We start from the raw sequence: 121,896 nt of genomic DNA on the forward strand, positions 1-121,896 counted from the left end.
TGTTACTCTATTTCTCAAACCTTGTTGGTGAAAGAAACACCTCCTTGTTCCAAGCATATGCGTGCATTACACACAGCCGTATACACCTGTGTACACGTACTCGTGTGCACTTTACGTGGCGCGCGTCTTTTCAGAAACCGGAAACGCATGGTTGCGTAACTGCAGTAGGGCGACCTAAAGGGCTTTCAAAACAGCTTTGCATTTATCAACTTTGAAAGGCTTTTACAAACAGGTTTCTGATAACCTGTTTGGGAAACCTGTTTGGATCGTCACAAATTTGGGGCTTTCGAAAAGGCTTTCCTAAAGGGCTTTCAAAACTGCTTTGCGTTTATCAACTCGTGAAAATTCCTGGAAAGCTGTTTGGATAACCTGTTTCTGCCGAGAAAGGAGAGTTGATAAACGCACACTTTTGTAAAAGGCTTTCCTAAAGGGCTTTCAAAACAGCTTTGCGTTTGTCAACTCGTAAAAATTCCTTGAAAGCTGTTTGGATAACCTGTTTCTGCCGAGAGAAGGAGTTGATAAACGCAGCCATAGATGTCAGCATTGCGATGGCATCGGATACTTAAGAGTTGCCTGCTGTGCAATGGCAGCCAAGCATTAACAGTACATGTTAACACGTCTGTGTATATATCGTGTACATACAAAGAGAGGGCGGTTTAGTATAACGAGGTGGTTTGGGACAGTGGGGCTGCAGCTGCAGGCAATATCATTTATATTTGCCCCAGATTTCGACCAATCAGAATCAAGGATTCGTCAAATAAGATACCATTATATATAGGCAAGTATTCACCATGAACCGACGTACTGATTGGTCATGTAATGCTGATGTTCATTGTGATCTCCTCCTCCTCCTCCCACAGCTCCACTACACTTTCCAGAAGTTGCTTCTCCTCCAAGAGCCACTCCTGGTGGTCGGAGCCTTCTACCTCCTCTTTGTCACCATCATCATCCTCGTCCGCCTGGACTTCTCCATCTCCAAGGTAAGTGACCGATGTTTGATCAGGGAGCTGCAAGTGCTCGTGTGGATGTTTGCAGAAAGACTTTTTAGAGCACATATATTGTATTGTGACAGGAAAGAGATTTGATTTTGACGTAGCAGACTTGTAGATTGGATTGAACAATTGTTAAAGAAAGTTTGAAGTGTGTGACGCTAGATATTATCCATAAACAATGTTGTAAATGTTTCAAATTTTATTACATTATAATGTGTCCTATGATCTTGCTTGTATCGTAGTTGGATGAAACAGGGGCAACAAGCATTTGAATTTTTCCTTATCCACATGAGATGACAGCTGGCAGTTATCTGTCACATAGGGTGCGTTCGAGCGCTGTCCTAAAGCGTACCGTACTGTACTGTACCCGCGCCAGAGGAGCGCTCGAACGCTCCTAAAGTGTACCGTACCGTACTGTACGGAGCCAAAAGTGGACCACTTCCCAGTGTGCTCCAAAAGCGTACCAAAGCGTACCAAAAGTTCGTTGTAAAGCATGCGCGTATCATGCGCATATGTCACAATGCAAAAACATCATTGTCTTTGTTCGGGACAGGTGCAAGTAGTTCAAGCACAAGGTGGATGACATTCTTGCTACAAACATGTATGACCTTTTCTAAAAATAACTCGTGAGGTACGCTTTCTCCACAGAGCGCTCAAACGCTCCAAAACTGGCACAATTCGGTACGGTACGCTTTGGTTTAGTTCGCTTTGGTTCGCTTTAGAGCGCTCGAATGCACCCATAGAATAATAGAGTGGAAAATATTGTAGATTTGATGCAAAGCTCTGCAGAGAATGCTATGGCTGTGATGGGGAAAGTAATTTTTGGTTTCCAGCACTAATCTGTCTTGCCCTTGCATCCCCCCCCCCCCCCCACCCAGGATGAAGTGTCCGAGTCCCGCCTGAAGGTGGCCAGTCTCGTTGAGGAAGTGGCTTCCCAGCAGACCAAGCGCGGCCGCCTCACCAAACGCTATGAGGACGCCATCAGCAAATTCAAGTCCACCAAGGACAACAACAGTGAGCATTTTTCTCTTTTTCAATTTCAATTGAAAAAATAAGAAATAAAAAAAGATTATCTTCATATACTGTCCTGGTGAAGTTTTCAAAACAGGCCATACATATCCTATTCATGTACCGTGATGTTAAGAAAATGTACCTCAGGGTTCCATGTCATGTTACAAATAATCAACTTGCGCAAACAGGTAATTACTGTATAATGGCTATACGGTACTGTTCCAGGTGATATCTCTTATGATATTATTTAAACTTAAAATATCTCTTATGATATTATTTAGACTTAAAATATCTCTTATGATATTATTTAGACTTAAAATAATGAGTTTGAAACATTTCTGTTATCCATCTTTCTGTGTTGTACAACATTTTGTAAAATATGGCCTGTTTTCTTGAGAGCACCTACCATTGATCAATTTGATGATAATGGTGCATCAAGGGTTTATTGTTCATATGAGAGTGACCTAATTATAATACATGTTTGTTTTCATAATTCATGGTGGTAACACTCGTGCGTGTTAGCTTTTTAATGCATATTGTAATGATTTATCTCATAAATCATTTTAATATTTTGTTGAATTATAATGATGTTGAATTGTGTTCTGTGATGTGCAATATTCATATTAAGATTAAAAGAACTGTTCTTTTTTTGCAAGATGTTTTAACTTTATCCCAATATATTGTATTTGATATGTCCACATCCTGTTTATGATGCGTGTCGTGTGATTTTGTGAATTTATTTCTGTCTAAATCTTTTTTTTTTTTGTATTATTAAGTCTTGAAATGAAATAAGTCTCGGCTTAGTGAGCAATGAATTAGAATTGAATTGAGAATTGAAATTCTAAGACCAGTCATTTACATCATGTGTACTGTGAGACCGGATGCCAGATTCAAATCATTCTCTATCCCATTGCTCTCCATTCTCAGCTTTCCGCGCCACCTTGAAGAAGCTGGACGGTGAACACCGCGCTGCCACTGATGCCGTCAAAGAGGTTCTGTCCTCCATCAACAAAGAGAGTGCTGAGGTTGGAGATAAGGTACGTTTGCATAGTGTAGACAGGACTTAGTATATACACCATATGTTTAGCGAGTCAAATTTTTTGTGAATCAGGATTGCCCAACAATTCTACAAGTGCTTAAATTTGCTATTGCGGAGCACAGTAATGAATGGAGAAATGTATGCATGCACGTTGCATTCATGTCGGGATCAAAGAAGTTTTTTTGTGGGTGTTCTTAAATTTGCAAAATAGCACACTATTTGAGAAATTTATGAAAAAAAAAAAACCAAAACAAATTGTGAAATACATGTACGCAGGTGTATGTGGTGTATTCTTTAGATATGCATGTAGCAAGTGTATAGTATGTGAACTGCAATGTGGCAAGCAAAAAGGACTTCTATAGGAATGTGGCAAGCAACAAGGACTTCGATAGGCATGTGGCAAGAATAAAGTGTAAGAACACATTCAGTGTGCAAACATAGGATGATATTTTGTCATTGTGTCTCCATGGGATTATATGTGCTGAAACATACTTCATGTGAGTGCTACTTAGTCAGTGTTCTTTGTCAGCAATAATGGAAAAACAGAAAAACCAGAGATATTGAATGCTGTTTCGGTATGCCTCCCACATGTTGCTCTGCAGGTCGGGGAAATCCAGAAGCTGAGTCGCCAGCACAAGGAGCTGATCCAATCGGCCATCACCAACGCCGAAAAGGTCGTGGCCGGAAAATTCACCAAGGGTCAGTACGTGGACGTGGACAAGGCCACGACGGCTAAACGCAACGAGCTGGAGGCAAAGATTGAGTCCATCCTCGCAAGTCTTTGAAATTTGAAATATCACTGTAGATTGGCACACTATTAGAGAGTTTAGGGTAATACTTTAAAAAATAGAAACAAACTTTTTCTTGATTAGAAACAGACTCCTTCAAGACAGGGAAAAAATCAAGCAGCAGGTAGATGTACAGTTTGATGTCGGGGTTTGTTTGGTATTTAAAAAAAAATTCTGCTTCTTCCTCACCCTCTGCATTTTTAAGTTTTAGTAGTGTAGTTAAGTTTCTTATGTCAGCTGTGAAAAGTGCAAGGCCAGAATTGTAGGTTCGTCTTTATCTTTTGCTCTGCATTATGAGAAAGGCATGATGTATCACAAAGTTGCGCTGTTTATTACACACCTCTATCATGTCACTATGTATGTTTTCTTAATATAACAAATGTTTGCATCTGACAAGTTTCATGCATGGTGCAGGATGACCAGAGAACTTGGTTTCTGCTTGACAGGACTTGTGCTCCTGTTTTCAGAGGAAATTAGAAATATTCAAAGCTCATTTTGAAAATCAAGACCTTGAAGTGCTTGAGACGGAGTCATACGCATACGGTTAAAACCTGTGTGTAATGGTCATGAAGGTAGTCAGTGGAAAAATTATCACATTTGGCCACTGTAGAGTGGACATCAGCATGCAGTTATAATTATGATAATATAATTATTGTAATATCAATGCTTCTGTGTGGGATATTTGAGAGGAGAGGGACTTCTTAAGAAAGGTATTAGCTTGGGCAAATTTGGGTATGCCGGTGATAATGAACGTATCATAAATATATTTAAATCTTTTCAAAAGATGTGAGGACTGAATAAAAAGAAGAAGAAAACATTCCAAAGTGTAACTAATTCACCAAGAGCCAGTTTACGCAAGTGATATGATTTGGCGTGTGCCTTCACTTCCCCTGTGATATCATTTGACAATAAAATTTGAGTATGAAACGTTAAATCTGTTTTCTCAGCTGCCTCTTGTAAATTAAATTATTTTGATGGTGTGTGTTTGCAATGAATGCAAGTATGAATGTAGTGGACAAGCCACGATTTTCACTAATGACATTGCTTAATTGTTTTTCTCATGCATGGTTATACATGTGCAAAGTTTGATTGTGAGATTTCATTGTTCTGTACAAACTTCAAAAACACACAAACAGAAAAGGCAAGCAGATTGCATGATTGCAGACAAGTTTTAAACATGACACACAGTAGTTCAGGAGAAAGGCCAAAATGTTAGGAAACTACTGTTGTCATGACTACCCCTTTGACACAATGTATGTGAAATGCATGCCTTCGTTGAAGGTGAGTCTGCATCGTAAATCCAGTGACGATTAAGGCAGTGAAACAAAACAAGAGATGAATAAAATCGTAAAATTTTTAATTGCCTGAAACTGAGCTGAGACAATATATCTGCACATTGTACAGTCAAACCTGTCTTAGCAGCCACCTCTCTATAGCGGCCTCCTGCTTATAACGGCCACTAAAAAATCCCCCGAACGCAATTGCTGTATTATAGACCCTTTATATAGCGGCCACCTGCCTAACGCGGCCAGCGGCCACTCATTTTGTCTCCCGTGGTGAATATCAACCTGCGTATAGCGGCCACAAAAATTGAGTTGATCCATTAAATCAGCAATGAGTACGATGTCTTTTACGTTCATTGCGTGATTTCTACCGAGTCCTTGCTCAGTCACAATCACACAGACATGATTGACAAAATTAATGCAGCTCTTTGCCACGAAAACCCGTCTTACCACCAACTTGACTAGATTAGATCTAGGCTTCAGTAATGCAGCCCTGAATAGATGCTACAAAGGCAAAGGCAACTCCTAATAACAACTTAGACTGTTACCGAAATGCAGACTAATTAGTGTTTAAGTCCCTTTGAATAAGGACAACATGGTACTTGTCTGGGTATTGTTTCTATAGTTTACGTAAATTTTACACATTATCAATCCTCCATCGAACTCAGCTCTCGTGAACCCTGTTCATGCCAACCGGTATATAGGGATGAACCAGAGCACTTCTCAGGCCCGAAATATTATTTCTAACATCAAAAGAATAGAAGGAGGCAATGATCAAAAGAAAAAAAAAATGAAGTGAATTGTACAACGAAAATTCCCATAATAGCAGAGCTGCTGCACATGCAAACTTATATGTTGGTTGTTTTTGATTTTTTTTTTAAAGAATAACATGCGGTATTTTCGGCTATTAGAAAATGCAAGTATTGAAATTCAAAATGGCCGCCAACCTGTCTATAACGGCCACCTGTCTATATCGGCCACTTTTGTTGTTTCCCTTAAGTGGCCGCTATAGACAGGTTTGACTGTACATGTATACAGTGTGTCCCCCCCCCCCCCCCCCCCCCCCAAGAAAAAAAAAATACCATCGGATTTCCGCATTGAAAACTTTCAAAATGATTAACTTAATGAATGCTATTTCAGGGTCTACATATAAAACATCTTACCTATATTTTGTACAAAACCCCATTCAATTTGGTTATGTGGTCACAGAAAAATGTGGAAATATGTAAAGCATGTCGTGGGTCTGTTTCTTCCAAGTTTAGCTCTTGAATGCTCTTGGAACTACATTAATGTGTGACCACAATGAACAGAACTTGGAGGGAAGTGATTCTTGACATGCTCTAAAAAGATCCTCATATTTCTTTGACCGCTGAAGCAATTCAGATGGGGTTTTCTGTACGATGTTGGTAATAAGTTTCATACCCTGAAATTGTATTTGGATTGATTCACTGTTTTTAAAGTTATCGTAGCGGAGGGTCCTGTTTTTGTTGTTGTTGTTGTTGTTGTTGGGTGTTTTTTTTTTTTGGGGGGGGGGGGGGCACAGTATAGTTGCACAAATTTTTCACATGTGTAATTTCTATACATTGCTTAAAGGAAACTTGCAACTTGTTGTGTTGTGTGGAAAACTAACAGGGAGAACTGGCCAGTCATGAACGTCCCTAGCAAGTTAAGCCTCCCCTATGAGCCTGTCATGTGTTTCAAACAATCACAATTTTTTTAAAAATCTGATTACTCATTTTCCTGCTTTGTTGTCCTCCATTTGTTATGTTCACATGCATATACAGCTGTATATATATATATATATATATATATATATATATATATATATATATATATATATTATATAATACAATGTATACATACATAAATATTTCTGTCTGTGGGTGATATACTTGATTGTATTTTTTACACATGATGAGGTACAAGTAGGTACAAGTACAACATAAATTGGAGCAAAACAATGCAATTGATATTCAAAACATTCTGTATTTCATCGTAGAAATCATGGCCATATATACAAGCAAACACAAATCTTATGCACGTACAACAGGGAGCAAGAAGACAACTCTCAAAATAAATAACAAGTTCTATCCCACCAAATCGAATGCGGTCGTAAAAATGCTAAGGCCTGTGCAGTCCGTAAGTCTAAACACAAAATGCCCAAACCCCTTTGAATATAAATGAACATACAATTCTGACGATGTAGAAATGATTTTGAACGCATATCCCTTAGCAAGAAGGACACACTGCAATATACACTGCAATGAATTTCTAAGGCAGGTCTGTGATTGCTTATAGAAAAGGGTATTTGATTCGATCGACATACTTTTTCTCTGATGAAGTTTTAGTGCTGGGTTTCAGATTTTATATCGCTGTCAGTTCGCCGATTGCGCGCAAAAAGCCCGCGGGAGAAGCGTTTCCCTGATGCTCCAAGGATGCATATAGCACCGGCGATTTTCTTCGGTCTCCCAGTCCGGGGTCGAATAGCCATCGCCTTCAAGTGCATAGATGAAATATTTCCCCTGATGACATCTCCACCAGTCGGAGGATATCGCATTATCCTCGGCCGCTGGAAGTCCATCGGTAGCTTGGAATTTGAGGAGAGGATTCACAGACCACATCGTCTCTATCGCCTTTTTGTTTTGTCTTGTTTTTGTGTTTTCTTTTTTTTTTTCTCAATGACACACAGAAAATTCATTTACGCTCTACATACACAAACACGCCACTAGTCCCAGGACTCTAGCGACGTTTCTCCTATTTATTACATTCCTGACGGACAGCCCTAGATGGATTCAATTCCAGCACTTTAACACATTCATGATTGTCACTTGTGGAACAATCAATGCATGTATAATAAGGCAACTGGTGCTCAGATTTCCCACACGCATGATAGAAAAGAATAAAGCATATATCACAACGTACCCTCGAATGACAAGAAGAGTTATTATTAACATACAGCAATGCAAGTGGGTCAAGTTTCTCGTAAGCGAGACTCCAAGCAAATAGACTAGAAATTAAGGTCGACTGCTCTTGTTTGTTAGGTGGTGGTGTTTTTCTTTCGGGGGGGGGGGTACATGAAAAAAAGTGTAAAAACATTCATGATTTCACCTCCCTGGTTTGATGATATCAAAATTTAAAAGAAGTTTACTTCTTTCGGAGAAGATTAAAAAAAAAAAACCCTCCAAGTGATTACAAAGATCCTGCCGAAGTCTGCAGCGTGAATTGATGTCGCACTTTCGGTGCATTCATACTACAGAGGCCCCAAAGAACGCTAAATCATAATCGAAGGCACGTGCTAAATCACTTCACACCCATTGGCATCAAAACAATATGTTCACGGAATAGCTTGAGCGATACTCACTCGGATTTAATTTCTGCATTAAAGTTTGTAGACAGCTATTCTTTCTCTTTACTGTTGTCGGACGTATGCGTGTCAATCCCGCATTTCTTTTAACTTTTCTTATATTGCTCATTCATCGTTAGGCAAGAAATTGCGTTCATAATTCTGACATTTTTTCCCTTCTATTTTTTACCCCAAGTCGTAATGCATTCTTCTCTTCAAGCGTATACTTGACCGCATATGACATCATCGCCACAGTATACACCGACTGTTCACTAATTTGTGTTGAACAGAATTTATCAACCAGCCTACGTTCGAGTTTTTATGAAAGACCAAAAATAGAACAAAACACGTCATAATAACTCTCAAACAAAACAAACCGACTTAATAGACAACGTAGGCAAGTAAGGGAGCGAATGGTGTACAAATTCTGTCCATTATTTACACAAACAAGCTAGACAAAATAGATTTACAATAAACTGAAACAAACAGACAATCTGATTCTGTTGTACTACATAACAGATGATTGCCCGGGATTTTGTTCTTCCTCTCAACCAGTGTGCAAGCAAATTATATAAGAAAATATCAACATCTATAACACTTCTATTTATTCTGTCTACGCGACGTAATATTGACAACTTATATCAACAATATATCCATATATAACTCTTTCATCTAATCAACTATTGCAGAACTATCAATAATGAATAGCAGATATCACTCCAGACACATTATCTTCCACACAGTATTCGGTTAAATTTGGAATAAAAAAAAATCCGAGATGTTAGCATATTCGGAGAAACTGAAATTCGATTACTAGAAGAACTGCATTGTGAAGACACTGGAAACATTAGAAAGACATTTAATCACAATATTCAGTTTTTCAGTTTACAAAAATGACCTTACTAACTGTAAATGCTGGGAATAACATCAGCATGTCAATGACATGGAATTGTTAACGATAATAATGTGTTGTGAATAGCACAGCATGATCAGCATAATACACGAACGGAAATCCTTCTCTTCATGCACCGGACAAGACAAACCAATAATGGGGCAAACGCTACATTCCAGATACCAATTTCCCCTACACACTCTTGGAATTGTTACTCTCGAAAGTAACTAATCTGAACATAACATATCTACTCATTCTTATAAAATCAAAGATTTGCCGGCTCTTCATGATCAGTTGTATTATACGCATTCGTATCCATCGCCGATATACACGTTGATGATTACAGTTTGATCATGAAGAGCAAATACAGCCGTCTTCACACAGACTCTCAGTCAATATTGACTGATCTAGAAACCAGATTCGCTAATACGCACATAACACTCGACCCGATGCGTGTAATGGAATCGGTCCACACGCCTCTAACACCACCACGTCCTCTCATCTGGACTAGCTTGTGCAACATCCTTAAAAGTAATGCATTTCATTAGAGTTTTGATCGTGTTGTTCAGCAAAAAGATGAGAAGGGATCTAACCTTTGTTTTTCTTTTGATTTTCGATGCACACGACATTGTAACTAATTGTGCATGCTCATGTGTTTTCATAGACTTTGAAAACATTCGGCTAATATTTAGGCCTACACAGGACTGCTGCGCGCTCCCGCTCAAACAACTGTCAAAGAAAAACTCCATCCTATCTATAAGAAAAATAATAATAATAATAAACTCTCAAACATTATTCCCATCATCAGAAAAGGAAATCTAGACAGGAAGTAAAGTCTTTGGTAAAGTTGCCACATACAAACTTCAAATTTCAGGCATTTTATTCAGCTAAGTTAACTACCGGAAGACATTCATCATCCATATCGGGAATACCACCACTGAATACAGCTGATATGGCTACCGGTTCGACATTCATTCCTCATTTTAGGAACGAATAAAACCCGATAGGCAGCATCATCGTTAATCTGTGGTGTGTGTGTGCGTGTGTGTTATTAGAGGCTCTTCGAAAATCTGTACAAACCACACGCAAACAGCATTTCGTTCATTTCGTTTGAATTTAGTCATTCTACGATTTGCATTTCTACTTAGACAGTCTAGGGCTAGGTAACGCCATACTGAAGAAAAAAATACTAACAGAAGAAGCAGAAACCACCAACTTCGCGCCTTCTCCAAAGTTGCATCATCTGCTTCTCTAAACAGATGTCACAGCGTGCATTGCACTGATTCGTCCATTCCATCTTACATTGTTATTCAGACCATGATTACACTGGTTGAGCTGGTGCAGAGAGAAATAGCACTTGCACAACAAAACACATACCGCACGTTGAGATACAATCGTCACCTACAGCGTATTCCATCATCCTGCTCCTAAATAGAAAGACCAACTTTCCCCTCATAATATACCTTAAAATATTGACTGACAATATTCATGAGAAAATTTGAAAAGTTCTCGAGTATTATATTGACCAAGTTGTGACAAAGGCCACGTGCGATGTTCCATCGTGACGGGCAAAATATGCCTTCTGCCCATGTCGCTTTCCACCTGTCCATGAAACCATGACAACGACAGACAGATAGAGAGAGAGGGAGAGAGAGATAGAGAGAGAGGGAGAGAGAGAGAGAGAGAGAGGGGGGGGGGGAGAGAGCTCTGCAACACTAGTAACCTTGACGTGAACAGAATTCCCCATTGTTGTATAGTCAATGGGCCATCACGCTACCTTGGCAAGTCACACCAGAATGCCTTCTTATAGCCACGAGGGCACTCTTTTTTCAAGACCATGCGTATTCTCAGACCATGCGCATTCCCACCAAAATTGAATTACACGTGACAAATCTGAAGTTTGAAAAATTACATCTGGGTTTGGCAGTGAAAATTGATTGCAAATTTCTGGTCTTATTTTTCCCTAGAAAATCTAGACAACAGTCTGCAAGTCGCTTGACCAACCACAAGCACCAATACGCCGATAAATTTAAGTTACGGGCTGCGACACTTTATGAGTCCATACCCTGAAACTATACTTTGTATCACATTTGCCTACAGGCTAGTTTCCACCACCCCCATCCGCTGTCGCTCACTAATACTAGGTATGGACCATCGCTTGGGTGGGTCATCTTTTCTCTCCACGTTTAGCTCCTTCACGTCCTTGCCGTCGATCTGCTCAACGCTGCCATTGGTTATTGTCTTCTGCTCCAGGAGGTACTCCTTTTCCACCGTGGGCGCCATCTTGACGGCGGCTTTAGGAGCAGGCAGGGGCTCGTAGATGGTGTTCTGGTTGAGACTGCCCGTGGAGGCTTGCATGTTTGGCTGAGAGGCAGACAGGCCAGCGTTCCACGTCATGCGGCCAGTCTCCGGCGTTGTGGGAAGCTCGGAGGGCGGTATTTGCTGCTCAGATGGCTGCAATTCAGAAGGCGTTTCAGACGAGTGCTCCTGCTGTTCAGCACGCGATGGTGGTTGGTGGTGATTTGGCTGCTGCTGAGGTTGACGGGGTCTTGTTGGTGTAGTCGGCGTCGATTTCGACGTACGCACTGCGTGCTTTGGGACGACGCGTTCAGGACTACTGGGTGTTGACTTCGCGCGTGCAACCACTTCGTTCGTACTTGTAGTTTCCTGCGACGACGAATTCACGGGTAAATTGTTTCCCGCGCTTGAGACATGATGCAAACTGTTGTCAGACGAAGATCTGTGTGCCGCACCATTTCGCGGCACGGGTAGACTAGTCGGCCAGTTTGTGTTGCGCTGACTGGGCCCACCTGCTGACGTCGGCACCTGTGGGCGTGAGCGGTAGGAGGCTTAGAGGCTGCTTCAGGCACGGGTGATCTCCGATTGGCGATCGAGTCGGGAACTGGTGTATACACGAACCCCTTTTCGACAGTCGGGGACGCACTTTGCCCTCCGGGGCTATGCAAAGTACTACCGTTCAATGGAGGATTCAGCGAGTTGGCCTGTGAGCTGGCCAATACATTGCTGCTTGGCGTTGACGTCTTCGTTTCTTTTTCAGAAGAGTTCGAGTCGGGCGATGATATATTGGGACTACTTGCTGATTGCTGGATGTTGGGTTGAAATCCGTTAGCTACACCTGAGTTCGGCATGAGGTATCCATTGGCCAGTTGCTGGTGTTCCACTGAGGTCTGGTGATTAGAAACCTGCCCGTTGAGATCTCCCGTTGACTTGGAACTCGCTGGAGGGGGAGGGGATAGCTCATTCGGCCAGCTCAGGCGGTGTGTTGCGGCCGCGGACCGCTGTGGCTGCTGCGCCGATAGATGATTCACTCTTTGCTGCGATGTGTTCACGGGGGGTCGTGTCATCCTAGCGAGAGCAAACCCTCTTGACGAGCCGCCGTTGCCCAACTTAGACATCACCATTGAGGGCGCTGTGTTGGGAACAGATGCCATTCTGTTGTTTGGCTTAGTGGCTGCAACCTGTTGCTGCTCTTCAGCCTCCTTCCCGCTATCCGAACTCTGCGCAGGTACGTCTACATTCCTGGATGATGTCTCCGAAGCCTCCCTGGAGATCATGGCCGGGGTGATGTTGATTCCCGTGAAGGAGAACCGTTTAAAGGCAGTGTCGTTGGAGTTAAGGGCGGCCAACCGCTGCTGATCCGTTACCATTGCCATTCCGGCGGAACTCGCCATGGGTGGTGTTATCGGCGACTGCGGGCTCGCTGCCGTCGTCCCGCCCGGCGCGTAGGTGAACTGCCTCGTGACGACAAGATCGGTAGCCACCGGTGAATAGGCCCTGGGTGGAGGACGAGGGGGAGGTCCTCGCATACCGCGGGGTCTAGGCACTGGAGGCTGAGCTGGCAGGGTCGGTGACGAGGAGTTGGAAGCCGGTCGAGCTGACGGGGTGTGAGTGGGAAGCTGTCGTCCAAGAGTTGCTGTAGACTCACCCTATGAAATGGAAAGAGCAAGAGCAGTCATCAGACACGAAATATTCTTGACACTGTATTCCACATATTAAGCCATGTTATCAGAGACAGCCTCGTAGGATGTTCGATTAATTTCGTTCTCAAAATCTCAGAGCTTTTGTCAAAGTGTTGCGTGCAAAGTACCTCCATTTTACATTCTTTATCAGTGGAAACGAATGGACTACAAAATTACCTGAATGCTACTTGTAATTCCTCACTTCAAAGCTTCACTGTTACAAAGAATTAAAATTTCGTGAAATCAACCAAATGTAACCTGCAACGGACGGCATTTTCGTCAAGCAAACATTTTTTTTTTTCTTCTAATAAGTGCAGTCAAACAGTGCATTATAAGTGATGGCTTTGTGATGGGCGTACCAATAATACTCGCCCAGCATCCCGTACAGAATGATCATTGCAAACACGATTCATGTTTAATTGGAATCATGACTCGTTCTCTTGAACAGTCCATTGTATACTATTAGCTGCAGTATTACTAAGTGCTACGGTTACAGGATAACGGCGTTAAGCATTTCACACTCGTAGACTGTCAGTGGCAGCCATGATGGTTTTCAGGAACATGCCGATGGCGTGGGATTATAATGTGATGATGCGTGTACAGAACAAGGATGCATGGTACCAAGGGCGTACAATAAAGTGATAACCGCTGCTTACTGGATGGGGCTCACACATGAGATATGCGATTATATATTATATAAATGTTGATGGAATGAAAGTATGGATGCTTTTGGGTACAAAAGGCTAGACGTTTCAGGGAATTATGAGAGTGCGCATGAGTGAAAGATGAACACATCAATACCAAGAATAACGCGAAGTTACATAAGCTGGTTAAGTAATGATCTGAAAAAGAAGAATCTGCTTTGATCCTCTAACTCCCATTAGCCTGAGTTCAAAATCGAGTATGCCTCATTATTTCAATTCTTTTCTCTTCCTCGTGTACATCTACGAGCGGACATTTTTTTTTTTTGTGATTTGGTTTTTTATTGCCAGCCATGAAACATTAAAAACAAAAAAAAAAGTAAATCTTCACGCGAGCTGAATAGTAAACACACGCTTGAAGTTCGCCCATAAAGTTGTATTCCAATTTGCAGGGTATGAACACCTTTGCGCAAAGTGGAAGTTATGCGTAATGATTATGTCGCATTAGTATACCAATAAAAAAAGACTGATTTACTAGTCTACAGACTTACGCGTTAAATATCCATTTTGTTGACAAGTTAGCTACAATCGTCTCACTGCGGAGAGAACGTTAAAAGCTTATTTCCTCACAAAATGTTCATCGACAATTATCGGTGAGAATGACCAGAAAAAAAAGGTTTAGAGCGGAATGTTTCGGGGGCAAAAACCACCACAAGAAGTAAATGAAAGCGTGTGTGTGAGAGAGAGAGAGAGAGAGAGGGATGGGGATGGGGAGGGGGAGACGGGATCGACACCTTTCATTTCATTAATTTTCAGACATTGCTTGTTATCGTGGATCAACAAAACAGGTCATTATGAACAATACTGAGAGTTGACGATAGGCTAGTTCACAACCCGAGCCAAGTATATATTTGCCCGTGACTTCTCAGATGTACCATGAATGTTGTTTGATTATGGCTATTGATTATGGCTTTGTCTGCGGGCTTTAGTAAGTCTGTTGTTTAGTTGTTTTGATAACGGAATGACGCTGTTAGATTGTCGGTGTATTAGTCGAGTCCGTTGTTTTGTTAGCGTACAATGAGAACTGATTTTTAAAAAAAGGAACATGTCGGAGTATTTGTTTTCCGGAACAAATCCCAGGATTATGTGAATACCACACAGGATACATAACGGGGTGATAAAAGGCGTAAAATATTGCTGACGTCTGCAGCCATGAAAAAGACTGTCATCTTTTTTTAATTCCATACACTAATAAGCGGGTTGCTGTGAAAGACTTGTTGCTGCAACCATCTCATCAACTGCTCCGCGTCTTCTGGGGGTGGAGATATTGGCAGAGGCGGAGCCAATGGTTCCTCTTGTCGTGGCGGAGGGGACGGGAGAGGCGGCGGAGGAGCAAGCGGCGGGTCGGGTGAAAGCACGAAGTCTCTATTCATCTATACATCGTATACAGGGGGCGGAGGGAATCGTTGGATATCACATTTCATTCGTCTCCGATTCTAATACGTTGTTATTGGACAAGAAGGCACCGACAAAAGCGACGAATCTCCGCTTATGTACGTTCGCGTTATAAAGACGTAGATTTGTGCCTGTGTAAACCCTTACCAATTACGCCCTGAAGTCTACGTGTGATTTTGCCACGGAAAAATCCAGAAACCCAACAATGTATGTGGATTGAGTGACATGCAGCAATATCAGTAGAATACATCAGACAAAATTTTAGGGAAATCGAGCTATCCGTTAAAAAATTATGAAGTTTTATACTTTTGATGCAGCCATCGCTGGATGAGAAGATTATTACAGTTTGTGACGTCACAAATGAAGAACGATATAAATGATAGGCCTACATAAAGAAAATCCGCACTATTTCATTTTTTTTCACTGAAAAATGATTATTCTCTCGACTTGTTATTGACATAATAAGGATAGTATTATTCCCCCTACTTTCTGAAAGAGTTACAGGAAACCCAAACCCAAATATAGATTCGGATTGAGTAAAAGTAGAAGTATTAGTAGAATATATCATTTGAAGTTTGAGGAAAATCAGACAGTCAATTCAAAAGTTATGAATTTTTAAAGCTTCAGTACAGTCGCTGCTGGATAAGGAGACTACTACAGTTCATGACGTCATTGTGGATCACAATATAAAGAAAATATTATGGAGAATTCTACAAAATTTGATTTTTTCATGGAAAGTACACATTCCATTGACATGCTACTGACACAAGTTAAAGGTAATATCATTCCCTCTACTTTCTGAAAGAGGTAAGCAAAGTGCTTTTTCATAATGCTAGAAAATTGAAAATAATAACTGTATGTTGAATTTTCTTTATATTTGCTATACAATGTATATTGCTGTCCATAGTTATGTCATGAACTGTATTAGTCACCTTGTCCAGAATTGACGGAACCGAAACATTAAAAATTCATAGCTTTTGAACGGAATGTCCAATTTTCCTCAAACTTTCACTGATGAGTTCAACTAATATTGCTGCCTTCGCTCAATCCACATTGATGTGGTTTTTTTGACGTTCAGGGCTCTTTCATTTGCTAGAAAAGTGAAAATATGTTGACTTTTCCTTGCACTTTTTTATTATTTGTTCTTCACGTGACGTCATAAACTGTAGTAGTCTTCTCATCCAGCGATGACTGCACCAAAATGTTAACAGTTCATAACTTCTGATTATAGTCCTCCAGAAGTTCTACTAGTTTACCAAATTTCGACCTAATCAGGACAGTCTATAATTATAAGTTGAATTTCACCCCAGAACTCTATACACAAACGTCTCGGGTGATGAGAAATGTGAGTATAATTATTATGCTCTTTCTTCATTCCTGCTTGGAATACCATGCACGGCCTCAACGAAAAGAGCCTTCTTAATCATGAACGTGACAAACAGACGTGATGAATCGAATGTGATGACATTATGATGTGCCCTACACTAAAAATTCAGAACCTTGCCTCACTGGGGACACGAGGCACAATGGAATGACTGGAATACTCTACATGGGTCCGATATGATAAAAATAGCCTTTTTGATCGACAGTCATGTTTGCGAATTATGTGCTTTTCATGCATGTGCATGCATCTCTATATGGGGTTGAAGCAAACAAGAAAAAACAAATAAAACAAATCAAAACAAACAGAAAATTAACAAAGAAAATCACCTCTAAAAGTTCATAAATCTTTCTTTCACGAGTGAGCAATGTAATAGAAACGAAAAATTTGAGTGCCTTGCCATTTTTTTTTTTAAATATTCATTTTTGAAATTTCTGTCAATAATAGACACACAAAGTCTATCAACGTCTTAGTTATTTGTTGAGGTTCTGATTGTGACATGTAGTTACCTTGAGCAATTTTTGGAAGTCTTGAACGAGTTCTCGAGAGTCCTTGTTCTCCTTAATGGCGCTGCTCAGCCGACCATGCAGGGATTCTAGTTCTCGGACCAGCTGCTCATTCTGCCTCAGACATCTCTTCAGACCCTCTCTGAAAGATTACGAGGAATAGAAATAACCATGGATGATTATTAAGGTTTGTTGCAAATAAAATGGAAATAATGACTAGGGAGGTGACAATCAGTAACCTGAGGTAATAGGTGCAAACGTTCTAAACTTTCTGATCTTTCTTTCAAACTTTCTAATCCCGTTGATACACACCTCAAAGACAACCAAAACAGTGCCCCTATAACTTGTATTGTTTATAGGTACGTGCTATATGTATTTATACGATGGCCCCAATGTGCATGTAATTAATAGTGCAGTGATCACAGTACATCGAGACAGTAAAAAAAATGTACATTACACGAACAAAATGTCTGTCTAAATCCAGGACTGTATAATGTACTATAGATTACAAAATAATTATACAGAATAAACATTCATTCTCATGGAGACTGGCAAACAGCTTTGATTTTCCTGCGCTTGCTCAGTCTCGGGAGGGAATACGGTTCTGCGCACCACTTCTATACAGTTGCCTTATGGCCCAATGTGCGAAGTTACCCAATCTCATCATTAAATCACTGTGTATGTTGGCTGAAAACAGGTATGTGTCTACAATGCGGCCTTGTGGCTGTCAATAGTGAATTGGTGTATACGATTTATTGTCATAATTCCAGCGTAATGGATTTTTCAGGGCCAGCTAATGCTGATTTTATTTTATTTTATTTTTTTTTTCATTTTTTGTCTATCCGTGGAATATTCAATTTTCCTCGCCTGTATGCGTAATTCATTCACGGCTGGCTGGTAGGACGCACAAGCGTTGTTTATGCTATAACCAGTGTCTCGGCGGCTCTGTTTCATAATTTATGATTACGAATATACCATGTTTCATAATGTATCATATTATGAAACATACATATCATTAATGTATGTTTCATAATGTATCATGATTCTCTAAAGAAAATTGTTTCCGGCAGTTTGTCCGTTGTTTGTTTTATTTTCCATCTGAGAAGATGGCCGGATAGCTTATAGTCAGCTGCACTAGCTGGTCTTCCATGGGGTCTAGTTGGATGTAAGGCGGGACCGCTTCACCGGGTTAAACGCCCTGCTCTTTGCGATGAATGAATGAAGTAGGATCTCATGTGCATGAGTTGTGACTCTCTCACATACGGGACCTCCATTCTAATGTCCTATCCGAGGAACAAAGTGTTTTGCCTCTTATACTATGGGTATATGAGTAGAGGGGGCGGTACACTGATTACACACAACATTTCTCAGTTTAGATTCAGGAATCGAACCCGAGTCCTTTGGGTCTGCATGGAGGCAGACGCGCTACCGACTGAACCAACTCAGCTCACTACCCTTGAGATTGCTCTTAGGTTGTACTTCCTGTGCATGTTACATAATTAGGTAGAGCGACATACACACATCTTCCTATCATAACTTGCAAGAGTATTCAATGCTGATGTGTGAATATGAAGACGATCATGCACAAGTTGATGACACCGCAGATACTGCAGTCACTGTATTGATGAGCACCAGCTCAACAGCTCACATGGCGAAAACGGGTGCCAGCAGTGTCCGTGACACTTCAAGACAAAAAGATTCTTTCAATATTGCCACTAATTATAGCAGCCATTCTGTTTGTGTACGGCCTTACATTTTCTTTCTGTGGCGACGTCTGGATAAGCACGCAAATTTCTTCAAATGTTTTCTACCCCTCACCTCACCACTTATCCCTTTCTGTTTTTTGTTGCGTATTCACATACGGCGATGTTGCGCGGATCAATGCAGTCGGATGGATTTACACGTTACCATGACAACTGCACTCCATGCAGACCCATCGCCCCCAACGCTCGAGCAGCGTGCGGGGACTGAAGTTTGCGGTGTCGGCCTACATTCTGATCAACACGATTATAAGGGGACTTCTTGTGTGCTTCTTGACTATAATATGGGCGGCTTGTCAGTGAATACATCTGCTGGGAAATTATATCCGATATCGAACGGAAAAAAAATGTTCTTGTTTTCTTATAAAAAACCCCACAAATTTCTTGAATCACACGGAGAGGAAGCTGATAAAGATCAGTCCGTGGTATATAACTGGGTGACGGCATTTGAGAGTACGCGAGTGCTGTACTTCGTCGCACAAATAATTCTGTATTGCTTATTAAAGAACTTTTATGTCAACATACTAGGCCTGTATAGTCACATGAGCAAAAAGGCGCAAGACATCTAGTAATATCAGGGAGGTGAAACGATTCCACCTCACTGGTGATATCTTATACAGGTGAACAATATTATACTACATGATTGATACGGTGATGTCCTTTTCTCTTAGTTACACATTAATATCCTCTTTAAACTACTGATGATAACAACAATGGCAATGGGAATTTTATGCTCGATCGCCAGGTTTCGCCACTTTAATCTGACTTAATCTTAATTCTCTTGGATCAACAAGCTTTAACACTCTTGTAGCGTCAATTGCAATATAATATCTGCTACCAAGACTTAATCATGGTAATATCTTCCAGATGAGCTGTCGCCCCTTTGTATAATGAGCGACCCCCAACACCCGAAAATCGCCAGGTTACTTGCAAAAAACCTATCAAATCGCACTTTTGGCACACGGAAGTGATTGGCACCGAAACACAGCTGTTGCAATATGGGCCGAGGTCTGTGACAGATTATATTACTTGGCTATGGTGCCATTGTCTGATGCTAATTTTGCTTTACAGAATGAAATAACAATACCATGAGCACCGTTACCCTCCCCTCCCCCCCCCCCCCCTCAAAAAAAGTCTAACTCTGTATGATAATGAACGCTTATTTCACTAGAAACTAGCCTTTGATCTAAATTTAGGTTGAACATGTGGACGGTGGACCAACAAAATTTGAACAAAAGTACTATCAAAAAACCTTCTGTGGCCTTGTGTAGGCCTACTGAAAAATTCCATCACGCTTTTTAATTGAGTTTCTCTCGTCATTTTCCCCTTTTATGAGAAATTACCCATTTATGAAAAATTTGGATATTTCAGTGACAATCATGCACAAATTCGTCCGTGATGAAGCGTATGGCCTAAAGCACTACTGAATACAATTCAGTGGATAAAACGGTCAGTTTTTACACTTGAGAGACAAACTACACGAAAATACGATTTTCCGATACGTAACATGGACATTCTGATGCCCAAGTCCAAGTTATACCGGAAAGTTCACCATAGACTAAACTGAGGCGCCACGCATGCGTTGGGCGTGTCCTATACCTGGTATGGTACAGCTGGAACCGCTCGAAGTCCAGCGTGGGGTAATCGGTCATCACACCAGCGATGTCCTGGACGTTGAGGAACTCGATTCGGACCAGGAGGGAGGGTTCGTCTTTGGTGCAGTAGTCTCCGTCCAAGGCTTTAGCCTACAGGGGTGACACAATAATGTTGGAGAATATTTTGTCAGATAGAAACAAGATCTGAAATACTGACCATCATGAATATATTGCTGTCCAACACTATAACATATACTCACAATGACTGACGATTGATTGATTCATTCGAGAAGTATATTTTCGAACACAAAATAAAGAAATTTTAAGAGAACAAATAACACTGTAATCAATCCTTCCCGAATTCACGAAGGTCATGTAGTGTATGGTAAACATAGACCTTTACAAAATACTCCGCCGCTAGGGTTACATCGACAATCCCTCCTGGAACAAAATTGGGCCTACAATGAATGCATTAGTTACCCAAGATCACTGACTCAAAGATAGGAATAGGAAAAGGTACCATCATTTGACACGGGGTGCCATCAACGCTTGGCAGTCAATTTGATATCAAAATGCTGGCCTGAATCAGCAGTAAAAATCAACAACAACAACAACACACAAACAATACATTCATATGCACATAGTATTGTCGGTCATTTATATCTGGGAACGGAATGCATTTACTTTATATCAACGAAGCATTATAAGTACATAGGTAATGTTGGAGTCTTAAAATTCTATATCATACAAAATGGAAATAAAATTAATCAACCAGAACGTATAGCAAGGCCAACATAACAAAGCATAGCAGACAGAAACAGAGAGAGAAAGAAGTAGATGAATCATAAGACGAAAAAGAAGAAGAAGAAGAAGAAGAGGAAGTGAAAGAAGAAGAAGAAGAGGAAGAAGAAGAAGAAGAAGAGAAAGAAGAAGAAGAAGAAGAAGAGGAAGAAGAAGAAGAAGAGAAAGAAGAAGAAGAAGAAGAAGAAGAAGAAGAAGAAGAGGAAGAAGATGAAAATATCGAGTAAGCAAAAATCATAGAGGTATTTCACGGATGAGAATGCAAACACTGATAAACAGGAAGTGTATATTAAGAAAATGCTTCTCCTCCTTCGACAAAGGGATAAATTGATTTGTTTTCATCCGGACACTCGCACCAAAGAAACACAGAATGCAACTAAATTGATGGGTGCATTCCACCGCCAGTCTGGTAATCGATAGGAGAGGAGGATTCGATCAGCTTTTCACAGGGTCCAAAAATGGTAATCGATGTGGCATTTTTTTTTTCCCGAGCAGGATCTTGCCATGGAGTTACGAGATGAGCTCCGTGATCTTACCTTGTAAACATGGTAAAATACGTTATTGTCGCAAGTGTTCAGGTAATACTTTGAAGGCACACGTGTCTAACAGTGCCAGGTCGGTGTCACATATTTACTTCAACACATAAAATCATGTTGAATGTTTGCACCTTCACCAGAGAACTTTGATACGAATATTCGCCAAGTACTCGAGATAAAAAATATTCCACATGTTGACAACACACCTCAGTAAGATACGTGCCCGTGTGAGGTACAGTTTTCACGTTTTAGATGAATGTAGTTTAGACTTCAAAAATGCTAAATACACTTTCAGCCCGAATATATTTTCAACATGATTTTGATGTGGACGTGGTGTGTAGGGGATATTTCATCGCATCAAGTTCTTTTTCGCCATGGCGCCTGAAGAGAGACTTACAGGCTCGTCAAGTAGCTCATTCATCTGTCACAGAACGACCATGATAAAACGAAAAAGCTGATCTGATGCACTCATATACTTTAACCCGGTGTCTCTCCATCATGGTTCAATCTGTCATTATATATTATACTCTAGTCTCTAGAGTGGCGTGCATCTCAGCTCCGCATCTCAGCAGGTGCATATCAATGTGTCAGGTTCGGCGACAATAACCCTCCGTCTGCCCTCTGCAGACCGGTCAGATTCCGGAAAAAAATTGGGCTAATTATGCTGGAAAAAAAGGTCGTCCAACAGTAAGAAGCTTTTCAGTGACGTCACACTTCATTTGATATAAAGATGGGTTCGGTAAAAGTGGACTGGATCTCGACTGCGTTCTGGTGGTTAGTAGGCTGGGTTTGAAGAGCTTAACTTAAGCCCTGTTCCCACCACATAGCTCAAAAGTCGTGGCACCAGAGATTGTAGTAATCCTAAGCTGAGCCTAATCTGAGTGGCTTTCTAAGCGAAGGGCACAGTGGATGAAGACTGCAACACGCGTACTCAAGAGACAGAGGGTGTTCACTGAAGCCCCCTATACCTCTTCGCGTCTTAACTACATGTATATCAAATCCGTCTTCAGATATTGTGCATTCATCATTCACTATAGGCCTACATGGTCAACTCCTATTGTGGCCGCCCCGCTGTTATTGTACATATAAACATAAAACGACAGATAACCAGAGGCCCATAAAACGATGTCTTTTGTGCTACAAACGCATCGATGTGTGTTTTGATTCACGGATATAGTTTTACTTCTCCACAGCCATCCAAGCGATATTGTAATAGAGTGTAATTAGTACTCACGGAAGATAAGGGAAAAGCTAAAATAAATTGAAACTTTACATCAACAAATCTTGAGTTTATCTGGGCTTATCAAAACTGATTTTTTTTTTTTGAAGTTCTATTTCTTAACTGATACAATATGATTATCTCTGTTCATAATTTTAGCGAAATTTTGAAGAGGTTTGAAAACAAATAAAAATCTTTGCAAGATGGTGACGCCAGAGCATTATTTCCCTATTAGACATAATAATAAAGAATAAGAGAGATAGGTGCTGGTAAAGAAAAAAACAAAACAAGAATGAGAAGAAAAAATGGAATCGTGCTGGTGTATAAGCACGACTATAGTTACACCACTATAGACCATGGAGCTACAGAGGGAACTATATACGGTGTTTCGGTCACTCTCCTTGCTTTTTTCCAAGTACCCTTCCACATACAATTCATCTCTCTAAAATGGGGCAAATCATCGACAACCTTCCCCCCCCCCCCTTCCTCTCTCTCTGAACGCGATTGATAGAAGATGGAACTCCTAAGTTCTTTTGCTGTGTCAGTGTCATGCCTCTAATGACTTTTGTTCACCAATTGCATGGTCACGTGTTCTAACGGCAGGCTACTCGACAATTATGTAAAACTATGCTCTAAACACGTCCCTTGAGTCATGACCAATCAAATCAATGGCAGAGCGGCGATTTCACACGATGCCGTGCTGAATATTTCAGAAAGTCTTGACATCGAGTCCCCGAAACAGTTATGAATGTTTTTGGGTGTTTTTGTTTTTTAATTTGAAGCACTAGTATCATTGTTTATGTGCAGTTATACTTTCAAACAAGGAACAAATAAGACTACAAAAGAGAAGAAAACTTCATCATTCAAAAGGCAACACATTTTTCTATAAGGGCAGACAATGTCGACATACTTTCATTTGCGTATCATAGTTGGCAGCATGAGAATTTCAAAGCATTAATTTTGTGTCAAGTAAAGAGACCGTAGGCTGATAAATACAGTGGATATCAATTCAATTATAGGCCCTCCCATTCACATGAAAACGTGCCAACTTACTCCAAAAAATGTATTTAGAGACCATACTTATAAAACAGAATAATGTCGTATAATTACCGATGAGTCGTATAGTCACGATGAGTTTAATACGTGATGTCTGGTGATCTCGAAATGAGGACTTTTGTAAAAGTAGAACGAGATAGAGTAGCTAAAGAGGAAACTCAAAACATGTCGTTTGAACGTTATCCCCATTCCGTTTTGGCTACATGAAATTACCGATGCACCCCCCCTAAAAAGTGCTTTGAGAAAGGCTTTTAACATTGGCAAAGAGTGCGTCTTTGTGTCAAGAAAACTGCGCATGCGCGACGGACCTGGACGTAATTGGCATGAATCATCGATCAATATTGTTATATCTGACCACCACACATCTGGATGCCCATTTCCCGGGCCATTTCCATTCCATAACTTCATACACAGAAACCGCCACTACGAACGATTCACAACGTTGTGTACAGGATTTATAAGAAAGAGTGTGGTAGTGGTTTGATCTCGGTAGCAACGTCATGTTGCTCTGTAATTTGATGCTGAATCTATCCAGTGTGATCTTTGGAAATAAGATGAAAATAAATTTGCTCTCGGTTTCATATTGCCTTCCCAATACATATTCATTGAGAATTCAGAGAAAATCGACGTCTGTATTCCAGGAGTACAATGTACCAACAAAAATTATGGAGAGGGAGAGGCGCTTTAAAAACTCTGCTATAATCTGATAAAATATAACGCTCAGGGCAACCTGCATGATTTCCATCCCTCGAAAATGTCGTTTTCGACAATATGGAGACGCTGTGTTTACTTCTTTCTCACCACCAACTCGTTTTCTATGTTCGTGTAGGAATGTCAGACTTCTCCAACAAGTCTCATTTCTTGGCTGACAGAAGGAATCACAATGGTTGTGGTGGATCATCAATACAAAGTTTGTGGATCTTGTTCAAAATGTGAAAGAATGCGATCGTATCATGCTTGATAAAACACGTACCAGATTTTAATAGGTGAAAGATGTACAGACATGAGTATGTTTGTGGAGCGCTTCCTATAGAGAATACCACAGTGACAGTGATATATCAAGAATAAATATAAGTAGATTTACAAACACATTGAATGATTATCACAATCATATGGAGACAGTTGGCCTTTTCTTTTCTTTCTTTTTTCATTAATGGCGTATTTATTCCAGAGGCGTGCTGTTTTAGTTTGTTGTTCACACTTACATCTCACTCACTCCTTTGTGTAACCTCCCCTTACCCCTCATCTACGCCCTAGATCCACGCCCTAAGACAACTTTATTATTGATATAGCTTTTCTCTCCCTTCGGGAAAAAAAATCTTTGATGGATTAAAATTGTATGTCTTCAACGATGGTGGCTACTTGTCATAACCTCGGAAGTCGCACAATGATTATTGACGTCAAGATGGTTGGCTCTCCGTAGAAATACTCATTTGGTGGCGAGAATACTCATGGCACGTATCTGTAAGTAAAGATCACTGCAATAATTTGTAATTCAGTCATATAAAAAAATGATCACATTGTAGATGTGGGTCCTACTGTTCTGAATTTCAGAGTTATCGAGTTTTGACAGGAACAAAAAAATAATAATAATCCATGCTCTGAGAACGAACAACTGCATGTACATGCATACATTTAATGCACTAAGCGTGAAAGATTGTGATGCGATTTCATATGCTCCAATTCTCACTAAGTTATTCATGAATATTGATTACAATGGTCACCTTTTCCACCTGCACCATATCATATGACAATTAATAAACATGTGTCAGCTATACAGATGAAGTCGCATGTAGCGATAAACTTATCTTTCTTCATCGCTCTAAGAGAGAGAAAATAATAATGACGTCAACACCGCAAGCAGCCAGAGTGCCAGATACAATTTTCAAAGTGATAACATATTCATGCACGTCTCCGTGGAAAATGATCGCCATAATTCCTGACAAGCACGTCAATCGTCAAATATTCATAACGACCGAATTGATGGAGACGTAATCTGTTGTTGGTTGGAGTGGAAGATTAGCATCGTTATCATTATCATTGTTGTTTCGTATTATGATCATCCGTCTTGAGCTTCTCGGCCTAGCCGACTATTTCTTTGGTCACTGACCCCCTTCTAGGAAACTGACGCAATACATCTTGTACACACCGGAATTGCCTCGTCACGAAGGGAGATGAAGTTGAGATGCCTGCGTATCTCTTATCAAAAATACATGGGGTGAGAATTAGAGACAGATGTATGCCGAATCCTATTGCCGATGATAAACAGAGAGATAATCACGATATATTTCACCTTTTCTCCAGACTGACGATTAGGGGAGGGGGAGGGACTGTCTATACACCTCAGGGTGAAATAGACATACACAATTATATGCACGTATATATGATCTACGGGCGAGATCTGTCGTGAAACACGAATACGAGAGTTTAGCAGTCCTATTGTCGTGTTGCTGGTAATTCTCATCTCATCTAATGGGGGCCATTTTGTTCTTCGTACCATTCCAGCTCTAGTCTAGAACACACAGGATACTACGAAGTCAGACCTGCATCAGACTGCTTTGATGGAGTATATGCGAGAAGACCAACAAAGAGAATGATAATAGTGGGAAGTATACAATTAGTTTTCGGTAAACTGGTGTTGAGCGTTCTAAAAGCACATGAAATCAGGTCACGCCTATCCCATTATTGGCTGATAAGGGATATAAAATCTTGTATTTGAGTTTGTATTGATGAATGAACAGTGTAATTAATGACATTGTGACAATAACACCCGTAACTCACCACACTGTGATATTGTTTCTTTGTGAATATTACTAAAGTCATTTCCATTTTCTACATTCTAGACAGTCAGATTTGCCATCTATTCCTATATTCATGAGTGCATGAAAGAGGTGTAGTAAACAAAGATGATCACAAGGCATGACAAGGATTCGCACCTATATTTATAAATTCATAATTTCAAGACGAAAAGCCATCTATCAAGCATGTCATAATAATGCATGGCTGAGACTCGTTCTGTGAAACAATAGCATGATCCAGATATTATGCATATAGTAGACGGTCTGTAGTCTCATGCCATTCGAAAAATACATGTAAATACTTGTAGCTGGTAATTGCGTTCATTAAAAACCACCATCGATCGAAATGATTTTGGGACTGTAACAGGGATGAACTGATGGATGTGGAACAAAACATCCTAACAAAGTGAAGGGGCCCACTGACAATCAATCGATTTCCGTGATTTTATACCCAACTAGCTGGCCAACCATCGACTGGAGCACTGGAGCGGGATGCGGGATATCTGCACTCATGAAGGGGAAAGTTAAATGTGTACAAAAAAGGGCGCCCGATGAGACGACATTCAAATGCTCTAATTTTGTGGATTAAAAAGGAAACCCGTTTTATAGCTTCCAGACCATCCATAAAATATAATCTTCAAATTTATGAAGTTCTTCCGTCGAGATGTTTTCATTGCAACTGATTGACAAATTGCCCTACATCGACGTAAATAAGCGCTGAATTGATCAGTGTTTTAGTAGTAGCCATGATAAAAAATCATGGGCGTACATACTCGAGCAGGATTCGAACCCACGACCTCCTGATCACCGGACAGGCGTCATCTCCACTAGACCACCGAGCTTTCACCCGACAGCAAGTGTTGGTTCTAATCCTTATAGCATGCAGCGGGTACTGCTTTGTTATTCAAATTTATGAAGTTCTTCCGTCGAGATGTTTTCATTGCAACTGATTGACAAATTGCCCTACATCGACGTAAATAAGCGCTGAATTGATCAGTGTTTTAGTAGTAGCCATGATAAAAAATCATGGGCGTACATACTCGAGCAGGATTCGAACCCACGACCTCCTGATCACCGGACAGGCGTCATCTCCACTAGACCACCGAGCTTTCACCCGACAGCAAGTGTTGGTTCTAATCCTTATAGCATGCAGCGGGTACTGCTTTGTTATTCAAATTTATGAAGTTCTTCCGTCGAGATGTTTTCATTGCAACTGATTGACAAATTGCCCTACATCGACGTAAATAAGCGCTGAATTGATCAGTGTTTTAGTAGTAGCCATGATAAAAAATCATGGGCGTACATACTCGAGCAGGATTCGAACCCACGACCTCCTGATCACCGGACAGGCGTCATCTCCACTAGACCACCGAGCTTTCACCCGACAGCAAGTGTTGGTTCTAATCCTTATAGCATGCAGCGGGTACTGCTTTGTTATTCAAATTTATGAAGTTCTTCCGTCGAGATGTTTTCATTGCAACTGATTGACAAATTGCCCTACATCGACGTAAATAAGCGCTGAATTGATCAGTGTTTTAGTAGTAGCCATGATAAAAAATCATGGGCGTACATACATGTACGCCCATGATTTTTTATCATGGCTACTACTAAAACACTGATCAATTCAGCGCTTATTTACGTCGATGTAGGGCAATTTGTCAATCAGTTGCAATGAAAACATCTCGACGGAAGAACTTCATAAATTTGAATAACAAAGCAGTACCCGCTGCATGCTATAAGGATTAGAACCAACACTTGCTGTCGGGTGAAAGCTCGGTGGTCTAGTGGAGATGACGCCTGTCCGGTGATCAGGAGGTCGTGGGTTCGAATCCTGCTCGAGTATGTACGCCCATGATTTTTTATCATGGCTACTACTAAAACACTGATCAATTCAGCGCTTATTTACGTCGATGTAGGGCAATTTGTCAATCAGTTGCAATGAAAACATCTCGACGGAAGAACTTCATAAATTTGAATAACAAAGCAGTACCCGCTGCATGCTATAAGGATTAGAACCAACACTTGCTGTCGGGTGAAAGCTCGGTGGTCTAGTGGAGATGACGCCTGTCCGGTGATCAGGAGGTCGTGGGTTCGAATCCTGCTCGAGTATGTACGCCCATGATTTTTTATCATGGCTACTACTAAAACACTGATCAATTCAGCGCTTATTTACGTCGATGTAGGGCAATTTGTCAATCAGTTGCAATGAAAACATCTCGACGGAAGAACTTCATAAATTTGAATAACAAAGCAGTACCCGCTGCATGCTATAAGGATTAGAACCAACACTTGCTGTCGGGTGAAAGCTCGGTGGTCTAGTGGAGATGACGCCTGTCCGGTGATCAGGAGGTCGTGGGTTCGAATCCTGCTCGAGTATGTACGCCCATGATTTTTTTATCATGGCTACTACTAAAACACTGATCAATTCAGCGCTTATTTACGTCGATGTAGGGCAATTTGTCAATCAGTTGCAATGAAAACATCTCGACGGAAGAACTTCATAAATTTGAATAACAAAGCAGTACCCGCTGCATGCTATAAGGATTAGAACCAACACTTGCTGTCGGGTGAAAGCTCGGTGGTCTAGTGGAGATGACGCCTGTCCGGTGATCAGGAGGTCGTGGGTTCGAATCCTGCTCGAGTATGTACGCCCATGATTTTTTATCATGGCTACTACTAAAACACTGATCAATTCAGCGCTTATTTACGTCGATGTAGGGCAATTTGTCAATCAGTTGCAACAAAAAAATATAATCTTATTATGAAAATGAAGTTATCCTTTTCAGCCCTGTTTCCAACCCAAACACTTCCGGGACGAATGCTGATGTGAAACCCACGTCATAGAGAAGTCTGCAATAATGGCAAGCTACAATATAATCCTGGTTTTCCGAGTTTGACGATGTCGATGATACCATCATGGTTGATTTACTGCTGTTCAAAAAAATGTATTTGGTCCTGGCTTGATCATTTCACGGAGTTATGCGCCCTTGATTATTTCGATACCCGTGATTATCCATGACCAAAAAGTCGCATGCCATTGACCGCTGGGAGACTCCACACACGTATATAATACAGCATGCCGCTACTTAAAAGTCCATACCATCCTCTCTTTTTTTTTGGGGGGGGGGGTGGGCAAGAAAGGGAGTGACTTTTTATGGAGAAATCATTATTAGCTCCATCTAGTGACCGCATTCGGTTGTCGCACGCGGATCGGATGGTTAGAGAAAAAGAGAGCGAGTGCTGATTGCCACTAGATGACAATACTGATCCCGTCCGGAATACGAGAGGCGACGATGGCCGACTTCTCATAGAAGACAACCCCTCAAAATGCAGAGGGAGTGATTCATCCCCCCAGATAATAGATGTTCGATGTCATCGAATACGCCTTCTCCAGGAATAGTCACATTAACAGAAAAAAAAACAGACTTAAAAGAGACTTGTCAAACACGATTTTTATTCGTCTTCGACATCTGTCTCCCAACCCTCTCTGGACCCCCAAATCAAAACACCATTGGCATGTTGGCTGTGCGCGGTACACCCGCCGGAGGCCACGAATTACGTACCTTAGACATCTGCAAGTAAACCTTTTCCGTTCAAAATATTAGAATACACCTGGGATTACTGTATGTTACAGCTGTGAGCATAGTTGTAGCAGAATCGAACTCCGTCTTATTTCTCCTTTTCTCTTCCTTTGCGATCAATAGAAATGTTGGTTATTCCGGTCCAGATGACTGCATTTTCTACTTTTAACGATCTCGAAAAAAGCTTATAAAGATCATCACATCGCTTGATGATAGGCGTCATGCGGATGATAGAGACTGTAAGTGGATGGTAACGCGGATGGAACATAAGATCAGATGAAACCCTGCTCAAATGTAGGTCATGCCCATGATATTATGATTCCAAAGTATCAGCAAGGATCTATACATCAAAACTTTTCGCAGGAAGGTGCCGAGGTGGTGATAGGAATGTGTTCGTTAGATGAATTACCGAGGTCGGTGGATATTAGACGCAGGTGCGCCTCTTCCATGGCAGATGCGTCCTTTTAATGGGCCGACACCTCCTAACAAGCCTAGACATACACTTCATCTTTACTCGACGACACCATGGTGGAAATGAACGGCTGGGGAACACTATTATAACATTTACATTGTTGTTTTAATCTTTGTAATAGCGACGGATAACACGTCATGATTATCATACTGAAGGCTTGAAGTCAACGTTAATCATTCTCAAAAGAAACAAAACATAATACCCAATAGTTCCTACTGAGCACTAAACGGGCACAGCGGGGGTGTCTTCTATATTTTGCGGGGACTATAATGTCTTGGGAAAAATAATGAGGTATCCTGCTTCAGTTATTCGTCTTGAACTTTTGATTAGGGATATTGAATTTGTTCGGTGATGTGAACGTCTGTGAAATATCACACCCTGACAAACCTCTGTGGGGAAACTCAAGCTCAATTGGGTAAAATGTGATCGTTCCTTGTCCAGAGAAGATGCTGGTATATAGCTGCGAAGTCATCTATTACAGAGAGTGACGTGACATGGCGGTCGTTTTAGTTGTTAGCAATACGTGAGAGTTGTTGGGATTTTTTAAGCGCAGAAAACTGTTGTGACAGCACTCGGTTCATCAAAAGCGTCAATGTTTGTTTTGCACGACTTCCCGTCAACAACATAAACCCATCAGAACAAATCGACATCGTCAATAATTAATGGCGCATTCAAGAGTGAGAGAGCGCTTATACAGAAGTTCATTGTCGTGTGATTTTGGCATTTATGCACGATTTACTAATTGATTTGACGTCGAGATATCGGTCTGCACGCTTATTTCTTATCAGTAAATCATTGGCCACGCGTGACACTGATTATGCGATTTGTTATAAAGAAAATTGTCTTAATCATGACCATATGACTTCATTGTGATTTGATATCTTTGTACCATTTCTGCGGCCAATCACATCATTCGGCACATAAGTACGTTATTTCTTTAAAAAATGAGTTTGACTGATTCAAAAAAATCCTTCGTTATAGCTTTCATTGATATGTAAATTGACTTGATGGCTTTTTCCCATTAATTTCGCCTGTAGATACTTCCCATCCAGCGTGCGGAAATGACTTACTAGTATTCCTTCACAGATGCAAATTATTCCTTACTAGAAGGTCACAGCCCGCTATGACGCTGCAAAGTTGGCCGGGAGTAAACCCGCAAAAACAGAGTTGTCCCTGGTTACAACAAAATTGTCATGCATACAGGCTGCGCTGCCATTCCCAGTGTTTCTCCCCTTTTTCTTCTCTCATCATTGCACATTTGCTGTTCTGCTCCATTCCCCTTTCTCTCTCCCCATTCATCCATCTATCTATCTATTTATCTCCAAGTATATTATCACACAAAAATTGTGAACATTATCATAGCATCATCACGGACAGTTTCTTTTCCGATTATGAATCTATAGCCTTCAGCGATTTCGTTATACTTTTTCCGTATGGAATAACTTTCGACGCGAAATATTTCATTTTTTCCCCCAATACTTGCAAGATTTCATTCATACATCGAGTTCCGATGTTGCTGTTTTCTGTTTAACTTCGTTTTGTTTTGTTGTTTTCGCCATAGCCTGACAGGGTCTACGCGGGGAAGGGAAAGAAAAATTAGAGAGATGGAACGAGTGTGTGTATGCGCGCGCGCTCATAGGGAGATGGAGGGAAAGGGACAAGCAAAGTGAAAGGGTACAAGGAGTAAGGCCAAGGCTGTTACCTCCTTGATGAGGCAGACATTTATTAATTCAGTACACACGCAGCATCAGTCTGGGAAAGTGCTGCGAAGGAGGGAACGGAATGGTTTCGGGAACAGAGAGAGTGGACTTCAATGACCAATGATGGAGGACACACCAAATAGAACCAAGTTGATTGAGAGCTTATAGCCAAGAGGGGGTAGAGTGGAGGAGGAAAAGAGGACGAGTTGTGTGAAGAATGTTAATGAGAATAAAGTGAGGATGGGGAATGGTGGTGCAGATGGAAGGACACTCGCAAGAAAGAATTGAGGAGAGGGAGGGAGTGAGTGTGTTCGTGTGTGTGAGTGTGTGTGTGTGTGTGTGTGTACATGTGTATTAATTATAACGAGTTTCTATAAAACGCCCAATTACTATGTGACTTTATAATACTGTACCTTTTCTTATATGATTTGAATGAAATCAAATATAAATCATGGAAAAGAGGTGTGTTTTGTGTGCACGTGTGCGCGTAAAGGGTGTGTATGTGCGCGTGTGCGTGTGTACAAAATACAACACAGCATCAATTATAAAATGATACAGCCATTATCTTCTTTATACTGAAGAAATTGAAATTAAATAGCCATGAAGAGAATAATTATAGAAAATAACTGATGCTTACATGGAAGAATGCAACCGAAGAATGAAGGAGATACATTATAGTAATACCCGTAAAATGAAGTGAAATAGAAATGAGATTGAAAGGTGTACGTAAATAGAAATAAAAGTTAAGACTGAGATAAAAAGGAGAGTGGATTTTATGGATTTTGAGTGCCAGCTGCTTAGGGATTTAACTCAGGGCCCTGGGTCTAAGCCCGGAGTCTCTTGCCACCTTAATCCCATGTAGTATTAGCACACAGGGGTCTTCGACCGGTTGAGACACCGCTGCTAGAATATCAATACCGAGCATGCGCACTGATACAAGGTGAATGAAGTAAAAGAGAGAGAGAGAGAGAGAGAGAGAGAGGGGGGGGGGGGTGCACAATGTCGCATCTCAGAGTTCATCAGTATCGAGGTACATTTGAATACATCTCATTTGCTGTTCTCACAGACGTACACTCATCCAGGTACGCGATTTAACAAGTAATCCGTTCTTTCTCTCCCCTTCCAGGTCTCCCTTCGCCTTCGTGAGAGATGCCGTTCGGAGAATACGCTGCGCATTTCTTCTCAATGGTCGTATTGAGATGATCTTATCTGCAATAGAACATCTTACTTCTGAGGATTTTAGAGATACTGAAGAAGGAGAATGAGAAGAAGACTCTTTTCCCTTCATCCTAACAAGCTCCCATCAGTCATCCAGTACGAGTTGCGGTGAAATCGTCGGGTGCAGACGAACCTCCATGTTTTTCCTCAACGTCTTGTTGTGTGTAACGGCATCCAGGGGGGCATTTCATGTAGCAGTTTGGTCGGATATTTTTCTGACAAAAATAGTTGTTACAAGCTACTGAAATCCTTGCATCTGATTGGCTGAGAGCAAATTTGTCCGACAACTTTGTCGGACAAAATGCTTCATGAAATGCACCCTGGTGGCAACCCAACATCATTCGATGCAGAGAGGTGTCTTACAACTCACTGATTTGAGTGAGCTATAGCTGGTGTCAGCGCGGCTCCTTGACCATTGCTATAGAAGCCACTTACATCTTATTTTGGCAACATGGAATACTTTTACTCAAACTTTCTTTGTACAGAAGTTACAAAAATGGAAAGCTCATAGAGGTCAAGTACATATGGCTCTTGACTCTCAAAACGAACGGTTCTGAATTTGAATCGTGTCCTGCGATTACAGCCTTAGACAATACCTTCGTCACCCAAACGCAAAAGTAAGCAAGCAAACAATCAAACCTAATAATGCTGGGAGGGACCTCTGGGTGAGCAGTGCCAGGACTGAAGAGACAACCCTGGGTAAATAAGGATGCACAGTTGTTTTGACATGACATTATTACGACACATTCTAAAAAATGATGTATGATTTGAACGTGACCATCATGCATGTGTAGAGACAGCGCATGACGCTGACGAGATTACACAGTTCCTCTTTTCCGTCTGGGGACGTGCCGGCTTTGTGTTCAAAATAGCTCAGTCGCATGAAATGAAAGGTACGATTCCTATGTGACTTATTATCACACTACTGTCATCTTGGTCGAGATTCAATAATGACATCCAACTTAACTCTCCCAAATGGGTCAAACTCACGAATACAACCACCGCTATTTTTTGATGGAGGACCCCACGGGGACAGCCAGAGTTGCATCGAAATGGGCAACAACAATAATCGGATAATTGGATCACTTTGTGAGGGGAACAGGAAATTGTATGTTATTTCGAGGTTGCTGATGCATCCCTGGCCAAGTCCACATGGTTCTTTCACCCTTGAGCAAATCATGGCTTTCCATCATGGCGCACCTACTCCGATCCCACCCTGCTGGGCGAGGACGAGAGATGCTGGCGAGGAGGAGGTTGACGGGGTGTCATACCAATAACCCTCTCAGGAAAACTATGACGAAATATCATTGGCATTGTGTACTAAAAGTTCTTCAAAGGTAATTAAAAGGTTAAACGGACTGGCTCTTGTGGACTCAGGCGATGCCATAGAAGAAAACTCAGTCACTTTGTATTTTGGAAATGTCACATGTCAGCATCACAATTGATCGCTCATGACACACACAGACATAATAGTCACAATGTACGCATTGCGGTGCTTATTGTAGCAAATGTTGCATTGGAGCCTTGTTCTTGGCAGAAATTCAAACCAATTACCTTAAAAAGCGACAAACATTTTGTAAAGATTCGAACGAGCTGAAGCCGAGTTCATTCCAAATCGAAAATGAATAAGAACCCATCTAGAATTTCCCGGTAGGCCCCTACTATTATAGCCAACTTTGATTACACCTCACCAGTACTCACCGCCATCGTATATTCTGCACAATTTAATGATGTGACTATACTGTTGGGAAATAATAATTGTGTGTGCAACATTGATTGATAATCTATGTGCTTTGATCCATGGAAGCCACTTCTGACTAATTCTGGTGAATTGTCAGCGTGACACCAATCCTTAGACATTAAACAGGAGATATAAAGCAGAATCATGGGTAAACAGATAGTGGTAGACCCCTCCGAGCGTATATAGGCCAAAAGTCCATCTTGCATGATACCAAGCCATTACTATCAATATATGAACAATCTGTCATGCCGAGGATTCTACAAAGATCGGAGGGCCTTATATCTTTCTCTTGCCCGGTAATTACTCTGATGATCACTGGCGTGGCATGACAAGGTAAATATCACGGTTCATCGTATTTTCCCATGGGCTTCGAGTCGTGTGGCGTCCCCGTCGCATGGACTGGAGCTACTCCGTGGTACGTCAAATCATCAAACTTTGTGTCTCCAAGTGAAATTACATCGCACACAGGAGTCAGTGACGCGTGCGTTATTGGCTCGACTTTAAAAAATGTTTTAAAATCATATCGTTATCTACCTAATACACAGTAATACGGTAAACTGTTTTTTTCCAATGTATTTATATTTATCTATTCGGTCTTATTTCAAGAGGGTAGCCCCATCAGCAGGCAGGTAGGTCTACTGTTCTTCCTGAGAGCCCTGAACCCTGAATTCACATTGTGGCAATGATAAATGGCCACATCATCATTTTTTTTAGTCCCTCTGCACACACCTTAAAGGGATGGTTTAGTTTTGGTTGAGACCTAATTTCAGGTTTCTAACATTTTTTGGTGGTCTAGAGATAATGAGAAACCTCTCATGAAATATGAAAGAGCATGTAATTCTATGAGGAATTCAACATTTATTTGATGAAAATTGGTTTTGAAATGGCTGATATACCCCAAAAAAGAGCGATTCTGATAAAGTGTGGGACCCACACTCTATTACGATCGTTTTGTTTTACTTTGTTTTTGGATGTTTCAGTCATTCCAAACCCGATTTTCTTCAAATAAACTTTGAATTCCTCTTAAAATGGTATGTTCTATACTATATCATAAGTGTTTTCTTGGTATCTCGCAAAAAAGTTAAAAGGCCAATTGTCATCTCAACCAATACTGTACCATCCCTTTAACTTCAATTTTTTTATGGTGGAAATACAGGAAAGACGATTTTGCAACATTTCAGATAGTTTCCCCTTTAAACACTCGGACAGGTTCGGGAATGAACTCAATGATATCGCCTGAGTGTGGAAGATCAGCGGGGTAATCGGAGCGCCCTAAACCAAGACTAGAGTCAAGCAAGACGATCATCGACCTGTCACATCGTATTCGTGCTGAGGTGCATCATTCTACAGCGCCTCCTCTTGTTGGATGCAGATCTCGGACACAAGAACGGAAAAAGGATCCATTCAAACACTAAAGAGTGAAAGAGAGTGAGAGGAATGAATGTTGTAATGTTTTCAGTCATACTGCTGCAGGCAGTTTGCTTTCTCCCACTGTAGTTTTGCGGGGGGGGGAAATACAAATGAACCAAGAAAAAAAAACTATTTTTCGTGTCATTAGGGTGATTTCTCTTCTTCGTTTGAGCTTTTTCGAGGCTGAATCATCGCCATGGTAATTGGTAATAAGTTTCACGTGACATGCAATGATGCTGGGCCGCCCACGCTACCTCCCCCCCCCCCCCCCCTTCCCCACCCACTTCCCCCTTCCCCCTCTCCTCCGGCCGTCTCAAGATGGAATCTTATTAGATCTCGCGAAACCTTCACTGCACAGTGATCGCATCTTCTTCTTCCATCCAACCGAGCTCTATTGCCCGCATAAAGGCTTGCTGTTATTGGAATAGCCCATCGTATCCACTCTTCGCAGGCGTTTTGATTAAGTTTCTCTCTTCCTTCAGACATGATATACAGAGTTATATTGAAATTCCCTCACACAACGTCCCACGGGGAATGCCAGAGCCGATATACCTCCACTGAAAAGACATAGACTGATCATACTCCGTGTCGGCTACGGCATCGTTCGGAGGTGGGCGGAGAGTAGTGCAGTGAAGATCTAGATAAAATGATGGTAGAGTGGGCGGCATTGGGAGACAGATGCATTGGCGGCAAAAATTCGTATTACCGTACAGTACTTGTCGCTTGCAGACGACAACAGGACCTCCAGTGTCTGTTGAATCTCGGCACTCTACGGCGTACATTCCTTGCATTTGTGAATAGTATTGATGATACGAAGACTTCAGCAAGTCGTGCAAAATATCATAATTTTGAGTGAAGAGTACTGAACAGTTATCAGAAATATATCGAGGAATCTCGTTTCTGGGAATGTCATTTTAAAAGAATGGATTTATTGAATGTCTGTGTGTGATTCATACAGTCAAATCCTCGTGGAAATTAGGCGCGATTGAATAAGTCAACATCAAACGGCGCGGCAAAGCCGAGGGACAATGCTGTCTCTCTGCATGAGTTCCCCCGGAACGCCGGCGACGTATCTCAACAATCATAACTACCCAGCTAAACGGCTCATTAGGCTCGTCGGAGCGATGCGACAGAAATTTACATCTATGTCGGTGGGACGTTTGTCAAAGCATCATTCACATTCAACACTACTTTCTCGATTTCTAATACAGTGATGAAATACTTCATCAAAATCAAAAAATCCTTGCCGGTTCCTGGTTCGAAAAGCATGTGACAATGTCCGAGTTGATTATTATTGCGGCTACATCTCCACATGCAATTTGTCTTCTTCGATTTCTCTTTCTAAATCAAAACGACGTACATCTGAAGAAAATATATAGAACGCACAGAAACTGTTATTTCTCATTGACATAACAATCATAAGACACTCGTTCTATAGGACCAAAATATCTCTGTAAACATTATATGCCTAACTATTATCTTAAAGACCAGATTGTAATCATTATGAAGAAATATGTCTTTTGTTCGCCAGTGAGAGAAAATAACAGGGAACTTTTTTTTTTTTCAAAAGTAAGCATACATTGTGAAATACAGCATATGGAGTAGTTAAATTCAAACTCATATATAGTCTCCTGCTGATTATCCAAACGCAATTTTGTGGATAATTGGCACTTTGCTGCTGAATAATGTTAACTCCATTTGAGGCAAAAATCGTCGACCCACAGAAAAAAAGAGAAAAAAAAGTGCTAAGCACGAGCCGGTGAATTCACCTTGGTAGCTGGTGAACCCCCGCTGCTCCCAGGCGAACAGGTCATTTTGGGTTCTCACACCATTTTGCCTATACGCAAGAAGAGTGCGCCTGAGAACTATACAAACGCAACAAAAGATGGTACATTGTCGCATTCACAATATAAAAACATGGGTTTATATTTTTGTTGGTTTGTTGCAATAGTGTTTGCATAGGTGTACATGACCTGTGTTTAATGCGCGCTCTCTTTCTTTCCGTCATTGAGTTGATTCAAATGTAAACGGGCCCGTCTATTGGGACACAGAGGAATTGATGACGTATACCCATCACATGGTAATTACAGTATAGTGTTATTGCGATAATTGCTGTTTTCTAAATGCGACAGTCATATTCCCGCCCCGAATTCCGCACAAGTAAAGGAAAACTGCTGAATGAATTTGATGACTCAGAGCAAACAATGCATAATTAACTAAAAAGGTCAGATATTGGCACCGATTCATAAGGGTGATGCTTGATTGATTTGCGTTGCTGTGATCAACAGTGGAAAGATCATGTGCTTATCTTGAAGACGAGATATAACGTCGAACTTAGAAAAGGTGATTTTGAAATACTGTCGGGAAGTGCTCAAATTGCGCTTAAATTGTTGCGATAACAGTAATTTAACTTAGCTCCCAATCTTCACCACGGATGTGGCATTGATTAGGTCGAAATTTGATTTGGATTAGACTTTTCTACCACCTTGAACAACTATGCAGGACTGCAACGAACAGGATGTTATAAAATTAAAACGTATAGCTGAAAAAGTATCGACAATCTATGTAGAGTGAACATCATTCACCCTTCAGTATGACACTGCGAAAGGCACTCTCCAGACATTGAGTCGAGTGCGGCTGCTTTAGTTTTTGAGTTCCAGTCCTGTTTTCAACAGATCCCTCCCTTTCCAGCAACTTTTGTTTCGGTATATCTATAGTCATTAAAGTCATAGGATATACTTCCATTCACAATATTTCATTCATTACAATGTTGAACTTAATTTGTATAACCATGTACATGTAAATGGCATAAATCATAGCAAATGCATATTTGTCGGAAGGGAAATAAATAAAATGAAATTAAAAATATCGTGACATGTACACTTTCGCCCTTTTTAAATCTCGTATTGTGGCGTGATAGTAGAAGATGATCGAACTTGTTGAACTCTGTATGACTTGCGTTGAGTATCGGTGCGTATACATCCTTTCGGAATACACCAGGAAAAAGGCCTTTGATTCTTCAAGTATGGGCAGTGGAACACATAACAGGTTTTGCACAGACAACGTTTAAAACAATTTAACGCATCGACAAGCTGCAGCTGCGCGAGACCCCAGAAAACCATCTAAACAACAAAGCTTGACTTATTGATTAAATGGCATTGGTTATATACTTACGCCGATATATAGGTTAATGGGACTGTTGTAGGTGACCCTATCCCCCCCCCCCCCACACACACACATTACCAAAACGTGTGGTTGATTTATCATGTGAGGTGAAGATGAACATGATCGACTATGTGGAATGGTCGCCATATCGTTTGACATCGACTGTCAATAGGATGTCGATAAGATGCGTTATACTCATGACCTTAGGATAGTATACATGCTGAGGGTGTGAAATTACTTAGTTGACGAAATAAAGGCAATCCATGTTTCTTGTCTGCCATCAAAATGAAGGGTTCTGAAATGCACCAACACAAGGGCTTACGTAGGACCGAGGACCCACAGGAGTTAACCTTATCCTCCCCTCTCATGGATGAGTTATAATGATAACACTTCCTACAAACATTACTTACTACAATTTATCCAAATTCTGTTTAAGTGGGTCGAGGCTGACCACGTATATTTTTTTTAGTCTATCATAATTAGTCGGAATGTGGTTAAAGAGTACAATTATACTAGATGAGGGCCAAGATGATGACTTGCTATCTGTTCACACATGATAGACAAAGTATTTCACTTATTCGCTTTGAAACAGAAAAACCAACACCCCATATCTGTCGACCATGACCTGTGATCATTATTAACAAAACTGATAAACTGTTGCTATCTACGTCTGAAGTGAAAATATTGATAATAACGACAATCATTAACAGAAACAATGATAAAGACGATAATCAACAAAAAAACAACAACAACAACAAGGAGTAACAGAATAGCATAACAACAATAACGCACTGCTGTACACAGAGAAGGGGATTTTTTTCTCTCTTTCACTCAGACATAATAGCAAACTTTAGATCTTGGACTCAAACTCTATACGACGACGCTAAAAGGCCAAAAATAGCGTTCTGCACCCGCATGCACAAGACAACTGTTTCCATTGTGCAACCCGTCTTAGCCTTCGCGTCGCAGATCTCCTTGCTACTGATGACGAAGAAGACTTTAGTGATATGATATCAGAAGAAATTTGGTAATATTCTGCAAACCTTGTGAATGATACTCTACCATTAATTATGATAAACTACGATGGCAATTACATCCATTGCACTACAACGGTGTAATAACGGCATCGACAAAGCCTTTTGTCAAGCCGATTCATGACTGAATTATTGTAGCAGAAGTGCCATCGACAAAAAGTGAGTAACATGTTTTACGCGAAGGTTACTTTGCACTTGTGCCCATGTATTAAACGCATTACATCGGAGTAACAAATGCACATGCATGAGATAAGCATGTAAAACTGAAAGTCGTGGTGTAAATAATAGCGCCAGGTGGTCACGCAAGCTGGAGTGTAGTCTGCTAATTGACCGACTGACACGGGGGAAATGTCGTACCGTGATCTCGTGATCGACAGGATCGATATCACATGGTATATCGTATCGATCTAAGCGCGGGAAGTAATCAGGAGCCACCAGTTAGTAGAAGTAGAAGGGTGTTAGTCCGCGGGGCTTACTCTGGCACGGAACATTGGGGAGTGACAGAATAGCATGCACGGACATCGATACTGGTGTAAAGGGGTTGCTATAGGAATGTGGAGGGCGGATTTATTTCAATTTCGTCTCTCTTGACGTCATTATACATCGAAGCTGTAAAAGACGAGGGTTAGAGCACCTTTAAAAACTACAATTCCATCTCGGACGTATATCGTGGCGCCGTGAATTAATCTCGCGCCGTTCCTCCTCTGAGAACGCTCTGATCAGAGCCAAGTTCTCCGATCACTTAACTTTCGGCGCGATATATTTCATCATTTCCCGCTGGCACCCGATAAGCCCTCACATCGACAAAATTAATCAAAGTATGTAGTGAGATCCATTTCATGTATCCGGGCACGATTCCGGGCACACATTTCTTTAAAAAAACAAAATAAATATGGATGTAAGTTGGAACGAAAAGAGGAGATCAGTTGCGCAGATTTAGGCAAACTGCCCCATGTTCCTTTCTTTTATCATCCACACATTTATTTATTTTCTTTTGAATTTGTCCCTTTCTTCTGTGAAATAAATTTTTTACCTATATATGTCTGCATAAGGGACAGAACGTCCACAGTCAAATCTATCATAGCTTAGCAAGAGAGCTGTAGATTGGCCTCTGAAGAACACTGTTAGGTAACCATTAAAAAATGTGCGTTTTGATTAAAGAATAACTGTAAAATTCATAATTGTGCAGGAGTCTGTGTCCCGCTGTTCACTAAACCATGCACCCACACAAAGAGGTACACGTTTTACGATTATCTTCTTTATTTCTACTTCGTAAAGAATTTAAATGCAACTGAATCTAAACCGTCTTGGGTTTGAAGAAAATTGTAGTCGTTTAATCACATCGTTTCCCATTCAAGGTAACTATTAATTTCAGAGTCTATATTTAAACGGCAGTCGGAAAGAGAAGTTTCTCGTATTCATATGTTCCCCTGGGCACAAGCCAAATTTTTGAGCGAATTACGATAACCAATCTTATTCCCCCCCCCCCCCCCAATTCGTTTGCCAATATGGGATGTGATTTTGCATAATTGTGTTTGCCTTATAGAAATACACCTACACAACCAGTCTCTTTGAGCAACATACCATATTATTTTATGTCAACACTGTGTTGTATTAGCGCAAGGAGGGAAATAACCTTTCTATGTGAGTATATATGGTATCTTCCTGGTCTCATTAAAGCAAACACACAGCAAGATATAACACGGCTCATTAGGCCTTAAAACTGATAAATAGAGGGGCGCATGTCCTTATCTACGCTAGAAAGAAGACGAAGACGTAATGTATAATTGTTAGCATTGCAATGGCATTGCAGAAAACACGCACTCACGGTTGTGAATGGGTAATGTGATTGTATATACAGTAGTTAAATCAGTGATTAATAACGATGCAAGTGTCAAAGTGGTGTTGATCTTCATATTTTTCAATTATCATTCATAGGAATGGGTAGGCACCTTGTACACGCATGATTCTGGATAGCGTGATCCAGCTGTTTTTAATCAGGGATATCGCCATCAGAAAATCACTTGTATACAATGAATTAGCACAGAGCAAACTGTAGTCCGACCACTTCTATAAGCCGACCATCACGAGTAAGCTGTGTTACAACAACAAATCCCTCTGCCAACGTCCATGGCAAATGCCTCAGTCCCACATATTGAAAGACAGTTAAGAGTCAAAAGGAGGCAATTACCAGTGTTCCATTCAACGTGAATGGATAATCGACCTCGTCCATGGCCGCACTCTTGTTCCCATTCGTCGAGATATAATGGGGAACAGAAATCATTGTTCAAACTTCCTGTTACGGTCTCCGCAATATCAATAGTTCTTGTCAATTTCGGCGTACAATGGACCTGCAAAGTAAATATGGCCCAATTCAAAATCATAATATGATGGTCTTTGGCTCCCTTTCTCAGTACAAGTTGAATGATTTATTTGGCACGACGTCAATCTGATGAACCCCAGCCAGAGCAAGCTGTCCCATTTGACTCGAAATGTACACCAGGTGGAAACAAGTAGATCACTGTAGGGGCTAGTGTCCTGAATGCATACAAATTTTAATTGTGTGTGTGATTTTGTGTTTTGCTTTTTTTTTTTTTTTTTTTTTTTTTGGGGGGGGGGGGGGTCATTCCGTAAACGAGAGTGTGCGCTAAACCTTCATGCAACAAGTATTCCAAAACAAGACACAACACAATAGAGCAAGCAAAAAACAGACAGGTGTAGGACCCCTCTCGATGGTTTATGAAGAAACCAACCGAGGCAAAAAAATGTGTCAAATGTCTTGATTTGAGGGAATTGATTATAATTTTGTTAAGTTTTTTTTTTTCAGCAGGGAGGAATGTATGTTTCTTCGTTGGTTGTCATTTAATCTTTATTATGCTTACAACTGTAAGCATAAATGCATAGAAAAAAAGGAAACAAAAAACAAGGAAGTACGAAACTCTTTCCAACCAGGGAGGTGTTCCAACATCCCTGCTTCATCCTCACAGAAGACATGCCATGCACAGTTTCTACACTGACGACTACTCGCACTCAATCACAATGCGAGTTTGCATTTCCACTTCTCGCCTGCAGCATGACTTTTGAAGACCAATTTCCCCTTTATCAAGTTTGTTGAGACAACAGAACGGGCGAGATTCGATTTCTCCAGCAGCCTGCAGATCAGAACTTTCATTCTTTTAAAGCAGCAGTTCAAAGTAGTCATGAGAAAGTGTAACATTATAACGGTCATAAAATAAATCCTCTAAACCGTCCCCTGAGTAAAGTTCATTCTCCTTTCTTTCTGTCTCCCTCCCTCTTCCCACTTTCTATCTCCTTTCTATCCCTCCGTGTCTCTCCTGTTTTTTCTTCTCTCTGTCTGTCTATAATTTGGTGTCTTTCCGTCTGTCTGTCTTGTCCGTGCCTGCCTGTTTGTTCGTATATTCTGTCTCTCATTGTGTGTGTGCATGTTTGCTTGTTTGTCTGCTGCTTGTCTTTCTCAATGGCTTTTCAAAATATGGACGAGTCTTTTAATCAGAAGAGCGGTTAAAAACAGTCAAGCAGAAAGTGGTATATTTACATGTAAACGCTGCATGAATGGCTTTTGTTAACTTGGTTGAAAAGAATAGACATCACCTGACACCTGTATATTTTGATATGCCCCTAGTTCATACATGAATAATAAAAACACAATGATGAAAACCTACCCAGTCTTTCAATTAGCTTCGTTAAAAGTTACAAGTCAATTTCAAGAGAAGTTCTGCAATGCAATGACCTTTATCTGCACGTGATCTGGTAACTGTGAACCGGCTTATTATGACGGGCGACCACCGAAACCTACTTAAGTGACATCAAAAGCGCTAACAAGATTACAATTGACATAAACGAGCCCGGCAGGAGGAGCGTGGGGAGCTTGAGGGTGGGATGGGGAGTTTGAGGGTGGGGTGGGGAGAGATACACGTGTGTTGCGTTGTCTGAATGACCTGTGACGCTGATTGCTCCGATGTCACGCCAAGCTAACTTGATTGATATTACAGCTTCATTACCACGTCTGCTTTTCAACCTTGCACATGAGCAGTTATACCATGAGGAGAGAATTACACTTTGAATATGCATGTCCAATAAGGGGGGAGGGTCGCATGGGTGTGAATATGTGCGTGCGTAGTTGTGTCGAAATGAAAATACATTAATAACAGCATGTAGAAAAGAAAACTAAAATAACATGAATGTAAAAAAAGAGCAAGAGTCTGTAATCACTATGTTCCTTGTGGGCTAGGGAAGGCGACAACTTTCTCCATCCGCCACAGTGAGTCATCAGGTTCTCTTTGAAATATCTAATACTAAATTAACGTTGCTCAAATGCATAGTCAAATCGCCGTTATACATTTTTGCTCACGCACTATCGTGCTTGAAATCGCTCTTATTCGTGTGTAATTTTTTTTACAAAACTTTAAATGTCAAAGCTGCAACATATGACATAGATGAAACCATATTGCAAATAATGATAATAATGATAATAATTAAACGAAAAAGTGGCAGGTAAAATGATTCATTGATTAATCCGGATACGCAAATAAACCGGTCGCTGACATGTCATCTATACTATTGCGATAGTAAGACAGGTATTTTGGCAGGTGAATGATATGACATAATATATACAATAGACAGACGACATAACCCATGCAAATAAGGTTTGTTGCTCGGTTATTGAATTTGCAGCTAATGGCTCTGAAGTATCTGCAGTAATGGTGTATCGACATCAAATCAAGCATGAATGAAATCCCCCGCGTATATACCAATCGATTCACAATACGAACTGTTGTGCCGGCGAAACGCGAGGGAGGAAACCACTATCAAGCCACAAAATGGAAATGGAGCAGTCCTTTGATGTATAAATTTTGCAAAGGCGATTATCTCTGCCCCATGAGTGCGATAAACCCACAGTTTTGTCGAGGGAATGGTTATTTAAGATGTTTTACAAGGAATGAAAAAGAAAGTCCACTCTACAAAGTACGTTTCTGTGTTCCTTCGTATAATCATATTCCATGAGCCAAGCTCTCAAGGGGTTAGATGAATTATTTATAGTAGATGGTGGGCAGCGTGCGGGCTGAGATTGCGCAAATATAAAAGTAGGTAGGCCTGCTGTGTCTTCGAATTACAATTTTCTAGAAGAATTTTATCATTCCTATATATAGTAATCTACAAAAACTTTATGAGATATGAAACAAAATATTATTTTGCAAGTCCCAGGAAATTTCACCAGCTTTATGCCTTCTAAATTATATATTTGGCATCAGAATCGTATCAGAGATATTTAAAGCTCAAATCATCCATATTAGCTGGCAGCCGAAACAATGGAAATATGGGCCTATTGAATTTTCTTTAATTTCTCCTGGTAGTCTAAGGCGTCTTTGAGCCATTTATGATAATAAACAAAAAATTCAGAGTATACGAATTAAATGCACAGCCAGAGCCCAGATGACCAATAATAAATGATCGCATTGTTCAAGCGAGTTACAATTGGAAGCCGCAGTGGTGCCTACTTTCTTTCTTTAACTGTAAACATGCTGAGTTAGGGAAAGTACTTCGGATTTTTCACGATGTGGCACAGATGTGAATCTGATAGATATGTGCAACATTCAGAACAAAAATGGATCCCCGATTCGTAACTGATATACCTACAAATATTTTCCGGATGTATTATTATTCTTTCTCGGTATATATGCTCAGAAATTACACCGCTTCTGTCCCGTCCTCAGAGTCGAAGATTTCGAGAGTGCTAAATATGTTAAATTATGACCACGAGGCAAAGATTGTGAATATGTTTACACAGTGAGTCAGGTAGGTCTTTTCTGTTGGAAATACGGGCTGGAGTAGCCTCCCAGTCATGGAGGGTAAAAAGCCCCTTCCCTTCTCCATAAGTCAATATTTCTCCCACTTCTCCGACGCACGGAATGCCAAAAGACCATGATTTTGGAATTTCCAGCAACAAGAGTAACATGTATTAATGACTATAGAAGCGTTGAATGAAAAAAAAAAACCCCACACACACACACCATATATCCTCTGTTAAAAACAAAACAAAACACGATTGAAATATTTTTATGTGAAAATTCAACATTAATTTCACAAATATTTCTCTTTATATAACGAGTGCAGTATCATTCAAAAGATTTTATTTTTCTTTTTATTTGATGACGACCTTACAAAAAAAAACAACAAACAAAACAAAACAAAAACCGGAAATGACATTTATCTATTTTTGCATTCAGACTCTCATATATACATCACATGATTTCCACTGAGATACCTAATCAGAAATGAAAATCCCGTGCCCTTCATTATAATTTGCTGTCCAGCACGCACTAGCCCTGTCCCGTCACAAATTGGTTACATCGGGGGATGTAAAGGTCAAGTTGACAGGAGCAGGAGCCGTGACGTCACAATAGCCTTGCACCTCGGTTCGTCGGCAAAGGGTGCAAACATTTTCGTCCCATGTCACGTGAGTGCATACTTGGGGTACAGTAGAGAATAAAACGACGGTCTTCATCAAAACATACTTTGTATCTTGAGCCTCTTAATGACGAGCTGTGAAGCCTGGAACCACCTGAGCGGAAATTGTCACAAAACCGAAGGTTATCCGCTTTCCCTAATCACGTGATACGAGGTGATCATTAATGCACGCCCCACAATTGATACATGGACACCTCGAATAGGGCTTCTGACAATCAAGGCCGTGAGATGGATGGCAATCCATTAAAATCCCCGATTATCCTTCGTTAACGAAGCAGCCTTTCTTCGCCCAGGACAGGACGCATGTCGAACTCATTTTTCTTCTTGTTATTCACATTTTGCGTGTACAGATTCGTCGTTTGACAGAGAGAGAGGGAGGGAGAGAGAGAAAACTAAACAAACCCAGAGACACAGAGTATACGTTTACACACATGTATTCATAAATGTAATGTATATCATACATTATGTGTATTATCTGTGTGTGAGTGTGTGTGTGTGTGTGTGTATGTGTGTGTGTGGAGGGGAGGGGGAGAAACACTCATAGAGAGGTTTCTCTTTGAGGCCCTGTTTACTTTTGGGAACAATGATTTAAAAAATTTTCAAGGTATGACATTTAATGCATATATGTGTAGGTCTGTTGTACCACAAAACATCCCATCATATAAAATTTTCGCGATAAAGCCTAAAATATAAGGAGATATCTGTATTTTTCTCAATAAACCGTAACTGTAGACGGTTTAGTCTTGAAATTTTTTTATTATAACTATTGTTCACATTTCGTATATTTAGCAATACTTAACATCAATTTTACCGATTCAAATTTTTACAGTGGTTGTTTCTATCCCTAACTCACATTTTTGAACTATTTTAAAGCACTAATGCTGGGTTTTTGTTTCATCTGCAAATTACGCCTTTAATGTTTATGTTTAAAAAACCTTTAAAAAAGTATTTTCTTGTCAAATACTGAACATTATTGTTTTTGTCTGCACATTTTGATATGATTTTTACATTACTTTGCATTTGTTGTTGTTACTGATGTTTGAAGTTCTATGACATTCAGTTTGCCCTATAAGCACTCATACCTGAGAGAACTTATTTCATACAAGGCCTCAAGCTTTTTATCTAGTTCTCTTTTTCATTTTCATGTACTGTTTGGTATGGCAAATTGGTACATTCTGATTTCATTTGCTTGACTTATGTGCTTGATTTCATTTTGATTGAACATTTTCATTTGTAACCACTGATCTTTTATTGGAATGAATGAACGAAACGTAAATAATAGTTCTGCAATAAACTGTTGACATTTTGATATTGTGATATCGCCAAAATTTTGTTGTATTGCGAGTGTATTGCATGAGATTATGATCACTACTCTAGTAACAAAAACCTCTACCCTACAATACGTATACCCAACAAGCCCCTCTCCCTCCCCGCCACTTCTCGAGTATGGATTTATTCCGTAAAACACTCCTATCACTCTTAACGCCAGTAGTAAAACAACAACAGCAACGACGACGACGACGACAACAACAACAACAACAACGAAAAATCCTCTTTACCACGACCTTCCCCATATCATTTGAGGCGAGCATTTCCCTTGCTGCAGTGTCGTCCCAAGGTCACAAGCACTACGCATCCATCCGCTCATCCGATCCCTATGGCTCTACCCCATCATCCATCCATCGCATCTAGAACATCCGATTGGTATTATCTATCACGCATCGGGGGCGACATTGCATCAAAAGATCGTGAGAATGGTAAACTCGGTTTTGTTCTTCACTTATATTATTTATGCGATGTTCCGTGCTTCTTTGAAACCTCGCACTTGCCACTACACTTCTTTGGGTGATCATGATATAGGAAATGATACTACGGACTAGTAGTAGGCCTATGTATTACTTTTTTTGGGTCTTGTATAAAAAAAAAAAAAGGGGGGGGGGAGTGGAGGATGGGCGATGCCTGGTTATACTTTCCATATCTACGTGAGGTTAAACAATACGGTTCACTTAATACTTGTGTCAATTATCCTTTTCTTTCTTCTCGCCTAGGGAAACACTTTTCTGTGACTTTAACTAGAGGGAAACAGAAAGATTAAACTAAATTTCAATCAAATACACATCAAATTGTGTAAACCATCAAAATGAGTAAGATATTCATCAATATATTGACTGCTGATCATTTCGAGGATAAACCCCCAGTAAGCTACGCCCAGTTTTCCTCTTTACAAGTGAAGCTGTATGCAACGTATACCACACGAAAACATGCACTGTTTTCCACATTGACACACACACACACACACACACACACACACACACACACACACACACACACACACACACATACACAAACCAACAGCACACACAAACGGCTTCTCATGGACACATCACTTTCAATAAAACATACTTCCTAACTAAACGCGTTGCAATTAGGCTGATTATACAGACACGGTTTCATGGTGGTATATACGGAGAAGGTCACCTTATAATGATACATCGTATACGCATATCCAGACATCCATTACTGAACAGACCATAACAACTAATGAACATATTTCAATATCCTGCCCTTCGGAAGAGCTAAATTGATATTCTCCAATATTTATGTATACCTAAAATATCTTTTTTTCCTCCCCCCCCCCCCCTCCCTCCCTTATGGAAATTGAACTGTGTAGACACCCTCCATCAATCAATTATCATAGGTTCTTATCATGTAACTGGTATACTGGCAAAGCATAATCATTGTAAAGATAATAAAAATGGTATCATTTTCAGATCTCCTTATCAAATGTTACTTTTCCCCGCTTTATCCATTATCCATATCCAAAGAGAAGCAGAAATGATTAATGAAACAAAATGAAAAAAAAAAATTCTAAAATATTCAGATATGAAAGACACACACACAAAAACACATATCCAATCGCAAACTTCCATAAATGCATTCTTACACCAATACATACACACACACAGTACACACATACACACACACATACAAACATACATTCATTTCTACATACAAACATTCTTATAGAGATAGGATTGTTACATCACGTATACAAGAAGTATTTTCTGTGTCCTTCTGTTGGCCTGAGGGTGTCTATGTAAAAGAATGCAATAGTGCTGCAGCGTATTTGAAATCATACAGTGGATTCGTTGCAATTGAATAAAAGGATGAAAAGAAGTGACATAAACAACATCATGTTATTATATGAAGAACATGCGGCACCAGATGCTCTCCGAAGAGGTTTTGTTTGGGAGGTTTATCCTTGGATCCGCCACCGCGGCCTTTTTTTTAAATCCAGCAATGGCTGAGCACCTGCGACTAAACACGCTGCGTAGTTCAATGCCAGGCATTCGTCCCTCCCCATCCTAGCCCCCTCCCCTCTCTCCCTCCTCCGCCTCCTCTCAAACAGATTGAGACAAAGAAACAATGCAACACGGGTCAAGTTGGGGACGCCGCTCGGCTCCATCATGGCACAGCTATATAAGTGTAAACTGTTGCATTCAGCATTATCGCGGGCATACACTTTATTCGGACAAGCTTTTCCCCTTTCTTCAAGAGAAGCATTTTCATCACACGAGCCCATCTCTCTATCACGAGTTCTCTCTGTCTAAACTTTATAGAAACATCATGCCTCGGTTTCTTTTATAAATTCATACCAGCAGACCCATTTTAAAGAAATATTACTTGGTTTGTCAAATTCGCCACATGCAGCGTAACATGTGTGAGTCGTAGAAATCGTGTCTCTGTTCTAGGAAAATGGTACGGATCACTCCTTTGAGAGATGCTGTATGATATTAAGTTAACAGCCAACTCCTTGTGAGTTCAGTGACTTCACATTAGCTTACACTATACAGTTGGAACAAGATACCCAGGAGGGAAAAAACAAGCTGTATTAACTATTGATTCACATTTCAACTTTTTCTATTCTTTAATCTTGTCGGTAACTTGAGCATGTTTTCCTTTGTATCACCATGATTTTATGTTTTGCCTTCATGCTGGCTGTAGGCCACTCTGTGCAGAAATCTGTGATGAAAATTGATAAAAATTAAGCTCTGGATGAACACATCGCTAAATAGATGAAAAAATGAATTAATTGATTATTCATCGATAGATCGATCAATCAATGAAAAAAATCAACGAAATAACTACAAATGGGTAGGCAGCACATTCGAAATACACATCATATGCACATCTTTTTTTTTTCACGGGTCACGATTGATTCACAAAACAATTCAAGTGAAAAGTTGCATAAGCCTTCTTCGTAGCCATTAATTATAAGAGAGGAGTTCATCTATGACATTTTCTAAATCACGACCGTAAAAATATCATGCTTCTCGATCTTTGTCCATCTATCTACATGTATATACTTGTATATCTAACCAGGGAGGTGGAAGTCTCTTTCCACCTCCCTGATCTATCTATCTATCTATTATACATTTGCCCATCTATCTATCTATCCATCTATCTATCTATCTATCCATCTATCTATCAATCTATCTATCTATCTATCTATCTATCTATCTATCTATCTATCTATCTATCTACATCTATCTATCTATCCATCCATCGATCTATTGTAGCAATAAACCATCCATTTATCTATCTCTGAAAACGTGTGTGTTAACTGTATTGTAATAAATGCTCGTTGTGCATGCTGTTGATTCTTCACATTCTTTTTCGTCTTATCAGCTTTGAAGATTGCATCCACCAATGTGCCCCACACGCACGATTAAGAAAGGAAAACGACAACGAACTCCATCAGAGGTGCCGATTTCACCTTAAACTGCAGAGCATAGACGAAAATGTCTTCTTATTACATCTGAGCGTTTGCAGCCAAAGAAAAAGTGATGAAGAGAAATGGAGGAGGGGGTGGGGGGGGGGGGGGGGAGGAGGAGAGTGAGTCACCCCCATCCAAGCTGATGTCAATTTTACGGTGACATTAGAAAGGGGCACAGAAAACGTTTTCTTGCTCGACGGATCGATGACTTTCATCCATCTGGGCGCGAGTGTCGGGTAAAGTCACGAAGTGGCAAGTCGTAAAAAGGAAGAGGAAATCGTCTGCGTCATCGACGGGCACGCGCCATTCTTTTTTTCTTTCTTTTCCTTTGTCTTCTTCTTTTTGTCTTTGATTAAGTCTGGGTCACGTGACCGAACAGCAATAGTGGAAGGTTCATCGTCTCCAAAATGCTGTCTTGTGGAGAATGTATACGCGCCTCTTGGAGGAAAAAGTAACTACAGTCCGCTTTCAAGGATACTTAGAGCGATGCCTTATAGTCGATGGTGCCGACACCCTGATGATGAGGTGGTGAAGAGAGTGGCAAGGGGTGAACAAGAAAGAATAACCCCACCCCCACAAAAAAAAGAAAAAGAAAAATCAATATCAAACAGTTCAATTGCATCATCTTATCGTACAATTGCAAATTGAAAACTCTTGGACGAAATCTTCGGGGAGGCAACTATTCTTATACGATCCACATGTAGGGCACCAGACGCACGTGAATGAACTCGCAAGCCCGTTTTCACCGCCCTAAACAATATCAGAAATAAGATCTAAATATAACGATGAAGGCACTCAAACGGTCGGTAATGATTACAGGGGCTCGAAAGGACTTTACCTATAGGAATAAAACTCTACCATTATTAGTCACAAATCGCAATTATGTTTCATGACTACCTTGTCTGTACAACATACCATGGCAACTGATTGACAAATTTCCCTACATCGAAGTAAAAAAATACCATGCTATCAACCACGTTTTCCTCATATACGCCATCTCGTTAAACATCCTTACAGACATTGATTAGCTAAATTGCCACTCTTCAAGCTGGGTAGTTTTACCGCAAACAGTAATTTCACTCGCTCTCAATTTTGAAGTATTTTGCGTATATGTAAGCCTATATATGTACATGATACATATGTGCATACTCGTATGCTTTGATACATAGTATGTCAATATCAGGGAGGTGGAACCTTCCACCTCCCTGCCTATATCATGCCGAAGAGACATTTCTATAATGTATTATTCTGATAATACCACTGGCAACCCGATCGTTATACAAGATCGACAGCATTTTGAAACGGTGGCACTGACAGGGTTAAGGAACCACTAATTCCACAAAGAATCAAAGAATCCGTTTGCTGTAATCCAGGAGCTGGTGGTTAAAGTTCTCATCACGTCTCTATTGGCACAGCTGCAAAGCAGTTTGCAGTTATCCATGCCCTCATCCCTCTCCTCGTATTCCCTTCACCTGCTCAAACTCCTCGCACGGGTTTGCCCAGAACGGTGGTTTGCGCGGGAAGGGTGGTGATTGAAACAAGAGCGATGAAGCCAGTAAGGATTTCTCCAAGTCGACATGAAAAGTCAGGGGAAGCGTAAGACAACAAAATACACGTACGGAAGGCTAAGTATTTCCGGAGGATACATGTGGGTACGATGTTACTCCACTTCGATAAGCAGTGGAGGCCCGGTGGTAGATGAAATTTACATTTATATTACTTTCTTATCTCATGATCCCCCGTTAATTACAAATGGTGTATGGTCTCGTATATGATAAGAAATGTGGATATCAATTCTGCGTTGCATCAAGACGGTTTAGCTGTGGAGTCATACGCAATTTGCCTATAGCTATGGACTGAATATCAAGATCGACAATAATCACATGTAATTCTATCGCATATTATGATATCATTTCAACATGGCGTGCTTTATCACATTTCAATATATCCTGTCACAATATATTACATCATATTATAGCATCAAATTATGTAAGATTGTGTTATCATCACCAAATGCCGTGCAATATTGGCGCTGTCTTCATTCCAGTGTCCCCCGTCTTATAAGCTTGGCTTTTAGCTTCTTTTTTTTTTTGTCTCTTGTCGTTATGATTACTTACTTTTTTGTTTGTTACCATGTCAAAGTGTGCATTGTTTCTTTTTTTTTATAATATCATTCGTGAATTATACTTTATATTGTATTCGAAGAAACTGTCCTTATTGGATGAATGAAAGATAAATCGACAACTTGTACAGCTTTGAATCATGTTTTCTTTTTCTTTTTTTTTTTGATGATGGAAATAAATAAACAATTGAATAGAATTGCATTGAATTAAATCAAATTAAACTAAATTAGATTAAATTAAATTGAACTGAATTGAATTGAATTGAATTGAATTAAATTAAATTAATTTAAATTAGATTGAATTGGCTTGAATTGGCTTGAATTGAATTGAATGGAATTGAATAGGTCTGCAATGCACGGATCAAACAAAAGCAAGGAGGTATCAAAAATAGGCTTACCTAAAAATCCTTGATACAGGCTTGCATTATAGCACCTCACCAAAGATAAAAATGCACCCAGCCCTACTGTCTTTACACATTGTTGTTTGCTTACCCCTCACTCTATTTTCCCATACTTCTCGTGTGATGAGCGCAACTGTGATATTCCAGTCCACGTCATATATAGAGTTTCATGTCTGACAGTTATTAGCAAACCATCCCAGCGCAAACATTTGAAAGTGATATTTCTCCCGATATTTTCAGATTGCCAAAGTTTTCGATTATACCAAACTAGGACTCCTGGGGGCATTCGGATTCGTTTAAAGATTTTTTGCTTAACCGAATCCATAACATTTGTTGATACTAATAGCATTAAATATGCATGAGTTTGCACATCATAACGACCCCTATATTGCTTTATTGTCAAGTGCAGATTTTAGAGTATAACGTCATTTCAAAAGACGTCAACCACACAAGATGCGATGAAGTTACACACACACACACACACACACACACACACACACACACACACACACACACAAACAGCCCTTCGTACCCGAAAAAGCACACACAAATTTTCTGTCAACCATCTCTTACAACAGCTTTCAAGAGATTTCGTTTTGCATGATTTGTCCCTATGTCGCACCCTGTGTCATGTTTTGATCACAATGACAATTAAATTTCACATCAGAAAAAACAACAACACAAATGTTCAAAGTTCATGTCGATGGATTCATGAGACTATTGCCATGCAATACCAGGAAACACCATCAGAAATGATACCAGGAAACACCATCAGAAATTTGAGACCAGATATGGAGATGACATTCAAGAAGAGAATGGACACTCATGAATTTGCGAGCGTGCGGAAACTTGACGTTATGCTTTCCGTCTTAGGCAATTCGGTATTGCACAACTCTTTAGGGGGAATTACTTCTTTCCAATTCTACATAATACCACAATTCACCCAGGTGTCATCAAACAAAACATCAAGATTTCTCTCATTCTAATATTCATTCTAATATAACTTTGACTATTATTACTGAGTACTATATTGCTCCACACAGGCTGTCCACCAGAATGCTCTCTCGTTCGATACTTATCATTGGGGCCTTGTACTTTCTACGCCTTGACGCCATTAACCTCAACAGAACTGACCTCGCGTCATCCTCGGCAGGACAATTCTTGTATCATACGCGGTGGTAGGTGAGGAGGATTCACTCACCGGGGAACGTGTTGCCTGAAATTACCATTGCCCTCCACACTGCAATATGGCCGCAGACTGCCAAATGGACACTGTGGTCGTGCTAAAATGGGAGCTGTAATCAATTCAAGCCTAGATCAGATTCAATTTTCTTTACATTATTGCCATCCAACTGTCCTGCCCCCCCCCCCTCCAACAACCAATACCAATCACTATGGAAATACAATTGCCATTGATGCGTTCCATGCGAGGTGGCAAATAAGCACTGTCTTGCGTAGTGAAAGGTTCAAGCGCTGAAAGGTCCAAGCGCAGAAAATGTTAGCGCGGAGCCGTCGATACAATGTTGTTGTCACGGAAGTAACTTCTGCCTCCCTGGCGCGGTGTTAACTCTTTCATTACTGTCTTCCTCCAGTACCATCAATACAGCGTACGAGCCTGTTGTCGATGGCAATGACAGGCATAAACATGTATATGAAGACTTGCTACATGCTGCAGGACGAAAGGCATCACTCCGCTTATAGGCAATGCTGCGGGCGAACCCTCGGAGCGTCTTGTAATTAGGGCGTGTCGAAAGATAGAAGCCGCGGCTTTTTCAAGACCTCCCAATTTTAACAAAATATTGGTCTGACAGACAGCATTTAGGAACCAGAATGGCTTGAGTCAAATTTCAGCTTGAGAGAACTCGTACACGTTCGGCAACCAGGGAACAAAAGGATTGTGTTGAATCTTGTTTCGTTTTCTTCTAATGTCTGCCAGTCGCCTTGCGATAAATCAAAGAAGACGTCATGATGATGATAGTAATAATAATAATAATAATAATAGTAATAATAATAATAATAATAATAATAATAATAATAATAATAATAATAATAATAATAATGTAATAATAACGATGATGATGACGACACTACTACTACTACTACTACTGCTACTACTGCTACTACTACTACTACTAATGATAATAATGATAATAATAACAATGATAACGTTTCGTTACCAGGGTAGCCCTGGAGTAAGCACTGTCCTCAAACCAGGTACCCATTTGGTAGGCCTTCTCCCGGTCAGATTTCTAGAAGTTTCCTTTTCATAATGGGATACGCACCGCTCAGGATTGGAACTGAGGACGTTTTGTTTAAGAGCCCAGAGCCTTGACCACTGAGCAACGATGATCCCACCATAAATATTCATGTAGATGATCAAAATCTGATGGGTGAGTGATGATAGTGGACGGCTGAATTCAGATGTGACCCATTTTATATCTTCTGGCAGTCATCTCCGGCAGTCGTAGCGGGAGACTAATTATAGAGATGATAGTTTCACGAGAATAGCTTGTTCGATTTCCCGCAATTGACAGGCATACAGAACGCCAATGTAAAAAAAAAATATATTTTTTTTTCTAAAATAAAGTGCGCGATTTCTTGAGCGAACCCGCAATCCCGTCATGTCATTGACTCCCTTAGTTCCACTGTATAAGAAATGAGGTAGTATTAGTAGCTTATAGGTCATAGGCCTACCGAGCAAAGAGAGGGGTGGGGGTTAGCTGAGAGCATGGGGCCCCTTGTACGTAGCTCAATGTCGAGAGTCTTCGACTCCGTGTTGGTTCAAGCATGGAGCTCCATGGTTCAAGCAAATCTCGGTAGAAAGCTAAAAATCTGTTCCCAGCAGGACGGATAATTACCATTTACTCAATTCTTCACTCGACATACCGTTACACAGGACATTTCATTGTTGCTTATTTGGATTGCAATTACTTTTAGATCACAGTATATTTCTCTGTATCGTCACTCACTGTAATAGGATACTAGTATTCTCTACTCCGTCGTCATGGATCTATAAAGCTTTGATTCTGTCATTATTTTATTAGAAAACAAGCTTGCATTATCTTTATTTGCTCAATATTATGGCACTGCGTTTACTTTTGTACTTAGTTTCTATAATGTTCCAATTTGTATTTTGATGATCTTAATACTGGTTTGCCCAGTGATATACTTTGTACCGTGTTTGGTTGTTGCCGTGACATAATTATGACAAAATGCTAAAAATTCAAATTACGGAACTACAGAGAATGCCTAAAGCAAACAGCCGTTGCTCGGTTATTCCCAATGCAAACATGTATAACTCCTTGTTGGGACGCAGTTACACACACAAGTGTTGATCATTGACCCTTGTTGGCTCGCAACTCTCGATTCACGCAGTAAAGACGGAGTGATAAAACCCTGCCATCGGCTTCCATAGGCCTATATCATTTTTCTTTCTTTCATTTTCGCGCTACGCATAGCCATGCCACACCAAACACAGGGCAGATGTGTGAATGAAAGTGTGAATATTCAATAATGCTGCTAAAATGGTCCTCCCATCGTCTGTACCATCTCTAGAACCGGTTCTTCTCTCCTTCCCTCCCTCTCCCTCTGTCTGTCTGTCTGTCTGTCTCTGACTGTCTGTCTCTCTGTCTCTCTCTGTCTCTCTATTTCCCCTCCTACCCCCCCCCCTCCCCACACACACACACATGACAGTGAAAACTCCACAGAATTGCCATGGCGGCCAACCCTCGGGCACGCATTCGCAGTTGCAAAATTAAACTATTTCAGCATAATATTTATAAACCGTAATTTCGCTCACATTCACCTACTAGGCCTATATTCCTATCTTGTCATGATATAATATCACGGAAGCCTCTGACACACAATGATGAAAATCCGGGCGCCGGTTGGCGCGTCCCCAACATTCATACAATAAATAGCCCGCGCAATTAACGATGCCCATTTATCAAGACTTGCTGGTGTCAACATTTGTATAGAAAATGACGTTCTCTCCTTGACTAGGCGACAAAGTACACTGTCGCCATATTTACTAGCTCCATATGACTACCAAGTCGATTGTACCTACAGGCACCAATTTGATGTCGTTGATGTCGTAGAGTCCGAAGGTCGTCTACTGTACACAGTAAAGGCACATGCCGAGATATACAAGGCTGTATATATTTTTTCAGATTTGTCGATACAAATTTGCGTTTTCATTACATGACAGACACCGCTAGCGCTACGTCCCTTTGGGTGTTACAATCAATATCAAATCCACGAAATAGTGGCCTAGTGGGTCGAGACAAAGTGTTTCTTGTGGCATTTGTTTGATGTAATATAAAGAAAAAGATCCGATCTAATCATAGAGTTATCACATGCGCGAGAAGCCGTACCCGCAAACCATGCAAACGCATTGTGTATAGGCCTACATGTACTTTTCAGGTGAACTCACTAAATAGGGCCTGCTTGGTATCTTTGTTACTACATGGACTTTGCACCGAACTGTCAGCATCACCCAACCACTAAACGTCTTGGGTGACCTTAATCAAACCTATCCACATGCCGTGTCATGATTTTGACAGCAAAGTGTCACTCGTAAGTATCAAAATTGGGGTACTGGCCCGCTACAAATTTACGGACAATTTTGAAGAAAACAAAAATGGATAAACAGAGCTTGATGCAACAGAAAAACACAGGTATCATGACCGTACTCTATTCGTACATTACTGTAGAATCGCATAAAAGTTTGACTTCAGTGACAGGATGTTGACCCCTAGGAAGGCTGAAGAAGGATTGGTGTAGAGGCCAAGGTTTGTCAGGGGGGTGAAAGCAGAACAGGCGACTCGTCGGTATAGAACCAGGGTAGTGGATAAGGTGAAGACCACCCCCCCCCCCCCCCCACACCGCGCCCCCGGGAGAATATCCACTCCCATTCTGGCGCCACCATGGATTCAAACTCCCTCTGATAGCTACTTCAGTGGCATCATGTGCTATGTTAAACCATTGAGTGCAGCTTTATGGTTAAAACTTTGCCCGAGATTTAAAAACCGACTTCCTGTCTAATGCTTCATCCACAGAATTTAACGATTTGCACAATGACGAACAAAGTATTCTGGCAAAATCACCTGACTAAGAAAATGATTGCCACCATGCCACTGGCAAACAACACAGCGTAAGTCATCAGCCTTCGGTATACTCTAACAAATCTGCAATTTCTTCGAATAATTTCAGCTCAATTCCGAACTCATACGGAGTAAGAACAAAATCGGGTATCAGCTGGCGAAAACACATCGTAAACATTCGAACACCCTTTCATGATAGCCACTTTCTACTTGTTTCATTACAGAGTAGAGCCGTTTCTTTAAGTGCAACAAAATTGCAACGGTGTTCAAATTTAGACTCGTCAGTTTGAGTTATTTGATCTTGTAGTGCGGGGAACAAATCAGGTTTGAAAGAGAACAAAGGGTTTATTGCCACTTGGTCTACTATCAGATGGTCTACTTCCCAATTCGTCTAACACCACTACAGCTAAACTCACCTGGTCTACTATCAGTTTCGTCTAATGTTCATTTAGTCTACTTCTCACTTGGTCTAAATGCCCAGTTTGGCTACTTATCGTTTCGTCTAATGACCAGATGGTCTAATTGCAGTTCTGTCTCCTTGGACTTTTTCCCATTTTGTCTAATTAACTGTGGGTGTTAGACGAAGTGGGCATAGCCCATCTGGAAGTAGACCAATTGGCAATGAGGCTAAGTGGCAATTGGACTAAATGGTCATTAGACGAACTGGTTGTAGACAAAACAGGATTAGACCATGTGAGTTGAGACTAAAGGCTATTAGGCGAAGTGGGAGTAGACCAAGTGATAGATCACCGTACAAAGTACAATGCTGTATATCTATCGATTCTTGATATCCTGAAATATGCACAGCCTGCTAAGAGCAAACATGTGGTAAATGATATTCAGTGGCTTCTATAATGATAAGGTTTGTTTGTCAAGTCCATAATGAATCAACACAATTAGTCTTTGGAATGTTTCTCTCTTCAGTGAGCGAACGAGCCTTACAGCATGTTCTTTTCTGGTATATTCTTCACGATAGGAAACACCAAACTCTGGTGAATAATTAAGTAACATTATACGATATTCATTACTTGATGATAAGAAGCATTATGCTACATGTATATCATATCACATCACTAATTCATATCATATTATAATTGTCCCGTAGCATATTGTTAACATATTCTCTCAAATAGAAACCATCCGAATCTGTTTAGAATAATTGAACATCAGTCTCTACATAATAAGTCATCAGTATGATTGGATTTATCTAATCATTCCCTAATATTACATAAAAAGATGGCCATAATTCCATTAAAAAACAGTGTTAAATGCAACAAATCTGTGTGTGTGTGTGTGTGTGTGTGTGTGTGTCATTCATATTCCTTTAGCTGGTTACACACGTCAATGAAGTCAGATGTAATGAAAATCAGAGAATTTAAAAGGATTAAAAGGACAGGATAAAAGTGGAAAAAAGGATCAATAAGAGCAAACTAGAATTTATTGACATTACTCTCAATTCCTACTCGTAGCAAATCATAGTTATGACTACAAGTGCTTCGAAAGAAAACGGGAAAGGCGAATAAAATAGGAATGATAGCTTGGAATAAATCATTAGTTATTCCAAGCCGACATTTCTGTTTAGGCACAATTGACAGGGTATCACTATGTCACGTGGCTTCACAAGACAAATCTAGATTAAACGATTCATACAGCGTGACTTCCCGCAGAGCTCCTTTGGGTATACCGCCGGTTTTGTACTCACATGAATACATTGGCATTTTCCCGAGTACACGTTAGTTCTACGTATCAAGTATCACAGAGTTTCGTGCGAGGTTGAAACTATAACACACTTCTCTTCTCGAAGATTTCACGGTGATGACAAACTATCCCGCAGCCTCCTAGATAAGAGATGGGCACATGTATGAATCTCATCAAATTGAACTGATGCTGATCAATGAATGTGATAAAGGTACAAAGTAGAATACAAAACGTATAATGCAGTATAGGAATACATGTATGTATCAAAATCTCATCATAATTAATCACTCTTTCATAGACCGAGCCCTCTATCCAAGCATTCATTCAAAAACAACATGAATACGTCATTCATTTTTCAATGGCATAGGCCTATAGAGCATTTCTCTAGACTTCTATTACATTAGTGAAAAGAATAAGTTAGTGATGCCCACACTGTGATGTCCTTACCTTGCTGAGAGGTATCTGGGTAGACATGTTATAATTGGTGCTCATCAGGCCCCTGGAGTAGTACGCCGTAAGGGGGCATCCGTTGACGGACAGAGTCTTCTTCCGGTCAGTTCTGGACAGCACAAACGCTCTCCACTGGACAAACTTGGTACACTCCTCCCTCTTGGGCAGTCGGGTCTGGTTGGTGACCAGTCCTGGTGCCGAGAACAACCTGTTCTTGTCGCTGGCGTTGAGGCGTAGTGACAGGAAATGCGAGCCGTTGGTCGCAGACAGGCGCCAGATGTTGCCCCGGTGATCAGGAAAGGTGGCATCCTCAAAGACGAAATTGTCGGTGTGATAATAGCCTCTTGTGGTCAGTCTGATCTCCGGCTGGGCGAACGGTGTGATGGAGACGATCTCGACCCCGAGAGGAACTGCCCCACGAAACAGGAGGTTATCGCTGCCGTTCAGGGGCTCGAAAGCCTTGAAACGACCGTAGCCTTGCTCGTTCTTGAAGGAGAATTCAAATGTCTTTGAACTCGCAGGACACGTGCGACTGTGGCCGAGAAAGAATCGATAGCGTATCCGACATCCGATAAGCGATGACTCAGCATCGTTGCCTAGGAAACGGTGGAGATACACGGAGACGTGTCCGTCGGCTTCTTCGCGATCACCGAGAGGATACAGAGAGAGGTAGAATTCCATTCCAGCAAGCGGAAAGTTGGCAGTGAAGAAAGATGGATAAGGCTGCTCGCGATTTTTCAAGAGCTGCGCGAAATCCACGGACTGCTCGAAGAGTGTCGAGCAAGATTTCATGGCAAGTTCGATGATGACGACTTTCTCCGGTTCTAGCAAGAATCCCTGGCCCGGCGTGAAAAGCTCCCTGAGAGGTGCAAACTCCCTTTTACCCCACCCCGGCGACTGGGGAGCACTGAACTCTACTTGGCTCCCTTCGGTGACGAGGCTCTTGGTAGGGTCAAGGACGTTTCGGGTGATGATGCGAAAGTCGGCCCGACATCGCACACCCTCCGCGGGGCTTCCCCAATACACGTATACGCCCAGGAACTCATGTCGCTTCCCCTCTGCGTACTTGCAGCTCAGGTACCAATCCTGGCCCTGATAATTGATGACGGTGGATCGGACGGAGCGGGATTTGAATTCGTCCAGGTTCATTAACCCCAACTTGAAAGTGAAGAGCTGAGTATTCTCGCTGTCGTTTAGCGGGAGAGTGCGGTACAAATGCAGGGTATTTGTAGCCATGTCTGCTAGCACGAGCTATCTCTGCTATCCAATAACAAACACCATCATCAGTTATCGCTATAAAAAGGCGAAAATAAAGGCTCTATGTTTGATAAAATATCCTCATCAATAAGTTCACGTCTGAGAAGCAGCATGCACATGTGTGCTATGTCAACTCACTGGCAAAAAGAGCAAACAAAAGCTAAAATGGTTATACATCATACAACACACAGAGCTGATGCCTATAATCTTGATGTCAAGTGCCTACAGTGCTCTTGAAATTATAAATCTGGAAGAAAAACATATGTTTGCGGTATCATTTATGATGCAAAAGATATCAAGTACACTTTCCCCAGAGAAGATAGGTGTTCCTTTACATTGCGCTTCGGTGATGTAGCCACAGTGTTCCAACTTCCCGCGGTGGAGTGTAATTCCGCCCCAACAGCGACGAATCAACCGATGCGATAAATCCAAGGAAGCGTATGTTTTGAAGTCTGATAGGGAAGCCAATCCTACAAATGGGGGAAATACTTAAACGAACATGATAATAGTATACCAGATTATCGACAGTCTGCTTTGACACAGATCAATGCTTGTTGAATGCCGACTACTATACATTCCATCGTTGCAGCAGCGCTAGCTCGCCGAAGCGAGCGTAATCCGTTTCACATCCACGACCGGGATGAAGCCGGGCAAGTTCCCGTGACACGGGACCTCCGCAGAGTGCGTGCAGTCTCCAGCAAGAAAGCTGTCACACGAAAATGACCATTCGAGCAACAGACGATGTTCCGCGGTCAGTAATCGACGACGAGTATCGCTATCTCAGTCACGGAAGTCATCGTCTGCTAAAAGCTTTGCATCACCATTCCCCCTCCGTGAGCGCGCGTCCGTAACTCGGTACTTGACTCGATCTCCTCTCCCAGTGCTCTCGTGTACACGCATTCCGCATCGACCCCTTTACTGTCGTGAGTAGCTGCTCCGCGCCGAGGTACGAGGTACGTGTGGACGCACGCTTCCAGCATTAGCGGCATTGTGTGTACGCTCTTACACGATACCGCCTGTTTGCAGGCTGTCACACTGTACGCTTTTAGTTCGTTCTATTATTATCGATCCACAAACAATGGGCCGACATCTCTTGTATTGGTGACACACTCCACTACGTGGATTGAATGAAAATACGAGCAAGCGTCGCACCCGCGGGAAATTTTGTCCTGGACCTCACTAAGCGCTAACCTGTTTTCTTGGGGGTCACATACACCTGACCCCTTATGAAGTTGAGGCATATTTCCCTAATATTACAGTGAAGTTGAAAACGGACGCTCCGTCGTATACCAACCACCTGCCACTGGCGAGGATCCAATTTTATAAATCCCCTACCTGAACTTCAACTAGCGGGTGAAAGTTTCGTAGGCGGGTCTCTAAGACAACGATCATCTTTGACCTGTAATTGCATTCTCGAGGTAGACACTTGGTACGGTAGAGGTGTGGTGAGTTTCTACTACGTGAAAAAAAAAAGATAATATAGCGAGAGATTTACCCTCCGCACCATAACACACTGTAGAATATGCCATAGTTTTCGTTGACATTTGATTATCGACGTAGTAGTCCCCCCCCCCCTTTCTTTTTTTCTTTGGTGAAGGTGGTGGGACGGAGGGGGGGGGGAGGGGTTACGGAACACAAAACTTATCACGGTATCTTTTTATGGTAAGTCAATCCCGATAAAATCCTGGTTATGTTAAACATAATATCATGATTGTCAAGAAACTAAGGTCGGTATTCTCGATTTCAACCTGATAAGGTCTCCAATATACGTGTTTTTACACACTGCTCAACAGTGAAATTCCGCTCCGTGTTCGAATTGACTTTGGTATATGGAATTATTCAATACCTACAGAATGATATACAGAGGTCTCAGTAACATTGGAAGCAAGAGAGTTATGTGGAATTTTAAAGTTGCACTTATTTACACAAAAATTGATTAAATACTTATTGCATATGCAAATCAGCTCGGGTGATGCGATGTCATCACCAATAGAAATGAATACAAAAATCTTGGTTTTAGAATAAGTGGCACCTACGACACTTTTTAACTTAAATGTCGTCAGTGCTGTGTTCTTGTACCAACAAAATCATATACAATCATAAACATAACATGATTCTACGAAATACAAAATATTTCAACTATCTGTCTATAGGTGAGTTGCTATTATAAAGGTAGTGAAATTAAAACTAAATCATAATGGAATTATGGGCCCACTTAACATGTGTCAAACAATAGATAAACAGGTAGGCTATTGGAAATGGAGGGGACTGCTAAAATATAGTAGTGGGGAGAGAGTCCGAGAAGAGGGTGACCCCCCCCCCCCCCCGGAGATTTGTATGTTTGCTTGTTTTTGTGTTTGTGGCTTTTTTTTTCCCTATTTTGAAACCCCGTAAGTGATGTTTTCCTGGTATCTAACACAATGGAGACCATGGAAAGCATTGCATAATACCGCCCCCCCCCCCCCTATGCACATCACATTTTCACTTGACAGCCCAAGGGGGCAGGGGGTTAGATCCCCTGCCTCCCTCCACGCCTCCCCCCCCCCCCCCCCCCGTAGATCCACCACTGACATATTCTGCGGGGAAAAATGTTTGAGGTCACTTCCGATATTCTGTTTGTTTGATTTTATTCAAAGCCAACATGAAAGTGCAGTGAAGTGTAATTTGATATTTGCCGCTTTAAGAAACTTCTTCGCTAATGATTGCTTAACATATTTACTTTTAATAGTTATTGATAATGTCATGCTAATGGTGTGAAAACAAACGGTAACCAGCGTACCAGAGTGATGTCAAGGGAAGAGATAGATAGCAGAAAAAACAAAAACAAAAACAAACAAACACACAGACATATATGTGGCTTCATAGCTCAGGGTTTAGGCTTCCACGCGTGTTTTGCCAGTGAAGGGAAGTTCAAAGAAATAGTACAATATTATGAAAGCACAACAGTTCAAATTTCAACAAAGTCTGATGAAAATTATCGAATCTTTAAAATTTCATAACGTCCTTACTTTCTCATCCAATTTTGATCATTTCACCACGTGCTTGTAAAAATCTTACTCTTTCTTTTCAGTGACATTACACCTACTTTTAAGTTTACATTGATATAGGGTTTTTTTATAGTAAAAACAAACAAACAAAACTGTGAAAGCAGCCGATGACGAAAGGCAGTTCATTGTGCTGTGCAATAGACCAAACCGCAACGTAATGTAACTCGTGTTTCAAAAAAATAGTACTGACGTACTTCTTTGTTGCACCCAGCGATTATGTATGTCCCAAGAACACGATGTGTCCGTAGATGGCGCTCTAACATATCCTAACCTGTTCATATTGATTTCTTTGTTACCAGTCTTGTCTCTTTTTTCTAATTGCCATCATCATTATTCATTACATGGACCTCCTTAGGATTCACTGGTCCTATTTTGCAATGGAAAAGATGGTAAAACTTTCTTTCAAACCACTAATAAGGCCAGTCTGATTTTACCACGGCCTAGCCCAAAAGAGAAATGCTAAATTTTACCCTTTTGAATTTGGATAAATTAATGATGATATTGATGATTTTGATGATTCCATTTACAAAAGTTCTAATAACAATAATGTTAAAAATGGTGGCATTATTGTTTGATTTTGTTTTTTTTTTCTCGCCAATGAAAATAAAATTAGAGTAAGAAAACCGTGAGGGTTAGAAAAATCTAAATGGCAGACGGAAAGAAAAGAAAGGGTGCCTCACACGGCATTTGCAAGAGAATAACCGCAACGATGGCTTGACGTTTGTCTCTCTGCCTGTCTGTCTGGTATCAAGGTTTAACACGGCACGTGGTGACGTCAGAAATTCTAGCTCTCCTAATGGCTGAAGGGTGATAATGACTATTCATATTTCCTCCAATCGCGATTTGCATGGAGAGCCGTCGCTCATTGATTGTGTTCTGAGTGAATCAGTGCGCATGACACAGTACCTAGTCAGAGTGATATAATATAGAAAAAGACAGACTCAGTTTCTACAATTTAGAAATATATAGCCTTAAAATAGCGTGTTTAGAGCAAAAGATGATCCAGAAAGTTATTCCATGGGATAGAACTTTATAATTGCTCAAAGGGTAGTGCAGGTCGTTTCGTGTCCTAAGGTAAGCTTTTCGAGATATAAGGCAGAAATGACGTTGCGGTTATTGTAATGGGTAACCATCCCTTGATGATCGATCCCAGAACAAGATTATCGTATCTGATGTAAGCAATGGTTATCGCTTCTCGGCCTTTTGGCTAAGATCATGTGTAGTATCTGTTCTTTTCAGCTTAATATCTGAAACGCGACTCATCGAGTCGCTTGTATATTAATCTGATTTTTGTACCGAGGCCATGGAATAGGGGCTTGCTCCATCCTGGCCACGGGTTGGCCCGGTATTGCAGTACCTCCGGGATCGGCCCACCCCCAAGGGGGTAATAATAATCCAAAGAAAGAATTTGACTTTGTATCTTCCTCTCTTCAATCTCTCACTGCAACAATTTCGTAGAATTCCTTGAAAATGTTCATTTGTTATACTGCAACTCTAAAACGCTTTCGCTTAAAGCTCAATGTTCTCCCCCAAAATTCTGTCTTTTTTAGTTTGCCTTCTTTCTTTAGAGATCAAAGATACTGTCATCACCATTATTCATTCCGCGTATATACCTCCTTACGATTCCCTGGTCCTATTTTGCAATGGAAAAGATGGTGAAACTTTCTTTCAAACCACTAATAAGGCTAAGTTCTGATGTTACCACGGCCTAGCTAAAAAGAGAAATCCTAAACTTTACCCTTTTGAATTTGGATAAATTAATGATGATATTGATGATTTTGATGATTCCATTTACAAAAGTTCTAATAACAATAATGTTAAAAATGGTGGCATTATTGTTTGATTTTGTTTTTTTTTTCTCGCCAATGAAAATAAAATTAGAGTAAGAAAACAAAGGGTTAGAAAAATTCAAATGGCAGACGGAAAGAAAAGAAAGGGCGCCTCACACGGCATTTGCAAGAGAATAACCGCAACGATGGCTTGACGTTTGTCTCTCTGCCTGTCTGTCTGGTATCAAGGTTTAACACGGCACGTGGTGACGTCAGAAATTCTAGCTCTCCTAGTGGTTGAAGGGTGATAATGACTATTCATATTTCCGGCAATCGCGATTTGCATGGAGAGCCGTCGCTCATTGATTGTGTTCTGAGTGAATCAGTGCGCATGACACAGTACCTAGTCAGAGTGATATAATATAGAAAAAGACAGACTCAGTTTCTACAATTTAGAAATATATAGCCTTAAAATAGCGTGTTTAGAGCAAAAGATGATCCAGAAAGTTATTCCATGGGATAGAACTTTATATTTGCTCAAAGGGTAGTGCAGGTCGTTTCGTGTCCTAAGGTAAGCTTTTCGAGATATAAGGCAGAAATGACGTTGCGGTTACTGTAATGGGTAACCATCCCTTGATGATCGATCCCAGAACAAGATTATCGTATCTGATGTAAGCAATGGTTATCGCTTCTCGGCCTTTTGGCTAAGATCATGTGTAGTATCTGTTATTTTGATACACTTTAGTGTTTCATACCCCTGTATAAAATGTAAATAATAGACAGTTTAATCGTTTTAGTATTTAGTTATATATCTTATTGTATTCGTAATCATAGACTGCTATATAGACTCGTATATGCTGATATAATCATTTAAATATGTAAATATTATTTGTATAAACTCATGGTTTATGTGTTAAAAGATCACGTATATTTTCAGAATAGAACAATGTGCTTCATATTCACATCGGTCAGACATTGCCACCAGGCAAGCGATCATTATACCCACGTGCTTTAGTAGCCACATTCCTGAGATCTTTTAATGAGGGGGAAATGGGCCCCTTGAGGGGTTGCCATGCCAACCAATCCCGGCATGGACAGTCTGGTTACCTCTAGAAATAACGCGGTTTCCGATTCGGACAGAAGGCTGATTGTTTTAAAGGATGCGATTATATCGTTGGAATATACACCGTTGGTGCACTTCCCACTTTACGCAAATTTCTTTGACGGGTAGATTTAAAGGGCGGAATCAAGCAATTAAATGAGTTATCATATTCAATTATGTCCTTAAAGTGGTGTTAACTGAAGGTTCTTTTTCGAGTTTGTTTAGTTTTCATTTCAGAATCAGTATTCTTGTTGTGCTTTATATATCATTTATATGTATTCATGTTTATACAAATGTAAATATTATATATTGTGAAAGTTTTATTGAATAAAATTGAAAGAAAAGTATCTGTTCTTTTCAGCTTAATATCTGAAACGCGACTCATCGAGTCGCTTGTATATTAATCTGATTTTTGTACCGAGGCCATGGAATAGGGGCTTGCTCCATCCTGGCCACGGGTTGGCCCGGTATTGCAGTACCTCCGGGATCGGCCCACCCTCAAGGGGGTAATAATAATCCAAAGAAAGAATCTGACTTTGTATCTTCCTCTCTCCAATCTCTCACTGCAACAATTTCGTAGAACTCCTTGAAAATGTTCATTTGTTATACTGCAACTCTAAAACGCTTCCACTTAAAGCTCAATGTTCTCCCCCAACCCTCTGCCTTTTTTAGTTTGTCTTCTTTCTTTAGAGATCAAAAATACTGTCATCACCATTATTCATTCCACGTATATACCTCCTTACGATTCCCTGGTCCTATTTTGCAATGGAAAAGATGGTGAAACTTTCTTTCAAACCACTAATAAGGCTAATCTGATGTTACCACGGCCTAGCTAAAAAGAGAAATGCTAAACTTTACCCTTTTGAATTTGGATAAATTAATGATGATATTGATGATTTTGATGATTCCATTTACAAAAGTTCTAATAACAATAATATTAAAAATGGTGGCATTATTGTTTGATTTTGTTTTTGTTTTTCTCGCCAATGAAAATAAGATTAGAGTAAGAAAACAAAGGGTTAGAAAAATTTAAATGGCAGACGGAAAGAAAAGAAAGGGCGCCTCACACGGCATTTGCAAGAGAATAACCGCAACGATGGCTTGACGTTTGTCTCTCTGCCTGTCTGTCTGGTATCAAGGTTTAACACGGCACGTGGTGACGTCAGAAATTCTAGCTCTCCTAATGGTTGAAGGGTGATAATGACTATTCATATTTCCGCCAATCGCGAATTGCATGGAGAGCCGTCGCTCATTGATTGTGTTCTGAGTGAATCAGTGCGCATGACACAGTACCTAGTCAGAGTGATATAATATAGAAAAAGACAGACTCAGTTTCTACAATTTAGAAATATATAGCCTTCAAATAGCGTGTTTAGAGCAAAAGATGATCCAGAAAGTTATTCCATGGGATAGAACTTTATATTTGCTCAAAGGGTAGTGCAGGTCGTTTCGTGTCCTAAGGTAAGCTTTTCGAGATATAAGGCAGAAATGACGTTGCGGTTACTGTAATGGGTAACCATCCCTTGATGATCGATCCCAGAACAAGATTATCGTATCTGATATTAGCAATGGTTATCGCTTCTCGGCCTTTTGGCTAAGATCATGTGTAGTATCTGTTCTTTTCAGCTTAATATCTGAAACGCGACTCATCGAGTCGCTTGTATATTAATCTGATTTTTGTACCGAGGCCATGGAATAGGGGCTTGCTCCATCCTGGCCACGGGTTGGCCCGGTATTGCAGTACCTCCGGGATCGGCCCACCCCCAAGGGGGTAATAATAATCCAAAGAAAGAATCTGACTTTGTATCTTCCTCTCTTCAATCTTTCACTGCAACAATTTCGTAGAATTCCTTGAAAATGTTCATTTGTTATACTGCAACTCTAAAGGGCTTTTTACACTTGTGTTTCTTAACCCCGGACTTTCTCTGACCCAGGACTATCGTTAGTCCCGTACCAATTTTTTCAGCTTTTTACACTGGCCAATTAGTCCCGTACTATCTCTTGTCCGGGGCTAAGGAGAAAACTGACCTTTTTACACTCGTATTTCTTAGCCCCGGACTTTCCAAACCACATGAATATTCATAATTACGCTGTGTACTGTACACGTACACGCACGCACCGGCAGCACTTGATTGCCTCGTTTCTGATTGGTCAGTGAGGGTCGGACTTCGTCTCCGTCGCTTAGCCCAGGATTATTTTTTCGTTCTGTTTACACTCACTTGCTTGGCACCGCAATTGCGGTGCTAGCACCGCAATTGCGGTGCTAACCCCTGCTATTTTGCAGGGCCAGATAGTACCGTACTATCGGTGGGGCTAGCCCACTTTGGCAAAAACGAGTGTAAACAGAAAGTGGGCTAAGGATAGTCCCGTACCAACGGTGGGGCTAAGCCCCCCCCCCCCCCCCTTAGCCCCACCGATAGTCCGGGGCTAAGCAAAAATTTACAAGTGTAAAAAGCCCTTAAAACGCTTTCGCTTAAAGCTCAATGTTCTCCCCCAAACCTCTGTCTTTTTTAGTTTGTCTTCTTTCTTTAGAGATCAAAAATACTGTCATCACCATTATTCATTCCACGTATATACCTCCTTACGATTCCCTGGTCCTATTTTGCAATGGAAAAGATGGTGAAACTTTCTTTCAAACCAATGATAAGGCTAATCTGATGTTACCACGGCCTAGCTAAAAAGAGAAATGCTAAACTTTACCCTTTTGAATTTGGATAAATTAATGATGATATTGATGATTTTGATGATTCCATTTACAAAAGTTCTAATAACAATAATGTTAAAAATGGTGGCATTATTGTTTGATTTTGTTTTTTTCTCGCCAATGAAAATAAAATTAGAGTAAGAAAACAAAGGGTTAGAAAAATCTAAATGGCAGACGGAAAGAAAAGAAAGGGCGCCTCACACGGCATTTGCAAGAGAATAACCGCAACGATGGCTTGACGTTTGTCTCTCTGCCTGTCTGTCTGGTATCAAGGTTTAACACGGCACGTGGTGACGTCAGAAATTCTAGCTCTCCTAATGGTTGAAGGGTGATAATGACTATTCATATTTCCGCCAATCGCGATTTGCATGGAGAGCCGTCGCTCATTGATTGTGTTCTGAGTGAATCAGTGCGCATGACACAGTACCTAGTCAGAGTGATATAATATAGAAAAAGACAGACTCAGTTTCTACAATTTAGAAATATATAGCCTTAAAATAGCGTGTTTAGAGCAAAAGATGATCCAGAAAGTTATTCCATGGGATAGAACTTTATATTTGCTCAAAGGGTAGTGCAGGTCGTTTCGTGTCCTAAGGTAAGCTTTTCGAGATATAAGGCAGAAATGACGTTGCGGTTACTGTAATGGGTAACCATCCCTTGATGATCGATCCCAGAACAAGATTATCGTATCTGATGTCAGCAATGGTTATCGCTTCTCGGCCTTAAAGAAGGAATTAAATTCCTTTATAAAATTTCATTCTTTGATAGATGTCTGGATGAAACTGAATCCCTGTGACAGTGGACATACGTGGGTACATACTGGGAAAAAACAAAGTTCTCGGCTTGATAGGATATATGTCCATAATAAGTTTGACATATGTAAAGTTACAAAAATTAATTGTCCATTTTCTGACCATAGTGTAGTAAATACGGTCATTCAATTATCCGATCGTATTATTAAGAAATCACATTGGAAATTTAACGTCTCCATGTGCGAAGATGAAGTATTTGTTGAAGATTTATCTTTTCATTATCGTTTGTGGCAAACATTACAACCAGGCTTTGATTCTATAATTGATTGGTGGGAAAATATTAAAGTTCGTATAAAGGAATTATGTGTCATTCATGGGGTACGGCGTGCGCGAGATAAGCGTCGTCAACTTGAGATGTTACAAAAAACATGTATCTCTGGAGATAAAGAGGAAATTCTTGATTTATTAAAGGAAGAGAGTAGGGGAGCCTATATTAGATCCCGGGAGAAATTTATAGAAGATGGCGAACGCCCTGGGGGATATTTCTGTAAAGTAGAACGTATGAACGCAGAAAGTAAATGTATTAAAGAAATACGAAATTCGCAGGGTGATGTAGTTTCTGGTGATGATATCACTCCAGTTTTTTGTGATTTTTTCAGTGATCTATACGCACCTAATGCGGAAATAGATCACGCAGCTCAAGACGTCCTTATTAATTCTCTTCCGGTTGGAATTGATGCAGAAGAATCTAATGAGATAGATAAACCTATTGAGTTGAAAGAAATTAAGAATGTCCTGTCAATGATGTCAAAAAATAAGTCTCCTGGCATTGACGGACTACCCGTCGAATTTTATTTGAAGTTCTTTGATGTGATTGGTAATGATTTGTTAATGGTTTATAATGAGGTATTTTGTAAGGAGTTGTTTTCGCACACACAACGTACAGCGATCATAACTTTGTTGCCTAAGAAAGGTGATATTCTGGATCCTGCCAATCGGCGACCAATCAGTTTGTTAACGGTTGATTATAAAATTATTTCAAAGATATTGCAGTTACGCTTGTCTACTGTTCTACCTAATATTGTAAATGATTGCCAGGCCTGTTCAGTGCCTGGGCGATCAATACATCAAAATTTGTGTTTATTAAGAGATATAGTCGATTGCTCCAAATTGAGGGGAAATGCCTGCGCTTTAATCTCCATCGATCAGCACAAGGCCTTCGATAAGGTCAACTGGGAATTTATGTTTAAAGTTTTACAAAAGTTAAATTTTGGTCCTCGTTTTATTACATGGGTGAGAATAATGTATACGAATATTAAAAGTCGAATCATGGTTAATGGTGACTTAAGCGACGAGATTTCTGTAGGCAGAGGGGTCCGCCAAGGCTGCCCCTTGTCGCCTATATTATATGTATTGTTTATAGAGCCGTTGGCTCGGTATATAATGTCACACAAAGACATTAGAGGTTTCCATATCCCAGGCGGAGGTGGAAAGTCAGTTAAACTTCTGCAGTACGCTGACGATGCAACTTGTGTTGCTACATCTCAGAGTGATATTGTTCATTTCTTTAAATGTTTTGCGTTATTTGAGAAGGCATCAGGAGCCACTTTAAACCTGAAGAAAACTCAGGGCCTAAAGTTAGGCGATTTCGTTGGACGAAAATTGAGAGGTGATATTAATTGGGTGGAGGACAAAATTGAAATTAATGGTGTATGTTTTGGTACAGACTATTGTGTCCGTTCGTTTTGGCAAACGTTACGGGATAAAGCAATTAGAAAATTGAAGACATGGGAAAACAGAGGCCTAACTATGTTGGGCAAGGTTTTAGTCGTCAATACGTGTATTTATCCATTGTTTTATTATCCAGCCAGGGTGTATCTCCCTGACGATGGATTTTATAAAGAAGTTCTTAAAGCTGTGTTCAGGTTTATATGGCAAAAGAAAACTGAGTTAGTGTCTCGAGACACGCTTACTCTTAGTTCGGTAAAAGGAGGTCTCAGTCTCGATGATTTAGTTCATAAAATGGAAGCTCTGCATATTCGTAACTTGTTCCCACAGTTGTCGGGACAAGACACTACGTCTTTTAACTGTATGTTTCTGAAATATTTCTTGGCTAGCAAGTTGAGGCACATGTACTCGTATCTGTGGTCCAATCTGGTCCCTCATTCTGATAGTATGTCTGTTAATTACAGCAAGGCGTGGTCAATTATTCAAAGGTTGTATGCACGCAATGCTCAATTTGTGACTTGTAAAAGTATCAATGATGTGACTTGTCTGTTAGTATCGAGCAATCATGTGCCACGTGTTGTGGGTAGCAACCCCATGTGGGACTGGCCATCCATATGGAAGACCACTCACGATTCGTTGTTATGTAATGCATTGAAGTCATTCAATTGGCGGTCCATCCACGGTGCCCTGTACACACGTGAGAAGCTCTCACAATGGAGCATCAGTGATGGGAAATGTCCTTACTGTTCCAAGCTTGAAAATATAGCACATGTCTTTTGGGAATGTACATCCATACATAAGATTCTTTGTTGGGTGGATGAGGTCACAAAGCGTTTTCTAGGTTTGAATGTTAGTTTTAGTAGAAATTCATTCTTGTATGGAACTCAAGTTCCACATACTAGTCAAGTTATTTGGTCACGTTTGTGGGTTATGTATACTGTTACTCGAAAGGCTATTTGGAATCGAAGGTGTTCATACATTTTTGATAAGGATCTCATCTCAGAAGAGACGGTAATTCTGAAAGTTAAAGAAGAAATTCGCTCTCGTATATTGGTTGATTTCAAGAGGTGGTCGATAGAGAAATTCCGTAAAGCTTGGGTGCAAGGATCACCATTCTGTTACATTTCTGGAAATGAAGTGAGGATAAATTTGTGAAAGTTCAGTTTCCTTTTTATTATGGTGCTATTTTGATACACTTTAGTGTTTCATACCCCTGTATAAAATGTAAATAATAGACAGTTTAATCGTTTTAGTATTTAGTTATATATCTTATTGTATTCGTAATCATAGACTGCTATATAGACTCATATATGCTGATATAATCATTTAAATATGTAAATATTATTTGTATAAACTCATGGTTTATGTGTTAAAAGATCACGTATATTTTCAGAATAGAACAATGTGCTTCATATTCACATCGGTCAGACATTGCCACCAGGCAAGCGATCATTTAGTGTAGTACATACCCACGTGCTTTAGTAGCCACATTCCTGAGATCTTTTAATGAGGGGGAAATGGGCCCCTTGAGGGGTTGCCATGCCAACCAATCCCGGCATGGACAGTCTGGTTACCTCTAGAAATAACGCGGTTTCCGATTCGGACAGAAGGCTGATTGTTTTAAAGGATGCGATTATATCGTTGGAATATACACCGTTGGTGCACTTCCCACTTTACGCAAATTTCTTTGACGGGTAGATTTAAAGGGCGGAATCAAGCAATTAAATGAGTTATCATATTCAATTATGTCCTTAAAGTGGTGTTAACTGAAGGTTCTTTTTCGAGTTTGTTTAGTTTTCATTTCAGAATCAGTATTCTTGTTGTGCTTTATATATCATTTATATGTATTCATGTTTATACAAATGTAAATATTATATATTGTGAAAGTTTTATTGAATAAAATTGAAAGAAAAGTATCTGTTCTTTTCAGCTTAATATCTGAAACGCGACTCATCGAGTCGCTTGTATATTAATCTGATTTTTGTACCGAGGCCATGGAATAGGGGCTTGCTCCATCCTGGCCACGGGTTGGCCCGGTATTGCAGTACCTCCGGGATCGGCCCACCCTCAAGGGGGTAATAATAATCCAAAGAAAGAATCTGACCTTGTATCTTCCTCTCTTCAATCTCTCACTGCAACAATTTCGTAGAACTCCTTGAAAATGTTCATTTGTTATACTGCAACTCTAAAACGCTTTCGCTTAAAGCTCAATGTTCTCCCCCAAACCTCTGTCTTTTTTAGTTTGTCTTCTTTCTTTAGAGATCAAAAATACTGTCATCACCATTATTCATTCCACGTATATACCTCCTTACGATTCCCTGGTCCTATTTTGCAATGGAAAAGATGGTGAAACTTTCTTTCAAACCACTAATAAGGCTAATCTGATGTTACCACGGCCTAGCTAAAAAGAGAAATGCTAAACTTTACCCTTTTGAATTTGGATAAATTAATGATGATATTGATGATTTTGATGATTCCATTTACAAAAGTTCTAATAACAATAATATTAAAAATGGTGGCATTATTGTTTGATTTTGTTTTTGTTTTTCTCGCCAATGAAAATAAGATTAGAGTAAGAAAACAAAGGGTTAGAAAAATTCAAATGGCAGACGGAAAGAAAAGAAAGGGCGCCTCACACGGCATTTGCCAGAGAATAACCGCAACGATGGCTTGACGTTTGTCTCTCTGCCTGTCTGTCTGGTATCAAGGTTTAACACGGCACGTGGTGACGTCAGAAATTCTAGCTCTCCTAATGGTTGAAGGGTGATAATGACTATTCATATTTCCGCGATTCGTGATTTGCATGGAGAGCCGTCGCTCATTGATTGTGTTCTGAGTGAATCAGTGCGCATGACACAGTACCTAGTCAGAGTGATATAATATAGAAAAAGACAGACTCAGTTTCTACAATTTAGAAATATATAGCCTTAAAATAGCGTGTTTAGAGCAAAAGATGATCCAGAAAGTTATTCCATGGGATAGAACTTTATATTTGCTCAAAGGGTAGTGCAGGTCGTTTCGTGTCCTAAGGTAAGCTTTTCGAGATATAAGGCAGAAATGACGTTGCGGTTACTGTAATGGGTAACCATCCCTTGATGATCGATCCCAGAACAAGATTATCGTATCTGATGTAAGCAATGGTTATCGCTTCTCGGCCTTTTGGCTAAGATCATGTGTAGTATCTGTTCTTTTCAGCTTAATATCTGAAACGCGACTCATCGAGTCGCTTGTATATTAATCTGATTTTTGTACCGAGGCCATGGAATAGGGGCTTGCTCCATCCTGGCCACGGGTTGGCCCGGTATTGCAGTACCTCCGGGATCGGCCCACCCCCAAGGGGGTAATAATAATCCAAAGAAAGAATCTGACTTTGTATCTTCCTCTCTTCAATCTTTCACTGCAACAATTTCGTAGAATTCCTTGAAAATGTTCATTTGTTATACTGCAACTCTATAACGCTTTCGCTTAAAGCTCAATGTTCTCCCCCAAACCTCTGTCTTTTTTAGTTTGTCTTCTTTCTTTAGAGATCAAAAATACTGTCATCACCATTATTCATTCCACGTATATACCTCCTTACGATTCCCTGGTCCTATTTTGCAATGGAAAAGATGGTGAAACTTTCTTTCAAACCAATGATAAGGCTAATCTGATGTTACCACGGCCTAGCTAAAAAGAGAAATGCTAAACTTTACCCTTTTGAATTTGGATAAATTAATGATGATATTGATGATTTTGATGATTCCATTTACAAAAGTTCTAATAACAATAATGTTAAAAATGGTGGCATTATTGTTTGATTTTGTTTTTTTCTCGCCAATGAAAATAAAATTAGAGTAAGAAAACAAAGGGTTAGAAAAATCTAAATGGCAGACGGAAAGAAAAGAAAGGGCGCCTCACACGGCATTTGCAAGAGAATAACCGCAACGATGGCTTGACGTTTGTCGCTCTGCCTGTCTGTCTGGTATCAAGGTTTAACACGGCACGTGGTGACGTCAGAAATTCTAGCTCTCCTAATGGTTGAAGGGTGATAATGACTATTCATATTTCCGCCAATCGCGATTTGCATGGAGAGCCGTCGCTCATTGATTGTGTTCTGAGTGAATCAGTGCGCATGACACAGTACCTAGTCAGAGTGATATAATATAGAAAAAGACAGACTCAGTTTCTACAATTTAGAAATATATAGCCTTAAAATAGCGTGTTTAGAGCAAAAGATGATCCAGAAAGTTATTCCATGGGATAGAACTTTATATTTGCTCAAAGGGTAGTGCAGGTCGTTTCGTGTCCTAAGGTAAGCTTTTCGAGATATAAGGCAGAAATGACGTTGCGGTTACTGTAATGGGTAGCCATCCCTTGATGATCGATCCCAGAACAAGATTATCGTATCTGATGTAAGCAATGGTTATCGCTTCTCGGCCTTTTGGCTAAGATCATGTGTAGTATCTGTTCTTTTCAGCTTAATATCTGAAACGCGACTCATCGAGTCGCTTGTATATTAATCTGATTTTTGTACCGAGGCCATGGAATAGGGGCTTGCTCCATCCTGGCCACTGGTTGGCCCGGTATTGCAGTACCTCCGGGATCGGCCCACCCTCAAGGGGGTAATAATAATCCAAAGAAAGAATCTGACTTTGTATCTTCCTCTCTTCAATCTCTCACTGCAACAATTTCGTAGAACTCCTTGAAAATGTTCATTTGTTATACTGCAACTCTAAAACGCTTTCGCTTAAAGCTCAATGTTCTCCCCCAAACCTCTGTCTTTTTTAGTTTGTCTTCTTTCTTTAGAGATCAAAAATACTGTCATCACCATTATTCATTCCACGTATATACCTCCTTACGATTCCCTGGTCCTATTTTGCAATGGAAAAGATGGTGAAACTTTCTTTCAAACCAATGATAAGGCTAATCTGATGTTACCACGGCCTAGCTAAAAAGAGAAATGCTAAACTTTACCCTTTTGAATTTGGATAAATTAATGATGATATTGATGATTTTGATGATTCCATTTACAAAAGTTCTAATAACAATAATGTTAAAAATGGTGGCATTATTGTTTGATTTTGTTTTTTTCTCGCCAATGAAAATAAAATTAGAGTAAGAAAACAAAGGGTTAGAAAAATCTAAATGGCAGAAGGAAAGAAAAGAAAGGGCGCCTCACACGGCATTTGCAAGAGAATAACCGCAACGATGGCTTGACGTTTGTCTCTCTGCCTGTCTGTCTGGTATCAAGGTTTAACACGGCACGTGGTGACGTCAGAAATTCTAGCTCTCCTAATGGTTGAAGGGTGATAATGACTATTCATATTTCCGCCAATCGCGATTTGCATGGAGAGCCGTCGCTCATTGATTGTGTTCTGAGTGAATCAGTGCGCATGACACAGTACCTAGTCAGAGTGATATAATATAGAAAAAGACAGACTCAGTTTCTACAATTTAGAAATATATAGCCTTAAAATAGCGTGTTTAGAGCAAAAGATGATCCAGAAAGTTATTCCATGGGATAGAACTTTATATTTGCTCAAAGGGTAGTGCAGGTCGTTTCGTGTCCTAAGGTAAGCTTTTCGAGATATAAGGCAGAAATGACGTTGCGGTTACTGTAATGGGTAGCCATCCCTTGATGATCGATCCCAGAACAAGATTATCGTATCTGATGTAAACAATGGTTATCGCTTCTCGGCCTTTTGGCTAAGATCATGTGTAGTATCTGTTCTTTTCAGCTTAATATCTGAAACGCGACTCATCGAGTCGCTTGTATATTAATCTGATTTTTGTACCGAGGCCATGGAATAGGGGCTTGCTCCATCCTGGCCACTGGTTGGCCCGGTATTGCAGTACCTCCGGGATCGGCCCACCCCCAAGGGGGTAATAATAATCCAAAGAAAGAATCTGACTTTGTATCTTCCTCTCTTCAATCTCTCACTGCAACAATTTCGTAGAACTCCTTGAAAATGTTCATTTGTTATACTGCAACTCTAAAACGCTTTCGCTTAAAGCTCAATGTTCTCCCCCAAACCTCTGTCTTTTTTAGTTTGTCTTCTTTCTTTAGAGATCAAAAATACTGTCATCACCATTATTCATTCCACGTATATACCTCCTTACGATTCCCTGGTCCTATTTTGCAATGGAAAAGATGGTGAAACTTTCTTTCAAACCACTAATAAGGCTAATCTGATGTTACCACGGCCTAGCTAAAAAGAGAAATGCTAAACTTTACCCTTTTGAATTTGGATAAATTAATGATGATATTGATGATTTTGATGATTCCATTTACAAAAGTTCTAATAACAATAATGTTAAAAATGGTGGCATTATTGTTTGATTTTGTTTTTTTCTCGCCAATGAAAATAAAATTAGAGTAAGAAAACAAAGGGTTAGAAAAATCTAAATGGCAGACGGAAAGAAAAGAAAGGGCGCCTCACACGGCATTTGCAAGAGAATAACCGCAACGATGGCTTGACGTTTGTCTCTCTGCCTGTCTGTCTGGTATCAAGGTTTAACACGGCACGTGGTGACGTCAGAAATTCTAGCTCTCCTAATGGTTGAAGGGTGATAATGACTATTCATATTTCCGCCAATCGCGATTTGCATGGAGAGCCGTCGCTCATTGATTGTGTTCTGAGTGAATCAGTGCGCATGACACAGTACCTAGTCAGAGTGATATAATATAGAAAAAGACAGACTCAGTTTCTACAATTTAGAAATATATAGCCTTAAAATAGCGTGTTTAGAGCAAAAGATGATCCAGAAAGTTATTCCATGGGATAGAACTTTATATTTGCTCAAAGGGTAGTGCAGGTCGTTTCGTGTCCTAAGGTAAGCTTTTCGAGATATAAGGCAGAAATGACGTTGCGGTTACTGTAATGGGTAGCCATCCCTTGATGATCGATCCCAGAACAAGATTATCGTATCTGATATTAGCAATGGTTATCGCTTCTCGGCCTTTTGGCTAAGATCATGTGTAGTATCTGTTCTTTTCAGCTTAATATCTGAAACGCGACTCATCGAGTCGCTTGTATATTAATCTGATTTTTGTACCGAGGCCATGGAATAGGGGCTTGCTCCATCCTGGCCACGGGTTGGCCCGGTATTGCAGTACCTCCGGGATCGGCCCACCCTCAAGGGGGTAATAATAATCCAAAGAAAGAATCTGACTTTGTATCTTCCTCTCTTCAATCTCTCACTGCAACAATTTCGTAGAACTCCTTGAAAATGTTCATTTGTTATACTGCAACTCTAAAACGCTTTCGCTTAAAGCTCAATGTTCTCCCCCAAACCTCTGTCTTTCTTAGTTTGTCTTCTTTCTTTAGAGATCAAAAATACTGTCATCACCATTATTCATTCCACGTATATACCTCCTTACGATTCCCTGGTCCTATTTTGCAATGGAAAAGATGGTGAAACTTTCTTTCAAACCACTAATAAGGCTAATCTGATGTTACCACGGCCTAGCTAAAAAGAGAAATGCTAAACTTTACCCTTTTGAATTTGGATAAATTAATGATGATATTGATGATTTTGATGATTCCATTTACAAAAGTTCTAATAACAATAATGTTAAAAATGGCGGCATTATTGTTTGATTTTGTTTTTTTTTTCTCGCCAATGAAAATAAAATTAGAGTAAGAAAACAAAGGGTTAGAAAAATCTAAATGGCAGACGGAAAGAAAAGAAAGGGCGCCTCACACGGCATTTGCAAGAGAATAACCGCAACGATGGCTTGACGTTTGTCTCTCTGCCTGTCTGTCTGGTATCAAGGTTTAACACGGCACGTGGTGACGTCAGAAATTCTAGCTCTCCTAATGGTTGAAGGGTGATAATGACTATTCATATTTCCGCCAATCGCGATTTGCATGGAGAGCCGTCGCTCATTGATTGTGTTCTGAGTGAATCAGTGCGCATGACACAGTACCTAGTCAGAGTGATATAATATAGAAAAAGACAGACTCAGTTTCTACAATTTAGAAATATATAGCCTTAAAATAGCGTGTTTAGAGCAAAAGATGATCCAGAAAGTTATTCCATGGGATAGAACTTTATATTTGCTCAAAGGGTAGTGCAGGTCGTTTCGTGTCCTAAGGTAAGCTTTTCGAGATAAAAGGCAGAAATGACGTTGCGGTTACTGTAATGGGTAGCCATCCCTTGATGATCGATCCCAGAACAAGATTATCGTATCTGATGTAAGCAATGGTTATCGCTTCTCGGCCTTTTGGCTAAGATCATGTGTAGTATCTGTTCTTTTCAGCTTAATATCTGAAACGCGACTCATCGAGTCGCTTGTATATTAATCTGATTTTTGTACCGAGGCCATGGAATAGGGGCTTGCTCCATCCTGGCCACGGGTTGGCCCGGTATTGCAGTACCTCCGGGATCGGCCCACCCCCAAGGGGGTAATAATAATCCAAAGAAAGAATCTGACTTTGTATCTTCCTCTCTTCAATCTCTCACTGCAACAATTTCGTAGAACTCCTTGAAAATGTTCATTTGTTATACTGCAACTCTAAAACGCTTTCGCTTAAAGCTCAATGTTCTCCCCCAAACCTCTGTCTTTTTTAGTTTGTCTTCTTTCTTTAGAGATCAAAAATACTGTCATCACCATTATTCATTCCACGTATATACCTCCTTACGATTCCCTGGTCCTATTTTGCAATGGAAAAGATGGTGAAACTTTCTTTCAAACCACTAATAAGGCTAATCTGATGTTACCACGGCCTAGCTAAAAAGAGAAATGCTAAACTTTACCCTTTTGAATTTGGATAAATTAATGATGATATTGATGATTTTGATGATTCCATTTACAAAAGTTCTAATAACAATAATATTAAAAATGGTGGCATTATTGTTTGATTTTGTTTTTGTTTTTCTCGCCAATGAAAATAAAATTAGAGTAAGAAAACAAAGGGTTAGAAAAATTCAAATGGCAGACGGAAAGAAAAGAAAGGGCGCCTCACACGGCATTTGCAAGAGAATAACCGCAACGATGGCTTGACGTTTGTCTCTCTGCCTGTCTGTCTGGTATCAAGGTTTAACACGGCACGTGGTGACGTCAGAAATTCTAGCTCTCCTAATGGTTGAAGGGTGATAATGACTATTCATATTTCCGCCAATCGCGATTTGCATGGAGAGCCGTCGCTCATTGATTGTGTTCTGAGTGAATCAGTGCGCATGACACAGTACCTAGTCAGAGTGATATAATATAGAAAAAGACAGACTCAGTTTCTACAATTTAGAAATATATAGCCTTAAAATAGCGTGTTTAGAGCAAAAGATGATCCAGAAAGTTATTCCATGGGATAGAACTTTATATTTGCTCAAAGGGTAGTGCAGGTCGTTTCGTGTCCTAAGGTAAGCTTTTCGAGATATAAGGCAGAAATGACGTTGCGGTTACTGTAATGGGTAACCATCCCTTGATGATCGATCCCAGAACAAGATTATCGTATCTGATGTAAGCAATGGTTATCGCTTCTCGGCCTTTTGGCTAAGATCATGTGTAGTATCTGTTCTTTTCAGCTTAATATCTGAAACGCGACTCATCGAGTCGCTTGTATATTAATCTGATTTTTGTACCGAGGCCATGGAATAGGGGCTTGCTCCATCCTGGCCACGGGTTGGCCCGGTATTGCAGTACCTCCGGGATCGGCCCACCCCCAAGGGGGTAATAATAATCCAAAGAAAGAATCTGACTTTGTATCTTCCTCTCTTCAATCTCTCACTGCAACAATTTCGTAGAACTCCTTGAAAATGTTCATTTGTTATACTGCAACTCTAAAACGCTTTCGCTTAAAGCTCAATGTTCTCCCCCAAACCTCTGTCTTTTTTAGTTTGTCTTCTTTCTTTAGAGATCAAAAATACTGTCATCACCATTATTCATTCCACGTATATACCTCCTTACGATTCCCTGGTCCTATTTTGCAATGGAAAAGATGGTGAAACTTTCTTTCAAACCACTAATAAGGCTAATCTGATGTTACCACGGCCTAGCTAAAAAGAGAAATGCTAAACTTTACCCTTTTGAATTTGGATAAATTAATGATGATATTGATGATTTCGATGATTCCATTTACAAAAGTTCTAATAACAATAATGTTAAAAATGGTGGCATTATTGTTTGATTTTGTTTTTTTCTCGCCAATGAAAATAAATTTAGAGTAAGAAAACAAAGGGTTAGAAAAATCTAAATGGCAGACGGAAAGAAAAGAAAGGGCGCCTCACACGGCATTTGCAAGAGAATAACCGCAACGATGGCTTGACGTTTGTCTCTCTGCCTGTCTGTCTGGTATCAAGGTTTAACACGGCACGTGGTGACGTCAGAAATTCTAGCTCTCCTAATGGTTGAAGGGTGATAATGACTATTCATATTTCCGCCAATCGCGATTTGCATGGAGAGCCGTCGCTCATTGATTGTGTTCTGAGTGAATCAGTGCGCATGACACAGTACCTAGTCAGAGTGATATAATATAGAAAAAGACAGACTCAGTTTCTACAATTTAGAAATATATAGCCTTAAAATAGCGTGTTTAGAGCAAAAGATGATCCAGAAAGTTATTCCATGGGATAGAACTTTATATTTGCTCAAAGGGTAGTGCAGGTCGCTTCGTGTCCTAAGGTAAGCTTTTCGAGATATAAGGCAGAAATGACGTTGCGGTTACTGTAATGGGTAACCATCCCTTGATGATCGATCCCAGAACAAGATTATCGTATCTGATGTAAGCAATGGTTATCGCTTCTCGGCCTTTTGGCTAAGATCATGTGTAGTATCTGTTCTTTTCAGCTTAATATCTGAAACGCGACTCATCGAGTCGCTTGTATATTAATCTGATTTTTGTACCGAGGCCATGGAATAGGGGCTTGCTCCATCCTGGCCACGGGTTGGCCCGGTATTGCAGTACCTCCGGGATCGGCCCACCCTCAAGGGGGTAATAATAATCCAAAGAAAGAATCTGACTTTGTATCTTCCTCTCTTCAATCTCTCACTGCAACAATTTCGTAGAACTCCTTGAAAATGTTCATTTGTTATACTGCAACTCTAAAACGCTTTCGCTTAAAGCTCAATGTTCTCCCCCAAACCTCTGTCTTTTTTAGTTTGTCTTCTTTCTTTAGAGATCAAAAATACTGTCATCACCATTATTCATTCCACGTATATACCTCCTTACGATTCCCTGGTCCTATTTTGCAATGGAAAAGATGGTGAAACTTTCTTTCAAACCACTAATAAGGCTAATCTGATGTTACCACGGCCTAGCTAAAAAGAGAAATGCTAAACTTTACCCTTTTGAATTTGGATAAATTAATGATGATATTGATGATTTTGATGATTCCATTTACAAAAGTTCTAATAACAATAATATTAAAAATGGTGGCATTATTGTTTGATTTTGTTTTTGTTTTTCTCGCCAATGAAAATAAGATTAGAGTAAGAAAACAAAGGGTTAGAAAAATCTAAATGGCAGACGGAAAGAAAAGAAAGGGCGCCTCACACGGCATTTGCAAGAGAATAACCGCAACGATGGCTTGACGTTTGTCTCTCTGCCTGTCTGTCTGGTATCAAGGTTTAACACGGCACGTGGTGACGTCAGAAATTCTAGCTCTCCTAATGGTTGAAGGGTGATAATGACTATTCATATTTCCGCCAATCGCGATTTGCATGGAGAGCCGTCGCTCATTGATTGTGTTCTGAGTGAATCAGTGCGCATGACACAGTACCTAGTCAGAGTGATATAATATAGAAAAAGACAGACTCAGTTTCTACAATTTAGAAATATATAGCCTTAAAATAGCGTGTTTAGAGCAAAAGATGATCCAGAAAGTTATTCCATGGGATAGAACTTTATATTTGCTCAAAGGGTAGTGCAGGTCGTTTCGTGTCCTAAGGTAAGCTTTTCGAGATATAAGGCAGAAATGACGTTGCGGTTACTGTAATGGGTAACCATCCCTTGATGATCGATCCCAGAACAAGATTATCGTATCTGATGTAAGCAATGGTTATCGCTTCTCGGCCTTTTGGCTAAGATCATGTGTAGTATCTGTTCTTTTCAGCTTAATATCTGAAACGCGACTCATCGAGTCGCTTGTATATTAATCTGATTTTTGTACCGAGGCCATGGAATAGGGGCTTGCTCCATCCTGGCCACGGGTTGGCCCGGTATTGCAGTACCTCCGGGATCGGCCCACCCTCAAGGGGGTAATAATAATCCAAAGAAAGAATCTGACTTTGTATCTTCCTCTCTTCAATCTCTCACTGCAACAATTTCGTAGAATTCCTTGAAAATGTTCATTTGTTATACTGCAACTCTAAAACGCTTTCGCTTAAAGCTCAATGTTCTCCCCCAAACCTCTGTCTTTTTTAGTTTGTCTTCTTTCTTTAGAGATCAAAAATACTGTCATCACCATTATTCATTCCACGTATATACCTCCTTACGATTCCCTGGTCCTATTTTGCAATGGAAAAGATGGTGAAACTTTCTTTCAAACCACTAATAAGGCTAATCTGATGTTACCACGGCCTAGCTAAAAAGAGAAATGCTAAACTTTACCCTTTTGAATTTGGATAAATTAATGATGATATTGATGATTTTGATGATTCCATTTACAAAAGTTCTAATAACAATATTGTTAAAAATGGTGGCATTATTGTTTGATTTTGTTTTTTTTTCTCGCCAATGAAAATAAAATTAGAGTAAGAAAACAAAGGGTTAGAAAAATCTAAATGGCAGACGGAAAGAAAAGAAAGGGCGCCTCACACGGCATTTGCAAGAGAATAACCGCAACGATGGCTTGACGTTTGTCTCTCTGCCTGTCTGTCTGGTATCAAGGTTTAACACGGCACGTGGTGACGTCAGAAATTCTAGCTCTCCTAATGGTTGAAGGGTGATAATGACTATTCATATTTCCGCCAATCGCGATTTGCATGGAGAGCCGTCGCTCATTGATTGTGTTCTGAGTGAATCAGTGCGCATGACACAGTACCTAGTCAGAGTGATATAATATAGAAAAAGACAGACTCAGTTTCTACAATTTAGAAATATATAGCCTTAAAATAGCGTGTTTAGAGCAAAAGATGATCCAGAAAGTTATTCCATGGGATAGAACTTTATATTTGCTCAAAGGGTAGTGCAGGTCGTTTCGTGTCCTAAGGTAAGCTTTTCGAGATAAAAGGCAGAAATGACGTTGCGGTTACTGTAATGGGTAGCCATCCCTTGATGATCGATCCCAGAACAAGATTATCGTATCTGATGTAAGCAATGGTTATCGCTTCTCGGCCTTTTGGCTAAGATCATGTGTAGTATCTGTTCTTTTCAGCTTAATATCTGAAACGCGACTCATCGAGTCGCTTGTATATTAATCTGATTTTTGTACCGAGGCCATGGAATAGGGGCTTGCTCCATCCTGGCCACGGGTTGGCCCGGTATTGCAGTACCTCCGGGATCGGCCCACCCTCAAGGGGGTAATAATAATCCAAAGAAAGAATCTGACTTTGTATCTTCCTCTCTTCAATCTCTCACTGCAACAATTTCGTAGAACTCCTTGAAAATGTTCATTTGTTATACTGCAACTCTAAAACGCTTTCGCTTAAAGCTCAATGTTCTCCCCCAAACCTCTGTCTTTTTTAGTTTGTCTTCTTTCTTTAGAGATCAAAAATACTGTAATCACCATTATTCATTCCACGTATATACCTCCTTACGATTCCCTGGTCCTATTTTGCAATGGAAAAGATGGTGAAACTTTCTTTCAAACCACTAATAAGGCTAATCTGATGTTACCACGGCCTAGCTAAAAAGAGAAATGCTAAACTTTACCCTTTTGAATTTGGATAAATTAATGATGATATTGATGATTTCGATGATTCCATTTACAAAAGTTCTAATAACAATATTGTTAAAAATGGTGGCATTATTGTTTGATTTTGTTTTTTTTCTCGCCAATGAAAATAAAATTAGAGTAAGAAAACAAAGGGTTAGAAAAATCTAAATGACAGACGGAAAGAAAAGAAAGGGCGCCTCACACGGCATTTGCAAGAGAATAACCGCAACGATGGCTTGACGTTTGTCTCTCTGCCTGTCTGTCTGGTATCAAGGTTTAACACGGCACGTGGTGACGTCAGAAATTCTAGCTCTCCTAATGGTTGAAGGGTGATAATGACTATTCATATTTCCGCCAATCGCGATTTGCATGGAGAGTCGTCGCTCATTGATTGTGTTCTGAGTGAATCAGTGCGCATGACACAGTACCTAGTCAGAGTGATATAATATAGAAAAAGACAGACTCAGTTTCTACAATTTAGAAATATATAGCCTTAAAATAGCGTGTTTAGAGCAAAAGATGATCCAGAAAGTTATTCCATGGGATAGAACTTTATATTTGCTCAAAGGGTAGTGCAGGTCGTTTCGTGTCCTAAGGTAAGCTTTTCGAGATATAAGGCAGAAATGACGTTGCGGTTACTGTAATGGGTAGCCATCCCTTGATGATCGATCCCAGTACAAGATTATCGTATCTGATATTAGCAATGGTTATCGCTTCTCGGCCTTTTGGCTAAGATCATGTGTAGTATCTGTTCTTTTCAGCTTAATATCTGAAACGCGACTCATCGAGTCGCTTGTATATTAATCTGATCTTTGTACCGAGGCCATGGAATAGGGGCTTCCTCCATCCTGGCCACGGATTGGCCCGGTATTGCAGTACCTCCGGGATCGGCCCACCCTCAAGGGGGTAATAATAATCCAAAGAAAGAATCTGACTTTGTATCTTCCTCTCTTCAATCTCTCACTGCAACAATTTCGTAGAATTCCTTGAAAATGTTCATTTGTTATACTGCAACTCTAAAACGCTTTCGCTTAAAGCTCAATGTTCTCCCCCAAACCTCTGTCTTTTTTAGTTTGTCTTCTTTCTTTAGAGATCAAAAATACTGTCATCACCATTATTCATTCCACGTATATACCTCCTTACGATTCCCTGGTCCTATTTTGCAATGGAAAAGATGGTGAAACTTTCTTTCAAACCACTAATAAGGCTAATCTGATGTTACCACGGCCTAGCTAAAAAGAGAAATGCTAAATTTTGCCCTTTTGAATTTGGATAAATTAATGATGATATTGATGATTTTGATGATTCCATTTACAAAAGTTCTAATAACAATAATGTTAAAAATGGTGGCATTATTGTTTGATTTTGTTTTTTTTCTCGCCAATGAAAATAAGATTAGAGTAAGAAAACAAAGGGTTAGAAAAATTCAAATGGCAGACGGAAAGAAAAGAAAGGGCGCCTCACACGGCATTTGCAAGAGAATAACCGCAACGATGGCTTGACGTTTGTCTCTCTGCCTGTCTGTCTGGTATCAAGGTTTAACACGGCACGTGGTGACGTCAGAAATTCTAGCTCTCCTAATGGTTGAAGGGTGATAATGACTATTCATATTTCCGCGATTCGTGATTTGCATGGAGAGCCGTCGCTCATTGATTGTGTTCTGAGTGAATCAGTGCGCATGACACAGTACCTAGTCAGAGTGATATAATATAGAAAAAGACAGACTCAGTTTCTACAATTTAGAAATATATAGCCTTAAAATAGCGTGTTTAGAGCAAAAGATGATCCAGAAAGTTATTCCATGGGATAGAACTTTATATTTGCTCAAAGGGTAGTGCAGGTCGTTTCGTGTCCTAAGGTAAGCTTTTCGAGAAATAAGGCAGAAATGACGTTGCGGTTACTGTAATGGGTAACCATCCTTGATGATCGATCCCAGAACAAAATTATCGTATCTGATGTAAGCAATGGTTATCGCTTCTCGGCCTTTTGGCTAAGATCATGTGTAGTATCTGTTCTTTTCAGCTTAATATCTGAAACGCGACTCATCGAGTCGCTTGTATATTAATCTGAATTTTTGTACCGAGGCCATGGAATAGGGGCTTGCTCCATCCTGGCCACGGGTTGGCCCGGTATTGCAGTACCTCCGGGATCGGCCCTCCTAAGGGGGTAATAATAATCCAAAGAAAGAATCTGACTTTGTATCTTCCTCTCTTCAATCTTTCACTGCATACAATTTCGTAGAATTCCTGAAAATGTTCATTTGTTATACTGCAACTCTAAAACGCTTTCGCTTAAAGCTCAATGTTCTCCCCCAAATCCTCTGTCTTTTTTAGTTTGTCTTCTTTCTTTAGAGATCAAAAATACTGTCATCACCATTATTCATTCCACGTATATACCTCCTTACGATTCCTGGTCCTATTTTGCAATGGAAAAGATGGTGAAACTTTCTTTCAAACCACTAATAAGGCTAATCTGATGTTACCACGGCCTAGCTAAAAAGAGAAATGCTAAACTTTACCCTTTTGAATTTGGATAAATTAATGATGATATTGATGATTTTGATGATTCCATTTACAAAAGTTCTAATAACAATATTGTTAAAAATGGTGGCATTATTGTTTGATTTTGTTTTTTTTTCTCGCCAATGAAAATAAAATTAGAGTAAGAAAACAAAGGGTTAGAAAAATCTAAATGGCAGACGGAAAGAAAAGAAAGGGCGCCTCACACGGCATTTGCAAGAGAATAACCGCAACGATGGCTTGACGTTTGTCTCTCTGCCTGTCTGTCTGGTATCAAGGTTTAACACGGCACGTGGTGACGTCAGAAATTCTAGCTCTCCTAATGGTTGAAGGGTGATAATGACTATTCATATTTCCGCCAATCGCGATTTGCATGGAGAGCCGTCGCTCATTGATTGTGTTCTGAGTGAATCAGTGCGCATGACACAGTACCTAGTCAGAGTGATATAATATAGAAAAAGACAGACTCAGTTTCTACAATTTAGAAATATATAGCCTTAAAATAGCGTGTTTAGAGCAAAAGATGATCCAGAAAGTTATTCCATGGGATAGAACTTTATATTTGCTCAAAGGGTAGTGCAGGTCGTTTCGTGTCCTAAGGTAAGCTTTTCGAGATAAAAGGCAGAAATGACGTTGCGGTTACTGTAATGGGTAGCCATCCCTTGATGATCGATCCCAGAACAAGATTATCGTATCTGATGTAAGCAATGGTTATCGCTTCTCGGCCTTTTGGCTAAGATCATGTGTAGTATCTGTTCTTTTCAGCTTAATATCTGAAACGCGACTCATCGAGTCGCTTGTATATTAATCTGATTTTTGTACCGAGGCCATGGAATAGGGGCTTGCTCCATCCTGGCCACGGGTTGGCCCGGTATTGCAGTACCTCCGGGATCGGCCCACCCTCAAGGGGGTAATAATAATCCAAAGAAAGAATCTGACTTTGTATCTTCCTCTCTTCAATCTCTCACTGCAACAATTTCGTAGAACTCCTTGAAAATGTTCATTTGTTATACTGCAACTCTAAAACGCTTTCGCTTAAAGCTCAATGTTCTCCCCCAAACCTCTGTCTTTTTTAGTTTGTCTTCTTTCTTTAGAGATCAAAAATACTGTAATCACCATTATTCATTCCACGTATATACCTCCTTACGATTCCCTGGTCCTATTTTGCAATGGAAAAGATGGTGAAACTTTCTTTCAAACCACTAATAAGGCTAATCTGATGTTACCACGGCCTAGCTAAAAAGAGAAATGCTAAACTTTACCCTTTTGAATTTGGATAAATTAATGATGATATTGATGATTTCGATGATTCCATTTACAAAAGTTCTAATAACAATATTGTTAAAAATGGTGGCATTATTGTTTGATTTTGTTTTTTTTCTCGCCAATGAAAATAAAATTAGAGTAAGAAAACAAAGGGTTAGAAAAATCTAAATGACAGACGGAAAGAAAAGAAAGGGCGCCTCACACGGCATTTGCAAGAGAATAACCGCAACGATGGCTTGACGTTTGTCTCTCTGCCTGTCTGTCTGGTATCAAGGTTTAACACGGCACGTGGTGACGTCAGAAATTCTAGCTCTCCTAATGGTTGAAGGGTGATAATGACTATTCATATTTCCGCCAATCGCGATTTGCATGGAGAGTCGTCGCTCATTGATTGTGTTCTGAGTGAATCAGTGCGCATGACACAGTACCTAGTCAGAGTGATATAATATAGAAAAAGACAGACTCAGTTTCTACAATTTAGAAATATATAGCCTTAAAATAGCGTGTTTAGAGCAAAAGATGATCCAGAAAGTTATTCCATGGGATAGAACTTTATATTTGCTCAAAGGGTAGTGCAGGTCGTTTCGTGTCCTAAGGTAAGCTTTTCGAGATATAAGGCAGAAATGACGTTGCGGTTACTGTAATGGGTAGCCATCCCTTGATGATCGATCCCAGTACAAGATTATCGTATCTGATATTAGCAATGGTTATCGCTTCTCGGCCTTTTGGCTAAGATCATGTGTAGTATCTGTTCTTTTCAGCTTAATATCTGAAACGCGACTCATCGAGTCGCTTGTATATTAATCTGATCTTTGTACCGAGGCCATGGAATAGGGGCTTCCTCCATCCTGGCCACGGATTGGCCCGGTATTGCAGTACCTCCGGGATCGGCCCACCCCCAAGGGGGTAATAATAATCCAAAGAAAGAATCTGACTTTGTATCTTCCTCTCTTCAATCTCTCACTGCAACAATTTCGTAGAATTCCTTGAAAATGTTCATTTGTTATACTGCAACTCTAAAACGCTTTCGCTTAAAGCTCAATGTTCTCCCCCAAACCTCTGTCTTTTTTAGTTTGTCTTCTTTCTTTAGAGATCAAAAATACTGTCATCACCATTATTCATTCCACGTATATACCTCCTTACGATTCCCTGGTCCTATTTTGCAATGGAAAAGATGGTGAAACTTTCTTTCAAACCACTAATAAGGCTAATCTGATGTTACCACGGCCTAGCTAAAAAGAGAAATGCTAAATTTTGCCCTTTTGAATTTGGATAAATTAATGATGATATTGATGATTTTGATGATTCCATTTACAAAAGTTCTAATAACAATAATGTTAAAAATGGTGGCATTATTGTTTGATTTTGTTTTTTTTCTCGCCAATGAAAATAAAATTAGAGTAAGAAAACAAAGGGTTCGAAAAATTTAAATGGCAGACGGAAAGAAAAGAAAGGGCGCCTCACACGGCATTGGCAAGAGAATAACCGCAACGATGGCTTGACGTTTGTCTCTCTGCCTGTCTGTCTGGTATCAAGGTTTAACACGGCACGTGGTGACGTCAGAAATTCTAGCTCTCCTAATGGTTGAAGGGTGATAATGACTATTCATATTTCCGCCAATCGCGATTTGCATGGAGAGCCGTCGCTCATTGATTGTGTTCTGAGTGAATCAGTGCGCATGACACAGTACCTAGTCAGAGTGATATAATATAGAAAAAGACAGACTCAGTTTCTACAATTTAGAAATATATAGCCTTAAAATAGCGTGTTTAGAGCAAAAGATGATCCAGAAAGTTATTCCATGGGATAGAACTTTATATTTGCTCAAAGGGTAGTGCAGGTCGTTTCGTGTCCTAAGGTAAGCTTTTCGAGATATAAGGCAGAAATGACGTTGCGGTTACTGTAATGGGTAACCATCCCTTGATGATCGATCCCAGAACAAGATTATCGTATCTGATATAAACAATGGTTATCGCTTCTCGGCCTTTTGGCTAAGATCATGTGTAGTTTTCATTTCAGAATCAGTATTCTTGTTGTGCTTTATATATCAATTATATGTATTCATGTTTATACAAATGTAAATATTATATATTGTGAAAGTTTTATTGAATAAAATTGAAAGAAAAGTATCTGTTCTTTTCAGCTTAATATCTGAAACGCGACTCATCGAGTCGCTTGTATATTAATCTGATTTTTGTCCCGAGGCCATGGAATAGGGGCTTGCTCCATCCTGGCCGCGGGTTGGCCCGGTATTGCAGTACCTCCGGGATCGGCCCACCCCCAAGGGGGTAATAATATTCCAAATGAAGAATCTGACTTTGTATCTTCCTCTCTTCAATCTCTCACTGCAACAATTTCGTAGAATTCCTTGAAAATGTTCATTTGTTATACTGCAACTCTAAAACGCTTTCGCTTAAAGCTCAATGTTCTCCCCAAAACCTCTGTCTTTTTTAGTTTGTCTTCTTTCTTTAGAGATCAAAAATACTGTCATCACCATTATTCATTCCACGTATATACCTCCTTACGATTCCCTGGTCCTATTTTGCAATGGAAAAGATGGTGAAACTTTCTTTCAAACCACTAATCAGGCTAATCTGATGTTACCACGGCCTAGCTAAAAAGAGAAATGCTAAATTTTACCCTTTTGAATTTTGAAAAATTAATGATGATATTGATGATTTTGATGATTCCATTTACAAAAGTTCTAATAACAATAATGTTAAAAATGGTGGCATTATTCTTTGATTTTGTTTTTTTTTCTCTCGCCAATGAAAATAAAATTAGAGTAAGAAAACAAAGGGTTAGAAAAATTTAAATGGCAGACGGAAAGAAAAGAAAGGGCGCCTCACACGGCATTTGAAAGAGAATAACCGCAACGATGGCTTGACGTTTGTCTCTCTGCCTGTCTGTTTGGTATCAAGGTTTAACACGGCACGTGGTGACATCAGAAATTCTAGCTCTCCTAATGGTTGAAGGGTGATAATGACTATTCATATTTCCGCCAATCGCGATTTGCATGGAGAGCCGTCCTTCATTGATTGTGTTCTGAGTGAATCAGTGCGCATGACACAGTACCTAGTCAGAGTGATATAATATAGAAAAAGACAGACTCAGTTTCTACAATTTAGAAATATATAGCCTTAAGATAGCGTGTTTAGAGCAAAAGATGATCCAGAAAGTTATTCCATGGAATAGAACTTTATATTTGCTCAAAGGGTAGTGCAGGGCGTTTCGTGTCCTAAGGTAAGCTTTTCGAGATATAAGGCAGAAATGACGTTGCGGTTACTGTAATGGGTAACCATCCCTTGATGATCGATCCCAGAACAAGATTATCGTATCTGATATAAGCAATGGTTATCGCTTCTCTGCCTTTTGGCTAATATTGTGAAAGTTTTATTGAATAAAATTGAAAGAAAAGTATCTGTTCTTTTCCGCTTAATATCTGAAACGCGACTCATCGAGTCGCTTGTATATTAATCTGATTTTTGTACCGAGGCCATGGAATAGGGGCTTGCTCCACCCTGGCCGCGGGTTGGCCCGGTATTGCAGCACCTCCGGGATCGGCCCACCCCCAAGGGGGTAATAATAATCCAAAGAAAGAATCTGACTTTGTATCTTCCTCTCTTCAATCTCTCACTGCAACAATTTCGTAGAATTCCTTGAAAATGTTCATTTGTTATACTGCAACTCTACAACGCTTTCGCTTAAAGCTCAATGTTCTCCCCCAAACCTCTGTCTTTTTTAGTTTGTCTTCTTTCTTTAGAGATCAAAAATACTGTCATCACCATTATTCATTCCACGTATATACCTCCTTACGATTCCCTGGTCCTATTTTGCAATGGAAAAGATGGTGAAACTTTCTTTCAAACCACTAATAAGGCTAATCTGATGTTACCACGGTCTAGCTAAAAAGAGAAATCCTAAATTTTACCCTTTTGAATTTGGATAAATTAATGATATTGATGATTTTGATGATTCCATTTACAAAAGTTCTAATAACAATAATGTTGAAAATGGTGGCATTATTGTTTGATTTTGGTTTTTTTTCTCGCCAATGAAAATAAAATTAGAGTAAGAAAACAAAGGGTTAGAAAAATTTAAATGGCAGACGGAAAGAAAAGAAAGGGCGCCTCACAGGGCATTTGCAAGAGAATAACCGCAACGATGGCTTGACGTTTGTCTCTCTGCCTGTCTGTCTGGTATGAAGGTTTAACACGGCACGTGGTGACGTCAGAAATTCTAGCTCTCCTAATGGTTGAAGGGTGATAATGACTATTCATATTTCCGCCAATCGCGATTTGCATGGAGAGCCGTCGCTCATTGATTGTGTTCTGAGTGAATCAGTGCGCATGACACATTTCCTAGTCAGAGTGATATATAGAAAAAGACGGACTCAGTTTCTACAATTGAGAAATATATAGCCTTAAAATAGGCTATATAGGGTACTGTGCAGGCCGTTTCGTGTCTTAAGGTAAGCTTTTTTAGATATATAGGGCAGAAATTACGTTGCGGTTACTGTAATGGGTAACCATCCCTTGATGATCGATCCCAGAACATGATTATGGTATCTGATATGATTAATGAGTATCGCTTCTCGGCCGCACTTCAGGCACGTCCGTGGCTGGCCTTCATACCGTATCCAGCATTCCCTGCCACCCAAGCTGAGGGTCGAAGGGATATCAGTCTTTAAATCGATACGGTACTGCCGAGTTCTGTTGAACAGTCCCGGGTGCTCTCGGTGCTGAAGGTGCCTGCTCGCCAGCACCTTCCCGTAGCTGCTGAGTATGAATCGCACCTGGTTGTCATCGACCTCAAACGGGACGTGAAGCACCGTCACGATCTTGTTGACCAGAGTACGCCATTGTCACCGCCCGCTGATCTTGTTGGAGCACTCGTACGAACTTCTCTTTGTACTCCTCCTCCTTGAATGTCACGTCGAACTTGGCCCCCGGGGAGGCTCTGTACTGCTACAAGATGGTCAGCTACAGACACATCAGCCTTCGTCAGAACTTCAAAAATATCAGCATCCTTCTCCATAACAACTACCAAGGCACTCCGTGATCGCTGTACTTCGGGCATTTTCGCGAATGATCTTAGCCAAAGGCCGAGAAGTGCGGGTCAACGGGGCCCGGGAGTGCCGGGTGGTGAGGTGTTTCAGATGCCGGAAAGAGGGGCACGTTGCGTCGGCGTGCCGGGAGATCATCACCTGCACGGTATGCCTGGAGGCCGGACATTCGTTCCGCTCGTGTCCCGTATCTTTCGCCGGAAAGCTGAGCAGGACCAAGGAGTGGGTGAGTGGAGGGGTGTGGCTGTTCCAGCGCAAGCCACGCCGGCCGACCAGCCCGTAGACGGAGACGCCCCGAGTACTTCGAAAGCAGGGGATGCGCCGGCCGCGCCCGGAGTGACACCCGCGGACCCGCCGCAGAAGGAACCTCAGCGGGAGCCGCCTGCCCAGACGAAGAAAGGGAAGCGCCGCGTGAGGGATACCTCCATTAGCGACACTGATAGTCAGCCGGAGGATTCAGGTTCTGATATGTTCGACAATGATACTCCGTGCCCGTGTTCGGACTGGGCGCAGTCAAGGTACGCTTCGGACACCGACTCTGAGCGACTGGTGGTGGACGAGACTCCGGGCGACTCGAACATGCAGGTATCGCAGGATGAGCCGTTCAATGTTGTGAAGCGGAAGGGAAGAGCTGCCGCCTTCCCCGCCCCGGCGGCCGCCTAGGATTCGGACTGACTGTAGTTAAGTAGTGCTTCCCTTCCTTTTTCTTTTTTCTCTTATTCGTATTTTAATTTAATGAATATTTCTATTTATTCTCTTAATGTGCATGGCATTAGGGATTCAGTTGAATGTCAAAAGGTTTTATCGTTTTGAAAATTTTTGCTTTTGATATTGTTTTACTTCAAGAAACTTTTTGACCTCTTCCGATTTAAAGGACAAGTTCACCTTCATATACATGTGGATTGAGTGAAGGCAACAATGTTAGTAGAACACATCAGTGAAAGTTTGGGGAAAATCCGACAATCCGTTCAAAAGTTATGAATTTTTAAAATATCTGTGCAATCACTGCTGGAGGAGAAGACTACTACAGTGTATGATGTCACATGCGTACAACGATATAAGGAAAATAAAAAGAGAATTTCACAAAACGTGGCTTTTTGAATAAAGTGAACATTTCCTCGACTTGTTACTGACTTATGTTAGGGGTAATATTATTCCCCCTGACTTCTGAAAGAGAGAAGTCGAGTGTTCTTTTATTATGTGAGAAAAGTGAGAATATCTTGAATTTTCTTTATACTTTCTTTATATAGTTGTACTCATGTGACATCACAAGCTATAGTAGTCTTCTCATCCAGCCCTGACTGAGCAGAAACTTCAAAAATTCATAACTTTTGAACGGATTGTCCGATTTTCCTCAAACTCTCATTGATGTGTTCTAGTAATATTGCTGCACTCACTTAACCCACATGTCTATGAAGGTGAACTTGTCCTTTAAAGGTCTTTAAATCAGTTTGGAAAGGTCCTGTTTTTCTCTCTTCTTCGTTGTCTTCTCATTCGTGCGGCGTTATTATTGCTTTTTCAGCTAAGTTGCCATGCACTTTTCCCCAAATTCGTTTTGATAATGAAGGGCGTTATGTTTCCGTGTTGTGTTCCTTCGCAAATTTTTCTTTCCGTATTTGCAATGTTTATGTTCCGTGTGAACCTGCAAAACGTGTTGATTTTTTGAACAGTTTATTTTATCATGCAAGGGGACATGAACCTGTTATTTTGGGAGGGGATTTTAATTTTGTTATAAATCAGAAAGATAGGGTTGGGGAATCGTTAAATACATTTTGTTTTGTTGGTAAAAAAGAATAATGTTCTATTTTGAGGGCATTTTCTTAAATTGATTCTTGGTGTAAACTTAATTCTGATGCAGGTCACACGTGGTTTCATTTTTATGTAAAAATTTAAGTTCTAGAATTGATAGAATTTACGTTACAAATAATTTTAAAGTTATAAAATCTGTTAAGATTCCTTTCCATTTTTCGGATCATGTTATTGTAAATACGTCTATTTCAATGCCAAATGTTCAGTTTAAGCCTAAGTCTTATTGGAAGTTTAATGTTTTGTTATGTAAGAATGAGACCCCCGATGAGAATACCGACACCAAAATCATCCAATTTTGCAGAAGTGACCTCGGAGTCGATATCTGCGAGGAGGACATTGACCGTACTCATCGACTGGGCAAGCCGAGCACGCACAACCAAGCCAGTGGCGTCTCCACCAGAGGCTCGTCAACGAAAAACGCTTCACGGACACCTACCCGGAACCTGATTGTGAAATTTGCCAACTACCGCAAACGCGAAACTGTTTATAGTGCGAGGTTCAAGCTCAAGAATGCAAACAACATAGTGTACATCAATGAGAGTCTCACTAAAAAGCGAAAAGATCTGTTCTGGAAGATCAGGAGCAAATACAAGAAAATAATCAGCAGAATATGGACCCAGGATGGACGCATTTGTGTCAAGCTACGTAATGACATGGGACGTGTGATTGTATCAAGGGAAGACGACCTCACCAAACTAGACAGGTACTTAAACTGAACTTAAACTGAACTCAAGAATTTCTGCTTCAACAGCAAATTCTACAATACTCCACAGCCCATAAACAAAGAAAGTAATATATTGATTGGAATATCTGCGCAATTTTGTATACGAATATATGCCAGTTAAGCTCATAATGTTGTGATTATTCAATACACTTATTTTGTCCAAGTTCCCTCTGTTCGCATTTGTATACGACCTTATAGTGGTTAGTAAACTGTTGTATGTATTACATTTATTTTACTGTATATATCTATCTACCCTACAGATCATTTCAAGTAGATGTTAGTGTTTGTTTTTGAATGTAGAATCGTTTTTGTTTTTATTTATGGTTGAATCATCTTTTTGTAACGTTTGTCAAAAACCTGTTAAATGCAATCATAAGGCCTTACTCTGTACAAATTGCACTCAATGGATACACATTAAATGTGGATGTGTCTCTTCTAAGCAGTATAATGATACATCTTATCAGTTCTTTAAGTGGGAATGTCCCAGGTGTCTTTTTCAACAAATGCCATTCTGGAACGCTGATATGAATACTAAATATCAGCAGCCCCACCTGGCTGATTTGTCACAAATGTCATGTGATGATGACTCCTCAAGAATTTCATCTGAATTTCCAAAAAGTAAGGGATTAAAAATTTCGCATATTAATATAAGAAGTTTGAGAAATAAGGTTGATGATTTGAAATTATTTTTGGAGAATAACCCATATGAAATACTTTCAATCTCAGAAACGTGGCTCTGTGAAAGTATATCCAACTCTTTATTACACATAGATGGATATTGTTTTGAAAGGAGGGATAGAGACGAAAAAGGTGGAGGAGTTGGTTGTTTTATAAAAGCTAATATTTCATATGTAAGAAGAAGTGATCTCGAAGACAGTGAGCTGGAAATGATGTGGCTTGAAATAAGACTACAAAATCACAATTCAAAGTTACTTGGTATTGTATATCGCCAGCCAAACAGTGGAAATACATTTTTTAATCGTTTTGAAATAAATTTAGAAAAAGTTAGTGATTTATCAAAGGACATTTTGATACTTGGTGATTTTAACTGCAATATGTTGACAAAGAATAATCTATCGCGGCAAATCTTTGATTTTTGTGATAACATGCAATTTACTCAATTGATCAAAAACCCTACAAGGATAACGCCAAACAGTAAAACTCTCATTGATTTGATTCTTGTTACAAATAATCTAAAATCATTGGAAAATGGCACACAGTCAATGGGAATTAGTGACCACTCATTGGTTTACCTTGTCTTAAAAGAAAAACCGCCAGTATCAAGATGTCCACTGATAACATTTCGTTCGTATAGGCATTTTGATGAAGATGCATTTAAGCAAGACCTCGATATCATACAGTGGGATGATCAGTTTGTGAGAAATGAAAACGTAGAACAGATGTGGCATGTCTTCAAATGTAGAGTAAAAGAGGTCTGTGATCGTCATGCTCCCTACATCACTATAAAAAGAAAGTCTAAAGGGTCACCATGGATAACGAATGAGTATTTGAGTATAGCACGTGATCGTGATTATTTTAAGCGCAAATATGATAAGTATAAAAGTTTGTATTATTGGGAAAAGTATAGAAATATGAGAAATGCAGCAAATGTTCTGAACAAGAAACTGAAACGAAATTATTATAAAAATTTATGTATTAAGAATTGTGATATGAAATCATCATGGAGAGTATTGAAACAATTGTTGCCTAAAAAAGATTGTAGTTCTGAAATCAAGATTGTTTTGAATAATGAAATTATAGAAGAGAAAGAAAAAGTCGCTGAACTTTTTAATAAAGTTTTTAATAATGTACAAAGTGAAATTTTAGGTAATACGGACACCCGAAATCTTAATGCAAATGCATTAAAGACGCTACATCAGACTGAAAATGTATTTAAGTTTGTTGAACTCAAGGAAGAATTTGTATTAAAGGAACTATCTCATCTTGATACGTCTAAAGCAGTTGGAGTTGATGACATACCTCCAAGGTTGCTTAGAATAGCTGCTCCTTACATATCTGGTGCTTTAACAAAGCTGTTTAATTGTTCATTAGAACATGGCTGTTTTCCGAGCGAGTTTAAGATAGCAAAAATAACTCCTATTCACAAAGGAGGAAATCGAATGCAACTAGGTAATTATAGACCCATCTCCGTGCTGCCAATATTGTCCAAAATTCTTGAGAAAGCTGTGCATACGCAATTATATACATACCTGAACGAACAATCAATGTTAAGCGAATTTCAATCAGGATTTAGACCTGGTCATTCAACTGTCACATGTTTAACCCATATAGTAGAGAAAATTCTTGACAATATGGACAAAGGCAGAGTCACAGGTGCCGTTTTCCTAGATTTGAAAAGGGCCTTTGATCTTATACCTCATCATTTGATTTTTCAAAAAATGTTATGTTACGGCATTAATGGAGTTGAATTGGCGTGGTTTAAGTCATACTTCTTAAATAGGCAACATTGTACTAGCATACAAGGTACCATGAGTAACTATCTCACAGTGAGATCTGGTGTACCACAAGGTTCCATTTTGGGACCGCTGATATTTTGTTTGTATGTCAATGATATTTGTAATCTAAATCTCCATCCGGAGACAAACATCTCTCTGTATGCAGATGACACGGCATTGTTTAATCAGGCAAAGGATCAACAATCATGTGAAAACAATCTGCAAAAAGATTTCAATAATGTAGTTCAATGGTTACTATGCATTGGTATGTGCTTAAATGCAACCAAAACAAAAACGATACTTTTTGGCTCTAGGAGAAAAACTCAAAATGATGACATTTCCATCAAATACAGTAGCAATCTGTTAGAATCAGTAGATAAAATCAAGTACCTTGGTGTTACGATTGACAAGCATCTACTATGGTCTTCGCACATACATGATATCGTTAAAAAGGTATCAAATACGATTGTTTGTATTCGACGAGTTCAGCATTATTTATCCAAGAGACTTTTAAGAAAGTTATATTACTCGTTGATACTGCCGCATATAGATTATTGTAACAGCGTATGGGGAAATACCTCTAAAGCAAACATCGCAAAATTGCAAAAGTTACAAAATAGGTATGCACGATTAATATTACATGCAGATTATTCCACCCCACAAAGCAACCTTATCAGTATTTTGAATTGGCAAACAGTGCAACAAAGGATTAAGTACCAACAGTGTTTGATGGTTTTTAAAATATTGAATAATATAGCCCCAATGTATTTGAATTCATGTATTAGTAAACGACCAGTATATTATTTTACGCGATATGCTATTAATAGTCCCTTATTTATTCCAAGATGTAAGACAGATTTTAAGGTTCGCACCTTAGAAGTTACCGGAGCAAAACTGTTCAACAAACTACCGTTATTCGTTCAAAACTGTAAATCTTTGCAGTGTTTTAAACAGCAACTTCGGATTTTATTATTTTTGCTTTAAGGTCCAGGGTAAGGTGACATGGAAATCACACATAGCATATAGGTTATTTCTGTGACCCTGCACGGGAAGGAGTGCGGGTACCTCTTTTGTTTGTTTGTTTGTTTGTTTGTTTGTTTGTTTGTTTGTTTGTTTTGTCTATAGCGGTGCCTTGATCATTTTGTTCTACCCGTATTTGCATGTTGAAGGTGATTTCCCCATACCACTTTGTTCTATGAAGGTTTTAAGTACAGATCGTAGACGTGTGACATTTTTGTTTTGTTTTTTAATCTTACTATTTTATACACGCACATGAATGACTGTTATCGTACTGTATGTATACAAAATTATTGTGTATAACACGCGAGCACGTGTATGTGTGTACTCACAGTGTAGGCGCACGGGTAATCACGGAGGTCTCACCTTTGTGTGTGCATCCCCCATACAGGTACATTATGTGTCATGCATGAGTTCGCTATGCATTTGGAAGTGGAGTGTAAGAAAGTATGGGACGATGTATGAGCGAGTGTGTGTTGTGTGTGTGTTCGTGTGTGCGCACATGTGCGTGTGCGTGTGTGTATGTGTGCATGTGTGTGTGTGTGTGTACATGTGTGTGTGCGCGCGGATGTGTGTGTGTATGTGTGTGTGTCTGTTTGTATGTAAATGTGTGTGTATGTGTGTGTGTGTGTGTGTGTGTGTGTGTAACGGTATACATGTGTGCGTGCGTGCGTGCGTGTGCGGGAGTAATGGCAGGGTTAGATTTTCGGGTTGGTACACCAACGTGTCTGCGCCAAGTGGCCTGCATTGTGTGTACGTACGTAGGCGTGAGGGTTTGTAATTATTAGTTTTTGTTGGGGGGGGGGGGAGGGGATGGGTTATTTTACTTTTATTTTATGTAAAGAAATATATCTATTGAGATGATTTTATTTCATTTTGATTGTGTGGATTATGATAAGTATTCATGTGTGTAGATTTTAATGTTTTACTGTTTAATAATGTATGAAGATTAACTTTGTGTTAAGATGAATGTTTATGTATTTTTATCATGGGCAGGGCTCTCTGGAAGAGCAGGACCTGCTGGTCTTGATGAGACTACCCTGTGGAAATAAAACTGAAAATAAATAAATAAATAAATAAATAAATGATTTGTTTGTCAAAGAATTTGTTTATTACTATCGTTTATGGCAAACTTTAAAACCTGGTTTTGATTTGTTTGTATTATGGTGGGAAAATGTTAAACAGAGAATTAAAAGGTTATGTGTTAAACACGGGGTTAGGGTGGCCAAGGAAAAAAGGGATAATTTGTTAAAGTTACAGAATTTATGTGTTTCCCTTGATAAAGATATCAATTTCTATTGATTTTAAATTATTAAATTCACTGTTTGGAGGAAAGGGAGGGGGGCTTATATTCGTTCCAGGGAAAAGATTATAGAGGTTGGGGAAAAACAGGGATTTTTTTAATAAAAATGAAAAGTTAAGTGCTAATTTTAAACACATTGATGAAATTACAAACAATAGTGGTTCTGTCGTTTTCGGCAATCAAGTATTCTCTGTTTTTCATCAATTTTTCACTGATTTGTATAAATGTGATAATTCTGTTGATTTACAGACTCAAGATATGTTTATTGATTGCATTACAACTCGTATAAGTTCTGAAAATTTTGTTTTGTTAAACAAACCTATTAGGTTAGATGAAATTAAGAACGCTGGTTTTGTTATGTCTAAAAATAAATCGCCTGGAATTGACGGGTTATCTATTGAGTTTTTTCAGCAGTTTTTGGATATTATTGGTGAAGATATGTTAATGTTATATAATGACATATTTTCAAATAAGTTATTGTCTGAGTCTCAACGCACAGCTGTTATTTATCTATTACCGAAGGGGGGGGGGGTGATCATTTACATCTCGCAAATCGTCGTCCTATTAGTTTGTTAAATGTCGATTACAAGATAATTTCAAAAGTATTACAGTTACGCTTTTCTAATGTCTTATCTGATATTATTAATGAGTTCCAAACGTGTTCAGTACCAGGTCGTTTAATTCATTTAAATTTGTGTTTGTTACGTGATATTGTTGATTATGCCAATTTAAATGATATTTGTTGTGCTATTATTTCTATGGATCAGTGCAAAGCGTTCGATAAAGTTGATTGGGAATTTTTATTTAAGGTTTTAAAGAAGTTTAATTGTGGGTGATCATATTATTGATTGGGTTAGGATACTTTATACCGATGTATTAAAAGTAAAATTTTGATTGATGGGCAATTGGGGGAAGATGTTTTTATTAAAAGGGGGGTTAGACAAGGTTGTCCGTTATCACCGATTTTGTATGTTTTGTTTATTGAACCACTTGCTAGATATATTTTGTCACATGGGGGGATTAGGGGTCTTCATGTTCCGGGAGGGGGTGGGAAGTCAATTAAGTTGTTACAATATGCAGATGATGCGACCTGTGTTGCTTCATCACAGATGGATGTTATTAATTTCCTTCGGTCTTTTGAGTTGTTTGAAAAAGCTACTGGGGCGTCTCTTAATTTGAATAAAACTCACGGGTTGAAAATTGGGGATTGGGGTTTGTCGGGAGGAAGTTACGAGGGAGGATAAATTGGGTGGAGGATAAAATTAAGATTAATGGTATTTGGTTTGGGAGGGACTTTTGTATTCAGTTGTTTTGGAAAGAACTAGGGGATAGAGCAAAAAAGAAATTATCAGTTTGGAAAAATAGGGGTCTGACTTTACTTGGGAAGGTTGGGATTATTAACTCGTGTATATTCTCATTGTTTTATTATGCTGCCCGAGTTTATGTTCCAAAAGACGATTTCTTTAAGGAGATTCTAAAGGTTGTTTTTGAATTCATTTGGATAAGAAAACTGAGTTGGTTGCCAGGCATGTGTTTACTTTGGACTTCGTGGCAGGTGGATTGGAGTTACATAATTTGGAATTTAGAATGAAGGCATTATTTGTTCGTAATTTGTTTTGGTTTCTTTCTGGTGCAGATGTATCTTCGTGCAATTTTCTGTTCTTTCGGTATTTCTTAGCTTGCAGACTTCGAATTATGTTTCCTTTTCTTTGGTCGAATTCTGTTCCCCACGGCAACGAGTTGTCTGCCTCGTATCAAAGTGCGTGGGGACTCATTGTTAAATCATTCATGTGCAACAAGAATTTCGTTTACACTATAAGGTCTTGTAAATGTATCCGTGATATAATTTCTTTTCTTGTTCCACCTGCGGACATCCCCCGGGTCGTCGTTTCAGCTCCAACCCGGAGCTGGCCGACGATCTGGCGGGTGTCACACCATTCTTTGTTATGTAATATGTTGAAATCATTTAGGTGGCGGGTTGTTCATGGGGCCTTATGTACACGGGCAAAACTCTCACGTTGGGGAATTGGGGATGGGAAATGTTCCTTTTGCTGCAGGGAAGAAAGTATTGTACATATTCTTTGGGAGTGTAGTTCTGTGTATAAGATTTTATGTTGGGTGCACTCGGTATCTCTTCGTTTGCTAGGTTCGGGGATTTCTTTTGATAGTGATTTATTTCTTTTTCGTACTCCGTCTTCTAAGTTAAAGGCTTCAGTTTGGGCTCGTATATGGTTTCTCTATGTGGTTGTACAAAAATTAATTTGGAATCGTAGATGTACGTATGTTTTTGAAAAAGACTTTATTTCTGATGATCTGTTACTTGAAAAAAATACCCGCAAGGAAGAAATTCGCTTACGTATTTTAGTTGATCTGAAACGTTGGCCTCGGGAAAAGTTTAAGACTATTTGGGTCGAGGGGAAATCCTTTTGTTGTTTGGTGAATAATGAAGTTGAATTTAACTTCGATGAAATTTGTGTTAAACACTTTAACCCAGCTGGCCGAGCGGGCGCGAGATCGTAGGTTTATCGGATGTTCCTAAGGTGATTGTGTGAGCGTGCATGGGGAATGTCTGTGTGTGTATCTGCGGGAGGCTGCTGTGTACCTTCGGTCTCGCGGACTCTCGGTTAGCTGGCCCAACAGCTCGAGAAATTAAATACGGCAATTTCCGTAAACAATGTACGACTCGGAGTAGAGGCCAATGGTAGGTTATGCAAAAAAACAACAACTAACAAACAAAAGATTCAAATGACTTATTGTATGTCTTCGTATTGTATATGATTATCATTCTTGCCGTTGTAAATGTGTACATACGAAAAAGACCGAATAAACTTGAAAGAAAAGTATTTGTTCTTTTCAGCTTAATATCTGAAACGCGACTCATCGAGTCGCTTGAATATTAATCTGATTTTTGTACCGAGGCCATGGAATAGGGGCTTGCTCCATCCTGGCCACGGGTTGGCCCGGTATTGCAGTACCTCCGGGATCGGCCCACCCCCAATGGGGGTAATAATAATCCTTAGAAAGAATCTGACTTTGTATCTTCCTCTCTTCAATCTCTCACTGCAACAATTTCGTAGAACTCCTTGAAAATGTTCAATTGTTATACTGCAACTCTAAAACGCTTTCGCTTAAAGCTCAATGTTCTCCCCCAAACCTCTGTCTTTTTTAGTTTGTCTTCTTTCTTTAGAGATCAAAAATACTGTCATCACCATTATTCATTCCACGTATATACCTCCTTACGATTCCCTGGTCCTATTTTGCAATGGAAAAGATGGTGAAACTTCCTTTCAAACCACTAATAAGGCTAATCTGATGTTACCACGGTCTAGCTAAAAAGAAAAATGCGAAATTTTACCCTTTTGAATTTGGATAAATTAATGATGATATTGATGATTTTGATGATTCCATTTACAAAAGTTCTAATAACAATAATGTTAAAAATGGTGGCATTATTGTTTGATTTTTTTTTCTCGCCAATGAAAATAAAATTAGAGTAAGAAAACAAAGGGTTAGAAAAATTTAAATGGCAGACGGAAAGAAAAGAAAGGGCGCCTCACACGGCATTTGCAAGAGAATAACCGCAACGATGGCTTGACGTTTATCTCTCTGCCTGTCTGTCTGGTATCAAGGTTTAACACGGCACGTGGTGACGTCAGAAATTCTAGCTCTCCTAATGGTTGAAGGGTGATAATGACTATTCATATTTCCGCCAATCGCGATTTGCATGGAGAGCCGTCCTTCATTGATTGTGTTCTGAGTGAATCAGTGCGCATGACACAGTACCTAGTCAGAGTGATATAATATAGAAAAAGACAGACTCAGTTTCTACAATTTAGAAATATATAGCCTTAAAATAGCGTGTTTAGAGCAAAAGATGATCCAGAAAGTTATTCCATGGATAGAACTTTATATTTGCTCAAAGGGTAGTGCAGGCCGTTTCGTGTCTTAAGGTAAGCTTCTCGAGATATAAGGCAGAAATGACGTTGCGGTTACTGTAATGGGTAACCATCCCTTGATGATCGATCCCAGAACAAGATTATCGTATCTGATCTAAGCAATGGTTATCGCTTCTCGGCCTTTTGGCTAAGATCATGTGTAGTATCTGTTCTTTTCAGCTTAATATCTGAAACGCGACTCATCGAGTCGCTTGTATATTAATCTGATTTTTGTACCGAGGCCATGGAATAGGGGCTTGCTCCATCCTGGCCACGGGTTGGCCCGGCATTGCAGTACCTCCGGGATCGGCCCACCCCCAAGGGGGTAATAATAATCCAAAGAAAGAATCTGACTTTGTATCTTCCTCTCTTCAATCTCTCACTGCAACAATTTCGTAGAATTCCTTGAAAATGTTCATTTGTTATACTGCAACTCTAAAACGCTTTCGCTTAAAGCTCAATGTTCTCCCCCAAACCTCTGTCTTTTTTAGTTTGTCTTCTTTCTTTAGAGATCAAAAATACTGTCATCACCATTATTCATTCCACGTATATACCTCCTTACGATTCCCTGGTCCTATTTTGCAATGGAAAAGATGGTGAAACTTTCTTTCAAACCACTAATAAGGCTAATCTGATGTTACCACGGCCTAGCTAAAAAGAGAAATGCTAAATTTTGCCCTTTTGAATTTGGATAAATTAATGATGATATTGATGATTTTGATGATTCCATTTACAAAAGTTCTAATAACAATAATGTTAAAAATGGTGGCATTATTGTTTGATTTTGTTTTTTTTTTCTCGCCAATGAAAATAAAATTAGAGTAAGAAAACAAAGGGTTCGAAAAATTTAAATGGCAGACGGAAAGAAAAGAAAGGGCGCCTCACACGGCATTGGCAAGAGAATAACCGCAACGATGGCTTGACGTTTGTCTCTCTGCCTGTCTGTCTGGTATGAAGGTTTAACACGGCACGTGGTGACGTCAGAAATTCTAGCTCTCCTAATGGTTGAAGGGTGATAATTGTAGAGTTGTGTGGTTAGTGTTAGAGGCTAACAGATCTACTGACTACCAGCTGGGACGACCCAAATAAAGAGAATATCACGGCGGATCTGGCGTTTCACTTGTAGCTGTTTAATCTCTCATTTCTGGTGTGTTCACAGTACATTCCAACAACAGGGGGCGCTAGACCACATTAGTGGTCTACAACACTACATCACCCTTTTCCTTTTGTTTTTGTTTTTGTTTTAACTTCAAACATCCATCATTTTTTTTTGTATTAAAACTTATACAAAACCATTCTTTCAGAAACGTATGAAATCTGTGCTGTGTCTGTACAATGCACATTATCAGAAATATGGTTTCTTGTTCATCATTTTTTTTCAAAAGGTTTCTTTCGAAATAACTCCAGAATTCCAGAAGTTTTGGCTTGAAACACTTGAAACAATTAAAACACGATAACTCTTAAAACACCGAAGTGCTTAAAACACTTGACAACATAAGGGTGAACTTCACGTTCCAAAAGCTTCACAGTCTGGTAATTGTCTAATATAAGCGCCATATCTTGAGAGTGTAAAAATATGTATAACAATCTGGTGAATAAAACAAGATTGTTGGGTTCACAAAAAAAGAGTTCAGAGTTCAGAGTTCAGAGTTCAATGTTCAATGTTCAGAGTTCAGAGTTCAGAGTTCAGAGTTCAGAGTTCAGAGTTCAATATTGTGGTGTACCGAGCAGGATACTTGCAACCGGATCAGCATAGCGTAAAATGACCGCGGATTGTGGAGTCCAAAGTTCATATCATGCAATCATAAGTCCAGCATGAACTTTCATGTAGTGTCCATTCAATCTTCCTGAATGTTCAAACTCTTTAGTTCACCAAATCTTTCCTTTTTGTTTCTTTTTGTTTCTTTTTTTTTTGTTGAAAAAACTAAACAAGTAAAACCAAAAGGTCTAAAATCTACAAAAATAATACAGCAACCGCTCAACGTTCATGGTCGTAGGATCGAACCGGCAGTCGACGTCATCTACCGGATCGTCGCGCTCACATCTCGTAGTCCTGGAATCGAACTGGCATTCGACGTCGCCTACCAGATCGTCGCACTGGGGTCCTCCGGAACGGTCGTTGGGGTTGGTTGACATCGCCTGCGTTGTCATCTGCAGGTAGAGCATCGATGTCGACGTCTCGTCGGTCTGCGATGTCGTCGACATCAGAGTCAGGAGGGTCGTCATCATGGCGTACCTCAGCATTCACCTTCTTGAAGAACGAAATGTTCCTCTTTGTGACGTAGTTACCTCTCCTGGCTACGACAGAGTTGCCTTTTCTGCTGACAACGATCAGTGGTCTGTGGTCAAATGGAGAGCTAGCCTTTGACGACTTTGGCTGCCTGACCAGTACAACATCACCTGCTTTCACCTCACTATGTTTGCTGTTCATAGCTTTGTCAGCATACTGTTTCATCCTTTCCTTTTGGATGTTGTCTCTGTTTCTCATGTTGCTCTCTGCGTCCACTTCATGCAGGGGAAGCGTGATTTGTGGCAGCTCACACTTCATCTCTCGTCTGTTCAGGGCTTGGCACGGTGATGAATTCGTTGTCGAATGGGTGTGGCTCGATAAGCTCTGAGAAACTTGAAGAGTTGCTGCTTCCAGCTTCGTCTCTCAGTATGAGCTGTTCTGATGACTTTCACAAGGGCTCTGTTAAACCGTTCAACAGCTCCATTAGCTCTAGGCCAGTATGGCGTCACCTTCCTATGGTTGAACCCGAGGTGATCGGCAAATGCACTGAACTCATGGCCACTGAATGGAGGTCCATTGTCACTTTTGACGGTAACCGGCACACCTTGTCGAGCAAATATAGCGTCGAGGGCAGGAAGAGTTGCTTTGGCTGATGTCGAAGAAACTATTTCCACTTCCGGGTATCTGCTGTACTCGTCGATTACAACTAGCAGGTATTCACCTGATGGTAGTGGACCGAGAAAATCAGCCGAGACTTCTTGCCATGGTCCATCTGGGAGGTCCGTCATTCTGAGGGGTTCTGGTCTCTCAGCTCCATCTGATATGGCAGCTTGGCAAGGTATGCATGACCTCACCTTTTCTTCCACCATCTGATCCAGCCTTGGAACCAAACCTTTTCTCTGAGGAGCTCTTTGTTTTCACTATTCCTTGGTGTGAGGCATGGGCCAGGTCTACTGCCTTGTTGACCAATTTTGTTGGGAGTACTAGTCTGTTTCCCCTGAGGATCACACCTTCATGCACCGAAAATTGTTCTTTGCTTGACTGGTATGGCTTCAGTTCTGGCCTGTTCCAATGTTCATGTCTCTGTGTCTCGATGGCTGTCATCAGAAGTTGGAGATTCTCGTCTTCCAGTGTGGCTTGCGTCACTTCAGCCAATGTCATAGCTTTGGGTACTGCATGGCTGCAGACATAGTTCAGTACTGGCTATCTCTGTCTGGCGAGCATGCTCTGTGCTTTGTCTGGATGTCTGCTCAAGTAGTCGACTGGGTTTTCCTCATCTCTGCCAGGTCTGTACACCAATTTGCAGTTATATGGCATCAGTCTCAGTCTCCACCGTTCGATTCTGGCAGACATCGGGGTTTGCTTCTCAAAGATCCTGAGCAGAGGTTATGGTCTGTGATGACCTGGAATTGAGCACCGTACAAGTAGAGGTGGAATCGTTCCACTGCCCACACATACAGCAAGCATCTCTCTCTCCGTCTGGGAGTATCTGGTCTCTGTGTCTGTCAGAGATCTACTTGCATACGAAATTGGTTGGTTGTTTTGACAGAGCATTGCACCAAGGCCTTTGGGGCTCGCATCCACCAGCAGTAGTGTGGGTTTTGGTTGGATCAAAGTATGACATTGTCTGTGCGTTTGTCAGTACCTCTTTCAGTTTCTCAAATGCTCTGATTTCCGGCTCTCCCAAGTCCACTGTACATCCTGATGAGTCAATGCTCGAAGAGGTGCTGTAAGTGCAGCATAGTCCGGGATGAATCTGGATATGTAGGATGCCAGGCCTAGTAGTGACTTCATCTCTTTGGCATTCTGAGGGGCGTCAGCATTGATTATGGCCTCGATTTTCCTTGGGTCTGGGCTCAATCCTTGCCTGCTGAAGACATGGCCATAAAATGTCACAGAGGGTTGTGAGAATTGACACTTTTCTCTCTTGAGTCTGACATTGTGAGAGTTGAGTCGATCTAGCACTGCTTTCAGTCGGGAATCATGTTCAGCCTGATTTTTCCCGTAGATGATTATGTCGTCTGACACATTTTTTCACACCATCTAGTCCACTCAGGAGTTCAGCCACGGCAGCCTGGAAAATTTCACTAGCCGAATTGACCCCAAACAGCAATCTCTTGTATCTCCTGAGGCCAACATGAGTGCTGAATGTTGTGATGTATCTGCTGCTTTCATGTAACTCAAACTGGTGGTAGCCTGCTGTGAGATCGAGAGTGCTGAAGACTGTTGCACCATTCATATCCTCTATGAGTTCATCCAGTGTTGGCATTGGGTGTCTCTCTCGTCTATGGCACGATTGGCTTCTCTCATGTCAATACAAATGCGTACCTGACCGTCAGATTTCGGTACTACAACAATGGGGCTGATCCAGGGTGTAGGTCCATCAATTTTCTCAATTATGTCCTCTTTCTCTAGTCTCTCCAGTTCCTTCTCCACGTCCTTTCTCGTGTGGAACGGGATACGACGATGCTTCTGTTGCTTTGGTCTCACCTCGTGATTGATGTGTAGCTTGATTTGCTTTCCCTTCACCTTTCCTGTGCCCTGGAAAAGAGTGGCATACTTCGTGAAGATTTCGTCAGTCAGAGTGGTACTTGTAGATACCTGGTTGATTGTGATCAATTTGAGCACGGATGCAGTCTCAAAGCTCAGCAAGTTGCCTGTGTTGGACTTCACGACAAAAAATTCTGCATCACAGCGTGTGTGTTGTTTTGTCTGGAGAGGCACATTTACAACACCAATGACTGGAATGGGCTCATCTGATCCATACGGAAAAATGTGCGAATGGGCCTTATGCAGTATGAACTTGTGCGTAGTTTTCAGGTCATGGAATGTAGGCGCGTCCATGATATTTACTGTTGCCCCAGAATCGATGATCACCTCCATTCCTTTGTGACCAACCATCAGCTGTGTAGTGGGTAAGTGCTTGTGTCCGTTCTGAGCACTGTAGATTTTGTCTCGAATGGTGAATGAATACTCATCGTCTGGTTGGGTGACACTGGTTCCAGTCACATCATCACTATCCTTTACATTGTTGATTTTCCCTCTCCGTGATGAGGAACGGCATACTTTGGCGAAATGACCCATCTTGTTGCACGCCTTGCACTGCTTTCCTGCTGCTGGGCAGGACGTTTGATGAGGGTATGGGCCTCCACAGTAATAACATGTCCCAGAAGGCTTTGGCGTCGTTTGAGGACGTGTGGCATTTTGGTTATGGACATGTTGCTTCTGGCCGTCCTGTTTGTAGCTTCTGAATTGGGATGACTTATTCGCCCTTGGGGGTCTGCGGCCCCTATTCCGCTGAAGACTGCGACCTCTTGTAGCATTGACAGCGTTGTGAGTGGTGTCGGATGATTCAAAAGCTCTGGCCTGTGCCTCACTGGCTTCCAAAGCCCGCCCAATATCCAACAATTTAGTCAGTGTTAGGTCGTCCCCCTTACTGAGGGCTTGCCGACGAAGCTTAGGAGATTGACAGTGGCGATGACTTGAGCCATTATCTCCCTATCAGTATCCGGAAACTTGCAGTTTTTCGCCAGCATGCGAAGGCGAGTGACATACCGGGGTACTGATCAAGGGACTCGGTTTGTTCTTGCTTTCCCTGCCTGAAGATGTACACTTCATACATCGAATTGGACTTCGGCTGAAAGTACTTGTTTAAGGCATCGACCGCTTTGTCATAGTCATCATCGTCACCAACGTTTTGGAGAGTATCAAAGATTTCGTCCACCTTCGGTCCAGCATAGTGGAGCAAAAGGGCTCGTTTTCGTTTGGCTGAAGAGATGTCTAGTGCCACCATTAAACGTTCAAAGCGACTAAGCCACTTGGTCCATTGAGGGCCAGGATTATTGTCAGTCTCAACAAATGGTGGAAAAGCTGGTAAGGCACTCATTTTACTTGTGTACTCGTATTCAAACAAACGAAGGCTACGATTACTGGTACTCACTCAGCTCACTGTAATGTGACGACGTCATGCACACGTTGACACCATGGAAGACAATGCATGGGACTACAGGGATGAATTACTGCATCGCTATCACGTAGTGGAAGCATTCGTTGGGGCCCGCCGATCTACAGCAAACATGGGCTCGTAAGCACATTACAAACTTCTCGTCGCCATTGTAGAGTCGTGTGGTTAGTGTTAGAGGCTAACAGATCTACTGACTACCAGCTGGGACGACCCAAATAAAGAGAATATCACGGCGGATCTGGCGTTTCACTTGTAGCTGTTTAATCTCTCATTTCTGGTGTGTTCACAGTACATTCCAACAACAGGGGGCGCTAGACCACATTAGTGGTCTACAACACTACAATAATGACTATTCATATTTCCGCCAATCGCGATTTGCATGGAGAGCCGTCCTTCATTGATTGTGTTCTGAGTGAATCAGTGCGCATGACACAGTACCTAGTCAGAGTGATATAATATAGAAAAAGACAGACTCAGTTTCTACAATTTAGAAATATATAGCCTTAAAATAGCGTGTTTAGAGCAAAAGATGATCCAGAAAGTTATTCCATGGGATAGAACTTTATATTTGCTCAAAGGGTAGTGCAGGCCGTTTCGTGTCTTAAGGTAAGCTTCTCGAGATATAAGGCAGAAATGACGTTGCGGTTACTGTAATGGGTAACCATCCCTTGATGATCGATCCCAGAACAAGATTATCGTATCTGATCTAAGCAATGGTTATCGCTTCTCGGCCTTTTGGCTAAGATCATGTGTAGTATCTGTTCTTTTCAGCTTAATATCTGAAACGCGACTCATCGAGTCGCTTGTATATTAATCTGATTTTTGTACCGAGGCCATGGAATAGGGGCTTGCTCCATCCTGGCCACGGGTTGGCCCGGTATTGCAGTACCTCCGGGATCGGCCCACCCCCAAGGGGGTAATAATAATCCAAAGAAAGAATCTGACTTTGTATCTTCCTCTCTTCAATCTCTCACTGCAACAATTTCGTAGAATTCCTTGAAAATGTTCATTTGTTATACTGCAACTCTAAAACGCTTTCGCTTAAAGCTCAATGTTCTCCCCCAAACCTCTGTCTTTTTTAGTTTGTCTTCTTTCTTTAGAGATCAAAAATACTGTCATCACCATTATTCATTCCACGTATATACCTCCTTACGATTCCCTGGTCCTATTTTGCAATGGAAAAGATGGTGAAACTTTCTTTCAAACCACTAATAAGGCTAATCTGATGTTACCACGGCCTAGCTAAAAAGAGAAATGCTAAATTTTGCCCTTTTGAATTTGGATAAATTAATGATGATATTGATGATTTTGATGATTCCATTTACAAAAGTTCTAATAACAATAATGTTAAAAATGGTGGCATTATTGTTTGATTTTGTTTTTTTTTCTCGCCAATGAAAATAAAATTAGAGTGAGAAAACAAAGGGTTCGAAAAATTTAAATGGCAGACGGAAAGAAAAGAAAGGGCGCCTCACACGGCATTGGCAAGAGAATAACCGCAACGATGGCTTGACGTTTGTCTCTCTGCCTGTCTGTCTGGTATGAAGGTTTAACACGGCACGTGGTGACGTCAGAAATTCTAGCTCTCCTAATGGTTGAAGGGTGATAATGACTATTCATATTTCCGCCAATCGCGATTTGCATGGAGAGCCGTCGCTCATTGATTGTGTTCTGAGTGAATCAGTGCGCATGACACAGTACCTAGTCAGAGTGATATAATATAGAAAAAGACAGACTCAGTTTCTACAATTTAGAAATATATAGCCTTGAAATAGCGTGTTTAGAGCAAAAGATGATCCAGAAAGTTATTCCATGGGATAGAACTTTATATTTGCTCAAAGGGTAGTGCAGGTCGTTTCGTGTCCTAAGGTAAGCTTTTCGAGATATAAGGCAGAAATGACGTTGCGGTTACTGTAATGGGTAACCATCCCTTGATGATCGATCCCAGAACAAGATTATCGTATCTGATATAAACAATGGTTATCGCTTCTCGGCCTTTTGGCTAAGATCATGTGTAGTTTTCATTTCAGAATCAGTATTCTTGTTGTGCTTTATATATCAATTATATGTATTCATGTTTATACAAATGTAAATATTATATATTGTGAAAGTTTTATTGAATAAAATTGAAAGAAAAGTATCTGTTCTTTTCAGCTTAATATCTGAAACGCGACTCATCGAGTCGCTTGTATATTAATCTGATTTTTGTCCCGAGGCCATGGAATAGGGGCTTGCTCCATCCTGGCCACGGGTTGGCCCGGTATTGCAGTACCTCCGGGATCGGCCCACCCCCAAGGGGGTAATAATATTCCAAAGAAAGAATCTGACTTTGTATCTTCCTCTCTTCAATCTCTCACTGCAACAATTTCGTAGAATTCCTTGAAAATGTTCATTTGTTATACTGCAACTCTAAAACGCTTTCGCTTAAAGCTCAATGTTCTCCCCCAAACCTCTGTCTTTTTTAGTTTGTCTTCTTTCTTTAGAGATCAAAAATACTGTCATCACCATTATTCATTCCACGTATATACCTCCTTACGATTCCCTGGTCCTATTTTGCAATGGAAAAGATGGTGAAACTTTCTTTCAAACCACTAATCAGGCTAATCTGATGTTACCACGGCCTAGCTAAAAAGAGAAATGCTAAATTTTACCCTTTTGAATTTTGAAAAATTAATGATGATATTGATGGTTTTGATGATTCCATTTACAAAAGTTCTAATAACAATAATGTTAAAAATGGTGGCATTATTCTTTGATTTTGTTTTTTTTCTCTCGCCAATGAAAATAAAATTAGAGTAAGAAAACAAAGGGTTAGAAAAATTTAAATGGCAGACGGAAAGAAAAGAAAGGGCGCCTCACACGGCATTTGAAAGAGAATAACCGCAACGATGGCTTGACGTTTGTCTCTCTGCCTGTCTGTTTGGTATCAAGGTTTAACACGGCACGTGGTGACGTCAGAAATTCTAGCTCTCCTAATGGTTGAAGGGTGATAATGACTATTCATATTTCCGCCAATCGCGATTTGCATGGAGAGCCGTCGCTCATTGATTGTGTTCTGAGTGAATCAGTGCGCATGACACAGTACCTAGTCAGAGTGATATAAAATAGAAAAAGACAGACTCAGTTTCTACAATTTAGAAATATATAGCCTTAAAATAGCGTGTTTAGAGCAAAAGATGATCCAGAAAGTTATTCCATGGGATAGAACTTTATATTTGCTCAAAGGGTAGTGCAGGCCGTTTCGTGTCTTAAGGTAAGCTTCTCGAGATATAAGGCAGAAATGACGTTGCGGTTACTGTAATGGGTAACCATCCCTTGATGATCGATCCCAGAACAAGATTATCGTATCTGATATAAGCAATGGTTATCGCTTCTCGGCCTTTTGGCTAAGATCATGTGTAGTATCTATGATTTTTAATTATGAACTCATTTTATATCCATGCAATTGCCATTTGTAAATAATGTACATGTGTTCAGAGTTTTGATGAATAAAATTGAAAGAAAAGTATCTGTTCTTTTCAGCTTAATATCTGAAAAGCGACTCATCGAGTCGCTTGTATATTAATCTGATTTTTGTCCCGAGGCCATGGAATAGGGGCTTGCTCCATCCTGGCCGCGGGTTGGCCCGGTATTGCAGTACCTCCGGGATCGGCCCACCCCCAAGGGGGTAATAATATTCCAAAGAAAGAATCTGACTTTGTATCTTCCTCTCTTCAATCTCTCACTGCAACAATTTCGTAGAATTCCTTGAAAATGTTCATTTGTTATACTGCAACTCTAAAACGCTTTCGCTTAAAGCTCAATGTTCTCCCCCAAACCTCTGTCTTTTTTAGTTTGTCTTCTTTCTTTAGAGATCAAAAATACTGTCATCACCATTATTCATTCCACGTATATACCTCCTTACGATTCCCTGGTCCTATTTTGCAATGGAAAAGATGGTGAAACTTTCTTTCAAACCACTAATAAGGCTAATCTGATGTTACCACGGTCTAGCTAAAAAGAAAATTGCGAAATTTTACCCTTTTGAATTTGGATAAATTAATGATGATATTGATGATTTTGATGATTCCATTTACAAAAGTTCTAATAACAATAATGTTAAAAATGGTGGCATTATTGTTTAATTTTTTTTCTCGCCAATGAAAATAAAATTAGAGTAAGAAAACAAAGGGTTAGAAAAATTTAAATGGCAGACGGAAAGAAAAGAAAGGGCGCCTCACACGGCATTTGCAAGAGAATAACCGCAACGATGGCTTGACGTTTGTCTCTCTGCCTGTCTGTCTGGTATCAAGGTTTAACACGGCACGTGGTGACGTCAGAAATTCTAGCTCTCCTAATGGTTGAAGGGTGATAATGACTATTCATATTTCCGCCAATCGCGATTTGCATGGAGAGCCGTCCTTCATTGATTGTGTTCTGAGTGAATCAGTGCGCATGACACAGTACCTAGTCAGAGTGATATAATATAGAAAAAGACAGACTCAGTTTCTACAATTTAGAAATATATAGCCTTAAGATAGCGTGTTTAGAGCAAAAGATGATCCAGAAAGTTATTCCATGGAATAGAACTTTATATTTGCTCAAAGGGTAGTGCAGGGCGTTTCGTGTCCTAAGGTAAGCTTTTCGAGATATAAGGCAGAAATGACGTTGCGGTTACTGTAATGGGTAACCATCCCTTGATGATCGATCCCAGAACAAGATTATCGTATCTGATATAAGCAATGGTTATCGCTTCTCTGCCTTTTGGCTAATATTGTGAAAGTTTTATTGAATAAAATTGAAAGAAAAGTATCTGTTCTTTTCCGCTTAATATCTGAAACGCGACTCATCGAGTCGCTTGTATATTAATCTGATTTTTGTACCGAGGCCATGGAATAGGGGCTTGCTCCACCCTGGCCGCGGGTTGGCCCGGTATTGCAGCACCTCCGGGATCGGCCCACCCCCAAGGGGGTAATAATAATCCAAAGAAAGAATCTGACTTTGTATCTTCCTCTCTTCAATCTCTCACTGCAACAATTTCGTAGAATTCCTTGAAAATGTTCATTTGTTATACTGCAACTCTACAACGCTTTCGCTTAAAGCTCAATGTTCTCCCCCAAACCTCTGTCTTTTTTAGTTTGTCTTCTTTCTTTAGAGATCAAAAATACTGTCATCACCATTATTCATTCCACGTATATACCTCCTTACGATTCCCTGGTCCTATTTTGCAATGGAAAAGATGGTGAAACTTTCTTTCAAACCACTAATAAGGCTAATCTGATGTTACCACGGTCTAGCTAAAAAGAGAAATCCTAAATTTTACCCTTTTGAATTTGGATAAATTAATGATATTGATGATTTTGATGATTCCATTTACAAAAGTTCTAATAACAATAATGTTAAAAATGGTGGCATTATTGTTTGATTTTGGTTTTTTTTCTCGCCAATGAAAATAAAATTAGAGTAAGAAAACAAAGGGTTAGAAAAATTTAAATGGCAGACGGAAAGAAAAGAAAGGGCGCCTCACAGGGCATTTGCAAGAGAATAACCGCAACGATGGCTTGACGTTTGTCTCTCTGCCTGTCTGTCTGGTATCAAGGTTTAACACGGCACGTGGTGACGTCAGAAATTCTAGCTCTCCTAATGGTTGAAGGGTGATAATGACTATTCATATTTCCGCCAATCGCGATTTGCATGGAGAGCCGTCGCTCATTGATTGTGTTCTGAGTGAATCAGTGCGCATGACACATTTCCTAGTCAGAGTGATATATAGAAAAAGACGGACTCAGTTTCTACAATTGAGAAATATATAGCCTTAAAATAGGCTATATAGGGTACTGTGCAGGCCGTTTCGTGTCTTAAGGTAAGCTTTTTTAGATATATAGGGCAGAAATTACGTTGCGGTTACTGTAATGGATAACCATCCCTTGATGATCGATCCCAGAACAAGATTATGGTATCTGATATGATTAATGAGTATCGCTTCTCGGCCGCACTTCAGGCACGTCCGTGGCTGGCCTTCATACCGTATCCAGCATTCCCTGCCACCCAAGCTGAGGGTCGAAGGGACATCAGTCTTTAAATCGATACGGTACTGCCGAGTTCTGTTGAACAGTCCCGGGTGCTCTCGGTGCTGAAGGTGCCTGCTCGCCAGCACCTTCCCGTAGCTGCTGAGTATGAATCGCACCTGGTTGTCATCGACCTCAAACGGGACGTGAAGCACCGTCACGATCTTGTTGACCAGAGTACGCCATTGTCACCGCCCGCTGATCTTGTTGGAGCACTCGTACGAACTTCTCTTTGTACTCCTCCTCCTTGAATGTCACGTCGAACTTGGCCCCCGGGGAGGCTCTGTACTGCTACAAGATGGTCAGCTACAGACACATCAGCCTTCGTCAGAACTTCAAAAATATCAGCATCCTTCTCCATAACAACTACCAAGGCACTCCGTGATCGCTGTACTTCGGGCATTTTCGCGAATGATCTTAGCCAAAGGCCGAGAAGTGCGGGTCAACGGGGCCCGGGAGTGCCGGGTGGTGAGGTGTTTCAGATGCCGGAAAGAGGGGCACGTTGCGTCGGCGTGCCGGGAGATCATCACCTGCACGGTATGCCTGGAGGCCGGACATTCGTTCCGCTCGTGTCCCGTATCTTTCGCCGGAAAGCTGAGCAGGACCAAGGAGTGGGTGAGCGGAGGGGTGTGGCTGTTCCAGCGCAAGCCACGCCGGCCGACCAGCCCGTAGACGGAGACGCCCCGAGTACTTCGAAAGCAGGGGATGCGCCGGCCGCGCCGGGAGTGACACCCGCGGACCCGCCGCAGAAGGAACCTCAGCGGGAGCCGCCTGCCCAGACGAAGAAAGGGAAGCGCCGCGTGAGGGATACCTCCATTAGCGACACTGATAGTCAGCCGGAGGATTCAGGTTCTGATATGTTCGACAATGATACTCCGTGCCCGTGTTCGGACTGGGCGCAGTCAAGGTACGCTTCGGACACCGACTCTGAGCGACTGGTGGTGGACGAGACTCCGGGCGACTCGAACA

At 40.4% G+C, this 121,896-nt stretch overlaps 1 protein-coding gene, 22 non-coding genes and 6 pseudogenes across 23 annotated transcripts; 28 read left to right on the plus strand and 1 right to left on the minus strand.

Annotated features, from left to right (window-relative positions):
- LOC139724107 (dolichyl-diphosphooligosaccharide--protein glycosyltransferase subunit 1-like) overlaps positions 1 to 4,764 on the plus strand; it is a 12,819-nt pseudogene extending 8,055 nt beyond the window's left edge.
- A 6,370-nt stretch (positions 4,765 to 11,134) lies between these two features.
- Positions 11,135 to 63,992, minus strand: LOC139724116 (uncharacterized). Its single transcript, XM_071635318.1, has 5 exons — positions 62,434 to 63,992; positions 20,671 to 20,816; positions 17,315 to 17,453; positions 12,219 to 13,295; positions 11,135 to 12,174 (listed from the first exon to the last, which is right to left on the minus strand). Exons 1-5 carry the CDS (start codon positions 63,670 to 63,672, stop codon positions 11,443 to 11,445), a joined length of 3,333 nt encoding a protein of 1,110 aa, XP_071491419.1. The 5' UTR covers positions 63,673 to 63,992; the 3' UTR covers positions 11,135 to 11,442.
- Positions 63,993 to 67,927: 3,935 nt separating this feature from the next.
- LOC139724144 (U2 spliceosomal RNA) lies at positions 67,928 to 68,119 on the plus strand. Its single transcript, XR_011710422.1, has one exon. It is a non-coding gene; the product is annotated as a U2 spliceosomal RNA (small nuclear RNA).
- A 1,074-nt stretch (positions 68,120 to 69,193) lies between these two features.
- LOC139724132 (U2 spliceosomal RNA) lies at positions 69,194 to 69,303 on the plus strand (annotated as a pseudogene).
- Positions 69,304 to 69,915: 612 nt separating this feature from the next.
- LOC139724170 (U2 spliceosomal RNA) lies at positions 69,916 to 70,112 on the plus strand. Its single transcript, XR_011710446.1, has one exon. It is a non-coding gene; the product is annotated as a U2 spliceosomal RNA (small nuclear RNA).
- A 1,073-nt stretch (positions 70,113 to 71,185) lies between these two features.
- On the plus strand, positions 71,186 to 71,377 carry LOC139724145 (U2 spliceosomal RNA). The gene has a single exon (XR_011710423.1). It is a non-coding gene; the product is annotated as a U2 spliceosomal RNA (small nuclear RNA).
- A 5,291-nt stretch (positions 71,378 to 76,668) lies between these two features.
- Positions 76,669 to 76,865, plus strand: LOC139724171 (U2 spliceosomal RNA). Its single transcript, XR_011710447.1, has one exon. It is a non-coding gene; the product is annotated as a U2 spliceosomal RNA (small nuclear RNA).
- A 1,073-nt stretch (positions 76,866 to 77,938) lies between these two features.
- On the plus strand, positions 77,939 to 78,130 carry LOC139724147 (U2 spliceosomal RNA). Its single transcript, XR_011710425.1, has one exon. It is a non-coding gene; the product is annotated as a U2 spliceosomal RNA (small nuclear RNA).
- Positions 78,131 to 79,199: 1,069 nt separating this feature from the next.
- On the plus strand, positions 79,200 to 79,391 carry LOC139724159 (U2 spliceosomal RNA). Its single transcript, XR_011710436.1, has one exon. It is a non-coding gene; the product is annotated as a U2 spliceosomal RNA (small nuclear RNA).
- A 1,069-nt stretch (positions 79,392 to 80,460) lies between these two features.
- Positions 80,461 to 80,652, plus strand: LOC139724162 (U2 spliceosomal RNA). The gene has a single exon (XR_011710439.1). It is a non-coding gene; the product is annotated as a U2 spliceosomal RNA (small nuclear RNA).
- Positions 80,653 to 81,721: 1,069 nt separating this feature from the next.
- Positions 81,722 to 81,913, plus strand: LOC139724169 (U2 spliceosomal RNA). Its single transcript, XR_011710445.1, has one exon. It is a non-coding gene; the product is annotated as a U2 spliceosomal RNA (small nuclear RNA).
- Positions 81,914 to 82,985: 1,072 nt separating this feature from the next.
- On the plus strand, positions 82,986 to 83,177 carry LOC139724148 (U2 spliceosomal RNA). Its single transcript, XR_011710426.1, has one exon. It is a non-coding gene; the product is annotated as a U2 spliceosomal RNA (small nuclear RNA).
- A 1,073-nt stretch (positions 83,178 to 84,250) lies between these two features.
- Positions 84,251 to 84,442, plus strand: LOC139724149 (U2 spliceosomal RNA). Its single transcript, XR_011710427.1, has one exon. It is a non-coding gene; the product is annotated as a U2 spliceosomal RNA (small nuclear RNA).
- A 1,069-nt stretch (positions 84,443 to 85,511) lies between these two features.
- Positions 85,512 to 85,703, plus strand: LOC139724181 (U2 spliceosomal RNA). The gene has a single exon (XR_011710456.1). It is a non-coding gene; the product is annotated as a U2 spliceosomal RNA (small nuclear RNA).
- Positions 85,704 to 86,776: 1,073 nt separating this feature from the next.
- LOC139724134 (U2 spliceosomal RNA) lies at positions 86,777 to 86,968 on the plus strand. Its single transcript, XR_011710414.1, has one exon. It is a non-coding gene; the product is annotated as a U2 spliceosomal RNA (small nuclear RNA).
- Positions 86,969 to 88,039: 1,071 nt separating this feature from the next.
- Positions 88,040 to 88,231, plus strand: LOC139724136 (U2 spliceosomal RNA). The gene has a single exon (XR_011710415.1). It is a non-coding gene; the product is annotated as a U2 spliceosomal RNA (small nuclear RNA).
- A 1,070-nt stretch (positions 88,232 to 89,301) lies between these two features.
- LOC139724165 (U2 spliceosomal RNA) lies at positions 89,302 to 89,493 on the plus strand. The gene has a single exon (XR_011710442.1). It is a non-coding gene; the product is annotated as a U2 spliceosomal RNA (small nuclear RNA).
- Positions 89,494 to 90,562: 1,069 nt separating this feature from the next.
- LOC139724164 (U2 spliceosomal RNA) lies at positions 90,563 to 90,755 on the plus strand. The gene has a single exon (XR_011710441.1). It is a non-coding gene; the product is annotated as a U2 spliceosomal RNA (small nuclear RNA).
- A 1,069-nt stretch (positions 90,756 to 91,824) lies between these two features.
- Positions 91,825 to 92,016, plus strand: LOC139724137 (U2 spliceosomal RNA). The gene has a single exon (XR_011710416.1). It is a non-coding gene; the product is annotated as a U2 spliceosomal RNA (small nuclear RNA).
- Positions 92,017 to 93,086: 1,070 nt separating this feature from the next.
- Positions 93,087 to 93,278, plus strand: LOC139724166 (U2 spliceosomal RNA). Its single transcript, XR_011710443.1, has one exon. It is a non-coding gene; the product is annotated as a U2 spliceosomal RNA (small nuclear RNA).
- A 1,195-nt stretch (positions 93,279 to 94,473) lies between these two features.
- LOC139724178 (U2 spliceosomal RNA) lies at positions 94,474 to 94,660 on the plus strand. Its single transcript, XR_011710453.1, has one exon. It is a non-coding gene; the product is annotated as a U2 spliceosomal RNA (small nuclear RNA).
- Positions 94,661 to 95,733: 1,073 nt separating this feature from the next.
- Positions 95,734 to 95,951, plus strand: LOC139724185 (U2 spliceosomal RNA; annotated as a pseudogene).
- An 11,578-nt stretch (positions 95,952 to 107,529) lies between these two features.
- On the plus strand, positions 107,530 to 107,748 carry LOC139724182 (U2 spliceosomal RNA; annotated as a pseudogene).
- A 1,066-nt stretch (positions 107,749 to 108,814) lies between these two features.
- On the plus strand, positions 108,815 to 109,006 carry LOC139724156 (U2 spliceosomal RNA). Its single transcript, XR_011710434.1, has one exon. It is a non-coding gene; the product is annotated as a U2 spliceosomal RNA (small nuclear RNA).
- A 6,593-nt stretch (positions 109,007 to 115,599) lies between these two features.
- Positions 115,600 to 115,791, plus strand: LOC139724150 (U2 spliceosomal RNA). Its single transcript, XR_011710428.1, has one exon. It is a non-coding gene; the product is annotated as a U2 spliceosomal RNA (small nuclear RNA).
- Positions 115,792 to 116,987: 1,196 nt separating this feature from the next.
- LOC139724176 (U2 spliceosomal RNA) lies at positions 116,988 to 117,174 on the plus strand. Its single transcript, XR_011710451.1, has one exon. It is a non-coding gene; the product is annotated as a U2 spliceosomal RNA (small nuclear RNA).
- A 1,072-nt stretch (positions 117,175 to 118,246) lies between these two features.
- LOC139724135 (U2 spliceosomal RNA) lies at positions 118,247 to 118,326 on the plus strand (annotated as a pseudogene).
- A 29-nt stretch (positions 118,327 to 118,355) lies between these two features.
- LOC139724180 (U2 spliceosomal RNA) lies at positions 118,356 to 118,542 on the plus strand. The gene has a single exon (XR_011710455.1). It is a non-coding gene; the product is annotated as a U2 spliceosomal RNA (small nuclear RNA).
- A 1,065-nt stretch (positions 118,543 to 119,607) lies between these two features.
- Positions 119,608 to 119,825, plus strand: LOC139724186 (U2 spliceosomal RNA; annotated as a pseudogene).
- Positions 119,826 to 121,896: the final 2,071 nt, after the last annotated feature.

This window comes from Diadema antillarum, unplaced genomic scaffold, assembly GCF_040938485.1.
Source record: "Diadema antillarum isolate AM-2024a unplaced genomic scaffold, OU_Dant_1.0 scf00000207, whole genome shotgun sequence".
Lineage (NCBI taxonomy): Eukaryota > Metazoa > Echinodermata > Echinoidea > Diadematoida > Diadematidae > Diadema > Diadema antillarum.

What these genes read in the sequence shown, in the direction of transcription:
- LOC139724116 (XM_071635318.1), bottom strand. Translation starts at nt 63,672, where the DNA reads ATGGCTACAAATACCCTGCATTTGTACCGCACTCTCCCGCTAAACGAC. An exon ending in ACTTCCAAAAATTGCTCAAG is followed by an intron (nt 13,296 to 17,314) that starts GTAACTACATGT and finishes TCCATTTCATAG; the next exon opens with GGTGAGTCTACAGCAACTCT. An exon ending in TCGCCAATCGGAGATCACCC is followed by an intron (nt 12,175 to 12,218) that starts GTGCCTGAAGCA and finishes TCACGCCCACAG; the next exon opens with GTGCCGACGTCAGCAGGTGG.